At 49.2% G+C, this 110,969-nt stretch overlaps 34 protein-coding genes and 1 non-coding gene across 35 annotated transcripts; 21 read left to right on the forward strand and 14 right to left on the reverse strand.

Moving 5' to 3' along the window:
- Positions 1 to 771: 771 nt before the first annotated feature.
- Positions 772 to 2,645, forward strand: BKA67DRAFT_512810 (inosine-5'-monophosphate dehydrogenase IMD2; the record flags this gene model as incomplete). Its single annotated transcript, XM_046097505.1, has 2 exons — positions 772 to 1,255; positions 1,495 to 2,645. The coding sequence occupies 2 exons, from the start codon at positions 772 to 774 to the stop codon at positions 2,643 to 2,645; spliced, it is 1,635 nt and encodes a 544-aa protein (XP_045961340.1).
- A 524-nt stretch (positions 2,646 to 3,169) lies between these two features.
- On the reverse strand, positions 3,170 to 5,686 carry BKA67DRAFT_513421 (uncharacterized protein; the record flags this gene model as incomplete). The annotated part of the gene is made up of 3 exons (XM_046097565.1): positions 3,170 to 3,285; positions 3,364 to 5,281; positions 5,336 to 5,686. 3 exons carry the CDS (start codon positions 5,684 to 5,686, stop codon positions 3,170 to 3,172), a joined length of 2,385 nt encoding a protein of 794 aa, XP_045961341.1.
- A 4,192-nt stretch (positions 5,687 to 9,878) lies between these two features.
- Positions 9,879 to 12,572, forward strand: BKA67DRAFT_179826 (major facilitator superfamily domain-containing protein). The gene is made up of 4 exons (XM_046095272.1): positions 9,879 to 10,030; positions 10,475 to 10,783; positions 10,838 to 11,856; positions 11,976 to 12,572. The coding sequence occupies exons 1-4, from the start codon at positions 9,976 to 9,978 to the stop codon at positions 12,375 to 12,377; spliced, it is 1,785 nt and encodes a 594-aa protein (XP_045961342.1). The 5' UTR covers positions 9,879 to 9,975; the 3' UTR covers positions 12,378 to 12,572.
- Positions 12,573 to 13,149: 577 nt separating this feature from the next.
- On the forward strand, positions 13,150 to 14,479 carry BKA67DRAFT_554268 (alcohol dehydrogenase). Its single transcript, XM_046101977.1, has 2 exons — positions 13,150 to 13,435; positions 13,509 to 14,479. The coding sequence occupies exons 1-2, from the start codon at positions 13,236 to 13,238 to the stop codon at positions 14,419 to 14,421; spliced, it is 1,113 nt and encodes a 370-aa protein (XP_045961343.1). The 5' UTR covers positions 13,150 to 13,235; the 3' UTR covers positions 14,422 to 14,479.
- Positions 14,480 to 15,381: 902 nt separating this feature from the next.
- BKA67DRAFT_554269 (uncharacterized protein) lies at positions 15,382 to 17,306 on the reverse strand. Its single transcript, XM_046101978.1, has 2 exons — positions 16,273 to 17,306; positions 15,382 to 16,214 (listed from the first exon to the last, which is right to left on the reverse strand). Exons 1-2 carry the CDS (start codon positions 17,210 to 17,212, stop codon positions 15,391 to 15,393), a joined length of 1,764 nt encoding a protein of 587 aa, XP_045961344.1. The 5' UTR covers positions 17,213 to 17,306; the 3' UTR covers positions 15,382 to 15,390.
- Positions 17,307 to 29,717: 12,411 nt separating this feature from the next.
- BKA67DRAFT_532340 (uncharacterized protein) lies at positions 29,718 to 30,152 on the forward strand (the record flags this gene model as incomplete). The annotated part of the gene is made up of 1 exon (XM_046099515.1): positions 29,718 to 30,152. One exon carries the CDS (start codon positions 29,718 to 29,720, stop codon positions 30,150 to 30,152), a length of 435 nt encoding a protein of 144 aa, XP_045961345.1.
- Positions 30,153 to 31,717: 1,565 nt separating this feature from the next.
- On the forward strand, positions 31,718 to 32,990 carry BKA67DRAFT_655403 (cyclin-like protein; the record flags this gene model as incomplete). Its single annotated transcript, XM_046106745.1, has 2 exons — positions 31,718 to 31,900; positions 31,956 to 32,990. 2 exons carry the CDS (start codon positions 31,718 to 31,720, stop codon positions 32,988 to 32,990), a joined length of 1,218 nt encoding a protein of 405 aa, XP_045961346.1.
- Positions 32,991 to 35,996: 3,006 nt separating this feature from the next.
- Positions 35,997 to 36,067, reverse strand: BKA67DRAFT_t62. The gene has a single exon. It is a non-coding gene; the product is annotated as a tRNA-Gly (tRNA).
- Positions 36,068 to 36,756: 689 nt separating this feature from the next.
- BKA67DRAFT_655404 (uncharacterized protein) lies at positions 36,757 to 37,533 on the reverse strand (the record flags this gene model as incomplete). Its single annotated transcript, XM_046106746.1, has 1 exon — positions 36,757 to 37,533. The coding sequence occupies one exon, from the start codon at positions 37,531 to 37,533 to the stop codon at positions 36,757 to 36,759; it is 777 nt and encodes a 258-aa protein (XP_045961347.1).
- A 975-nt stretch (positions 37,534 to 38,508) lies between these two features.
- Positions 38,509 to 38,999, reverse strand: BKA67DRAFT_655405 (anaphase-promoting complex subunit 11; the record flags this gene model as incomplete). The annotated part of the gene is made up of 4 exons (XM_046106747.1): positions 38,509 to 38,585; positions 38,640 to 38,703; positions 38,763 to 38,794; positions 38,858 to 38,999. 4 exons carry the CDS (start codon positions 38,997 to 38,999, stop codon positions 38,509 to 38,511), a joined length of 315 nt encoding a protein of 104 aa, XP_045961348.1.
- An 834-nt stretch (positions 39,000 to 39,833) lies between these two features.
- BKA67DRAFT_643162 (Rhodanese-like domain-containing protein) lies at positions 39,834 to 41,264 on the forward strand (the record flags this gene model as incomplete). The annotated part of the gene is made up of 2 exons (XM_046105819.1): positions 39,834 to 40,717; positions 40,779 to 41,264. The coding sequence occupies 2 exons, from the start codon at positions 39,834 to 39,836 to the stop codon at positions 40,834 to 40,836; spliced, it is 942 nt and encodes a 313-aa protein (XP_045961349.1). The 3' UTR covers positions 40,837 to 41,264.
- Positions 41,265 to 41,608: 344 nt separating this feature from the next.
- Positions 41,609 to 43,098, forward strand: BKA67DRAFT_554288 (ribosomal protein S5). Its single transcript, XM_046101979.1, has 3 exons — positions 41,609 to 42,108; positions 42,304 to 42,561; positions 42,667 to 43,098. Exons 1-3 carry the CDS (start codon positions 41,803 to 41,805, stop codon positions 42,922 to 42,924), a joined length of 822 nt encoding a protein of 273 aa, XP_045961350.1. The 5' UTR covers positions 41,609 to 41,802; the 3' UTR covers positions 42,925 to 43,098.
- Positions 43,099 to 43,272: 174 nt separating this feature from the next.
- Positions 43,273 to 48,849, forward strand: BKA67DRAFT_554293 (uncharacterized protein). Its single transcript, XM_046101980.1, has 3 exons — positions 43,273 to 45,577; positions 45,638 to 45,728; positions 45,779 to 48,849. Exons 1-3 carry the CDS (start codon positions 43,738 to 43,740, stop codon positions 48,594 to 48,596), a joined length of 4,749 nt encoding a protein of 1,582 aa, XP_045961351.1. The 5' UTR covers positions 43,273 to 43,737; the 3' UTR covers positions 48,597 to 48,849.
- Positions 48,850 to 50,346: 1,497 nt separating this feature from the next.
- BKA67DRAFT_532346 (pectin lyase) lies at positions 50,347 to 51,538 on the forward strand (the record flags this gene model as incomplete). The annotated part of the gene is made up of 2 exons (XM_046099516.1): positions 50,347 to 50,910; positions 50,969 to 51,538. 2 exons carry the CDS (start codon positions 50,347 to 50,349, stop codon positions 51,536 to 51,538), a joined length of 1,134 nt encoding a protein of 377 aa, XP_045961352.1.
- Positions 51,539 to 53,169: 1,631 nt separating this feature from the next.
- Positions 53,170 to 54,201, forward strand: BKA67DRAFT_688475 (uncharacterized protein; the record flags this gene model as incomplete). Its single annotated transcript, XM_046109075.1, has 1 exon — positions 53,170 to 54,201. The coding sequence occupies one exon, from the start codon at positions 53,170 to 53,172 to the stop codon at positions 54,199 to 54,201; it is 1,032 nt and encodes a 343-aa protein (XP_045961353.1).
- Positions 54,202 to 56,465: 2,264 nt separating this feature from the next.
- On the reverse strand, positions 56,466 to 56,966 carry BKA67DRAFT_554298 (uncharacterized protein). The gene has a single exon (XM_046101981.1). It carries the CDS (start codon positions 56,939 to 56,941, stop codon positions 56,654 to 56,656), a length of 288 nt encoding a protein of 95 aa, XP_045961354.1. The 5' UTR covers positions 56,942 to 56,966; the 3' UTR covers positions 56,466 to 56,653.
- Positions 56,967 to 58,464: 1,498 nt separating this feature from the next.
- On the forward strand, positions 58,465 to 59,524 carry BKA67DRAFT_180078 (uncharacterized protein). The gene is made up of 4 exons (XM_046095273.1): positions 58,465 to 58,817; positions 58,873 to 58,930; positions 58,986 to 59,027; positions 59,087 to 59,524. Exons 1-4 carry the CDS (start codon positions 58,637 to 58,639, stop codon positions 59,436 to 59,438), a joined length of 633 nt encoding a protein of 210 aa, XP_045961355.1. The 5' UTR covers positions 58,465 to 58,636; the 3' UTR covers positions 59,439 to 59,524.
- A 725-nt stretch (positions 59,525 to 60,249) lies between these two features.
- On the forward strand, positions 60,250 to 62,515 carry BKA67DRAFT_655412 (cation transport protein-domain-containing protein; the record flags this gene model as incomplete). Its single annotated transcript, XM_046106748.1, has 2 exons — positions 60,250 to 61,735; positions 61,785 to 62,515. The coding sequence occupies 2 exons, from the start codon at positions 60,250 to 60,252 to the stop codon at positions 62,513 to 62,515; spliced, it is 2,217 nt and encodes a 738-aa protein (XP_045961356.1).
- A 496-nt stretch (positions 62,516 to 63,011) lies between these two features.
- BKA67DRAFT_554303 (DNA polymerase kappa) lies at positions 63,012 to 65,195 on the forward strand. The gene has a single exon (XM_046101982.1). The coding sequence runs from the start codon at positions 63,135 to 63,137 to the stop codon at positions 65,076 to 65,078; it is 1,944 nt and encodes a 647-aa protein (XP_045961357.1). The 5' UTR covers positions 63,012 to 63,134; the 3' UTR covers positions 65,079 to 65,195.
- A 1,186-nt stretch (positions 65,196 to 66,381) lies between these two features.
- On the forward strand, positions 66,382 to 67,271 carry BKA67DRAFT_554305 (Sialidase). The gene has a single exon (XM_046101983.1). It carries the CDS (start codon positions 66,516 to 66,518, stop codon positions 67,143 to 67,145), a length of 630 nt encoding a protein of 209 aa, XP_045961358.1. The 5' UTR covers positions 66,382 to 66,515; the 3' UTR covers positions 67,146 to 67,271.
- Positions 67,272 to 69,545: 2,274 nt separating this feature from the next.
- Positions 69,546 to 70,828, reverse strand: BKA67DRAFT_655415 (uncharacterized protein; the record flags this gene model as incomplete). The annotated part of the gene is made up of 3 exons (XM_046106749.1): positions 69,546 to 70,367; positions 70,451 to 70,604; positions 70,662 to 70,828. The coding sequence occupies 3 exons, from the start codon at positions 70,826 to 70,828 to the stop codon at positions 69,546 to 69,548; spliced, it is 1,143 nt and encodes a 380-aa protein (XP_045961359.1).
- Positions 70,829 to 73,710: 2,882 nt separating this feature from the next.
- BKA67DRAFT_643172 (cytochrome P450) lies at positions 73,711 to 75,971 on the forward strand. The gene is made up of 4 exons (XM_046105820.1): positions 73,711 to 73,964; positions 74,018 to 75,165; positions 75,216 to 75,711; positions 75,786 to 75,971. Exons 1-3 carry the CDS (start codon positions 73,884 to 73,886, stop codon positions 75,475 to 75,477), a joined length of 1,491 nt encoding a protein of 496 aa, XP_045961360.1. The 5' UTR covers positions 73,711 to 73,883; the 3' UTR covers positions 75,478 to 75,711; positions 75,786 to 75,971.
- Positions 75,816 to 76,316, forward strand: BKA67DRAFT_655417 (uncharacterized protein; the record flags this gene model as incomplete). The annotated part of the gene is made up of 1 exon (XM_046106750.1): positions 75,816 to 76,316. One exon carries the CDS (start codon positions 75,816 to 75,818, stop codon positions 76,314 to 76,316), a length of 501 nt encoding a protein of 166 aa, XP_045961361.1.
- Positions 76,317 to 76,729: 413 nt separating this feature from the next.
- On the forward strand, positions 76,730 to 79,004 carry BKA67DRAFT_554316 (MFS transporter). Its single transcript, XM_046101984.1, has 7 exons — positions 76,730 to 77,121; positions 77,178 to 77,241; positions 77,378 to 77,475; positions 77,527 to 77,648; positions 77,711 to 77,798; positions 77,855 to 78,516; positions 78,575 to 79,004. The coding sequence occupies exons 1-7, from the start codon at positions 76,824 to 76,826 to the stop codon at positions 78,824 to 78,826; spliced, it is 1,584 nt and encodes a 527-aa protein (XP_045961362.1). The 5' UTR covers positions 76,730 to 76,823; the 3' UTR covers positions 78,827 to 79,004.
- Positions 79,005 to 79,018: 14 nt separating this feature from the next.
- Positions 79,019 to 79,843, reverse strand: BKA67DRAFT_643174 (uncharacterized protein; the record flags this gene model as incomplete). Its single annotated transcript, XM_046105821.1, has 1 exon — positions 79,019 to 79,843. One exon carries the CDS (start codon positions 79,841 to 79,843, stop codon positions 79,019 to 79,021), a length of 825 nt encoding a protein of 274 aa, XP_045961363.1.
- An 843-nt stretch (positions 79,844 to 80,686) lies between these two features.
- BKA67DRAFT_655420 (uncharacterized protein) lies at positions 80,687 to 86,920 on the forward strand (the record flags this gene model as incomplete). The annotated part of the gene is made up of 1 exon (XM_046106751.1): positions 80,687 to 86,920. The coding sequence occupies one exon, from the start codon at positions 80,687 to 80,689 to the stop codon at positions 86,918 to 86,920; it is 6,234 nt and encodes a 2,077-aa protein (XP_045961364.1).
- A 552-nt stretch (positions 86,921 to 87,472) lies between these two features.
- BKA67DRAFT_514355 (WD40-repeat-containing domain protein) lies at positions 87,473 to 89,117 on the reverse strand (the record flags this gene model as incomplete). The annotated part of the gene is made up of 2 exons (XM_046097643.1): positions 87,473 to 87,731; positions 87,787 to 89,117. 2 exons carry the CDS (start codon positions 89,115 to 89,117, stop codon positions 87,473 to 87,475), a joined length of 1,590 nt encoding a protein of 529 aa, XP_045961365.1.
- Positions 89,118 to 90,331: 1,214 nt separating this feature from the next.
- Positions 90,332 to 90,804, reverse strand: BKA67DRAFT_655422 (endosomal cargo receptor; the record flags this gene model as incomplete). Its single annotated transcript, XM_046106752.1, has 2 exons — positions 90,332 to 90,647; positions 90,704 to 90,804. 2 exons carry the CDS (start codon positions 90,802 to 90,804, stop codon positions 90,332 to 90,334), a joined length of 417 nt encoding a protein of 138 aa, XP_045961366.1.
- Positions 90,805 to 91,944: 1,140 nt separating this feature from the next.
- Positions 91,945 to 93,387, reverse strand: BKA67DRAFT_655423 (methionine aminopeptidase; the record flags this gene model as incomplete). Its single annotated transcript, XM_046106753.1, has 4 exons — positions 91,945 to 92,057; positions 92,121 to 92,667; positions 92,724 to 93,137; positions 93,238 to 93,387. 4 exons carry the CDS (start codon positions 93,385 to 93,387, stop codon positions 91,945 to 91,947), a joined length of 1,224 nt encoding a protein of 407 aa, XP_045961367.1.
- An 833-nt stretch (positions 93,388 to 94,220) lies between these two features.
- Positions 94,221 to 96,112, forward strand: BKA67DRAFT_532361 (uncharacterized protein; the record flags this gene model as incomplete). The annotated part of the gene is made up of 4 exons (XM_046099517.1): positions 94,221 to 94,332; positions 94,455 to 94,672; positions 94,727 to 95,143; positions 95,342 to 96,112. 4 exons carry the CDS (start codon positions 94,221 to 94,223, stop codon positions 96,110 to 96,112), a joined length of 1,518 nt encoding a protein of 505 aa, XP_045961368.1.
- Positions 96,113 to 96,298: 186 nt separating this feature from the next.
- BKA67DRAFT_180499 (Alpha/Beta hydrolase protein) lies at positions 96,299 to 98,180 on the reverse strand. Its single transcript, XM_046095275.1, has 4 exons — positions 97,650 to 98,180; positions 97,384 to 97,549; positions 96,910 to 97,314; positions 96,299 to 96,839 (listed from the first exon to the last, which is right to left on the reverse strand). Exons 1-4 carry the CDS (start codon positions 98,005 to 98,007, stop codon positions 96,731 to 96,733), a joined length of 1,038 nt encoding a protein of 345 aa, XP_045961369.1. The 5' UTR covers positions 98,008 to 98,180; the 3' UTR covers positions 96,299 to 96,730.
- BKA67DRAFT_180498 (PQ loop repeat-domain-containing protein) lies at positions 98,181 to 99,961 on the reverse strand. Its single transcript, XM_046095274.1, has 7 exons — positions 99,556 to 99,961; positions 99,389 to 99,500; positions 99,202 to 99,322; positions 99,022 to 99,112; positions 98,828 to 98,962; positions 98,672 to 98,772; positions 98,181 to 98,601 (listed from the first exon to the last, which is right to left on the reverse strand). The coding sequence occupies exons 1-7, from the start codon at positions 99,598 to 99,600 to the stop codon at positions 98,355 to 98,357; spliced, it is 852 nt and encodes a 283-aa protein (XP_045961370.1). The 5' UTR covers positions 99,601 to 99,961; the 3' UTR covers positions 98,181 to 98,354.
- A 1,530-nt stretch (positions 99,962 to 101,491) lies between these two features.
- On the forward strand, positions 101,492 to 102,520 carry BKA67DRAFT_554341 (uncharacterized protein). Its single transcript, XM_046101985.1, has one exon. It carries the CDS (start codon positions 101,624 to 101,626, stop codon positions 102,437 to 102,439), a length of 816 nt encoding a protein of 271 aa, XP_045961371.1. The 5' UTR covers positions 101,492 to 101,623; the 3' UTR covers positions 102,440 to 102,520.
- A 472-nt stretch (positions 102,521 to 102,992) lies between these two features.
- Positions 102,993 to 104,261, forward strand: BKA67DRAFT_655428 (uncharacterized protein; the record flags this gene model as incomplete). The annotated part of the gene is made up of 3 exons (XM_046106754.1): positions 102,993 to 103,049; positions 104,017 to 104,087; positions 104,141 to 104,261. The coding sequence occupies 3 exons, from the start codon at positions 102,993 to 102,995 to the stop codon at positions 104,259 to 104,261; spliced, it is 249 nt and encodes an 82-aa protein (XP_045961372.1).
- Positions 104,262 to 107,712: 3,451 nt separating this feature from the next.
- Positions 107,713 to 109,657, reverse strand: BKA67DRAFT_180520 (uncharacterized protein). The gene is made up of 2 exons (XM_046095276.1): positions 109,287 to 109,657; positions 107,713 to 109,230 (listed from the first exon to the last, which is right to left on the reverse strand). Exons 1-2 carry the CDS (start codon positions 109,337 to 109,339, stop codon positions 107,964 to 107,966), a joined length of 1,320 nt encoding a protein of 439 aa, XP_045961373.1. The 5' UTR covers positions 109,340 to 109,657; the 3' UTR covers positions 107,713 to 107,963.
- Positions 109,658 to 110,969: the final 1,312 nt, after the last annotated feature.

Raw genomic sequence — 110,969 nt, forward strand, 5'->3', positions numbered from 1 at the left:
GGGAGTTGAGATTCCAACCATGTATCAGCCACGACCATTAACAGAAACCCATTATGGACTACATGGACTCAAGTTGGGACAAAGGCCATGTCGCATTGGAGGGGTTGGGGGGGGTTCCTTCAGGGAAAGTATCAATCAGCCCGGGCCAGGATGTTTTGTTTACTTTGGGCTGAGGCCATAGCAACGGACCGCATCAATAACCAAGCTCCCGGAGGAAAAAGGTGGGAAGATTGACCAGGGCCTAGACTGGTTAGTGCTGTGGCTGGGGTGGGAAGGAACACTGGAAGCCAAGTCTGTGTCCAGCCACTTGTTCGGGCATACACGGCACAGGCACAGGTCCGTGTGTACAGCCCAAGCATTGCTCCCTTATCGCTCACAGGCTCACAATCTGTGTTATCGATAAGTCAGCATATAAGGATGAAAACTTCACCGCCCTCGCTATGGGGCCTGGCCGGACCTCAGGCTTATTTTTGAAAGAGAAATAAGAAAGTACTTGGGCCCTGGCGGGTGATCACCACTGACTGGATGTCTACTACTAACAGACTGCCCCTCATCCACTAATCTAGAGGGTCCTGCTAGACGCCTCTTGGAGAACAAAAAAAACTTCGGCGAGCTCGCTGCAGTGAAAGTCTTTTCCTCTCTTCTACTTGGGAAGAGGATCACCGTACAAGCTGCCGTCGACTTGGAATTATTTCATTTGACGTCAATCTTCGACCTCACAGATCGCAAAGTCTGTCTATCTGTCTTCTGATCAATCCAATCCAAGACACGATGCCCTCCACCACCGGTGTCAATGGCTCTGCCAAGGTCCTCGACCACACCACGGCGCTCGAAGCCCTCAAGGAGTATGAGACCCGCGACGGCCTCAGCATCCATGATTTGATGGACACCAAGCAGCGTGGAGGTCTGACTTACAACGACTTCCTGCTCTTGCCCGGCTACATTGGCTTCCCCGCCTCCGAGGTTGCTCTTGATTCTCCCGTAACAAAGAGAATCACCCTCAAGACCCCCTTCCTCTCCTCGCCCATGGACACTGTCACCGAGCACGAGATGGCCATCCACATGGCTCTGCAGGGTGGTCTTGGTGTTATCCACCACAACTGCTCTCCCGACGAGCAGGCTGAGATGGTCGCAAAGGTCAAGCGATTCGAGAACGGCTTCATTGCCGATCCCGTCGTCATCTCCCGCCAGACCACCGTTGGCGAGGCCCGCGCTCTGAAGGAGCAGTGGGGTTTTGGTGGTTTCCCCGTCACAGGTAAGCCAAGGCTGCTTTTCTTCAATCTCACTTCATGAAGGAATCCACGGATTCCTCCAATCCTTACCAAGCCGGCCCACTACCTGATTACAAACAATAAATTATAACTTTCGTTCCACCGTATAGACAGCAATGTCATGGGGAGAGACTTATGCTCTTTATGATACAAGCCATCATTATTATTCCTTTCATCATGCAGTTCATGCTCTGAACGAGAGGCTAATCAATGCTACAAACAGAAACCGGCAAGAGCGGCTCCAAGCTTCTGGGTATTGTCACTAACCGTGACATCCAATTCGAGGAGGACGACAGCAAGTCCGTAGAGAGTGTCATGGTCACAGACCTTGTCACTGCTCCCCACGGCGTCAACTTGCTCGAGGCCAACAGCGTCTTGGCCAAGTCCAAGAAGGGCAAGCTCCCCATTGTCGACAAGGACTTCAACTTTGTGTCCATGATCTCGCGCTCTGATCTGAGAAAGAACCACAACTACCCTCTGGCTTCCAAGCTGCCCGACTCCAAGCAGTTGATCGTCGCCGCTGCTATTGGTACGCGTCCCGAGGACAAGGATCGTCTGAAGAAGCTCGTCGACGCTGGTCTCGATATCGTCATCCTCGACAGCAGTCAGGGTAACAGTATGTACCAGATTGAGATGATCAAGTGGTGTAAACAGACATTCCCTGACCTCGATGTCATTGGCGGAAACGTCGTGACTCGTGAGCAAGCTGCTGGCCTGATCGCCGCTGGTGTCGACGGTCTTCGTATTGGTATGGGTAGTGGAAGCGCCTGTATTACTCAGGAGGTCATGGCCGTTGGCCGTCCCCAGGCCGCCGCTGTCTGGTCCGTGTCGTCATTTGCTGCAAGGTTCGGCGTCCCTTGTATTGCCGATGGCGGTATTCAGAATGTTGGCCACATTGTCAAGGGTCTCTCCCTTGGCGCCACTACCATCATGATGGGAGGTCTTTTAGCTGGTACCACCGAGTCTCCTGGTACCTTGACATCCTTCGTCACTCGCGAGGGCAAGCTTGTCCAGACCAAGGCTTACCGTGGTATGGGTAGTATTGACGCCATGCAAGACAAGAAGGCTGGTGCCGGTTCAAAGAACGCCCAAGCCAGCAACGCTGGTACCGCTCGCTACTTCTCTGAGGGAGATAGCGTTCTCGTCGCTCAAGGTGTCTCCGGTACTGTCGCTCACCGTGGCTCCGTAGGCAAGTTCGTTCCCTACCTCGCTGCTGGTGTGAAGCACTCTATGCAAGACGCTGGCATTACTAGCTTGAGCGCGCTTCACGAGAAGGTCGCTTCTGGTGAGATGCGCTTCGAGATCCGTACTGCTAGTGCTCAGCTCGAGGGTAACGTAAACATGGAGAGCTACGATAAAAAGCTCTACGCTTAAATAAATAAATAAGATATAGACATGCATATGGGGGATGATCATGATTAGCGGGTGGATCATCCAAATGATACCAAAAGGGGCCTTTGCGTTTGCCTCATGACTTGGACATGAGTACCTCAAAAAAAAAGGCGTTTGGGGCTGGTTTCGGTATTGGTCGGTAGCGGATTGGATTACGCAGCATTGCCGTTCATGCGATATAGGCATCCTCGACTAAGGACAATTATTTTTACTCAGCCATGAAATGTACTTCTTGCTCATCTGTGATGCTACTTTCACTTGACAATGCCTTTCGCAAGACGACCTGTATGGATTACATACTTGCTGGGTATTCAAATACCCCCTATGGGATACGACATGCAGTAAGATGATGTGTCCAATGGTGCTTGTGTTCTTTTGCGCTGCCTGTTCATTTACAGATGTACCTTAAATTGTTGTCGTGTTTACGCGTGCTGCTGGTGGAGGGCCACATAGCACACATGGCACCAAGCAATCGCCATCATATCTGCTCCGTCAACCGAACAAATTTATCGATCGATTGTCGTCGTGGCCTTCTTAATGCAGCCATCGATGATGTCAACCCACTTGATTGCGTTGACAAAGTCGCGGTTATCAATACTCTCCACCAAGCCGGGGAAGACGGCTAGAAGACAGTCAGTAAACAGGACAGACGATGATTTCCCTCCGAGTTTGAGACGCGCTCCGAGAATAGAGAACTTACCACCAGCGTACCCGGTCCAGATGCCTGGCGCAAATACCACATGTTTAAACCACGGACGTCCGTCAAGGCCACCCTCGTATAGGAACGCGCGCTCGATCTTCTTGTACGCCGTGTTTGCGAACCGGATCTCATGCAGCAGCTTGAGCTTTGTGATCCACTTCCACCAGGGGATGTCCTCGTTGGCCTGCTCAGAGAGCTTGGCAGCCTTGGCGTCGAGTTTGATGGCCGCATCCTTGAGCTTGGAGATCGAGTACTGCAATTTCTCGAGCGAGAACTTGAAGGCCGCGACGTCGCCCTTGGTGGCGCTGTCGATGTCGGTAGAGCGTGCGCGGAAGGCGGAGATCTCGGCCTCGGTGCTGGGTTCGTAGGTGTCAAGGGAGTTGAGCTTTTCCTCAACTTGGCCAACGTAGCCCTTGAGGGCAACAGCGTAGTCTGTTGCATTGAGCGGCACGAGAGGTGTGTCAGAGACCTTTGCCACGGTCAGAGCGAGGAGCTGTGCCATGGTCTTGTGGTAGATGAAGCCTGGGTCGCCGAACTCGCTCATCCAGTGGTAGCTGTCATAGTTGCTGTGGTACTGGTAGATCGGGGAGTCTTCTGATTGGCCGCCGAACCCCATATCCAGGGACGGAACACCAGCGTAGTCTTGGAAGGCGGTGAAGTCGCTTCCCGATCCCATGGTTGATATATGGCCGTTCCAGGTATCGCGGACGGTTTGACCAGGGACAGTCTGGTTCGGCGATGGTACGAGATTGGTCACTTCGTAGATCAGGTTGTTGAGCATTGGTGCGGCAGAAGCTGAAAATACGGGCGAACGCACGCCAACATCAACGTTGATGTAAGCAACGTTGGTGATCGACAGCCAGGGAAGGTATTCCTCAACCCACTCTGTACTGCCAACGAGACCATACTCTTCACCATCCCAACTGGCGAATACAATGGTGCGAAGTGGCTTCCAGCCAGCCTCAATGGCCTTTCCGAAACTGCGAATGGCTTCGTTTATAACGGCAGACCCGCTGTTTGGGTCACCAGCACCTCCGGCGATCCAAGCATCACGATGGTTGCCAACGACAACGACCTCGTCCGCGATTGTTCCGTTGATGATTCCAATGACGTCCCACAAGGGCGTGATGGTGTAATCCTGCTCATTGTACAGATTAAGCACAACATCTTCTGGCGATGGGCCAATGTTGTAGTCGACACCCTTGTACTCAAGTCCCTGGTTCCGGGTCCAATACTTATTGAAGTCGGAAGATTTGGGGCCGTGACCATTCAGCGCCTTCAGAATTGGAATAGCTTCGGCGAATGAAATCGGTAGGGAAGGAATGCTTGGGATCTTCCCTTCAACAGGCTCTCTTGGGACACCGGGCTTTGAGGGATAGCCAGGTGTTGTCGGGTCACCGGGAGCAACACTCAAAAACTGAACGCTACCGCGCTGCACACTGCTGGGGTGGCGAGCTGGACCGTCGGGATAGGCCTTATATCCATTCTCCTCTGTAATCTTGCCATCATCACCAGGGTCGGTGAAAATAACAGTACCGACCATGCCTAGTTCCTGGGCTCTCTTGACTTTCAGGCCACGGAAAATTCCTCCATACCTCGCAAGTGCTATTTTGCCCTTAAGCGTGATGTTTGCTTTGACAAGGTCGTCAAAGTCTTGGTAGGTACCATAGTTGACATAAACGAATTGGCCCGTGACGTTACCGCTGGCCGAGTACCCATGGAAAACTGGAATCCGATCGTCCAAACCACTTGTGGGGTCCTCCTCGAGAACAGCTTCCTCTAGTGTTGCTTCAAATTCTACCTTGTCTTTCTTCAATAGTGCCAGGCGGTGGTCTACCGGGTAGTTGATGTATGTTTCATAGGCTACAACGTCTGACTTGATACCCCATTCATTCCAGCGGTCTCGTGTCCATTCCGCCTGCAGATGCATCAGCGCAACTAATCCGACGTGAATGCTAGCGATTCAACTTACTTGTGACAGGTTCTTGCCAGCCAGATGAGGACCAGATGTGTAGTACTTGCTCCACTCGCTAGCCTTCTCTCCGCTGGGTGTCTCGAGCAAGATGGCTTTCAGTTCCTCGAAATTGACATGACCTTTGTGTCGTCCCAGCCATTCGGGTTGGTGATCATGATCATGATGGTGGTGGTGATGATGGCGTCTTGGTGGCCCATCAGCGAAAGTCCATAGAAATGTAACTAGAAGAGCCACGAGGGATGAACCCAGCGCGATACTGCAAAAACGCCTCAAGGTTTGGTGCGGGTAGCGCCGCGGTACTTCGCCGACTCTGACCGTGGCGATGAGAGGCGTCCTCTCACTCGACATCTTTTCCACCATTTCCAATACTCGCAAGGCGTGTTTATACCTGTGCGACTATCCTTGACGATATATATTGTGTGACTAGGAAGAAACAACAATAGAAACCAGGCCCTGCAAGGTGTTGATGCTCTTGCGGCAGGATTGTCTATCTTATCGTTGGCGACCTCCGACGTAATCCTTACCGGGGTAGGTATCGGGATGGTGGTTCCGTACTACGTAGCCGTCACGGCTCCGGGCCGGGTGTCACGAATGTCTAGGACCCTTCGACAACGCCGTCGAAGTCAGCGACACTACTTCAGGAAATCTTTATCTTATATCAGCTTTGTTAACACTTGTTGCAATATCACAAAGTCGAAATTGTTCGGTTCTGCTTGGGCTCGTTGCCTAGGGACAGCTCTCAGAAATGACGATTGAGACGGCAATGCACGGGCCACCATTGCATCCACCTGCCCAATCTGATATCGCGTCATTCTGGCGGCTCCAACAGGCGCTTTGTGGATTCTTTAAAGTCGCCATTTGTACCGCTGAAAACGCAATTGATATTATTCACATCTCCTCCGACTACGCTGCGCAGAGTGCACCATTATTCAACGTATTATATCACGCTTCATTCATTACAGTATGCATTCTCTACGCCGCAACCCGATCCTAGGAAGCAAATAGTAAACTAGAAATGCAACTAACACACAGATGCAGTCTGGCTCCACTCGTCCATCTACAATTCGACAGCAGCGTCTAGACATATGTAGTCCGTGTACATAGGAACAAGCATTGAAATTGCCGGTTCCAGCAAGCGCACTCAGTCACATTTCGCACGCATTGTTATCCGGTACAGTCAGTAACGAAATACGCTTCTGCTCTACTCAACGAGAATTTCTTCTACCAGGAGCCAATTCTGAATTCTTCCTGGGGATATGATGTTAATACTAGCGTTTGCCCAAATAGGCAAATTCTCACCTACACATAGATGCTACATTTTGTGGCGCTAGAAATACTTCACAGCGATATATTCATGCTCCCGCTACATGAAACACTCTTTCAGACCGTCTAGTCCACGTCTTTTCACGATCTTGAGGCCAAAGTTGTCGGCAATAATCTGTATCCAGATCTAATTGCTTGATTAGCTTAGTCGCGATATTCGTATACTGACAGCCCTACGCTCAGTCATCTTCTCCCCCGGAAGCAGAAGCCTTTCTGGCATTTGATTCCGAGCACCAAACCGCGACGAATTCGAAGAATTACAGACCACACGATGTGTTTGGCATACCCCGAATATGGAGACATAAAATCAAGTGCTATTTGACAAGCTTCTTCCTTAATATATGCAATAGCTCGGGTCTTTCACACCCGGCTTATCGGGAGATGAGAGTCACATTCCATGGCATGTCAACAGACAAGTATTTTGCCATGATATACTCTACTTAACACCGACTCCGTCTGTTCACCTTTTTGATGAACGTGCCTGCTTCCCATCAAAAACGACGTGGTGCTGATGCCTAAGAGTGAACTTTGACCAGGTTGGTACGCTTTGTACTCATCACAAGCGTTTGTATACGCGATGGGTGGATAAAACTCACGTCCAGCATATTTCGGGTCGCCACTGTTGGTGAAGGAATTGCACATGAAATTTACCGTGTTTCTGAGTTCATAAAAGCCAGGAAGCTTTCCTTTGAAGGGATTCGGCCTTACGAACGGAGGATAGAGGTCTGGAACCGCAGTCCCTTCGAAATCACGAAAGGCAAATGGGCAGCGCCAATGTAAGGCCAAATTCCGTTGGGGACAGTATTGAGCCGATATTGATAAATGCCTACAAGACTTCTCTATGCCTACACACAGAGCGCCAACCTTGTTGGCCAGATTATCATAAGATCTCTCACGATGGTCGATGCTATTTTCTATTGCAAGCCGAGCGATGTATTTAATGAACCGTTGTAGGCCGCAGGTATGAGGTAAGAGATCGTATCTCATATAAAGGATAAGACGCTAGTTTAGCAGCGAGGTCATCGTCGATGTTGATACCTAGAAAGGCAAAAGTGTTGCCCTCGTCCAAATTTTGCCCACTACAGCCTCTCAGCCAGCTGAGGCAGTCACTTCATCGTACACCATCTCCACGAAAGCTACGACTAGCTGGCTAGCACTAAGGCGATGTTTCACGATAGAAGGCTATGCACATACCATCATCGGGGTTTGCCACGCCAAAACCTCAGGTCGAACCAGACTAAGCAATGGTACTTCTGAAGTGCTTGTCGTTACGGCCCTTGAACGGCAAAACTATTTATGAACGGAAGCTGCCCCGCTACCAAGCAACCTATTTACCAGCAACACATCACAAGAGAGCGACGGACTCACGCGCTGTCACCTGCAATTACAATTTGAGCCGGATCGCCTCCAAAGCCCTCGATATTCTCTTGAATCCGCTGCTATGCTACTATGTGTGGTATCAGATAATATCCCCAACCTAAGAAGACATAAAGGTTGGATATAATGTCACTGGTAATCTCCCAGAACTGTGTCGTCTCCGAATCCAATACAGAGCGTGACCGTATTCGGCCGCATTACGTTGGTCGATCCAAGTCTCATTCAAGCTCTGAGGACCTTGAAGCCGCAGATTACCTGCAGGATGTTATGCAAATGGTACGTCAAAAAAGTACTCTATGCCATAGTTCTCTGGGCGCAAGCCATAATCAGAGCCGTTTCGAGCAGTAACAATTGGTGTCTCACGTGAGCTATAGTCGCTCGAGGAAGTTGTGTTGAATATCGCTAAAAAGGGTCGAGAGCGTTGAGAAAAATCGAGTCCTCTCCATAGTCATAAGCCAGTTTGAGTTAACCTACAGAGTCAACAAGAAGGAAGTTTATTTATTTGTAGCATGCCCCCCCCCCCAAAAAAAACCCTTGAATTATGAGGAGTATTAGTGGCTTGCCGATACCTGATACGCCTTTACTTTAATTAATATCCATCCGCAAGTATATCACGGTCCAACAGGCACACGAAAGGCTGAGCTTGCTACCGTATATATTGAGAACGAAATGCTGAAGAGTTAAGGTTCTCCGACGCGAAACGCAACTAATAACAGTGGGAGTGTGATAACGGCGCCCTCAGGCGCTCATGATTAAAAGTAGTCGATATCCTGCTCGTGCGAAACGTGCTTATACTGTTCGGTTTAGACTTCTATCTGTGCCATGGACTATGACAATCGTCACACGCGCCCATCATCAATAAAAATTCTCACTCGTACAAGGTTGTTGCGCTTCGTCGCCTGGAAACCTTCTAAGACAAAGATGTTCGTGTTATCGCAGCACGAAACAGAGCTTTAGACCCACAGTACTAATTCCAGGTCTCTTCTCACGCAATCTCTAGTCCCGACGTGAGTTGTCAGCTACAATGGACACCTACGCTTTTTAGTGCATACTGTAATTACTGTATGTATGTACTCCGTAATGCTTCAAATGCAGTGCTCCGCTGGATTTATCCAATGATGCGGGGACGTTAATCCCGACCAATAGCCCCTTACTCAAAATAAAAAAGTGGAGATGCTGAGACCACAAGATCCTCCACTTCGAGAAATTTTGGCCTCGTGACTGGCTGCGTCATGGGCGCCGACACGCTCAGCCGCCCGGCTTGCAGATGATAGAACTCACAAGGTTGTGGCGGCTGGCCGAAACTCTCGTTGTCAATATCCGATAACGGACCCTCACTGCCACCCAGCATTGAGGCACGATTGAAACCTCATGGCCAGTTCTGCAGCACCTAGATGTCGAGGCCATTCCAATCGTGGTCCTATTCAAATATGAGCGGGCCGGTGTCACTCGGTTATTAACATGTCCATGGTGACAGGCCGAATCTCGCGTGGAGCTGGAAAGAAATCTCTGCTGTTAACCCGATAATACACCCCACTCGCCGGACGGATCCGTACTTAGACAAGCATCCATGGACGCAGACTAGCGGCACCAACCCTTTGAGCTTGCAGCACCCTGCCTCCTTCTAGCCCAAAAGCTGCATATGATGAGCCGGGTTACCATTTCAGGGTCTGTTGGTGTCGGTAAGCGGTCTCCTTCTCTTTTGTTTATGAAAGGTTTTGCTCTTTGATCACTATACAGCATTTCAGTTTTCGATTTATTCCTAACTTTCGACTACTCTTTTGTTGGATTACGCTGCCATTCAGTACTGCTAAAGATCGATGACCACTGCTCTCGTTACGTTTCCCTACTTGTAATCGATCTTATTTGCATTTTGCACCTGTCGAGATTGACGCCGCGTTTTCGTTCGCGGGTTATAAGATCCACCCGCTGCTGGCATGATGGCCGATGATCATGGACCGAAACTTCCAGCCAAGCAGCTCGCCATTTTGGGTAAGCAATACATTATCTTTTCGTTTCAAGTCTTCAAGCCTCGCATTACTTCCTGTGGTGCATCTCAACCTCGTGGGGTCAGATGGTCCCTCTGAAATAGCGAGGGGGCAGGATAGGGTCAAACCAAACTGCTGCACCCCACGGATAGTCGTGATATGGGCACTGTTCTCGCAATACAAATGTTGGCCTTGAAGCCTGCCGATCGCCACAAAGTGTACAAATCTATATCTATGGTAATACTATGTATTGTTGTGATTCTGAACGCCCTCATATCAAATATGGCATAAGAACCAAACCAGACTACTAGACGATGCTGTGAATGGCCCCCACAATAAGAAGAGTCACATCTAAGGCAGGAATAGACATACTCCCTTTTTATTATTATTTATTAAATTTTCTTTTTAATTAATTGTTTTTGGAAATTATACTGACATGGAACTGCAGCTGTGGCACGTTTTGCCGAGCCTCTGGCGATGACCTCTGTCTATCCGTATTTGCCAGAAATGATTGCCAGCTTCGGCGTCGAACGAAAGGACGTTGCCAAGTGGGCTGGTGCCACGAGCGCAGTTTTCTCACTGGCTCAAAGTTTGACAGCTGTGCCTTGGGGAAGAGCTTCCGACAAGTTTGGAAGAAAACCAGTGATTATAACGGGGCTGGTTTGTACTATGACCTGTTTCTTGATATGGGGTGTCTCTACGAGTCTTGCGATGGCGATCACTGTGCGAGCTATTCAAGGAGCAAGTAATGGAAACGGTAAGAAAAAGTCATGCTCTCTACTCGCAGATATGTCTGACTCATGCTATACAGTCGGTATCATCAGAACAATGGTTGCAGAAATGGTGCCAGAAAGAGAGTTGCAACCAAGAGCGTTCTCGATTATGCCGCTTGTCTGGAGTATCGGCTCGATCTTTGGGCCTGCCTTCGGCGGGTTCTTCGCAAATCCAGCTAAGCAGTTTCCGTCGCTATTCGGTGGGAGTGAATTTCTCAAGGCCTACCCCTTTGCGCTGCCCAATATCCTTGGCTCGGTTATATTTCTTATTTCCGTGACCACCGGAACACTCTTCTTGCAAGAAACATTGGCCAGCAAGCGAGGCGCACGCGATTGGGGCTTGGTCCTTGGAGACCGTATCACCGAATCATTGACCAGACAAAAACATCATCGGGTGAGACGATACTCTTTCCAAGATGACGAGGCCTCCGCACCTCTCCTTCCTGCAGATGTATCACACAGAGCAAATAAGATTGGTCAGCACAGCAGTCCACCGCGCCCAACTTACAAGGCTGTCTTTTCGCGCCAATCAGTCATCAACCTGGTCTGCTATACCTTCTTAGCCCTCCATTCAGTTGCCTACGATCAGATTCTCCCCGTCTTCCTCAATTATCCTCGTGATGAACACGATCCTGCAAAATTCCGCCTTCCGTTTGTCTTCACCGGCGGCTTCGGTCTTACATCGGGGAGTATTGGCACAATCTTCACTATCTATGGTATTGTGTGCGGTGTGGTCCAGTTCTTGTTCTTCCCTCCGCTTTGCAAGCGTTTTGGTGTCCTTAACTGCTATAAAGCTTGCGCAATTACTTTTCCAGTCGTATATGTTCTCACGCCATTCACAACACTTATCGAGGACGAGCGCGCACGTCTTGCAACACTGCTAATCGTCATGTGCCTGAAGGCATTCTGCGTCATCATCGGCTTCCCTTGCACGACTATTCTGCTTACGAATAGTGCAACGAGCTTGAACATCTTGGGTACTTTGAATGGATTTGCGACGACATTCAGCGCACTTGGCCGTGCTTCCGGTCCGGCGATGACGGGTGCCGCGTTTACTGTAAGACAATTCGTGATTATTATCTGCCAATTTCAACATGTCCGCAAGGCTATACTATAACACTACCGAGAAGTACCTGACCATTATGAAGAAGTAATTACTGACTCTCTATGTTGTAGTGGGGCGTCAGACGCGGCATCATCGCCATTCCATGGTGGCTGCTCGCTGTCATTGCGTGCATTGGAGCCATCCCCGCCTGGTGGATTGAAGAGGGGCAAGGCCCTTCGGTGTCAAGTTCAGCTTCGGACTCAGACACAGATAGTGATGAGACTGTCATCGAGGATGATGGGAACAAAAACGAGCCGCCATCTTCAAGATCTCAGGCGATTTTTTTTGGTGACGGAACAGATGAGCTGGATGCCACCGAGCACGATTCCGTGATTCACGATCCTACAGCCCATGATGACTTGCCTCTTGTTGGCAGTATGAAGAGTGACAGTGGCGTAGGTTATTCGAGTATGACGCGGCAGAACAGCATACCCAAGACTACCGGGCCGAGTTACGGAAGTATCAAAATTTGACTTTTTGTCTCTTGAATTTTCAATCAGCACAATACAGCTGCCTATAAACGAACTTACGGGTGTATATCAAGCATTAACGGATGAATAATGGATACATGATGTGACGTGGCATTTTTTAGGCGTTGGCCTTGGAATAGGCTGGGTTCTTCATTTTCAGGCTTGGTTCTGCAGCATCAATAGCGCACAAAGATTGGATGTCTTGAATTTCTGGTTCCTTTCTCTTTTTGCAGTACTATTTTGTTTACACCAAACGGAAACACCGGTCCTCGTGCTCCCAAACCTTGCTGCCAAAACATTCCAGATCATCTATTGCCAAGCGGAAAGTCTTCAAACTGTCGTTGGGAAATGTCTCCTGGTTCATAGTGAACTGTTAAGATACAATGGTGTGGAATGTTCACTCATTTATTATGGTATATTATGATATGTATGTCTGTGCGGATTTCTGATCATTATGTGCCCATAGATCGATCGTCACCTCAAGTGTTGTCGCAACCAAGCGATCGTAACGCTGAGAATGTATCTAACCTTCTTGTTATCAATTTCTTAAGTTGCACAGGCTGAAATATGAGCTCTAAATTGACCCTGTTGTGCTTTTTTCCGTTGACTACTGTAGGCGCCGGTCCATTTTTCAATACAACCTACTTCTCGGTGGCAAACCGCCGACTCGACCACCGAATGTTACGGCGTTCGGTGGATCCACCGCCGGATTCCTTGCAGCATTTACTTTCCGGCTTGAATATATTTAGATTGCTATTGTAGACATTTGAAATGAATGAGATCTCCTATTATCTTCTAGTACACGTTCATCTTACAGCTTCATCGACGCTTTTCTTTTCATAACTTTTTATTCTCATTTTTATGATGGCTGAACTACCGATCACAATGCGCTCTCTCGTCGCACCCAAGCCATGCAAGCCTTCAGGTTACGAAATTGTCGACCTGCCTTTGCCCCCAATCAGCAATGCTGACGAGATGCTCGTTAAAGTCCACGCATGCGGTCTGATGACTGGCGATACTCAAGTGGCTTCGGGCTCCATGAGTTTTCTAGTCAGCATGCGGTAATGCAACCTACCCCTTCGACACCCCAATTTTCGGCGGAGGCCGTCGGACTAACTCATTCAACTCATTTAGTTTCCCGGCAGGCTTAGGTATCGAGTGCTCCGGTACAGTAGTCTCCGTTGGCTCCAACGTCACGAACTTCAAGCCCGGCGACGCCGTTTATGGTATGGCTTTCGGGCGACCCATGGAATTCGACCGCCTATCAGGATTCTGTTCACAATACTGCATTGGAAGAGAGAAGCTCTTTCTGCACAAGCCTCCTCATATCTCGTTTGAGGAGGCGGGTGGCTTACTCAGCTTCACACTGACGGCGTACGAGTCTCTCCAGCTGGGCGCTAAGCACATGGCCTCACACGGAAAGAAGCTTGAGGGTAGCACAGTCTTCGTTCCTGGCGCACTGAGCGCTACTGGATCAATATGCATACAGCTACTCAAGAACGTGTTTGGCGTCAGCAAGGTCATAGCGACAGTGTCTACGTCTAAGATCCCATTAGTTGAGAAGTATCTGCCTGGTTTGGTAGACCAGGTTGTGGACTACAAACTGACGCGAAAGCTGACAGATGTGATACCGGCGGGAGGTGTGGACTTTGCGTATAACACGCAATGGAATACCCTTGAAAGTGTAGTGCCTTTGATGAATAAGGACACTGGAGTTATCGTATCAATCGCCAGTATCTTCCCTTCGCGACTGCTCAAGTTGGCTTTAGGGCCCGCCTTGCCTTTCTGGGTTGGTTGGATAGCAGATTTGGCGCAGTTATATTATCGCTGGCTGGTCTGGGGCACAAACATCAAGCTTGACTTTGTCTCGGGTAATGGTGAAAATAGGGAATTGGTTGAGAAGACAGCAGAGGTCATTGCACTACAGAAAGTAAAGTGTGTAATGCGAATTGTGAATTTGGAGAATATCGAGGCCGTGAGAGTTGCATGTGATGAGGTCTATACGGGAAAAGGCGGGATTGGCAAATTGGTTGTCAAGATAGTGTGAGTAACTCAGATAATTAGACGCAAACTCAGATAGATGGTACGTAATAATTTGCCAGCGGTATAAAATGTGCTGTATTTATGCAACAAACAATCAGTCATTTCGTGCAACTACATAACTCGGAGATGGCCAAATCCTCGAAAATTCTTTATGAATGGAAATAAAATCCCTGTAAATTCAATAAGTAGCATAACATCGAGATTGAAACAAATGCATTATAGGTTTATTTCGCTGAATTCTGATTAACATTTCTTATCCTTGAGATATATATTATTGACAACGCTCAGCGCAGCCAAAGCTCGAGCTTCTTGGGTAGTATATTCTGCAACGCCTTAAATATCGGACGAATAAAAAGATTGCTATCAACGACAGTATGAATTAGTCAAAATTAGCTTGCACTGCGGTAACCATGTGAAATATAAACTCCGATAATTACAAAGCTCAACGACTGCTAACCATTGCAGTTTACCCAACCATCCACATGTGATACTGGTTACATGAGACGTGATCACCTGCTCCCCATATGTCGTCGGCCTCTGCCATGGTCATCTTACATCCCAGACTCCGCTTAGCCTTCTCGTCCCAGATCCGTGCTTCTTCAACATTCATATGATCGATCTATGCTTGTGCAATGTTGTTTTGTATCCACAGATTCCGACGTGGCATTGTAAATACCTGTGATCAGGCATAATCCTGTTGTTGGGAATTTTCACTCGCCCCTTTACCCCCAATTTCCAAACTTAACGTTATGACAAACCCCATTCACAGAAGGCCCATGATGCAAGTCTTGTGGCCCTGTCATCGTCCTATCCCTTTAGTGCCTCCAATTATCCATGAATTTCTGATCTATAGGATTTCTTAATATTTATTGAAGATCATTCATTCAGAAGTGGTTCATCAAGATATTTGAGCATTCATGCATCCGAGGGTTTCGTGTAATGCACTATTCAGGCGAGAGTTAGATGTAAGTATCTAGAAAAGTTCATTAGGAAACCCCTCGTCATATTCACTGTCGGTGCGCTCCTGCATTATTCGTGCTGATTTCGAAGTACTAGAGGTATCCAGTGGTCCACGTCTCGACGTCATCGCAAGTCGCGGCAACGGTGCAACACTCGGCCCCGCCTTGATCGGGTTCACAGGGGCAGGAGTTGCTGATGGGTAATGAATGATTGGTTGCTGAATATGTGCCCTTCTTACTCTTGCATTGGGTCTTGAGGTAAATGAGGTAGTTTCGCCATGGTGGTCATCGTCATGGTCGTGGTCGTAGTGGTCGCCGCGGTGGTAATGGCCGCTAAAATTGATGACAGGTTTACCACCACTGTTTATTTTCCTGCCGTTTGTCTTCCTCCTGGAGATGTTCATTTTCATTACGTCCTCCAAGTCAGTCTCGATATTGACCTGAAAGGTATCATCCTTCCGTTTCTTGGACTGACTTGTGTTGCCACGAGCTGGAATTACATGATCATAGCCCAATATGTCGCTCATGTGCGTATCAGTGTCTGATTCTGGACCAGTTCCCGAGTCTGACGGGTGTCCTCTTCCACCTCCTGAATCTACATTGTTTGACCTTCGAGATCCTTGGCTACAGAGGGTGCTGGTTTTCTGTTTTTTAGGTGCCCGTCCGTCAGCGGTAACAAAAGCAGTGTTTACCTTGCGCTTCAAATTCAAGCGACTAGTGGACGGTGTCTTGGAAAGATCTATCTCAGGCAACAGCGGAACCCGCTCGGCTGGCGCTAGCCAATCTCTGAAAAATTCCGTAAAGGATGAAGTTACGCCCGTGGGCTTGGGATCAAGGACTAGATCGGTTGTTAGCATATATGCAGCGTCAAGTGGACCTAACAGTTGATGCCCTACTTCTCTCAAGATCTTGACTCAATTTCACCTGTTGGAGCAGCGTGTCGCCCATAGGGAACACAGCTGGACCTGGTATGAAGATCTGTTTGGGCCGCACGATCGGCCTGAGCCTTGTGATAGCACTGGTGATATTGGCAGTCTTGTTGACTGTGCCGGCAATCCTTGCGCCTGGTGGTGCCACTCTGAACTCCCATCCGGTCCCAGAGGCCTCGTTTACCTGTTTGACAATCTTGACGACCTCCTTTGATAAGCTATGTATTAGTTGCTCGGCAACAATCTCTTTGTCGGGATCTCCGAGCAAGTGAATGAGCTTGGAAACCACATCGCTTTGAGCGGGAATCATGGGGACGGGTCCAACCTTGATGTTATATTTGTAAAATCCAGACACAGCCTGCATGTCAGGGTCTTCGTCCGCACGAGTTGTGATTTTTGTTCTCATTTCCTCGTTCGGCTGTCTGTTCAATGGCCACCTCCTCATGTCGAAGTAGCGTTCGCGCCTATAAGGGGAGTGACGCTGTCTAATCGGCTCACTTCCCCAGCTCCAAATATTGGCCCGCTCATAGAACTCGCCCATAAATCTGTGTCTGTCGGTGTAGAGAGCTCGTCGGCTAGGGTAAAGCATAACGCGATTTTTGACCATGTCGTCAATAATACCGTCCCGAATTTCTTTGAATACGGTTGTTGTGCATTCGCTGTCCTTGTTCTTGTTTTTGACATCTACTCGCTCAATTACGCCATTTGGTTTTCCCAATTTGACTGGAATGACAGTAACATCATTCCTTGCTTCTTCGTCATCCCATACATTCTTAACATGCACCTTCCATTCATCAAGGGCAGCGTTGAGATGATTACGGGTCAAGGCTGAAGGCTTCGACGTCCTCTTCTGCAAGGCTCGGTACTGTCGGATGGTGCGTCCCATACGGTAAGCCAAATTTCGCATAAAGTTGATTGTCTTGAAAGAGTACCCGACGTCCTTTGCCACGACTGTTCGGTAGTCGAGTATATCCTCCCACGCTGGAGCCTCGCGCAGAGACTCAATGCTCCTATCTTCGAAGTTGCTACCTTGCTTCCATATGATCTCTGGAAGGAATTCTTCCTCATATGCTTCCTCATTATACTGCCAGGTATCCCGCGCCATTCGATTTCCTGCGAGCATTGCTTTCACGTACTTGTCTTTCTGTCTGGCGTTCTCATGATTGAACGTGGCTTCATCCTGGTATCGCCAGCGAATTCGTTCTTCAGGATACCTAACGGGGTTCTCATCAGAATTGGCATCCACTCCCAAAGTAGTGTTGGTGCTTGGGTCAATACCGGGCGGCACAGGTGCGACACTACCACCGATATGTTGAAAGTTGTTGTCAGGGTAGTAGTACAACATGCCTTTACCTGACCACCATGATTTATTAAGCTTTTGGGGGTCCTGTGGGCATTTGTATCTGAACGTGTTAGAAGATAGGTTCAAAAGAAAGAGGAGCGGGGGTCCTCACGCGACACGGCCTATCTCCGCCAGCTTAGTACAATGGAACTTTGCCTCCTTTAAGCTAAACTGATACAGCGAATTTGAAATTAGCGCTCCAGTAGGTTCAATCTGCGTGGCAATCTGATATTCCGTGATAGCGGTGGTGGTATTGCCATGTTCGAATTTCTTGTGCTTGATGATGCGACCGCCACTATTGATCATGCCGAGAAGGTGTTCAAGAGAGATCTCTCTAGGTCTATAGCTCGGCTTAGCTACTCCCGGCATGGTGTCTATCAACCAGAAGGGGTTAAACATCGGATCATTGAACAAGTTCTGCAAGCGGTGATCCAATAATATGGTGAGTGTGTCCTCCGGTTTCGACAAGGATAGGCCAGCAATTGCCTTGGTGGTAGGAGGTTGGCATAAGAGTTGGATCCAGGCCATATCTAAGTCATCGGTCAGCTGATACTTGCCAGCCTCCTTATCTACAAGGTCGTAGTTTTCCCTGGCAATGACCTCAACATCTGGAGTTTCGCCCTCTTCGCCACGCTTGATATCTTCAACGACTTTCTCAAGGAGCCAGCGGGGGCGCTGCACCACCATTCTTTCCAAGTTTGCCTGAAGCGTCACTAGTTTTGATCCCATGTTCATCCAATAATCATAGTAGATGCATTTGTCATTGAGCGAATAGGGGCCTTGGAAGTTCACTGGCAGGGTGATCTTTTGGAAATCAGTCCAGTAGCGTTTGCTATAAGACTGACGAGCCCATGCGGATATGTATTTGGCCTGTTGAAGCCATTCGTTGTACCAAAAAATCCATTTTGAAGGCTCGAACTGTATGTGCAGATCTAGTCCACCGTCACCCACTGTCTTCGGTGCTGTCCTACGTTGCAAGACCCAAGGGTGGTAATGAATGTGCTGGAACTTTTTGACAGGTTGTGGGAAGGCGACTCGCCTCCACGGGGTATTCGTATTTCTGTTTTCACTATTTGTGATCAGGTTCAAGACTTTCTGGATGATGGCACGTCTTACGCCACGGAACACTGCAAAGCCACAATGACCTGTAGTGTCAGACTTAACCTTCTCGATAAGTGCTTGTTGTGTCTGAGCAATTGTCACCCAGTCCATATGCAGAAGACTTTCGTAGGCATCATTCTCTTCACGCGCATAGTTGACTCCTGCCGGGTTGTCCGGGTCTTTTGATACTTGAAACTGCTTGTCACTTTTTGAGCTAACCCTCTCGCTGCGCCCATGAAGTTGCGCATAGTATTGGAATGTCCCCCAGCGGGCCAAGACCTGCTGAGCAGCAGGAAGGGAAAATAAGTTGTCCCAGTGTGGTTCATGTTTGAAAGCCGCGAACGCGATAAACGGAGGAAAAGTTACCTCCTTCGGGCGCGGGACCAAGGACGTGTATGTCGAGGGTGATTTTCCATATTCGTCGCACAGTTCTGGGAGTTGTCGACGATATGGCGCAAGTCGTTGTGGGTATGTGATGGTCAGCTGTGGTGCGGTCGAAAAACGGGTGGGCCCTTTGGTCCATTCATTGTAACCCACGTGCAGTCTTTGAAGATCCAGACACTCTTTCAACTTGACTGTTAGATCCGCATTGAGGACGATTTCACGTGCTAGGCGAAACTCCTCTACCTGTTTCAAAAAGACTCCCATGCGACCAAATTGCGGAATCCAAGGTCCATATCGATATGGATCTTCCTTTCGCAGGAAATTCCAGGCTTGCTCAATCTGATCAGGAATCTTATTTATGTCCGGTGGACCGATCTTCTGAATAGTCTTTTCTTTAGACCGACTCTTCGAGTTTTGTCCACGAGATCTAAAAGACCCCTTGCGCTTTGGCGCCATGGCGCGTCAGTATCTCCAGGGACAAAATTGTTGGTTTTATGCGTCGCTTCAACCCTAAGTTGTCATGCAACGTACTTGAAGTCACCCAAACGTGTATTGATGCTTGGCGGACAAGTGTGATAGGTGGAGAGTACCAGGGTTGGGAGGTCGGCATAGCCTGTGCAAATTGAACTAGAAATTGGGATATTCAAGAAGGAGAAGAAAATGTGTAGAGCCTCAGCTAGCATTATGTTTTGGGAAAGTTACGTTTTCACAATCTTGCAAAGAATTTCCCAGGTCACCAGGGATGGAAGCGAGAGCATTCCAGAACTCCCTTGGAGACCAGCGCGTTCGGTAGACAATAATGCTGAACAAAGAATGTTATTCATATATGGCCCAAAGCTTCTACGATAAGGATTGAGACAAAATGCGAAACAAGGCAATGTAAAATCGCGGTTCTGTTTGCGGTCCCTGTCTTTGTGTCATATACTGAATGTACGAACCACTTTGCAATGACCATCATATTGAGATGCTTTGGTAATTGAAGTATGCCACAGCTTGCGTCACCCGATGTACAAGCCAACCTGTCGCCATATACATGGACATATCGTTTAGTACTAGTGCTAGCTATAGGTCGCTAAGTCAATAGAAGAACACCAAAAAGAACCCCCCAACTTATCTTTTTGATGCGAACGTCACGGCCACTAATCTTCTCAGTCACTAATCTTTTCAGTCATATCACAATGATGCTTTGGAGAGAAAAATTAACCAATTGCTGGACCACTAGTTCAAGATTCTGTTATATCCATTTTTGAGAGCATCGTGAGTGATAAGAGCCATGACTAGACTAAGATTTAATCAACGGAGCCCCAAGCTGACAGGGAGTTGTGTCCAGTCACAAGTCAATCTTCGAAAACTATCCCAAATCAATGATTGTGCATATAATCAAATTGTAAAGGGTATTATTCCTATAGATTCAAAGGTCGCCTTTGCTCCTAAGTAAGACTGAGTATCAATGGATTTAAACTCACAAATGACTCTACCGTAAAGCAGTATGCAGAATGAGATATAGACCACAAAGCCCACTATGTTAAAATAGAGATAAACGACAACGATAACGACAGCAATATCTGTTGTTAGCTTCTTTTCCTCTCCTAATACAATTTTTTAATACAGGACTGATAGAACAGGATTTGATTGAGTTTCACGTCTTGTTGGCATGGGAGCCGGCCTTGCTCAAAGCGTGCGCACAATACACTGCCGTCCATACTCTGTTGAATTTGCTGTCCAGCGTTAACAGTATCACAATTGCAATATAGGGCGTTTTAACACCAAAATGTTGCCACATAAGCTGGTGGCACCTACAAGACAAAGTTATACCTCAATCATTTCTGACGTGCCTTGGGCGTGTCAGTAAGGAAAGACTTGGCCTAGTAACGAGCATGTCTTAGAGGTCTTGTCGTTTTAGGCACAGTTGAGTCGGTCTGATCAAGCCCCAACTGGAAGGTTTGTTATCAATCAAAACGTCCGATTCATTCCCTCAAGAAAAAGGAAAAAGAAAGAAGAAGATTCCAATACCCCTCCCCCCAAACAAAAATTGTAGACGCACGCCACACGCAGGATGTCCTACGTATGGTGCATCCGCAAGGACTAGGCGTGCAGAAACACTTACAGAGCAAGATAACTATTGGATATGGTAAGAGCGTTGAATGAAGATCGCCTTCAAAGTATGTAAGATGGTTGTTTTTCGGTCTTGGAATGAAATCGGCGGCAATGGCGTCAGTATTGCTCTTCCCGGCTTTACTATGTCAACTTGGACCATTGGAGCACGTCGTCGCCCCCCGTCTCTGGTGGCTGACCATCGACGCTGGAAACAGCCGGCGCAGGTACGGCAAATGATTGCAATTTACAGTCGTGCATCCGGCTTTGCCATATTTGAGCTGCACGCCGTAACTTGAGACCTATCGGAGAAATTTTTGGGGGATGAGCTCAAGCCATTGCAGTTCGGAAATGAGCCGTGTCGAGCAAAATGGTTGGGAAAGCAAATAAGTTTCCTCAGCAAGTGGCGCATGCAAGAGTTCACAGAGGGTACAGTTGATTCTTAGTGGTCTTCCAATGAAATAGTGTAGAATGATCTCATAATGGTTGAATTTGGTGTATGATTAGACAAGCCAGTGGTATAGTATAGAACAAGATGATTTATCACAGTTCGGCCAATAAATGTTCAGATTCGCAGGGCTTTCTGGTACTTGTATCGACAGTTTGCTTAGCGTGCTGGTGATTTGCAGGTCGCCTCATCGCCTTAACTGTTTATGGAGAAGTGGGAACAGCTTTGAGTTCGGCACCGCAGACGTCAGCTTCGTGGTGGCACGCCCGCAAAAGCAGTACCGGGTGGTATGAAGTGTAGTGTTGCGAGGCTTACCATAATTAATTGAGTATCAAAGCTGATTGATCAGCTAAATTGAAGATTCGATCAATTCCCGGCCGGGAAAGAATTTTCTTAGCAGCAACAGGTTGTATTATGTATTGTTTGTAAAACCATGGAGCTTATCCCTTGTCTAGCTGTAGTTTACATGGTGTCGACGTGAGTTTCGAAGCGCATGACGTGGGTTTCAGCCCACCGGAAAATGATATACCACCCTTGCTAGGCACTGCGCGGTACGGTGCCAGGTACTCAACATTCCGGTCTATAGAGAAATGTCCGGATTAAACCCTCTTGGCGGTGCTGCAGCAGCTCAATGTTGTGCGCACCTCGCATTATCTGCTAGTAACGAATGGTAGCCAGACGTGGAGATACTCAACACTACGGACTGTGCATAGTCCACGTGGTGAGTCCGTAATATGCAATTTGCCGCACGGAAACGGAAACTGCACAGCTCAGTCTTTACCATGCTCCAGGCGCTCTCCTGCCAGAGGCGTGAAGCAAGTAGTACTATTGATGCTATCAACCTCCCGCTTCGAACATGGGTCGCTTCGTGTGACACAGTAATTTCTTGTGACTCTACATCGTGGCCAATGACGTAGGCCACTCAGTCTGGAATTAATGCTAGTATTCAAACTAGCATCATGCAAACGGATTGATGATCTGTTCTCTCAATACATTCCACCTTAGCTGATGTCAAGAGAGTGGCGATGGTGCTGAGTTTCGCTAGGCACTTGCAATAACAAGTGGGAAATTTACATAGTAGCCGTGGTTACGTTCGCCCGCTTGAGTAACCAATGAAGCTATAGTAATGTATACATGCATATTCGTTGCGGCGAGTGAATAGAAGGACGAACAAATATTGGAACATGAAGGCTCGATGTCATTGTGTGCTGCACTCCAGGCGGAACCAAAATGACATTTTCTGATTGTGCGGCGTAATGGGCGACATAGAGATCGAATTGATATATTCTTCCCCGAAGCTGGTCGGATATATCGTGGTCTTGTTTTGACAAGAGACCAACGACCACCGAGGCAATTCATGCCATGCGATCTGTTATCTTAGAAGTCGAGATGACCGTCCTGACAATTGACATGCATCATGTGAGCTCTGGGTTTACAGGTATTTTTTAATTTTTTTAATTTTTTAACAAAGTAGATACATATCGATGGTATTGGATATCAGAATCTGATAAGGCTGTGTAAACCCCCGCACAGAACAGCTTTCGCGGATTTATCATGAGGATTGGATATATCTACAATCGCAGAATCTTGAATCTTACCCCTAAGCCAAGCCTGATGGATAATAGTCTCAGGATTGTCGGAACGACTCACCTTGCTTTAATCTTTTCAATCGGATCAGATCATGAGGATTGACCCATTGTTCTCTATTGTTCTCCATTGGAACAACATTATTGGCACAGCTAGTGCTCATGCGAGAAAACAGTACAGCCTTATACGGTGTTTGACGAATGATATGTTCTGGACGCATATCGTCGCGTCACAAACTCAGTTGTTTTGCAGGATAAGCGTGCTTCTTTTCTGTATTTGTAGAAGTTTCCCGCCGGCACATTCGATCGTGCATAACCCGGCTTAATCCTTGCAGAAACGCATCGCGTTGTTCAATCAATAAGAAGTCTTCCTGCCATGATGCATCGGGAAAATGTGGACAAACAAGGGGTAGCTCATCGGCTGGCGAACAAGCGCATCGTACATAGTAGCCTGCTCATACTGCAGTCTGCGGATAAACATGTAACGAGATGCAGCGATGCAGGTCAATTGAAAGTAAGCAAAGACAGTTGGACAGCATCAACGAGTCATGTCATGTTTTATGGCAACATGATGGAATGTCTTCTACGCCAAGTGTCAGAAGTGGTACGTCTGGTCGTCCATCGCAGTCCTCTGTGGTTCGCGGTAAGCAAGGTGGATCATAGGTTACAGTTGACGGAAGGCGGCTTCGTTAGAAGTGGAGGAAGTCCTTTTGCATGTAATTATATATTGTTCTAAAACGTTTCGGACCGTTACGCCAGCATTGTTAGAAGGAGAGGTCCCTAACCTGGCTGCACTTGCAAATGAGACAACTAAAAATTAGATAAATAAAAAATGCACTGACGACTCCGCCTTTTACTTCATCCGCAACACGCGATATTTGCAGGCATCTTTGGTATAAGCAAGAAACTGAGACCCTTGAAATAAGTACTATGTAGCTTAAGGATCGACGTAGACAGGATCAGGATCTGGTCTCTGCCTTCTCTCCGCCCCCTTTTCGGAGTCACGGAAAATGCTAGAAATTCAGGGACCGATGAGGTAGTATCAAATTGTCGAAGTTTGCGCGCAAGGGGTTCTAAATTAGAAGATGCTGAATTTCGTCTAGAGCTGGGCCATAAAGGATTTAGAAAGATGATCATTGAATGGCAGGGAGCATTTCGCTATCTCGCTTGCTGCATTCGACGTCCAAGGTTAATGAGACCCGAGTGTTCGGCAACTATTCACCAACGGTGCCGGAACGGGAGACAGCGGCCTTGAAAAATTGAATCTTATGAAACCCCTTAGTGAATGAAAAATGGCATCTCAGGAGAACAGTGACCATGTAGTTTCTACTACTAGGTGTATGAACGGGTAAGTTGTTCTATCAGCAATATTCAAGTTTGAGATAAAACTGGTTCATGTTGTACCAGTAAGTGATGCGATGGCAGCATTAACGTCAAAGATTGTGCCACAGTTTAGGTGGGAAGTGGTGACACTTCATTAGCCTCATTGTGGCTATCAACTCAAGAATGACCCTGGAGTTTTTGACTAGACTAGTGCTCGAAGGATCGTCAATCAAAGCTGACGATGTTCGTGACAGTCCGGAAATGAGAATCAAGCCTTATCTCCAATTTTACGAGGCTGACTATGCTATGTTCAGTTGCGGCCCCATCGCAAAGACTGACCTCGTGCCATGTCGACCAGGAGACCGGATAAGATGTCTCATCTGATTTCCTGTATCGGTCGCAATTGTCGTTACCCGAAACTTCGAATGGCGCTTAACATAACTCCCACGAAGCTTTTATCTAGAATTTTTCATTCTTCAGGAAAGCCACTGAGTGCGGATCACCGGCTGAGCTAGCAAGCGTCAAAGAGGGACACTGGCGAACGTTTGGCCGTCTCAACTACTTAGCACAGTGTGCCTTTGATGATCCCCATATTCTGTTTGATGCCCGAAGAAAAGGAGAAGGCTATAACGCGGACACTTATCAACGCCATAAATGCCACCTCGAGCATTGTTTCCTCGTTTTGACCGAGCGACAAATGCTTGGAAATATATTTTGTATTAAGATGGCCATAAACGGGTCGTGATTCAAAATCTTTGTGAAGATGCAATATCGAAAAGGCTGGAAAAATGATGGTCTTATACAGTAAGTGAATCCTGTTCATTGACAGGGGCTCGAGCGGGGCGAAAAAGAGCTCCGAATAAAATAAATCAATCCCATGTGGAGAAAAAACCAGACTTGTTAGGAGTTGGGCAACGACGGATGCGGGACCTTAGTTGGTATGAACTATCTACTCATGACCTCGCTGTAGCCAACATTAGTATAGAGTACCGCAAACTTAGATCCAAAGGAATGATATTTTCTTGGGGAGCCGGGAAATCACTTCGTCTGCCCCGGGCACGTGCCAATGTCAAGAGAATTCGCACGAACCCGTCTGCTTAGACGACAACATGGAAAAGCCAACTAGAACAGTACAGATTGCCATTGGTTCTGATGTCCTTCTCGGGGAGCTACTAACCCAATTTAGTTTCGCTATATGTGTTTCTCGGAACTCGCGTATGACATCGGGGAGCACCAGTCAGAGGAGTAAAACGTCATGTTGGACAAATGCAACCACTAAATAAACTAAAGACTACTGCAGTAATAGTATAGCCTCGCACGAAGAGGAGATTTCAGGAAAGGCTGGGGTCCTTGGAGCGCGTTTTCAACTAAAGTGGTAGCTAGGAAAGATCAACGTTTTGGTAACGGCCGGGACACTGGGACGAACAGTGTGAATTCTACTCGAGGGGTTTAAGGTGGGGGCATGTGAAGATCCGGGGCTATCATGAAGTGCTGTGTCAATGAAGATTACAATCCCATAACAAATCTTACATAATTATTCTGATGTTCGACGTAAGCAATTTGAGTTGAAAACTTCTCCGATGTTTCAATGCCACGTTTTTATTGCTTGTCCCATGGCTCAGAAGAAAGAACTCAGTATTGGACTGCCCTAGAAGGCATGGTCTGAACCGTACTATCATAGTACATGCTCTGTCATACAACCCAGCCTTCCGGACTGGGGGCTTACGTGATCAATGATGAACCTGTTGCATTGATGACCGAATAAAGTTCTAGTAACACAAAACCTGAACGACTCCAAGGGTTTCCACAGCAGTGCGGCGTGGCGTGTACTGCAAATTCTTTCGTCGGACGGCAACCGTTTTCAGTGGTGGAGTGTACTATTTGACTTTTCCTTCCACGAGGGGCATCGCGAAGTGGATTTATGTGGGATTTGATCGAAGGTCGAGTTCCGCGGTGGATGGAGTGACACCTGAGATGGCTCGGCTACGACGACTGTGGTTGTCGTCGAGAACTAAAGGAGAAGACGTGCCGAACAGCTAAATAAGTTACGGCATAAAAGCTATGCAGACATGACCCGCTCTCAAATAAACTGGTATAGAATTCAGTCGACGCCGTTGTGGCTTGTCTAAGTTGTCAGGAGAGACATTGATGGCCATTGCAGTCTATTTGACTTCAACCCGGTTTCCATCCGTACATGCTGGCTTCTGGATCTTTGCTGAACTGAGGACAGTGACATCTCAAGGTTCGATGTCGAAAGGAACGGAGGAAGCATTAAGCCAAAGGGTGCAAGACAGTGCGATTAGTGCGTCGAAGTTGAGGACTCTTTTGAGGAAAAGGCTTCACAATTGTGAACTTTCCAATGCATCTAAAGAACCGCTAACGAATTGCTCAAAATTGATACTGTCTGTCGCATGCACCATGGCCTACATAAAATAAAATTGTTTGACGGCTTGAGAGCAACCTGAAATAGCCGTTACCTCATTCGGCAGGTACGCGTGTGGCTCCAAACCTGATGATCAGCAGTACCCTGTTTGCTTATTCCCAAGCATGCAGTAGGCGTCTAGACGTGACAATGATAGACGGCTTGCAGCATTTCAATTGAACGGGATTGCCATCGCGTGCTGATATGTGGGGGTAACAATAGGGAGCCGAAGCGGAAAACCAAAAACTGACTGCATGTCAATTATCAGTGCTCTGTAATAGAACTCTAGGAGTGCTGATGGCGTCGAGCAAGTGGGTGTAGGTGTGTTGTCTGACGGCAAGCGGATGCACAAGCGTCACTGAAGCAATCAATCTCAACCCAATCATTAAAGATGGCCAGGCTGCAAATCCACCAGTCTGGTAACACTACTTTTGCCCTGACTGCATTGGGTGCCCCTAGGTGGCTCAAAAAGCCGCCTCTTGTCGCATACAGTGCTTCGCCTGAAGCATGCATGGGAGTGATACTTGGCTCAGAGGTGACGAGCAGGCATAGCAGGCATGGCAACAAAGACCTTACACCAGGCCGCCAGAGAGGAGGTGAAGACAGACCACTTCGATTGGCGATAGTAGCGTGCGCAAGCAAGCGGTCATGCCTCGGGTTTGGTCATAGAATGCTGGCCTGAGGTAAGATGGATGAAAACTGTGCAGCCTTGTTGGATAATAGAAAGCTAATAGCGGCTTTCCGGCCTGCATTGGCGGCGTGTTCGACACGAGTCCAGTGGCTGGGTCGTCGAACAATTACATGCATGACAATAGATTGATTTTCCCATCATGTCGTGTTTTGACGCGTTTGGAGTGATTGATTGGCCGGAAGATGAGTTGCTGGCGCGAATTGACCATCCAGTTACCTTGACATTTGTGCAGGTTTTCATGGGCTGAAGCGACGCTAGAGTAGCCCCTGGCCCCATGCTCGCAGCACACTAGGTAGGACGATTGGGAGAACAACGTTCAGCCCAGCAAATGTATTTCAATCCAGCAAAGCCACGAAGATCGCCTGGGCCTCTGATGAACACGCGAATTTGTGTTTGATGATCGAGCGTGACTGGCGCGCATTAGTCGCGAATCTCACAGCGTATCAAGGATTTACTAGGTAAAATGTCGCAGACCGGGGACTGCGCGCTGTATATGAAAATGCAACTCAGCTCCCTTGACTCCTGTCTACCCATATGAAGGTATGCAGGTGCATGGACGTCGTGCTCTCGCGTCAAGTATCAATCGGCATTGAAGAGCTCTATCGACACTGGATCTAGAACACTGCAGGACATTGCATACTGAAGAACCGTAGGGCAGGGCAAGATCTGTGAGATCTGAGTATCCACGATAATGGCGCCATATACTTTATTCGGTATGCCAGATCTCAATTCGATGCATACCATGGGATAAATGAGAATCATGCTATTCTGGGGCCAATGGTCGTGTCAAATAGCTGGAACGCACAAGGACTAGTGTAAGTAAGTAATATTACAGTACTTGTGAAATGCATATGCCGTACTGTATATTTCCAAGCATTGTACGGAGCATCCGAAATATGGGTTTAGTGACTTAATAAAGCATAATTAGTGCTCAATGCTTAACATTGCAGACGACATCCCCATATCCCCACAAAGGACACGGCACTCTGCCATGGAATACTTGACAGAACAAAACGTCACTTCGACTCTTGCATGTATTGTTTGCGCTAGTGTTATGATCCAAAACCCGGATTCGCTGCCATACTGAATAAATTTACGCCAATACCGGAACTTGTAACAGAGCGCGTCGTGATGCCCATTTAATCGCTCGCTCAGACTGTGGTGCCATGTCACGTTCCGTAGACCGCTTGGCCCTTGTGAGAGTGGGGGGGGGGGGGGGACGCAAGTAGACCCAAGAGCTTGCATTGGTAGCAGGCCCGCGATTCGTTTTGATTTTTTTTTCTTCCCCCGTCGAAGCAAAAACGTCATGTACAGTATTCAACATCATGACAATAATTTGGTAATAGGGTCCATGATGAGGTCTGTTCCCCGCTTCAGATTTTGCGTTGATGAGGAGACAAAGGGTCTTGGTCTCGTCAACTACCAAGACGCCCGGCAAAAGGGCCGGCCGGGCCTGGCTTTGGTGACCGCCCACGACCTCCACTGCGCGAAGAGGGTCATGGCATTACGTGCATAGATACTGTAGACGGTGTTGACGATTTGTGAAGATTCATGGCACCTTACATACTTCAAGCCACTGATAGGCTAGGTAGACTACACAATGGGCCAAGGTGAGGGAGGCCTTGTTCATGCGTTCGTTCGTCAAACAAACAACCAGCAATGATTCAAGGTGTATAAGTGGTCGATGGTGAGGCTTGCAGACAGAAGCCGGCCGTGTCCGCCAACATCAACACGCGAAACCTACACAATAATCAAGTAGAAAGAAGGCCCCGTGGATTTCTACAAAGTACAAATTGCCGGCATGCCGCCGTTGGAAGAAGAGTACAATGCATAGAGCATAGCTATCACGACATGTCTACGGATTCGTAGAACACAGGCGGTCGTCCATAACTAATGCTTCATTACAGCCATACTTGAGCGCCTGTGCAGAGCTATCCTATTGTGGATTGCGCTACATCCATATCCATCATCCATACCTATTCTCAGATTGGAGGCACAATCCAAAACCCTCCCGTAAACCAATGTCGCACTGTGCATGTCTGCTGGGTCTCGGTATCGTCTCATCAATCCATGACTTGCTCGCGACGAACCCGCACGCTCGATTGCAAGCAAAAGCTCCGCTAGTAGCTTCTAGCGGACTAGCACCCGTCTGCCCCCTGCACCGCTCGTCACGAACTAGAAACCGGGCCTCAGATTTCCAATCCCCAGGGCGCGACAGTGCAGCTTTCACACAGTCAGAGCAGTGTCTAGGAAAGGTCTCCACCCAGCCTGCCATCTTCGTCCTTCGTGGAGCGGAGGTACCCCAAGCGCACCATCCCCTGGTAGCCGAGAACCTACCACACGCTCTCACTCTCGTCTGCCCGTACCTTGACCTTGCCGGGTCCATCCTAGGCCCTGGTCTGGCGTCTCCTTTGCTGCGTGGGCTTTCTTGGTCTGCACAGTCCGGTGTGTCTTAAAGTGCCAGTAACCAATCTCTTCCAATCCTTTTTACTCTCCTACATCCTCCTCCAACCTGAAGGCGTCTCTCCTCTCCTTCCCTCTCCTCATCCTCCTCATCCGATCCATTCATTCCCTACCTCCTCCGACGTCCCCCAACGAGTTCTCCTTGTTCAACAGCAGGAGGGAAGGATAGAGAGTGTATTCTGGGCAGCCCCGACAACCCCCTAAACCCAGGCACAGTACAAGGGCCGTGAGATAGATGAAGAGCTGAAGCAAGATAAAAGTAGTTGGATAATCCTTCACGGTAACCGACTACCTTTCTTCCAATTGCTTTCAGTCAATACAGCATCTTCGTTCGACCTCCTCTTTGGTGATTAGAGCTGGAATTCCCCGTCTTCAACTTTCAGGCGAGAGGAATCTTTCAATTACCACAATCCCACCCCCTTCGGATCCACCCGTCAGAGACCTCCCACCCCATTCCTCGGCAAGGCATCCACCTCCCTTGGCCGACAACACAATTGCATTGCGTCAATTCTGGACCAGGCAATTCGAATCAGTGTTCCTTCGTGCCAGCGGTACCAGGAATCTGACTTTGGCCCATTGTAATCAAGTGGAACTGTCCCAGGAAAATACCAGCTTTGGACCCGTCGCCACAGGTCCGAAACTGGTTCTGAGGATTAGATACATCCTACATGAACTGAGTCAAACTGTGAAGACTTGTCGCCCGCAAAAGCGTGCAAGTGTCGAGGTATGTTTGTTGTCGATACCTCGGGACGTATGCACAAGGTGTGAACACTCTGAAGGCTAATGCCAAACTTGCATGTACAGCTAGATATCGAGTAGCTTCAGTACATCTGTGCTTCCCGGTGTATACCTCTTCGCTCACGTTTCACGTCCAACGACCATCGCTTGCCCTGGGACTCGTTAACTCGTTGTTCCCATCAACAATCGCAGGAAGCACCTAATTCCCTGACGGTCAATCGTGGCGGTAAGGGATACTCTTTTTATTTTCCGATATTCGACGTGACCCGGTCTGGGAGACTCGTGTCTGAAACTTGATCTTCCCCCGCAAATGTGGTCTTGCTAGAGGAGACGCCCGTCGCTTGCCTGCCTGAGCCCTGTCAGTGCGGTCTTGATCTCGGTGGTGGATCTTATTGTCGGCCAACATTGAATTGTTCTTTTCCTAAAGTGGTTGTGTTACCGGGACTGACTTGAAACTTGTGCAGAGCATATCATCTAGTTGACGTCCCTTTGTCAAACAGCTCCTTCCTCGCCAGTATTCATCTTGATATCAGATATCTCACTTTTTGAGCTTCGGCCAACCGTCCTTCCTTTTTCGCGAACACATACAGTTCACCACACTCATTAATTCCTAATACAAGCGGGAAGTTTGCTGCCTCGGATTTCACTCTTTTGACCGACTGCAACTCACGTTATAATAATCACACACGTTCACACTCATTACAATCGAGAAGATTCCTGGAGAACCTGATCCATCATTCTTTCAGCACGACCATCGTGGCCCTCACCAAAATTCTTCATACGTCGATCTGGGAACGGAAAGAACATTTCGAACTTCAAAATGGCGTACAACAACCCCGACTTCTTCGTTGAGACTGACGAGCCCCAATTCCCCCGCCTTCACTCGAAAGAGCACATCAGGATGTTGGCACGTAATAGGCAAGCAATGATTGGCGAAGAGCTGTCGCGCCTCGCAAGCGAAGAGTATCTCGAGGATATTATGCAGCACCTGTGCTACATGGAGGTTGGTCTCAAGCCGTTCTGCCATGTCAATGACCTGAAGCTGACCTAATCTTTAGGATGAGACAATTCCCGATGTAAACTTGATTGACATGCAACGGGAAATCCAGTGGTTCATGAGACCCTTCCTAATTGACTTCCTCATTGAAGCTCATGCCGCCTTCCAATTACAGCCCGAGACTCTCTTTCTTACTGTTAACCTGTTAGACCGCTACTGCTCAAAGCGTGTTGTCTACAAGCAGCACTATCAACTTGTTGGATGCGCTGCCTTGTTGATCGCCGCCAAGTACGGTGACAAGAAGGACCGTGTTCCCCAAATCAATGAGCTCAATAACATGTGCTGCGGACTCTATGACTCAGGCATGTTCACTCAAATGGAAATGCACGTCCTCAACACACTGGAGTGGATTATCGGTCACCCCACTGTCGATTTCTTCAGCCAGTTGATTGTTGCTGAGGACGGTGATGATCGTGAGGTGGAGCATATGGCTGCCTACATCTGCGAGATTGCCCTGTACCACCGAGATTTCGTTTCGATCAAGCCTTCGATCATGGCTAGATCTTCATTGGCGCTTGCCCGCGCTATCTTGCAGCGACCCGAAGTCAACGATGGAGAATGGGATCAAACTTCGTCGGGGACCTTGCGAACACTGTTACAGCACTTGGGTCAGCCATCGGCAACATTGACGCGAAAATATTCCGCGCCTAACATGTCGAGAGCTGCCATCACCCTCGCCGAGTTCCTCGCACACCAGGCCGCTATTTCTCGCCGGGCAGAACCTCCAACACCCCCGGCCGAGCAAGCCCTGGTTTCCAAGTCGGGCAACATTTACAGCACACCTCAAAAAGGCCACGGAGCAGTCATGGGTGTTGCGGATGGCTACATGACGCCACCCATCACTCCTGATGGCATCCAGTTTGGCACTGTGGATCCCATGAACAAGTATGTCCCACCGAGGTGCCCAGTCACCCCAACCCCTCAGGTTACTCAAGCTGCTGCATATGCGCCTCAACAACAGCAACCGCAACACCTTTTGCATCCAGACACTGCCTACTCTCACTACGAGTTCAGCAGCCACATGATGGCTCATTAGAGCCATCAATTCTTCAACCACCCCTCTACGACTATTCAATCTCTGCTGGGTATTCTCCCCACTCACTAGAGTACAGGAAGGACATTACCTTCAAAGGCCATCGCATGGACACGTGTATCATTGGAAGACAAAAAGAAGATTGTTGCATATATTGACGGATTAGGAATCTCCATGGCATAGCGTTGTTTTTCTGATTTGATTTTCTTTCTTTTGTTCCGCAGTCATACCCATCAAGTGCCTCACAGGGCCTAAAAAACAAATCAACGATTGCGACACCCCACCCAAAAAAAAATTCGATTCCCATGTTTGGCGATTTTGTTTCCCCGATACCACATGTTGGCTCTTCTCTAAGAAAGAAGAGCCATCGCAGATTGCGCGACATAGACGATACCATCGCAAGGGAATACTTCAGAACGGGAAAAAACTGATGACGATTGGAGACAACGAGCACTCAAGTGTCAATTTCTTTGGCGAAGGGCCGAAGCGAGATGGAATTCTCGGGAAATAATATCATCACCAACAGACAGGCAACTCTTATCGCTTCTGGGAGGAAATTTTCTCACATAGTTTGAGAAAACCATCATCTGGCTCATCCTCCGAGAGGCGTATCGCCTTGCGTCGATAACTTTTGGTTATCGGCATAATCACACAAGCGTATAAAAAGACCTGCAACTCACACAAACTTCTCTTTGGAGGATATTGCTGCAGCATGTGAGTAATAAGAAGCATGCGAGCTTGGAGGGCGATGTCTTGACTGGCTAGTCGTCGTTAGTGGTGACATTGTCTGTACATTTATCAGGCCTGCTCTGCCGCACCCCGTAAATAGGAATGAAAAGAGTTAAAATTCTCTCGTACAATTTTGCACTGAAGTCTTTTGTTTTGTAGATGTTAAATCTGATGAAGTGTACTGGCTAAGTAATCCAACAACATGTGGTATCTCAGGCTGCCATGAGTGCGCCGCGTCATGTAACCCATGATGCGACCTCGACTTGCCTTGAATTTTGCTATGCTCCCGCATGTCATGGCATGTTCTCGAATTCATTCCATTTGTCTTTGGCTTACTTGGAGTCGAAATTCAGTTGCCCGGTGCCTCTGATGTCAGGTATTCATCACGGTGACACGCTCTAGCAAGAGTACGATTCGTGGGGAGGAGCAGCTGCAATGCCATGTGGTCCCAAATCTAGCGAACGGGCTAAACTAATGCCTTAATATTCGCTCTGCATCCTTCTAATGTGCGTTATAAAACCCCAACGCCTCTCACGCGACATCTCCACGTCCTAGTCGGAACTCAAACTCAGTGCGCGCCTCTGTGTATCAAGTTATGCTACGCGTCGCGAATTTTTTTCTTCTTCTTCATGGCACGGCGACCGAAGACTGGAACTTTGTTCCTGGAATGCACGTGGCGTTGCTCCCCTCCATCGTTCCTCCCTCGGCCGCTGCTACCTTATCGTTGTCACATAGCAGTTAATTAGCTCGTCTCTAAAGTAAGGTTTTAAGTCGAACACCGTATGCTTTGATAGTGATACTTTTTTCAATCGTGCCCTTTCGTCGTATGAAGCACAGTAAACTTTGCATTTCCCACATTGAAATTAACCAGTATCAATGCAATATTACATACGGCATGGGTGTGGTAATGCCGGAAATCAACCAAATCGAGTGTGTTTGACATGAAATCTCCACGGAGTATGGTTTTCCGTTCCAGTCCGTGGCATGCCTGGTGCGTGATGAAGACAAGACATTCCTTCGTCTGAAAACATCCAAGACCAAATCCGGCAACGGAAGATTTCCTGCTGATCCCGAGCCCTGCCGTAAGAACCTGCAGAAGTCGGAGTGATCGAAGAAAGGTATTGCCATCTTGCAACATTTAGCGATTACTTGCCTAGACACATATATATTTAAGGACACAAGTTGTCATTCGCGTGCTGACTTGTGATTTTTATGTATGTGTATAGATACATGCTGATCTTAACTATTTTCTTGAGAGATCTCGAGCATGAGCATGGTGCATGGCACGTCCTGGGAACCGTACCTAATCATATCGGCACTCGCAAAAAGTTTGTTAACGTTGACGCGTCGGAGGCATGAAACCGCAGTTTGAACTAACATAGACGTCGGCGTGCCTGCTGTTTACAGCGTTACTTGTGTTGGGAACAGCTCGTACGAAACATCATTGGGGAAGGTTTGACTTGTCCTTGATGTCACTGATATCTAAAGACAGACTCTATTTTATTATTATTTATATATATATATATTTTTTAAAAAAGAAAAATTAAAAGTTAAAAAAAAGAATAAAAAAGAGGTATTTGAAGCACGTAGCTATTGTCTCCGAGGACGTTGTCGGGCATAGAGAAACTGGACATTCAGCATCACACATTGATGAGCGCGGCTTTCGCGTGGCAGCTCACGCCGAAGTATATATCTTCCTGGAAAGGAGGGAAAAACAAACGTGGAGAGTGGCCTCATGAGTTGTTGGTGCGGTACTTATGCAAAACTTGATACTACGACATTACGCTACCCTTAAATTAGAGTGAGTATATGCTCCGCCTGTTCTGTAAGAATAATAATGGAATGTCGAGGGCATGTTTGTTCCTGAGGGGCCCCCGCCGAGACTGTATTTAAAGGATAAGTTTCAATGCACGAACACAAGGCTGGCAGTCCATGATGGCCAAGGAATTCATCCGTTATCAAAATGCTGTGTTTGCAAGGCGTAGCTGACTTTGAGGCCAAGAATCGGCTACAGGTGTTTGGTTTTGCTTAGGATAGAGTCTCGTTGTCAAAAACGTAGCCTGCTCTAACGCTGGTAGAGGCATCTGATAGAGGCTTGTCATGTCTTGTTCTTTGATGATGTTTAAAACGCAGTACAAGAAGAGTAAGTGAACATGGACGACTTGTACTTAAGAACGTCGTGCTGAACACATCTGCGGCATAATTCTTCTTACACAAAATTCCTCACTAACGTCCCGACTTAGCAACATACGAGGTTGACTAAAGGGGCAAAATATGTATTGCACTAGCCGCGAATCGAACGCGGGGCCCATCGATGGCAACGATGGATTTTACCACTAAACCACTAGTGCCGTTGTGTGTTGATACAGGTTGTAGTTGTAATGTACGTTCTATTGAAGAACTATGCTGTCTGTCTGTCACTACTCTACTGGCGAAGGCATCACGAGGCGGATACTTGGGTGGGCGACGTTGGAAACGGTGTGGGGGAACCCATGAGTCAGGATAGAGAGCTGGAACTGCTGGTTGCTTGACCTAACAACAGAAGGATCAATTTCTGTTCACGGCGAAATTCGGGAGGATGGTGAAAAGCGTAGATAAGCTACAGTCCAGGTCACGGCACGGAAAGTACCTGTAGGAAGCTTAGCCGGAGTAAGTGCCGAGTTCTTCGTATTATATCCATGTCTCTAGTCGTATCCTCATGCGATCTTTGATGTCCAGTCTTCGTTAAATCGTGATGTAAATCCCAAAAATTTCTGTAACCACGCCTCTTCCCCTTGGTATACTTGCCTGCCGATAGCTCTGATGTTCATGCTCAAAGTGACATGCAAGATAGGGGTGCTTAACTACTCAATCACTTTGATCAAGCTGGTTCGCTCTTCCTTCAAATCGCGCAATGGTAGCAGCATGGAGGCGCCGGTGCCCGAAGGTGTCTCGATACCTGTCCAAATGGGCGTAGAGATTCCGATGACAACTGGGTAGACGACAGCATCGCAAAACCCCGGCCGTGCTAACGTATAGAGAGCTCCAACATTTGGCGAATCTAACCAGAATCGACAGACCTCGACAAGGCTTCTGTTTTCGTGGGAGCAGCAGCGTTGTCGGCTTGGTCTGATTCCTCCGTGGCGGCCTCGACGGGCTCAGAGAGCTTATTCCTCCTCTCCTCACCCGTGTCGACGACCTTTTTCAGCATTGTCATCCTGTTTTCAAATTCCGCAACCAGTTTGTTGTAGTCTTCCACCTCAGTGGTTTTCTGTCCGCTGTGGCTCCCACTGCCGGATCCGGAGCCGTGACCGCTTCTCTCGCTGGGAAGTTTGAGTTCGCCCGACGATGCCAAGGAACCTCCATCAACTCCTTCTATGCGGAGCATCAAACGGTCCGGCCTTTTCTTGTTTGGACTGGGGATACCATCACCATTGCCTCCGTTATCGGACGACGGCGGTGATATTCGGGTGACCTGAGCGTCGAGGACAGCCCATGAAGGGGATAAGCTAGAAGCCCAGGACACATTGTAGGCGCCATCTTTGCCTTGGGACAAGTCTAGGAGTATGGCACGTTGATCAGGGGCAGGGCTCGAGGCTGATTCGTTTAGGTTTGCATGGTGCTGCTGGGATAGTGCTTGGGTGAGGACGTCTGGGTCGTCGTCGGAGAAAATGTAGTGTACCTGCGGATGATGCGTTGTCCGGGTTGACGTGTTGTTCACGAGTGTGTAGATGGGCTGGAATGGAGGCGTTTGCGGCTGTTGGGACTCAGACGCGGGCGCTTGAACGTCGGCGGAAGTCTGGAGATAATCGCTGGGGGGTTGTTGGGGATCCGTCATGATGAGGAACTGTCTGACTGGGAGAGTATTATTGATGAGGACCTACAGGCGGGCGGGGAGGAGGCTAAAAGACGTGAGGCTGTTGGAATGGGAAGGTGCATCGTGGTGGTCAATCTTGACGAAGAGGATGAATGACAACCATTAATACAGGGGAGTGGGTATTTGTTGAGAATAATTGAATGGGATGGATGGATGAAAGATCTGACGTGTAAGGCAATTCAATAGAGTAACGCATTCGTTGGTTGTAGGCACAGGCGCAAGCGCAGGCACTCAAATGCACGCATATGCAGGCTGCTGCAGGAGACAATGACTCTACATGAAGTAAAGTGACCTAACCTTAGAGCTTGGAGAACGAGCTTTTAGAAGAGCTCCGTGATCAGCTGCAACCTCCGCCGTGACCGTGACCGTGACACCTGAGCACCCGGAGCTTCTATCTAATCGGCGTTTGCCCCACGTGGAGTGTGGAGGGGGCATGCTACTTAGGGTGCCTTGGATGTGGGGTACTTGAGGCGTTATTGATCACTTCAAGGTGCCTTTTTTTTGAAAAAAAAAAAAAAAAAAGTCTTTCATAAATACATCCTGCCTGGTATTTTTCGGTGCCAATATTCCAGACTTTCGTGAGTTGTAGTCTGCGGAAGTAGTGCCACCGCTCAGGAAATTGTTATCGATCCGCCAATTCAATCTTCTTCACAACCAATATCGGTCTTCCTCCGCCGGGTTATGTATACCGAATGGGGCGTGCCAGCCCTCATACCGTCGCCTTACTTAGTCGTCCTCCTGAGACTGTATTTTCGCTGCTTATGGGCCGCAGGCATCGCATTCTGGCGGCAAAAGCAGGTAAACTTTCTTCTTTCCTGTTAAGGATGCTGTCGTTCGTAGACTCTCACCGGACTCGATCATCTCGTAGGCCCCAACTGGTTCTCGTTGTGTAAAGCATATTGATAGTGCTTCGAAGTCTCCGGTGGCCAATAGTGTTCAGTCTTCGGATCCGCGCTGCCGTTCCTCCTCCTCTTGTTGCTGATGCAGTCCAGCTTCTGGGCCCCATTCGAATTCTGCACGCTTAATCAGTACAGCTCAGATCGGAGTATGTGCAGCTCTGGGCTCACTCTGTCTACACATGGGACATTGGCCTTTGGAAGAGTCTTGCTTGATCCATTCCATGATACAATGCTTTGAAATGTCAGCGGGCCATGTCACCTACGGTGGTTATGCCTTGAGCCGGCACAGACCATATGAAAGTTGTGACCACATTTCCCCGATACTAGGATGGTTGTTAGCATGAGATACATCGGGCGTCAGACACAGGAAGGACCTTGTGACTCACAGAGACTGCAATCATCCCCAGGGTATTTGCAAGTCGGACATGTTCCGTCGAAGTGGACCTGGCAGATACCGCAGACATCATCTTCTGGTAGGTCCCATCGCCATGTCGCGACAGCGTTCCACTTCTTGATCTTGACTTTCATTGCCTCGGATTGCTGGTTCGAAGAAGACTCGCGTTGATAGGATGTGGCGCAGTGCTTGTCAGGTCGTCAATAAGCCCTTGAGTCAATGTCCGAATGCACCAAACAGCGTTGAGTGTTGCATAAAAGTCAATGAAACATGACGAAATAAAATAAAAGCACATAAATACATAGCGATCAATCAGCCAATGCGCTAACACTTGAATTCGCATTGGATCCATGCCAACCACCCGGGGACTCCACCCGCTATCAACATCAACGGCTGGAGGTGAACTGAAGGAATCCGCTTATCGGGCCACTGCTTTCGCATTTTCAAAGCTCAGTCACCACCAACCTCGCGGCACGATCGCAATTGACCTTGAAAACCAGCACACAAGATATTTGCTTCACAACCTGGACAGCCTTGCGACTGGCGATACTAATCATCGTTTCCCTACTTCGTACCCCGCAGCCTTTGTGCTCCTTATAAAAAAGCTCACGTTTTCCAGCTTGCCAGCTTCCGGCTTGATATCAGCTCCAGGTCCTGTGGCTCACAAGCTTCCAACCCTCGACTTCTTTTTCTTCTGGCCGTCAAAGAACAACACAACCGACCGAGCATTAGATCCCCTCCGAGCACGCCGAGCACGTCATCCGGCCGGAATTGTGGTTATCAGTAGCATCCGCCGAGCGCCGGAGCTCACTCCTCACAACGTACATTAGCTGGATCCACAAGCTGCTACCTCAGGAACATCCTGAGAGATATACAAAGCAATGGTGTCCGTCACATTCCTCCGTTCCTCAAGAGCGGTCCTGTCCAGACGCTCTAAGTTCATAACTTGTCAAACACAACTCGGCATCATGGAGTCGCGTCGCAATCTATCGTCCTACCTTGTTACGCCGAAGGAGCTTGCCGAAGCTCTCAAGAAAAGCCCCCCTTCTCCTATCAACTCAGAACCTCGAGTCGTTCCGGTGTGTGCATCTTGGTTTCTCCCCAACGATGAGCGCAAGGGTATCGATACGTTTATCAAGCAGCGAATTCCCAAGGCAAAGTTCTTCGACGTCGACAAGGTCAAGGATAAGCACAGCGAGTACCCGCACATGCTCCCCAGTGCCAAGGAGTTTGCTGCCGCCATGAGCGAGCTCGGAATCAGGAAAGAGGATACTGTTGTGGTGTACGACTCGAAGGAGCAAGGCATTTTTAGTGCGCCGAGGGTAGGCTGGACACTCAGGGTTTTCGGACACGCCAATGTTCACATTCTGAACAACTTCAAGCTCTGGGTTGAGGAGGGTTTCCCGACAGAATCCGGTGAGCTGTACAGTGTCGAGTGCAGCGCGTATCCGATTCCCAAGCTGAGCCCGGATGATAAAGTTGCTAGCTTCGAGGAGGTGGTGGAGATAGCAAAGGACTCCAACAAGGAGGGCTCTGAGGGTGTGCAAATATTGGATGCCAGAGGAGCAGGCAGGTTTACGGGTGCCGCACCTGAGCCGAGGGCAGGACTGTCTTCCGGCCACATGCCCGGTGCTATTAACATTCCTTTCGACGCCGTACTTGACCCCAAGACTAAGGCTTTCCTGCCCAAGGAACAGTTGAGGAAGTTGTTTGAAGAGAAGGGCGTAGACCCTGAGAAGCCTATCATCACAAGCTGCGGCACAGGTGTTACCGCTGTGGTGATTGAGACTGCCCTGGAGGAGGCTGGCTACGGTTCTTCCGACAAGAGAAGGGTGTATGATGGTAGTTGGACGTAAGTGGTCACAGATTACATTCTTGACTTTACAGCACAAATAACTAACCATTTCCTATAGCGAGTGGGCCCAGAGAGTCAGGCCCTCGGACAACTTGATTATCAAGGACGTCGAGTAATGGGGGAAAAAAAAAAAAGGAATTTCATGGAGACGGAGGTAGTTGACAGTGAGCAGAAGCAAGGACAGAAGCGGAAGCTGGTTGATGCAATGATGTGATACCCTCCTTTCTTGAGTTTTCTGGGGAGTTATTATGATTAAGCAGCATCTTTTATTGCGCGCGTTTTTGCATGATGGGATTTGGACGTTTTCTTCGCAACTCTCCATGGAGGCGTACAGGGTTCAGATTGTCGAGACCGGGTGGTGATGTCCCGGCTAGGGCTGTTTATAAAAGTCGTACCATAATGATAGAAACCGGAGCGAGTCGAGTCTCTGATACAAATGCGTGAATGGAACTGAGCCGAAATAAAACTCTCCTGGGACCTTGGCGCGTGCGCAGTTGTCGAGTTAAGAATGCCTGTGTATGAGATATGCCTTCACAAACATTTCAGAAATGCATTGTAGTATAGCAACTGCAACTACTTTTGGGACACTCGCCAGTGAATAGGTGCTTTCTGGTTCTAATAAGCCCAGTGACTTGTATTTGAATACCGCCATACATGACCTGCAGGTCCAATGAAGTGTAATCGGCAAGTGGATATGTATATCCTCAACGATTAGATTATAATAATGTGTACCATGTACCATACAAACATCCAGATAGTGCACGTACTACGCACGGGCCTTTCAAGTCACAGATTTAGCCCCACTACATAGGAAGCTGGCAACCCACCCAGACTAACTTGTTCGGGCCTCTTCCCCAAACGTTAGGGCTTCAGAGTCGACAGTCTGCACACACCGATCTGCCGGCTGTCAATTTTTTTGAATTTGCCCGAAAAGTTCCTTGGAGGCTCCATCCCACCAAAAAGCATCACGACCTGTTGCGTTACTAACCCCCCCCGACTCGACACGACAGCCAATTCTCTTACGACAGGGTCGACCCGATTTCGATTGCCTTTCACGAAACCGGAAATTCATTTCAGACAACATGGCTGACGCTGCTCCCCGTGGTGGTGCCGGTGGTGCCGCCGGTGGTGCTGGTGGTGCACGAGGCGGTGGCTTCGGCTCTCGAGGCGACCGTGGTGGTGACCGACGAGGACGTGGCCGTGGCCGTGGCCGTCGCGGTGGAAAGGACAGCGGCGAGAAGGAGTGGCAACCCGTCACCAAGCTCGGCCGTCTCGTCAAGGCTGGCAAGATCAAGTCCATGGAGGAGATCTACCTGCACTCCCTCCCCATCAAGGAGTACCAGATCGTCGACTTCTTCCTGCCCAAGCTCAAGGATGAGGTCATGAAGGTACGTTATACAGAATAAGAAAAAGGAAAGGCGCATCACATGGATCGCAAAGCGCAAAGCGCAGGCTTCATACATGATCGCTTGAATCTTTTTGTCATTTCGTTTTGGCCTGCGGTTGATGACCCTGTTACGACACGCAATCACAGCAACCCCGAAATGAAATTTAAGGCGCTAACACCTTCGCTCTCACTACAGATCAAGCCTGTCCAGAAGCAGACCCGTGCCGGTCAGCGTACCAGATTCAAGGCCATTGTCATCATTGGTGACTCCGACGGCCACGTCGGTCTCGGTATTAAGACCTCCAAGGAAGTTGCTACCGCTATCCGTGCCGCCATCATCATTGCCAAGCTCAGCGTCATCCCCGTCCGTCGTGGTTACTGGGGTACCAACCTTGGTCTTCCCCACTCCCTGCCCGTCAAGGAGAGCGGCAAGTGCGGTTCCGTCACCGTCAGAGTATGTACAATCACAACCCCTAAGGCTGAGGCTGCGGCTGCGGCTGCGGCTGCCGCTACATCCTTTAGTAGACCAGATCAATAATACTAACATGCGCTTCTCCAGCTCATCCCTGCCCCCCGTGGTACCCAGATCGTCGCCTCGCCCTGTGTCAAGCGTCTCCTCCAGCTTGCCGGTATCGAGGATGCCTACACCTCCTCCTCCGGATCCACCAAGACCCTCGAGAACACCCTCAAGGCTACCTTCGTTGCCATCTCCAACACTTACGGTTTCCTGACCCCCGAACTGTGGAAGGAGACTAAGCTGATCCGATCCCCGCTCGAGGAGTTCGCCGACACTCTCCGCGAGGGCAAGAGATACTAAGAGACATTTGGAATGGTTTTCGGGCTTTTTCGGGCGTCTTTTGTCTTTTGATCATATAATGCATGCATGATAAGATGACTGCTAGGGTGAGCCAAGGTCGTCAAAGGGATTTTCGGGCATGAGGCTAGCAAAAAATCAAGAAGCTATTGAGACATTTGGTCTCGAGTTGACTAATCTCCCTCTTACGTGTTTCTTCTTGTAGACTGTGCTGTGCTTTCAACTTTCGGAGATTGGGGGGTTCCATCCCGGACTTTGAAATGGACAGATTGAATGTGCAGTGTGTGCATCCGCATTTGCGAATTATATGGCAGCGGATATTCGAGACCACCAAACCTGCAGGCCAACAAAGGTCGGAATCGGGCATTCTTTCGGAAAGTAGAATACAAGTCGAGCTCTTCGGTAAGTCTGCCTTGAGCTTGCCAGATGTGCACTTCCCACATGGATAGGACTTTCCTGCTGCCACCTACATAGACATTCAAAACAATGAAAGGGCAAGAACAACCTCACTTAGGTGAGCGTCACTTTGCCGTGTTCGACATGATCTCTTACCTCCAGTCTCCAATCTCTTCACAGACCTTCATTTCACTCTTTTGTCTGCTGTCATCTGCCATCGCACTACAACTTTTGGTGTTTTGGACTTGACTTTTGGCCTAATGTTGAACGTCTTGGGAGTTCTTTGGTTTCTTCATTTGAAGATAAATTCCGCCTTACTTGTTGGGATTATCGTTCTCGTCGCTTGCTAGATCATTTGGCCTCAATCCTCGCCCAACAACACCACACACCGGCACGATGCCAAACTCGGCAGCCCCTTAGATGGGGGTAAGGAGGTTACTTGTCGTTGCAGGACTCTGTGCATTCTATGTCATGCTCCACTTGTGCTTCGCCAAACGGCCTTTTGCCAACGACTCTACCATTCCCGAACTGCAGTTACGCAGTAACATCACACGGCCATCTCTCGAACTCCGACCACGCAGTGACACAACTGAACCCACACCAACATTGAAGCATAGAGATCTACTCAACGCATACCTCCCAGCTGAATTGGAAAGGCGTGGCCTTCTTGGACCCGGCGGCATCCTGCCAGGCAAGGTCCTACCAAGTGTATTGTCCAAGCTGAACCCTAACGTTGTTGGTGTTATCACTTCACTGGCTGCTGCCCCGCTCGCAACCCTGGTTCCAGCTATTCCAAACATACCTTCTCTTCTCCCGACCGTTGCAGCAGACGGCGGAGCTGGTATACCCCTTCTTCCTGACCTTGGAGGGGTAGCTTTGAATCCCGCAGGTATTTCTACCGTTGCAGAAGATGCAAGCGACTGGATAGCAGCTGGCGTTTCGGGCTTGCTCCGTGGAGCCACCAAACTCCTCCCAGCCAACCTCCCGCTGGCCACGGTTATCAATGATGTCGTTTCTCAAGCGACCAAAGCCGCCGACCAAGTGTTGAGTCAGGTCCAGAGTGTTGCCGCTGAGGTTGCAACTCTTGCCGCTCAAGTTGAATCTGATGTCCTCAGCCCTGATGGAGCTCTCGCCAACGCGGGATCACTGCTGGATAACCTTGAGGGGACAATTGACAACATCATCAATGATGTCGTCGGAGAGGTCGCAGATGTCGTCCCAGCTGATTTACTAGACAATGTCAAATCATTGGTTACTGTAGGTCTCAATTCAATTCTAGCTGCCAGTGGCGGCCCTGTGGCCATGGTGGCATCCATCATTGACCAAAACCTTTGCGAAGCTGTCAAGCTGGTCAATGGTCTTCTCACTACCGTCACTGGAGTTTGTGGTGATATGGCTTCAATCACATCATTCAGCCCTACATATATAGATTCAGCAACATCCGCGGACACTGGACTGCCGCCACCCAGCCCGATAGTCACAGGCAACAAACCTACCACTGCATCTGCTGCTCAGCCCATTAGCATTCCAATACTAACAAGCTCGGGCGCTAGTCAAACAGGTCAGTTCCCCAGTACTGGTGCTCAAGGCAGTGCTTCTGGAGGCACCAGCCCAACTAGGCCAGAGAATGGCGCTTCGCAAACAAATGCAGGAGCAAGCACTGGTGGCTCTAGTCCTGCAAATGGCAACGGAAACCCACAAACCTCACCAGCGAGTGGAAGTGGTCCCTTCCAGACGGCACCCGGCTCAGGCTCAATCCCTAATGGAAGCGGACAATCAGGAACTGATGGAGGTGACGGCGCTTCACAAACAGCGTCTGGAGCTGGTTCAAACCCTATTGGGAATGGGCAGTCAACTACTCTTGCCAGTAGTGGTGATTCTCAAACAGCACCAGGGCCAGGAGCTCCTTCAGGGAGCGGGCAATCTGTGCCGAACGGTGGTAGTGGTGCTTCGCAGACTGCCCCGGCTGGTGGAACCAGCGCCGCAACAACTGAACTTGGCTCGGGTGCCAATCCTTCTGGAAATAGTCGGTCGGTGCCAAATGGTGGCAATGGCGCCTCTCAGACAGCACCAGCAGGAGGCAACGGTGGTATCCCGGGTGCAACCGAAATCACTTCTGGTGAGCCAGCTCCTCTCCCTCCTGAAGGCACCGGTCCAAATGGATCATGGACAGGTGGTGGTAACATGCCGACTCCAACAGGTCAGTCAAATGGTGGTTCGAATACCGGTTCTGGGCAAATTTCAACGGGTGCTCCTGGCAGTAAGTGATCAATTTGCGTCAGCGTCTAATAGTTCCAGTCAGTTAACTAATCAACAATAGATGGTGGTGTTTCAGCTGTCACTGTATCTGTCACGCTTACATCAACTCTGACTATTGGCAATGGGGTGGCATCGCCGCAAACAGTCTACTTGTAAGCCTCTTTAAAGGGTTGCTGCTTGTTGTAACTAACATCGTATCAAGGCCTGGCTCTACGACGACTGTAATTACTACTGCTTCCGTTTATATACCATGCCCGGCACAACCGCCTTGCCCTACCTGGCCTCCTTCCTCGGGCTCGTGGCCCGGGGCGCAATCTGGCACAGGCCCCTGTCCTGGTTCAGGCTATACTTGTGATGATTGTGTTGACGGTTGGTTCTGCCCGCCCCCCCAGACCCCTGCGCAATCTGGTCCAAATGGGTGCTTTGGCTGGCCTTGTGCTCATTGCAGCGGTGGCTGGTTCTGTGTCCCTAGACAGAGTGCAGGCACCTGTACAAGCTCAGGAGGTAGTGGACAGGCTCCGAACCCAGGTGGCCTCATGTCGCCTGTGTCTCCTGTCCAAACTACGGTTACTATCGTTCCTCTTTTCTCAACTGGACAACTACCAAGCAATACAATTGCTCCTCAACCTGCAAATGCACTACCCACCATCATGAATCCTGCCAATGGATGGACGTACTCTGGCTGTTGGGGCGATCAGCCTCGATTTCCTGTTCTCGACTTCACACCCGAGACAAGTTTTGGACCGGTCGAGAATGGGAAATGTGTACGGCACTGTATCGTCAATGGCTACACGATCGCAGCAACCTCATTCGGCAAAAAATGTTTCTGCGGCATGTTTCTAAACGGAACCCAGAAACTTGGAGATGCTGCCTGTATGTCTCCTTGCACAGGTGATACCTCACAAGCATGTGGTAGTGACTGGTCTCTTCTAACTTACACCCCTGACGGGGTAGCACGTGGCTGGGCACCCATCGGCGAGCAACCAAACCCAAACCCACGCCCAGCACCTACCATCGTTGAACTTGTCTTTGGCGGCGTTGAGCAGAGCGTTGTCACACAGGATGTCGTTGTGGGTCCCACTTCGGGGGCCAACATAGCATCATTGATCAGTCAATTCGGTGAGCGGAGTGTTCAACCACAAGCAAGCCTTCCCAGCGGAGTTGGCCCCCAGATTCAATGTACAACATCCCCTAGTGGACCCTACGGCGCAAGCATGACGGCTCCTGGCAAGGGTTCAACATCGCCAACCGACGCCATTTCTAGTCCAACTTTGCCCAATGGTAGCAACTCGAACACGTCACCATCATCTCCAAACGGCGTAGGTGGTGTCGGGCCAGGCCAACAGACTCCCACGATGCCGGTTGGAGGAACTGTTTTCCCTAGCTTTCCCAGCGGCCAAGATCCTGGGACGCCTGATGGACAATCCCCGACCGGACCAGGCATTGGCCCCTCTCCGGCTGGTCCAAGCATTGGAAATCCAGGTACCACGCCTGGCGGCGTTGGTCCTCCAAATCCTGGGACCAACGGAGGCAATCCAAGCATCACAGGCCCGAATGTTGGGTCCACTACAGACATACCGGGTGGTGGAAGCCCTGGCACTTTCCCATCCTTTCCAAATGGAGCAGGTGGCGTTGCTCCTGGTCAACAAGGCCCTACATCACCAGAAAGCGTTGCTCCTCGCCCAAGTCTTCCTGGGGGCAACAACCCTAATATAACTCCTCCAGGCAGAAATCCCAGCACCACTCCCGGAGGTGTAGGTCCCTTAAACCCGGGAATCCCGGGCAATCCGAGCAATACAATCCCTAATGGAGGAACGAGTCCGAATCTACCTGGAGGTAGCATCCCAAATATCCAACCGACGTTTTCGAACGGAGGGAATGGGATCACTCCTGGTCAGCAGACTCAAACGTCGCCAGGAGGTATTGGTCCCAGCCCAACTTTTCCTGGGGGCGGAAATCCAAATAATCCTTTGTCGCCCAACAGTCCCGGTGGGCAAGGCGGAAGCACACCTCTAGGTGGAAACGGAGGCGGCGTAAATCCCACTGGGGGACAGCTTCCAACCTGCATACCTGGCTCACCGGGGATCAACTGTATCTCCGCGCCTCCAGGTGGGAATGGAGGTAATCCGACAAGTCCTGTCCCCAACGGAAGCGGTCCTGTCCCCAACGGAGGACAAATACCCACATGTACACCTGGTTCATCAGGCCCTAACTGCATCCAAGCACCGCCTCCTGGGGCCGGAATCTCACCCACGCCGCCTGGCGTGCCACCTTTCCCATCATCAGGGGTTCCGGTAGGACCTGCTCCCTCACAGCCATTCACTCAAGGGACAATTTCACTTCCTGGTGTTGCAACACCCACGAGCCCTGGTATTTCGGCTACTCTGTCAAGCTCCAGACAGGCTAGTTTAACAGCTCCTGGAAGACAGTCTTCTTCCAGTTCAATTAGTGGCACTTCAACCGGCTCAGGTGGAGGCAACGGAAGCCAGACTTCGCCCAATCCTGGAACGTTACCAACTGGTCCGGGTGGAAACAACCCGAATGTGCCCGGCTCTCTTGTCCCAGGCGTATCACCGACACCCACCAGTCCAGGAGGAACAAATCCTCCAGGACCAAGCGAGGGGACAACTCCGGGCGCCTCAGTCCCAACACCTACGACTAGTCCGACTCTTTCTGGTGGTACGGGCCCAGGCACAACACCGTTACCTATGACCGGCCCGAACGGTGGAGGGGACACTACATCAGGCCCCATTCAACCGGCCAACCCAGGTCCCAGCAGCTACGACTGGCCGCCTGGCATTGTGCCGTACGGTGATCATCCACCTTTCACGACACTTGCCCAGATGTTCAACTGGAATGTCCCGGATGGGTCAACAGGAACAACTACAGCACGGAAGAGGGTCATTTCCGAAATGGCTAACAGCACAGGATGGAACTCTGCATCCGAGCCATCAACGACTACGGCAAAGAATTCTTATGGGAAGTGGAGAAGATCGAGAAGATGGCATGATATTTTGTAAAAATGAGGGCGTTTTCGGAGGTGGGCCGTGACTGACGCATGGACATTTTTACATTGGTAACTTATGGATTGGGCGATTTACAACACTGAGCCAGGACTCTATCCCTAGTGCTTTTAGATGTGAAGTTATGGTTGACTTATGGGATACTTACACATATCAGGTTCTTGCTAGGGGATTTTAATTGGTGATATACTTACATCGTGTTTGCAGGAACTTAAAACATTTAGATCAGGAGCAATGAAAAGTATGTGCGCTCTTACAGAGCTCTTCTGCCTCTACGATTTTCAGCTCAATGCTGAGCAATCTGCCTGACTCGCGTTGACAGCATTGCCAGCGAACAATCCGCACGACAATGATAACCGGCGTAGCTTGTCTCCTATTCACGAAGCCCACTCAGTTGATTATACACTATAGAGAGGATGATTGAATCCACACATTTGATCATGCGAATTGGAGGCCGTTGAAAGCCTCACCGTTACACAGCGGATTTGGACTATAGAGGTGGATCGGCGTGATTGAGACTCTTTTGGATTTACATAACCCGTGATAGTATAACCGGGTCGCAGAGTGGCAAGACGGGAGCTTAATCTCGCAATCTAGCGAGAACCATAACAGAAAAAAGGGACTGACGCTACCAAAAGCCTGGATCGCTTTAATGATACCTCAAATCGAAACAGCCGTCGCTGATGGAAAAACTCGATGAAAATGCTGACATTTGGGAACCCGTGCCGTCCAGACTTGGCAAGGGCCAGCTGATGGTTGGTGCCAGTTTGACGTTTCGAGCCCCTCTAATTTGCCGGAAGATCCACCTATCGATATGGCTAACGGGAACCCGTTAGCAAAATCATGTCATGCTGGCAATGTTTGCATTGAGGAAAGCAATGGAGGAAACTCTTTTGTTTGGTTTTTCTTATTGCTCTTCAATGCACAGAACATACTCTGCATGTATCGAGTCGTAGACAGACGGAAATTATAATTAGTTTTCAATGCACGTCGAAGAGCTGTATGTCAGGAATACCGATTACCAGAACAGGAACATAGAGCTTGCATTGTACGCTTCTCATTGGAGCAAAATCTCCAAGCGTGCCTCGGCATGGGACTTGGGCGTTCGTCACCTCGAGCCAGGGACACCCTAGACTGTAGGGATGTCGCCTTTGTGGCTCATCGGACATGAGCACCGGTACGTATTGCATGCAGGCTCTCGATAGCGACAGCACAGCAAGCAGCGGAGCCTCATGAGTCTCGGATATATATGTCGCTTAACTAAATATGGGACGAACAACCGCCGCCAGGGTTTCTAGCGCTCTTCTAGGGACCGGTAGTTCGGTAAGAAGCGAACGACTGACGGCTCGTCTGCCCGTGATGTGACTGCTTATTCTCCATTGGGTTTAAGTTAAGCTTGATGGAGTTGATCTTATTGATGGACTCCATCTGTGGACAGCTTATCCTGAGATCCTTGTACCCTGAACGGCGAAGTCCTGGGAGAGAAATGAGAGTCTTGGTATCTTGGCAAAGCAGCACTACGCGTCAATGGATCGTGAGGACTATGATTGTTGAAGGGCAAAGAGGGCCGTGGGATACAAAACGCCGTACAGCCCCCGTTCCCAAGAAGAGAAGAAGAGTTCTGCATCCCACAACCCACGCCTGTAACGGCTTGTCTCTCTTTTCTTGAACAGATCTTTACATTCATTAACACATTCGTTTCGTCTCTTCCCTCTTTTGCACGACTCTCAGTCATCCAAACGTCAATATGAAGTTCACTATTGCCACTGCTGCGGCATTCTTGTCCAGCGCCGTTTCGGCCGTCTCAGTCTCCGGTGCTGCTGAGGGTTTCGCCAAGGGCGTTACCGGAGGTGGTTCCGCCGCTGCTGTTTACCCATCCACCACCGCCGAGCTGGTCTCGTACCTGGGTGACAGCTCCGCGCGTACCATCGTCCTTACCAAGACCTTCGACTTCACCAGCAGCGAGGGCACCACCACCAGCACTGGTTGCGCCCCCTGGGGCACTGGCTCCCTGTGCCAGCTCGCTATCAACAAGGACAGCTGGTGCGACAACTATCAGGCCAGCTCCCCCAAGGCCAGTGTCAGCTACAACAACGCTGGTATCGCAGGTATCACCGTCGGCTCCAACAAGTCCATCCTTGGTAGCGGCAGCGCCGGTGTCATCAAGGGCAAGGGTCTCCGTATTGCCAACGGTGCCAAGAACGTCATCATCCAGAACATCCACATTACCAACTTGAACCCACACTACGTCTGGGGTGGTGATGCTATCACTCTGGATGGCACTGACTTGGTCTGGATTGACCACGTCAAGGTAAGATAACTCTACTCTGGAATATACTGGCAATATACTCACGTAGCCTCCACATTAGACTTCCCTCATCGGCCGCCAGCACATCGTTCTCGGTAACTCTGCCTCCAACCGTGTGACCATCTCCAACTGCGAGATTGACGGTTCCTCTACCTGGTCCGCCACCTGCGATAACAACCACTACTGGGCCCTGTACTTCACTGGTTCCGCTGATCTTGTCACCTTCAAAAACAACTACATCCACCACACCTCCGGCCGTGGCCCCAAGGTCGCCGGCAACACCCTCCTCCACGCCGTCAACAACTACTGGTACTCGTCCTCCAGCCACGCCTTCGAGGTTGACTCCGGCGCCATGATCCTGGCCGAGGGCAACGTCTTCCAGAACGTCCCCGCCCCCGTCCTGAGCCCCATCTCCGGCTCGCTGTTCACCGCTCCCGACACCACCACTAACGCCATCTGCTCCACCTACCTTGGCCGTGTCTGCCAGGCCAACGCCTTCGGCTCCTCCGGCAGCTTCAGCTCCGCCACCACCAGCTTCCTGTCCAACTTCAAGGGCAAGAACATCGCCAGCGCAAGCTCCGCCTCTGCCGCCAAGAGCGTTGCTACCACGGCTGGCTTCGGCAAGATCTAGGTTTGGCCAGAATCAGCCGCCGTGGCAGCAGTGCTGTCAGAGCCAGCGTAGCAGAAGCTATCACTTACGGAGACGTTACTGTTGCTGGAAAAGTCAGTGCTGGTGCAAGCGGCAGTCACGTAGAACTTCCTTTTGAGAGAGAGGGACTTTTCAAAGACGAAACTCTTCCTTCTAATGTACATATTAATTTTATATTTCTTCGGTATATACCCTCAAGTTACCAATTGAATTTCGGAGCCCCGTGTTTGCGGGCAGACAAATATTTGCAGTCTTCTATTGCTGGTGATTCATCAGGTGCCATTAAGGTCCGTTCTATTCGTGATATATCATCCAAACTAAGATGTTTCGCATGACAGGTATTTTTTTGCGAAAACTTCCGTCAGGCTGCGAGTAACTCTTGTACCATCCCGGCTGGTCGTGAGAGTGTCAACCGATATCATTCACATGGCCTTTTTGAGCCCAAATCACCGTGGTGTGCCATGGCCAAGATATCACAGCGAGCCATGGTGGGTACCAGATGCAAACATGTTCTAAGTGCTCCAACGGGTTATGTAAACTTGCTTGTTAAATTACTTTTCTTGAAATGAACTTTCGTGCCCAAGTCATGCCGGGCAACCAAATGCGCAGTTTTGCACAATTACTGTTGAAGCAAAATCCAGATGAAACTATGACGCAGCATATTCGTCTTGATAAGCTATCAAGCCAACCGCTTTAGCTACATAAGCATAAGCATACGGGAGTGAGAAGTCGATTTGGGATTCATCCTTCAGCTACTGCTAAGTCTGGGATAACATCTCTCCTGGCCCCCCTTTTTTATATCCCCCCCCCCCCCCCCCCCGTTTTATTTTATTTTCCCCCGTGGGGCTGTTTCTTGGAACGAAACAATGAAAATGCTTTCTAGACGTAGACATCATTGGACACAGCACGAGTAAAATGTCATATATGTGGAAATGGAAATCGTTTGTTCAAAGTTCGCATTAGATTCTGGGATCTTCGAATCTGTCCCCGTCGAGGGAGGAAGGCGGCCATTTTTTAGAACGATTTACCTGTATTGAGAAACAAGTTCTTTGGAAATACCATCGGCGGATGTTTATTGGATTGTAGGAATGTGGTTAGGACAATGGTATAGAGGTGCGTTTTCATGTCAAGAAAAAGCTAGAATTTGGAATATTTGGTAGCTTCCATGGTCCTATTCTTGCATCTATAAACTGTGTAGCAGACCATCCCCCATGAAGGCCATAGCTTCACATCCTCTCCAACGCCATAGCTTTATGAAATCAACAATCACATAGGTTTGTATCATATCGATGATACTGTAGGTCATACAATGGCTCCACATTCAAGCTCTTAATCACTCCTTCAAAAATCAGATGAAGCAGTTGCTCATTGCCACAGAACTCTCTTTCGTGATTCACTTTTACTGACTCCCACCCATTGATCACAATACTACATAAATCACAAACACGTCTGTCGTTCCAATTATTTTCATAAACTCTTCACAACACTACCTAAACAACAGCTCCTACACAACGTTGCATATACAACGACCTCACACCTTCACAACTCCCTACTCCGCCAGCCCAGCTCACTTCACATCTACTAATCACGACGTTGTGGTACCGGCTGTCAACATGGTCAATCACTATTCCTATCACGAAGATCCAACTGTGACTGAAGCAAGCGCGGCTGTCCTGCGAGTTTTATCGCCGCTGCGGCACCGTGCAAACGAATTAGCCTTTTCTCCATCCACCTTGCACAACAATCGGAACATTTTCGAGCATCTTCCGAATGAAGAAAACTTGGATAACCCAGATTTCAGTCTTCAAATCTTGGCGCAAGCGCTCCTGAACAATATACCGCCCCAGCTACCAGCACGCTCACCATCTTCTGGCCTCCTACCCGACATCACCGGCGTCGAGCCTTCGACAATGGCCCAACGTGAGTTTAGCCAGCTCATGACCAGAAATCGATCCTCAACACCTACAGAAGGCATGATTGATACCATTTATCGACAAGCTTTCGGTTTCCGTCCTTCGTATAACGGTGATGTTCGGAATCCGGCGAACCGTCCCAACCAAGTCCCCTCGCACCGCAACTGCAATTTTTGGATCACAAACCTCCCCAGAGATTGCACCGAACACGATCTAGAGAACGCCATCACCAACGTTGGGTCCATTTGGGCCATGTACCTCAACCCACCCGAGCCCTCGAGCGGCCTGTTCAGCACGGCGGCCTCACTCTCCTTCACACGTCTATCCTCCGCACGTGATTTTATGAACCGCTCGCGATGGGGGGGCTTCATCGTCAACGGCCGGCGGGCATGTGTTGGCTGGAACCGCAACCATATTGGTCCCCAGACCCCCGACGGCCATGATGCTCCCGACCGCTCGCGAGTTCTCATCATTGTGGGACCTGTCAACATCGTGAACCCAGCCATGCTTACGGAATTCTTCCGACGCTACTTCTCTTACCGCACGACGGGCATCGAGACTATAGGCCAAGACACGGTTGGCTACTCCACGATGGAGTGGCGGTTCGCCAGGGTTTCGGGACAGGCCAACATTGCCGCCTCTTGCCTGAGAGGTCTACGCGACCAGCACGGGATAGACGTCGACTATTTCTGGGGAACAGATCCCTGCGAGGCAAACGAGCGACTTAACTGAAGAGGGAGGCCATGGGGAAATCAGGAAGTGCTTCCGCCGACTCCCCATTTCCCCCCTTTCTTTTTTGGGAGTAGTATAGAATCGGCGACATATGGGCCGTCATCGATGGGATATTGATGAGACCAGAACCGCCATCTAGGGGTGCTATATACTCAGTCTAGCAGCAGCGGTTATAGACATAGACCAACAACACTAATTAGAAACCCTCACAGATACTGAATTCTTGCGTTTCAATGGTGACGTGATGCAGCCTCGATGATGTAGTCTCGATGATGTGTTCGTGTGTGTGATGTAAGCATCGGATCTGTGCAAAGTTACCTCACAGCAGGTTTGTTTCCTATATTAGGAAAACTAAATCTGCATGCAGAAATACTATCTCGTCGTCTTTGATGTGACATTCTAGGGGTTAAATCTAGACCAAAGGCGTTACATGTCATGAATTCTGATGCGTCGAGGGCCCGTTACCCTATCGCTTGGCGATTCCATTAATTCATTAGCAGGCAACAGAATGAACTGATCTCCCTGGAGGAAATCCACTTCAGCTTCTTCAGGGACATGCTGATTCCCGCAGAGCTGTTGTCTTATGTGATCTGATTATTTTGATGATTTGAGTTTTAGTTTTCTTTTTTTCCGAACAACAAAATAATAAAGGAGTAAAACAGGAGGTTGCCTAATATTTCGTAAAACAGGCAGTCGCCGCTATGTTTTAAGCACCGTCTTGGAATTCTTTTCAACAGGCAATCGCCAAATACTTGCCGAAAATAGTTTGGGTGAAACAACGATTTATGCTCATGAGGCGAGAACCAAACAACCCATAGTTGGCCCACTAAGTGTTGGTATCTGTTGTCGTCAAGTACTTACCAAGCATGGAAGCACATAGATGAGTAAATATTAACGGTCCACATAATTGTACGAGGCACTCTCTGAGTGCTTTGCCCAGCTCGATTAGTCGACCCAAGCACTAGCCATCCTATACAATGATACAGTCTGTGGCTTGATTCCCGGAATGTAGCGATAGTAAGGTTGCCTGTCAGAATGTCATGCATTCACTCTTGAGGCTAGATCATTCGGACCGATCGAAGGAGAGCTTGGTGCGGTTGCCTCGTGCGAAGATGGCGGGATGCGGATCATCCGGCTGTGGGTGTGGGGGAGGACGCAAGACATTTGGCTTATGGCAGGGGAGGGGATTTCAAGCAGCCAATACGATAATGCGTCAGCGCTGAAAAAGGCAAGTAGAGATGTTGCCAGAGGAGAAATGTGGTGGGCTGCCAGCGGCTCTTGCGGCTTGTCGGCATGCACAAAACCGCACCTCCCACGTGGCAATGTAGAGGGTTTGTCCAATAAGATTGATTTGAAATTTATTCAAGGATTGAATATGGAAGACAGTTATTGGATGAAATTGCTGATCTTTGAATCCGTAACTCAGAGATGCTATGCTAGTACAATACACTAATAATAAGCTTGCGAAAGATGATCCGCCTTTAAAGATAACGTCTAACGCAAGTAACGCCCCATGATACATCTAATAAGAAATCTATGCTGCCCACGTCGTCGGAAATCCTCGTGGTTCCAATCTTGTCCTCAATTCCAAAAGATATTGCAGAATATATCTGAACACGACGTGTTCAGCGATAACCCCTGCTGCTGGAGCCAGAATCGCGGGTAGAGTATGATGGGCTTGGCTCTTGGCTATCGTAACCACGAGCTCCTGTGTTGTGAACTGCGACGCCACCGCGATATGTTGAGCTGGCCGTGTAGTCTTTCGATTGGAGAGATCGATACTCTTTGGTCTGAGCCTGTCCATATGAAGTAGAGCTGTGATAGGTCGGGTCGCGAGAAGACGCTGAAGAATTACGAGAAGTAACAGAAGGATAGCTGGAAGCCATTGTAGATGTGTTGTGTCCTGACGAAGAAGTTGGCGGTGATGAATAGGTTTGTTTGCTAGACGTTGACGACTGAGAGTAGTAAGAGTGGTGTGATGGGTAGTATTTTCTATCGTCAACAATGACGACGCTGGACTTAGATGATTTGTAGCTTGATGATGGCATGGATATTTTTCAGTGATTTATCCGGTATTTTGTGAATGTTAAGAAACTCAGAGGGCTTGTGAGTGTATAGTGTTGGTTGAGGTTGCTTGGTATGAAGGATGGCAGACGAGATAAAGGAAGACTGGAGGGTAGGAAATATTTATACTACAAGTGAGGCCATAATGATACGCCTCAGCAGCTACAGTACTGCTTTTCGGTAAACAAACATTTTCAGAAGTATGTGTGACATGGAACATATTGGCAGTACGTTCAAATGGCAGTGCTCCAGGCAGACCCTGGGCGTCTACCACCATTGACCAACAATGAGCGACAGAGGCCATGCCAATCCAAAGTATACTTACATACCAACGAGTGACTCATGCCTGGGGTTTGGTACGAAGATTAGAGCATAGTTTGAATGATGATCAAAGGTAGAATGGTTTTGGCAGATGACTGATACCACAAGTGGGGTGCTGGTATTGGGGGCTGGGCTTAGAATCAGGCAGTAAAGCTGTGCTTTCTAAGGTCGAAACATATGAAACAGACATATGAGTGTATGAGAATGGTAGAATGTGTTTGGAAAATAAAGCCCCCGTGGTGTGGCAGTGTCTTTTTCGGCTTTCTAGTGGCGAAAAACGGGCTGAGCGAAGCAATGGAAATCGAGTTTGGATAAGGCTGACGAGCAGCCCATACAGGGACAACAAGGGGTTCATGTTGCGCCTCTAAAACCCATCAGTGCGAAACCTCATGGTCAATTCACTCCATGCTCGGTATGTAGGCTACAAAATCAAAAACTTGGTAGCCACATGGTTTTTTCCCCCGGGGTGCACACGGGGGTCATGGGCGTTGTTGGTACCATTGTCATATTGGTAGTCCTAGACTTTTGTGAGTAGAGCCTCCTACGTAGGACACTGCCGGGATACAACGCTACGCAGGGAGCTGGTGTACGGTGGGGTGATGAGCATCATTAGGTCGAGGTGGAAACGAGCATTGGAGAATCGTTCCTGAGAATCGAAGGTAACAACTCGGTTGCACAGTAGCAAGGAATTGATCAAACAGAGGTCCGGTTCACGACGTTGATTACGACCTGCTATGCTTAGTTGCACAGTGCTGCCTGACAAAGTGGGGCTGGCAGCCTAGGACTCGGCACTAACTAATCCGTCTAGTGGCCCAGGAGAATCAAACTCCAAGCTGTTTTCGGTGGAAGTCAAGGAGACGAAATGCTAGCTTACATACAGCAGGTTGTTCGTGAGGCATAACTCGGGTATTTTGTGGACAAACACAGCCGCCATCACATGTGCTTCGCTGTTGACTCATGAGGCCAAGTGTTTGCGGTTTCTATTGCGCTTATCAATTCTCGGTTGGCGGTGCCTCAATTTCTCTGTTTGTGCCCCAGCTATGATCATGGCAGAGGTAGGTGTACGCCGCACCCGATTCCCCAATTGCCGGATCCAGGGGAGTCTGTGTTTGGCCATCGGAGCTGGTTGGTGGTGTGAACCCTTCATGAAGCACGTACAGTAGTGAGGCTTCCTTTTCACATGAGAGCAACCACCTGCAGCTTGAGTGGTTGCACCTGCATAAAAGCCCCTCGCCGTTCCTGTTGTCCCCCACCAAAACCCAGCTATGGGGATCATTCACAACGTCATTCGCTACCTAGTCATTCGCTACCTAGTCGGCTTCAGCACTTCTAATTACAGATTTAGCGATGCACAAAATACACCAAGGTTCACTGTTGCGAGGGGCTACGTGATGGATACACGTCGCTTCTGAGGGCAACACCGACCCAAGTGCTGCTGAGAACTTTTGTTTCTGGTGCGTGACAAACATTACATCCAATGCACAGCCCCTGACATAGTTTTCTAATGCAAGAAGCTCTTTGCACCAACATAAGAAGGCTCCAGGCAGAAAGCGCAACAAGCCCTTGTGGTCAGCCCATCGGTGCTCAGAACCACTGCTTAAGCTTTTTCTGGACGAGCCCAGTGGTTGATTGGGCTCCAATGACCGTGTGATTACACCCTCATTGACTGAGGCCATATGACAAGAGGCGAAGCAGTTCCCGGACATTAGGATGGTGATGGTTCAAGGTGCTGATTTACTTGTTCTCATCATGGGTGTGATTATTGGATTGGAGCAGTCTAAGGTCACCTCGAGAGACAACCAGCGCCAAGCAGGCCAGCTGCCAACTGCCAACTTCCACTTGCGGTCCGATGTTCTGGACTCCAACTCTCCTCCAACGTGCCGCGGGGCCCCCAACTCAATTGAATTCAGTGCTAGACTAGACTAACCAGCAATCGGAAGCCACATGCAGCATATCTGTCCGCTAATTCTCAACACTGCTTCGCCCATACCATACAACTTTCTTTCTACTCTCTCTAAGTTCACGCATACATACCGGTCGACCCGCCAAGATGCAGCGCCTCTTTTTCGCCTTGTCCCTTGTTGCTTCGGCAGCTGTTGGTGCCCTCGCCGCAGAGGACCTCAAGATTGACGTCACAACAGCGGTGGAGTGTGACCGCAAGACCCAGAAGGGCGATACCATCGAGGTTCACTACAGAGGAACACTGACCGACGGCAAGAAGTTCGATGCCAGTATGTTGCAATCAGAAGGCTCTGGACTGCAAGCAATGAGACTGACCATGCTTAGGCTACGATAGAAACACTCCCTTCTCATTCAAGCTGGGTGTTGGCCAGGTTATCAAGGGGTCAGTAAAGCACCTGCCTTGAAAGGTATTTGACGCTGACTGACGTGCAACACAGATGGGACATTGGCATGGAGGGAGCTTGCATTGGTGAGAAGAGGTAAGACGGCATCAAAAGTTGATTGGGGCAAAGCACACGAGCTGACAAGCATATCGCAGAACCCTGACTGTTCCTCCTGAGCTCGGCTACGGTAACAGAGGAATGGGCCCTATCCCCGCCGGTTCGACCTTGATCTTCGAGACCGAAATTATTGGCATCAAGGGTGTCCCCAAGCCCGAGACAATTGTCACCAAATCGGCAAGCAGCACCGCAAGCTCTGCGGCCAGCGCAGCCAGTGAGGTGGCCGAGGAGGCAACAGAAAAGGCTTCAGAGAAGGTCTCCGAGAAGGCTTCAAGTGCCTCTGCAGGAATCGCCGAGAAGGTTGCTAGTGCCGCCAGCGTCGCTGCCGATGTTGCCGCAACCGTTATTGTTGACAGCGATGACAGCGAGGACCACCACGAGGAGCTTTAGATTAGCAGATGCTGGTAATACGCTGCCGCATGTAGCGGATGCTAAATAAGGCCTCCGCCGAGTTGCAATTGCTTCCGCTGCGGGTATCAATGACCTTGTCTATAGATATAACATCACAATCAGACAAGTCCTGCTAGTTTGCAACTGTTATAATCCATCGATCGCTTGAAACTAATACAGAGTTGTGATAGGTTTGTTTGTTGGATTAAACACGCTCAATCTGACTTCTGTCTGGGCCATTGTCATGTCGGGCATGCAGCCCCGTCTCCCCCGACTTATGCCAAGTACCGGCATGTTCTGGGCTAAATAAACTCTGTTTAGTCCCTGCAGATTTAGGTCTCGGTTTGCGGCAGTCCCATAGATAGATCATCGTGCATACCTCATATGCTCCTTTGAACTCAAACTATCACCTCCCGTCTATAGAATCCAAATAGGTATGATAGTGACTTCTTTCCTTGGCGCAAGCTTTCGCGACCACGCAGGGGTCTGGCTTTGACAGGAACGAAGCATGCGGCAATGGACTGGAATCAGGGAGGGGGGGACCCTTGCAACGACTAAAAAGTTTTGATTCTGGGGCCCGTTCGACAAGGAAAGTGCCGTTAACCATCTAGCAGACCGCCACTGAATACTTTCGGGACCCTGTTTTTCTTCACTTTTGTGACCTGCAGTTCTTTTGGTACTTGCTAAAATCGACACTGTTTTTGAAGGCCGTATTGCTTGGGCTCATTTTGAATACCAGCATTACTTCGGTCTCTGAGCATGACGTAGATATCTGCTTACGGTGCTTCGGGCTTGAGCGGCTTGATCAAATATGAGCGTTCGTACTGAGTTCGCACAGCGGTATCCGCGCTTGGCAACAATTCGGTCATTCCTCCCACCTCAAAACTTCATCACCTTGCACTACTTGTACTTTGTGACAGTATGCTTGATCTCATCAGTCATATTCTATGGCTCTTCGCGGCCGAGCCAGAGCATTTCCTATGCAGACAGCCTGTTCTTGGTCGTTTCAGCCATGACTGAGACCGGGCTCAATACCGTCAATCTCAGTCAGATGAGCACCTGGCAGCAGGTCATTCTCTGGCTTCTGATATGTATGGGCGGGCAGATATGGGTATCTATATGGACCGTCTTGGCACGCAAGCGTCATTTTGAGAAGCAGTTCAAAGATATTGCACGAAGATCTACACTGAGATCGCCAAGATCGTTGGATAGACGTCGGTCAATGACCGACATCCCACTTGCGAGGCAAGTCATGAGCTTCAGCAGGAGCAGGACACTTCTGGCCTCGAACGAGGGTACCAATGAGGTTGAGGACCACCACAGTGCCGGCCAGAATGTCGCGGCTGGATCAGGTGGAGGGCCATCTATCTCTGCACCGATTGCAGTCCACAAGCTTCGAGAACCGGTTCCAAAGCCAAACGAACTGACCATAGACACGCATTCCAAGTCGCCTTTTGGAGTGTCGCAGTCATGTGAGACGCCTGGACGTGAGCATATTTCGTTCGCAGATGAGGAAGAACAACCAGCTCGAGCAACCACTTCGGGCATTGACATGGGCACCGGGCTGTCACGTCGAAACGTTGCAACTGCAGACAACACTGATCTGGAAGGAGGGCCGCTTCAGCGCCAGATCAGCCACCATCAATTTCTGACCTCGAAGAAAGTCGGGCGAAATGCACAGTTTCATGGTCTCACAGCTGAGCAGCGTGAGCTTTTGGGGGGCACTGAGTATCGTGCTCTCAAAGTCCTCTCCATTGCTGTTCCAGTTTACTTCTTTTCATGGCAGGTTCTGGGAAATATCGCCCTTGGCGCCTGGATAGCCAACAATCAACCTCAACCTGCGCGGGACAACGGTATTAATCCTTGGTGGAACGGTGTTTTCAATGGTGCATCTGCGTTCAACAACTCGGGCATGAGCGTCTTGGACGCCAATATGATCCCGTATGGCAGTTCCTACTTCGTGCTTATTGTCATGGGTGCCATGATATTAGCAGGCAATACTGCATACCCAGTGTTTCTGCGATTCTGGCTCTGGAGCATCTTGAAGTTGTTGAACTTGTTAACCTATGAGAGTTCCTTCCGAGATCTCAAAGAGACACTCGAGTACATCCTCAAGTACCCACGGCGGGTCTACACTAACTTGTTCCCTTCGAGGGCAACATGGTGGCTATTGTTCATGTTGTTTGTCCTCAACGGGACGGATTGGGTAGCATTCGAAGTCCTCAATCTGGGAAATCCCAATCTAGGGCATATTTCAGTTGGTTCAAAAATCATTGACGGACTTTTCCAAGCCATTGGTACGTATCATGTTACTGTGACCATGCCGTATAGACTGACATTGATCAGCTGTCCGCTCTGGTGGATTCTATGTGGTTTCGATCCCGACTCTTTACATCGGTCTTCAAGTTCTTTACGTAATTATGATGTACATCAGCGTCTATCCTGTTGTCATCACGATGCGGCACTCCAATGTCTACGAAGAACGCTCGCTTGGTATCTACGATGAGCAGCACGACACAGCATCACTTGCTTCAACAGGATCCGACACAACCTCTCGAGATGCGAATACGAACCGGCCGTCTCTCATGAGGCGCGCCCTTCGCAATGCCGTAGGCCGATTCGATGGTGTTGGCGCCGCACCGCGACACGCAAGCGATTCTGCCCCAGAAAGTCGCTCTAGTTTCATAGGCCATCAGGTCCGCGGCCAACTCTCGCACGATATGTGGCTGCTTGTTCTTGCCGTGTTGATCATATCGACAATTGAGACGCGCCACTTCCTCGAGGATCCTGAAACGTTCTCCGTTTTTAACATTATTTTCGAAGTTGTGTCAGCTTATGGCTGCGTGGGCATTTCGGTTGGCGTGCCGTACGACGCATTTAGTCTTAGTGGCGGATTGTACACGGGAAGCAAGTTGGTACTATGCTTTGTAATGCTCAGAGGTCGACACCGCGGATTGCCAGTCGCATTGGACCGCGCCGTGAGACTACCTGGGGAGGAACTTGGACTCACAGAGGAGGAAGACTATCGCATCAGAAGGAGCCTATCCATGAGACGGCAGAGTATCGGTGAAGCTTAAAGGGCGTAGAACCCAGATGACGTTGGTGAAGCCGAGTCAGCCGGTCCCGAATAATTGTATGACATTCTACGAGCACATGATGATGCATGATAGAGGGACGATGTTTGGATGAAAAATCTGTCAATGAAACTCTCTCACGATTTCCCCGTTTATTTCGGTGTCGAGCCAGCGTTGAATACTCTGCTCACAGTCGAGTCCCATGGCGCCTTGGTTAGTGCATTGTGTACCATGATACGACACAATAAGATCCCCTCAGAATCACCGGCCGAGGATGAGCTTTTTGTCATTTTCAGCAAGACCGATGAGTTCGGCTTGCATCCTCGGTCATTTGAGACTTCTGCTCTGTTGAGTCCCAAAAATAATAATGAGACACGTTGAATGTCATGGCGAACCAAATTGGGATCAGTGGCCGAAAGTGGCGGCGGCGACTGATTAAAGCCGAAAGCGGGCCACGTGACCTCGTGTTTGCGTCGCGTTTTTACCCGGCGTAATCGTTCAAGACAACGCATCTGGCTCTGACTCTCAAGGCAAGGAGGAGAAAGACCTCGATGACCATGTGCCATGAATCCAGCTGCCCAGAACGCATGATGTCTATGGGTCCAATTTCAACCACCTCAGAATGGCCCACGGCGACAAACCTGCACAAATGCCTTCATCTGCTGCTGCTACCAACCCCGACCACGACACGCTGAAATACTCCCTGTTAGGCCCTTCCCTCACCAAAGCCGGCCAAGGCTCGGTCGACCAGTCCAAGGTCTCTGAGGTCATCTACAATGCATCCAAGGGATCCAAGTTCTTCAATCGCGAAGAGGCCAAAGATGTGATTCTCACCAAGAAAATCACCGCAATCCTTGCCAAGAAGAGCCGCCTCGAGAAGCTCGACCTTTCGCGAGAACTTCGACAAGCTGATCAGCTCATCACGCAACTCGAGGCCACCCGCGACCTCACACAATGGGTTGTACACGTGGACTGCGACGCCTTCTACGCCGCGGTGGAACAGCTGGACCGCCCCGAACTGAAGGAGGTCCCATTCGCCGTCGGCGGCGGCGTGCTGACGACATGCAACTATATCGCGCGGAAATACGGATGCCGCAGCGGCATGGCCGGCTTCGTGGCCAAAAAGCTGTGCCCAGATCTGCTGCTCATCCCCCTCAACTTCGACAAATACACAGCCAAGGCACACGAGGTGCGCGAGGTCCTCGCCGAATACGATCCCAGGTTCGAGAGCGCTAGTATCGACGAGGCCTACCTGAATATCACCGAGTACTGCAACGAACACGGTTTGAACCCCGAAGAGGTAGTGCAGCGTATGCGCGAGGAAGTACACGAAAGAACCAAGATCACGGTATCTGCTGGCATTGCTGCAAATGCCAAGCTGGCCAAGATATGTAGCAATATGAACAAGCCGAACGGGCAGTATATCCTGCCCAACCGACGGAGCGCTATCGTGAGTTTCATGCGTGACCTGCCTTGTCGGATGGTCAACGGAATCGGCAGGGTTCTCGAGAGAGAGCTGGCGGAAGTAGGAGTGAAGACATGTGGAGACATATACCCAGAGCGGAAATATCTACGGCAGCTGTTTGGAGAGAAAACCTACGAGTTCCTGATCATGGTTCATCTGGGTCTTGGCCGTACCAACGTTCAGCCGGCGGAGGAGCATGAACGTAAAAGCGTGGGTACCGAGAGCACTTTCCGTGACATGTCAGATCCGGCCCAGTTGAGGGACAAGATGAAATGGCTGGCGGAAGAACTGGAGAAGGATATGCGCCGTGCCGAATGCAAGGGTCGGACATTATGTCTCAAGGTCAAATTGCACACGTACGAGGTCTTCACAAGGCAAGTGGTCACGCCAAAAGCAATTTATCTGGCAGATGATCTATACAACCATGCGCTCCCCATGTTAGCCAAGGTAGAGCAGGAGATGCCCAGCCTGAAACTCAGGCTCATGGGTTTGCGGTGTACCCATCTCGTCAGTACGAAGAAGCCGGACACACGTGCGTTCTTCGGTTTCAAACCCAGACGTATAGAATCTAGTGATTTGACTCCTGATTCTTCTACCATGAAGCGGAAAGTGGATGACAGCGCAGAAGGGGAATGGGAGACTTGGCCAGAAGAAGAGCTAGTTGACATAACCGATGCTGAGCTCGAGGCCTCCGCGTCTGCACTGCTGGGAAATGAGCGGGATGACGGTCCAGGCGACAACTACCGCCATCACGGAAAAGAAGTTGTGCCAAATCCCAAGCCCAAAAAGAAACCCGTATCCGCGAAACTGGAGGAGAAGGCGGAGGAGGAGGAGGAAGAATGGTGGGATTGTCCGATATGCAGTCGGCCGCAAACTGCGGACGAAAGGCAATTCAACGAGCATATCGACCTGTGTCTTTCGCGGCAGACGATCCGGGATGCTGTGCAACGAGAGACGGAGAGCATTAGCCCGGTGCCACGGAATAACGAGCCTCCAGATGCAAATAAACGGCTGAAGACAAACAGTGGTGAGAAGAAAAGAGGTCATAATTCGAATGCCGCCACCGTGGACCCGAAACAGCGGAAGCTCTTCTTCGGTTGAAGTACATGCTCTAGCTTAGTCGGTTATGAGATTATGATAATGAAGATAGGACCTTTCGTAGACCGACGAGTTTCAAAGAAGTTCCAGAAATGATGTAACCCAACCATGAAATTGCTGGTCATTTGATACTTGTTGGAGGCCTCCATGGCTTCGCATGCAGATATGCACTGCACGCATGTTGATTACCGTTTCGCAATAAACATGATAAGCGACAAATCATGTCGGTGTAGGCCAACCTTAAAGGCGGTCTGTGGTATTCCCGAACAAATGAAAACAATCACTGAGGAAACGCAACACGCGTTGCTTTCCTATGGATTTAAGCTAGACTAGTGAAGATTGCCAGAGTCTAACTACTGTGTATGATGACAACTTTCGACCGATTCGCTCATGACGACCACAATTCAAAATTAGCCTGGAACTCTAGAGATCTAGGAGGAGATTCATGTATGCAGGGGTTATATGTTCATATTGGACCTTGAGGGAAAGCCATGGAAAGAGCCCATTTAGCGCAGACTGTGTATGATTATATAGCGGAAAGGACAAGGTTATGCCCAGCCAATTGCAACGCTGGAGAAAAATCCCGATTTTCCTGTTTCGGCCCTGGAACCTGGCCCATCATCAAAGCTTCAGCAAATGCTGTGTAGCATGACGGAGTACCCCTCACGGGTCTGCGTCAGGCACTGGCATTAATTGCGATGTGCAATACGCGTGTGAATAATAGTCAGATTAGTTGTTTACTTCTACTCAAGGTTGGATGGATTTGTGGAGATTGTCGTCATAGTTGAAACATCTCCAGAATCATGCACTGCCACCAAGCAACCACCAACCTTCAGCTTCCAACCCCCAACTCTGATGAACAGCAATCTGAATCTCAAAAGTGTCATACTCATCATCCTCATACTGCATCTATCCATATCGAAAATGCCAGGCCAATTCACGCAAAAGATTCTCAACAAGTTCGGCGTGGGTGAGCACCAATCACCAGCCGAGGGCGGCCACGGTCACGGGTATCCGGCCGGCGGTCCCGCCGCAGCATGCCACATCGCCGAGGACACCCGGAACCTCAACCCCGCGGGAGGCACGTATCCCCGGCTGTGCCGCCTGTCAGACGGCAGCGTTCTCTGCGCTTCGACGCGGTTTGATGGGCCGGCTCGTGTCCTGCACGTCTCGCGCAGCACGGACAATGCCCGGAACTTCGAGCCCCTGGGCGAAGTCGCGCGCTCGGAGGGCGACTGCGACAACCTGTTCTTGTGCGAGGTGCCCGGCGGACCCCACCATGGCGGCCCGGTGGTGCTCGGCGCCTTCCGGAACCACGACCTGGGGCCCGACGGCAAGCCGGCGCACTTCCGCATCACGGTCTGCAGGTCCGGCGACGGGGGGCGGACGTGGCAGTTCGCGAGCCAGGCTGCCGAGCAGTCTGCTGGCCAGAGTGGCGGCATGGGGCTGTGGGAGCCGTTCATCCGTGTGGGCAAACATGGCGATATTCAGCTGACGTACTCGGCGGAGCTGGCAGGCGACAATCAAGAGACCTTCCGAGTCGTGAGCAGGGACGGCGGGCAGAGCTGGTCTCCGCCGCAGTGCCTGAGATGCCACGGCCCGGAGGAGAGGTTAAGAGACGGCATGCAGGGCATCGTTGAGGTGCGGGATGCCTCATCTGGCCAGGAGGCCCTGGTCATTGTGTTTGAGACGACGCGGCACGGTACATTCAGTGTCGAGTACGCCATCAGTTTCGACGACGGCCATTCTTGGGGCGCGAGAGGCGTGGTCTATTGTCCACCATGGGGACGTAATGCCGGCGCGCCGCAAATCGCAAGATTTGGCAACGGAGCGCTGGCAGTTATCTTCATGACTGACGAAGACTCGTCTGCTGTTGACTGGCCGAAGAATGCGGCAGTGAAGAGCGTGGTGTCAGACGGCCTGAATCATGGCAGAATCAACTGGAGCAAGCCGATGGTGATCAGCCAATCAAGCAACTGGCCCGGTCTGTTGGAGGTGGGACATGGAGAAGTCATGGCTGTGTACGAGCATGGTGGACAACCTTTAGGAAAGGTGTTGCGATGGAGATAAGATGATTGGAGCCAAGAGGCTCATTTTTATATCCATAGCTGGTTTGTGAGAATTGCATGACCAATACTACAAACCCTTCCTAAGATATGCAGTAAGTGAAAAAGCCAAGGCGCTTGTTTGTAGTCATGACACTGCTTGGATGTGCTTCGCTATGCAAGATTATGGCTTGAAAGAGTACGCTTGCAAGCTCTATCGTGTTCTAGCCTGCCCAAGGGTTCTTAAGAAGACTGCTATCAGTAAGGGGAGTTTTGAACGCTTTTGTTTATAACTCAAAGGCAGTTCCAAGAGACTGGATATTCTTTTAAGCATTGTTAAAGAGATATAAAATTTGCTTCGAGCTGAGAATAGTCACCAAGTCTTCGGCCTAACGGTGCAGCCGATGAGTCCAGACCGGGAGGAGAGATTTCTCAGAGCAGACAGCTGAAGGAAGCACAGCCAACCATCAACAGGAATTGGCGAGGTAGTAAGTGAATCATTAGGGACGCATTTCCTGTCAGTAGAGTTACCCATGACCCTGTCAGAACCGCAGAGGGTATACTACCGACCCTGCTCCCCGTACCTGCGGTGTTACGATGCTGGCTAGGCGTATATTGGCACCAATCAGCGCGGTTGAGTCTTGGTTGTCTTAGGAGGTCCCTCTCAGGTGCTATCCACATTTGAGTCAAATTTTCACAATTTTCGTTTCATCTCACCGTCAAGCAAGCAGCAACTTAGAAAAGAAAGGAGTACATACAACACCGCGATATCCCCTGTGGTCGCCTACCTGAGTACTAATCCAGCGCTTCAAGGACATACTATGCATGGTAGCAGGCCGAAATCACCACAGTGGGGCAGGTTGTTTTCAAGAAGAGGTACAAACATTTGGGAGTAACAACGCTTCATGAAAAATACCTGCTTTCAACCCGGTACCTGCCCCGTAGTGGTTCTTAACCCTCCATACCATAGTACCAACCTGGCGAAAGTAATGAGTTGCCCCACAGCTTGTGACGCGGAAACGTGTAACCCACGAACACCGTCCCAAGTAGGCTGATGAGCGTGTTTGAACGGTGCAATGCATTATCAGCTACGGCATCCCCACCGTCTCATTGCCGTCCCCATTCGAAAAGTCTCTACTCTCACCGGAAGACTCAATGTCTTAGTGGGACGACATGCTTACTAACAATAGCCGAAAATGCTACTATGTTTGAAATACATGAACAAACAGCAGTCTCAACTCTTCTTACACATGGTGCAAGCGAAGTCAAAGACGCTTTCTTCCCATGTCTAAACTAGTTAAATACCATAATACTCGATGCCCCAAAGATCGAATGCTCCTTAAGCATTGCTTACAACCGTATATGGTTAAACTTTGTGCTGGGGCGTCTCTCGTGAGCAGAATCATACTATATTCGAAGCTGGCATGTAATGACAAGAACCCCGTGATCATTTCAGTACCATCCTACCTGCTCTCGTTTATTAGGACCGGCAGCGCGAACACGTAGTGGGCCGACGACAGTAAGGTAAACTCTTGCCGCGCCATATACAAATTCCAGGATTACCCCATAATTCATTGGCCTGCCTCCCCTACGAGCACAAAACGGTGCGCCGGGGTATGTTTCCGAGTAGCAAATCTTCTTTGCGGTTTGGTATCCAATATTTTAGCACACGGCTGATCGACTGAGCACAGCTTGTGGGGATGCTCATTAGAGATAATATGCGCCGGGAGCGCTTCGGGCATATGCATCTAGAAGTCAAGAAGGCTACATCGAGGGTTGTTCACTCAGCGAAACGAGGCGATGGCAAGAACAATCACCACCACGAAATTGTTGTGAACAAGACCCAGCATTCTGCATCTCACGAAGAAGCCTCCCCAAAAATAAAGACGGGATATCTCATCACTTAGAAAACTATGCGTTCTCATCCTCCTAGGATGAGTAGGTTCTTTGACCCAGATACTCAAAAATGGGCAATCCAACAACTTCTGCGCCTATGTCAAAGCTAGTTAGAAAACAGAAACCAAGTTTTAACACGCTCTTTGTTGTTCACTAAGTTGCATGTGTTCCCGGTACCCACTGCTGAGAGACTCCTCAGCCGCGGCTCATCCGATGTAAATCATCGCTCAAAGTCTGGACGGGGAAAGAAGGCGATAAAGGAATATCTGACCAAGGTGGGACTCGTCCAAAAGTCGAATTCACGGATTTGGAAGGAATATTGAGAGACGTGACAGGACATATATTTATAGCGCGTTCACGGTCGCAGAATTCAGGATGTATTTTGAAGAAATCGTATTGTTTGAATTAGAATATTATTGTAGTGGTAATAATTGTTGTCTCGAGCTCTCAGCTCTCAGCTCTCAGCTCTCAGCTAGCCTTCTCTTTTTCGCCGCATTGCTCTATTTGATCTGCCGTCTGTCGCCAGGCGCTATGACAGCACAGTATATTCCAATGTGATGACTTCATTGGTCCCCTGCGAGTTTTGCACATTCAACCTGCCCTGAACGATCGAGAAAGTGGCAAGAGCGCTACCGCCATTCGGGCATGTGAGCGACCCTGTGCTTCCAGCGGTGGCCGAACCGTTTAGCTGACATGATAAGGCTACACCACCTTGAGACGTCGCGTAGGATGCAGTAGTGACAAGGACATAGCTAGCGGATCCGACGCCGTTGGAATAATATCCTAGCCTGTCTGTGTATGAAGTTGGGGCTAAAGCACCGTTGTCGGCAATATAGAAAGACTTTGCAGACGTCACGTCGGAAGTAAAAGCGATGAATTCGAAAGCAGAACTTGCAGTTAATAGGGTCAAGTACTTTCCGTCAACGCTACCGCCAACCGCCTTTAAGATGACCGTGGGGGTAGCAGGGGCTACGGTACTAGTCACGACAGTCGTGGCAGTGACCGGCACGGTAGTAGGGACGATAGTGGTGATTACATCAGTCGTGCTGACGGTTGTGGTGGTAGTTTCAATGATCAAGGACGTAACTATCTCAGTAGCGGTGGCAGTAGCGCTTCCAGTGATAGTCTCGGTGGTGGTTGTGAACAAGGCGTCTGCTGTAACGGTTATTGTGCAGACGACTGCTGATGACGTAGAGGATGACGAAGTGACTGAAGCGGAGGACAAGGAAGCCAATCCAGAGGATGAGGAAATCGATGCAGAAGATGATGTAGCCGATGCAGACGACGAGATTACTGAAACCGGATGGGCAGATGAAGAGTAGTTGTGCGAGGTCGGAACAGAATAAGTGGTCTGCGAAGCCGGATAGCTCGAGATTGTTTGTAGCCGCAGCCTCTCTTCTTCTTGCGTTGGTTAACGACTTCGGTTTCAGTCACCGTCGCAGCCGTGGTCGTCTCTGTGGTGAAGGATGTTTCGAACTCAGTCACCGTTACCACCTCGGTTGTCTCCTGTGCTGATTCAGTGATGGAAACTTCTGTAGTCGTGATGGTCTCCGCTGTTGTAGTGACAAGTTCCGAACTTGTCACGCTTCTATAACATTTGATTAGAGCATTGGGTGGCCCTGATGTCGCGTGAGTGACCACTCACACTACCGCCGGGGTTACGGTGACCGTGGTATAGCTCCCGCAAGTCTCAGTCGGGGCCACGACTTGACGTCGCTCCAGAGGAACAACGATCGAGAACGGATTGGCTGCTGTAGGAATGACAGAGGCAGCGACCCCGGATAGGAGAGCGGCGAGAGTAATCAAATGCATGATGAATGAGATTTATGGTGGTTAACCGGGTAAGACTTCCAAATGAGTGCGTCGAAAGAGTGAAGGGGTTACCAAAATGAATGAGCAATCTCACGAAAACAAACAGACCAGGACTCCATCAAAACTTGGGCATGGAATATCAAACTTTAATACCTCTCAGAACTCAAGCCAGCTGCTGCAAGGTTGCAGGGCAGGAGTACAATACTATGGTATAGACTAACCTAGTATGTATTACATAGGCCAACTCCTGGTAGCTAGCTGAAAGTTGACGCTAGAGTTCAGGGGGCAGACGCTAAAAAGCCAACTAAATCCAAATAAGAACTAATTGTGCACCGATCATTTAATAGTGCCTGAACACCAACCCCAAATGGGGCGATCCGTGAAATAGCTGAGCACAGCCACTTAATTCACAGTAATTCTACGATAATATCAAATTGATCAGGACATTATCTACGTAATGGTGCTGCCTACATGGTAATAGAGATTAATCTCGGAACTTCATTTGTTCATGTGCCGAGAATGAATAGACACCCTTGCTGTTGCGGCTAAGAGTTACCCTTGCACCGCTTGGTCAATCTATAGTGGTCGGCCGTATTGAGTAATCCTCCGAAACGGAGGATGTTCAATAATTCTTATTGTGATGGCTTTTGCACCAAAAAAAAAAAAAAAAAAAGGGGTCGTTAAATATTATAGTTGTTAGTAGATGTACACGAAATGGTATGGGTAGAATGGATACTTATGACATGTGATTCGATAGCAAGCAATAGGGATGGTCCAATCATTGTGAAAGTTTCACCTAAACACGTTAAAGAGTACGAGCACGGTATACTCTGTTAGTTTGTATGCTCTCATTATTTGAACATCTGAGCAAGAAGATACGCATTTATCTGTGCCTTACAGTGCCTTGTTGTTGCTCTGTACATTAACCTTATATTCCTTCAAGATCTAGTCTCATAATCCGACGTCCTAAACACTTTATACACCCAGGTATTCGCTAGAACCCAACCCCAAAATCGAACCGTTAGATCTGCTGAAAACATATAACACTGGGGATTCCCTAAGGCTAGTTGTTACCATCCAAAGTACTAATCTGGCGCTTTAAAGACATGCCTATTTAACGAGAAGGATAACTTGCCTTAAAGTTTATAATATAAAAACGTATAACTTGTAGACTGCTGAGCTAAGTAGGCTAAATAAGCATTTTTAAATAGTATAATGTCTAAATAATTAATTATGGTGTACTTATTATTTAATTACTGTTTCAATTTAAAAAGCCCTAAAAAAGGGTTTTTTTTTCCTTAATAAAAGTAAAAACGTTAAAAAAAAAGTGTAATGACTGCGGAACGGTAACGATAAGTAGACGGCGTAGGTGAGGTGCGAAGACGAAAATCAAAGACTTGGATTGGAACAAGACTACAAACTGACGGACTAGCTAACGGCGGGACGAACAGGACTGATATATAGTGGCTGGCAGCACTAACGACTGGGCGATCGTTACACTATACGCTTAATAAGAAGAGTTCGCTAGTTTTAACACTTCTCTATCTTCTTAATTAATCTGGTTTGATAACAATTAACAATTTTAGCACCTCGGAAGTTACCCGTTAACACCTTCGCTCCCGAATAACGGTAATACGCTAAGATCCTATTAAGCTTCAAGGCATAGTCAAATCTAATCTTGTTCTGTTCGATCTAGCGAGTACGCCGTCCCAAGCCGTTGTACTCGAAGATGCCGTAATACAAGAGACGTTGTCGCAAGTCGGTTTATAAGAGCACTAGGTCGCAGAACTACTATCAAATGTTTAGTCCACACTCAAAGCTCTCCTTTTCCGATAGACGCTCCGTGAGAGGCTTGACCGTAGGCTTATATAACCATGAATTCTATATTAACCACCTTCGAAAGACGAACGGCATTCTATTAGCTGCTTTTCTCAGGAGGATCGCGCAGAGACATCGACTACGGATTGTCTTAGTCGTTGGGTTAATATCAACGCTTCTTATGCCAACATGCACGCCCAAGGGTGACGTCTCTCTCAATACTGTACGTGGACCAAGGAGGGCGCTTTTTTATCCACCCCCTCCACAGACTATCCTGCCCTGGATTGCCACACATCAGCTGCGGCCCAATGGATAATCGTCAGTGGCCAGACCATCTTCCAGCAGATCCTTTTTCCGCCAGAGGAGACGACGGTCCAGGAGGAGGTTCAACTGTGGACAGTTGAAACCTAGAGCCATTGGAGAGCTGGGTTTGCAGACGCGTCTGGCGAATTTAACCTCCGAGACGATACACGCCAGTTGGCAAGCAGGGCCGTAGCTTTGATGAAGGCGTTCGAAGTTGCCATGAAAACGGGCTTAACATGAAGTGGACATCTATGGCTTTAGCTCATGTTGTGGAACGAGACACCTATGATTCTACAATCTTTCACAAGTGCTGGGCCAAGGTAAGTGGATTATTCAGTTATGACTGGGGCAGCGCTTTTCAGTTCATCTAGGGCAGAGCGGGACGGGATGCTGAGTTTTCTAAGAGCTATGGTCGTATGTGTTCGTGATTGAACAAAATGCTACATATATCATTCATATATTGTAGTAGGCCATAACGGTATTTCCATGATTTTCCACCCCTATGTACAACATGAGACGCTTATTAAGGGTGGGGAGAAAGAGATTATTTAAGAAAGCTAACCGATCGTTTCCGAACGGGACCGACACCAAAGCCTGCACGACTCTCAAGAGTTGAGCGACGAAAATTTCTTCTTATTATAAACAGACGACTCAACACGGAATCGAGACGTTTTGAATTGCCTTGGGAACAGGGCCTACTTCGTGGGCGGCGAGCAAGCCCCCACTTACCGTAGCCTCCGGGTTGGTGGGTGAGTGGGGTTGTGATTATGCGTTAGACTCTCGAGCCTATAGCACGTTTATTTAATACGAGTTTTCGACAGCTTGAGGTTCGGCACTTGCGATCTTGAAATATTTTGGAATTTCATCAACAGCAGCTGTTCTCTCAACCATTCCAGCTAAATATAACTCGATCGCGCGAAGCAATATATTAGAAATGCCCAGCACGATGATTTCAGCTGAAACCCCAATAGGCTTATTGGTGGGGCTAGGTGCTATAGCATTTGTTATTATTCGGGTCAGTGGTGGACATCTTTGACTCCTGGCCTAAATGATACTGACAACCGTCAGTTCTTGATCAAAAGTACCCGGTCACCTCTCTCATCTTTACCAGGTCCATGGTATTCACGGTTCACGCGTTTATCTCTAAAACTTCATATTCTTACCGGGCGGAGAATGCACTATATTCACGGACTTCACCAAAAATACGGCTCAATCGTGCGGATCGCACCAAATGAGGTAGCCGTGGCAGACCTGGAGGCATTTTCGCAGATCCATCGGATCGGAAGTGGCTTCAACAAATCGATTTGGTATGATTCGAGTAGAATCGGGTCCGAGAATGGCGGAGAACCTGGAGTGTTCAGTATGCGCAATGCGAAGGACCACGCCAAAAGACGCCGGCTCTTCGCACGCCCTTTCAGCAACTCAGCTTTACGCAGAAACTGGGAAGATACTGTACGCGCTACAGCCGAGCGTGCCATTGCCAAGGTCAAGAGTGAGGCACTGCAAGGAGAAGCAGACGTTCTAAAGTGGTGGACTCTGATGGCTACCGATGTAATTGCTCAACTATCATTTGGTGACTCGTTCGACATGGTCGGCCTCGGTCAGAAGAACCACTATATCAAGGCATTGACAAGCGCACTTATGGGATCAGGAATAAGTTGGGAGCTGCCTTGGCTGGCCACTGTTTTGCGTTTGATCCCGCATCCGTCCATTCAACAAGTCTTTAACTCGAACCAAATCATTTTTGAATATGGCGCGCGGGCCGTATCAAACTTGCGACAGGCAGGCGGTAGTCAGAATCTCTTCAGCCAAATGCTTGCCGAATCAGAAGCGACCGAGAAGCAACAACTAACGGACCGAAGCGTGAGATTTGAGGCTTCAAACTTAATCGTCGCTGGATCCGACACTACCGCGGTAACGTTAACGTATCTGCTATGGGTAGTGCTCAAGCGACCTGATCTTCAACGCCGACTCGAGGAGGAACTGGATGCACTTCAGCCTTCGTTCCAGGACGAGGAGCTCGAGCAATTGCCGTTGCTGAACGCTGTTATTGAAGAAACGTTACGTCTTTATGGTGCGGCTCCAGGTACTTTGCCCCGAGTTGTACCAGAAGGCGGGGCGACCCTCGGTGGCTTTTTCATCCCTGCACAAACTGAAGTATGCACTCAAGCATTTACATTGCACCGAGACGAGAACATATTCCCAGATCCTCTCAAGTAAGGTCCGTACCATATTCTCTGGAACTTGGTTATTGACGCATAATTAGATTTGACGAGACAAGATTCATGCACAGCCAGACGGCACCGCAGAAGTTGGCTTTCCACCCATTTGGCGCAGGTTCTAGGGTCTGCTTAGGCATTCACTTGGCACGAATGGAACTCAGATTAGCTACCGCACTTTTCTTCAGAGAATGTCGCGGAGCTCGACTGGCGGCGTCGATGACCGACGATGTCATGGACATGGAAAACCATTTCTTGATTGCGCCACGAGGACACCGCTGCAGTGTCACACTTCTTACACGAAGTTGAGCGATTGCATGGTAAGGAATCTGTTTCAAGAATCTCTAACACCTCACAATGAATAGTCATATTACCTAACCTAGTGGCATCGTTTATAACATTTAGCACAATAAAGCAAATATGCAAGCAGGACAATCTTCTTGTCGATGCCATTGTCCTTCTCCTAAAGAGAGCATTGTCATGACCGATAATGGAGAATGCGTGTGAAAATCTGAATCTCACATTGTTCGCGACCCCCTTTTTGTAAGATACTTGGTCCTATAAGACCTTTGCAAGAATGCCGCAGCCTTGATACGAACTCATGAATATATCTCCAGTAATGCTTGCCCAAGTCTTCAACCGTCACAATGCCCAACGCTATTTTCGACAACATCACAGCTGATTACGAAGAGGGAAGCCACTGCGACAAGGGGAGGCTGCAGGCCATTATCGTACGCCACCCAGTGTCTGGTTGTTCTGGTAAGATTGAGATTTTCGCTAAGAACGAAATTTCTGAGATCAAGGTAAACCACACAAAGACTTGTGAGTGTTCGTTCAAGACAAATGGCAGGGCCCATAAAACACGTTCGCGGCTACTTGAGCAGGCTCAGGGCGCTACGCGTATACGAGTTTATAAGGGATGGTTGGAAGACGAAAATCCTGCGAATCAAGAAGCAGAGCATATATATGTGAATGCCGCAGTAAACTTAGCCGCGATCTTGATCGGCATGAACGTGTCAACCAAAGGCACGATACCGGAGATCATGGTGCGCGCTGATGTGTTTATGATGCGAGTCAAAGGCAAAGAAACTTGGAGCTGTGTGTGGACTATAGATGGTGTCACGACTGAATTACACCGCCTGGGATAATAAAAGGAAACTGTTCTTATGTTTGTGCCTTATTAGTGGTGCTTACGTGCATTACGGATATACTTGACCCGCCTTACCGTCGAGAATCTGCTGGATTTCAGATCCAGAATGTCCCTTCTCGACGACGAACAGAGCATAATTTTTATGGTCACACATCCCCACTCATTTGATAATCGGGTTGCCATCAAATCGTCAAGTGTTACTATGCACCTCCGCCGTACCCGCGCTTGCATAGTATCATCCCACAATTTGTAGTGATGTCGATTATTGTCTTCCCCGCATTTAGTTGACCATAGAGACGGATTGGGGGGTGGTTTCAACTGAGGTGGATAAGAGTCGAGCAGCCGATGAGACGTCATATTTGGAGGCCATTCGAGGGGTACGGACTGTATAATGTATTCACTGCTCCCATAGGAGGATCATGCAACTTCGATTTCTGTTTGCATCAAATGTGCCTATAACTGTTCGAAAACTTCTAATAAACAATTGACCGATGATATTGGCACAATGACTAATATCATTGTTCGTCATGCGAGTTCACATCATGCAAACCACTCGGTGGAGAAGGACAATGAAATGGATACCAGTGAGACTAGCCATTTGGAAGATGTACGTACAGCACTTGGTCATTCCCGCGAGGCCGACGTGGCTATGGCACTTTTCGACCATCCAGATCAAATTCATGAGCCGTGCGATCCCGAAGAGGAACGAAAGCTTGTTAGGAAGATTGATCTCATGATTCTGCCGTATCTCGCCGTTTGCTATGCTTTCTTCTACATCGACAAGACAACCTTATCCTATGCGGGTATGTTGCAAGGACAAACTTGCCAATTGGCTCAATCTGACTGGCAAACTTTGAAGTTATATTCGGCATTCGCCAGGACCTGAACCTACAAGGAGCTGAATACAACTGGCTCAGTTCGGTGTAAGTGGATTGAAAGTCTTATACTCCTCCATTCTTTTAGTTCCGTGAAGTTGCAGAAGTATTGGGTCTCCAGTACAACCGAGGGCTTCTGCTCAAAGACCAATATACAAAGGCCTGACTTGCTTTTGACAATCAGTTTCTACTTTGGTTTTCTGTTCTGGGCCTTCCCAACCAACTTCATGATGCAAAGGTTCCCGATCGGAAAATATCTAGGAATCAACATATTTGTGTGGGGTAAGTTGAATTAGGAAGCGATTCTGCCAAGACAAACCTGATGAATTAAAGGGTTCTTCCTTATGCTGCAGGCTTCTGTGCATAACTTTGTTGGGTTGATGGTGCTTCGATTTCTCGCTGGCGCTGCCGAGGCATGCTCTGATCCGTCGTTCATGCTTATTACAAGCATGTGGGTGAGTTTTTACTTCGTTTGGTACAAAGCAGATTAGGCATAAGCTAACGTAAATGTCTACAGTATACACGGCGCCAGCAACCTGTGCGTATCGGTCTATGGTATACCGCCAATGGTCTGGGCATAGCTCTTGGCGGTCTCCTTGGCCATGGTAATTTCAACTTCCCGCCATGCTTCTTCTAGACCAGCACTCATTTAGCATCATAGGTATCGGAAACATCAAAGGCGTCCTTCCCTCGTGGAAGTACGAGTTTCTCATCATTGGTGCGCTCTGTTGCATTTGGGGCGTAGTAATGATAATCTTTCTCCCAGACTCCCCCGTCACTGCCAAGGGTCTCTCGCGTGCCGAGAAGCGCATGGCTGTTCAGCGGCCGCGTAAGAATCAGACCGGAGTCGAGAACAAGCACCTCAAGTGGCACCAAGTCCGCGAAGCATTCATTGACGTCAAGTTGTACCTGCTCTTTGTACTGGGTATGGTCTGCAATGTTCCGAACGGTGGCATCTCTAATTTCGGAACCTTAATCATCCAGGGTTTTGGCTTCAGCACACTTGGGACAACGTTGATGCAGATTCCGTACGGTTTCATCATTGCCGCCAGCATCTTGACATGCGTGTATCTGAATGATCGATTCGTTCACAAGCGGTGTCTGTTCATCCTCTTGTTTCTTTGTCCGAACATTGCAGGTGCTTTTGGCCTGCGCTTTGTCCCGGTCGACCAGAAGGTGGCTAGACTCATTTGCTACTACCTGACGGGCCTGTACAATGCCGCATTTGTGCTAGTATTATCATTACAGACAGCCAATACAGCTGGGCATACCAAGAAAGTGGTGACGAATGCCGTTCTCTTTCTCGGATATTGTACCGGTAACGTAAGTGATATTGTGCCACGACGCTTGCACGCACCCATCGATTAACCGTTCGACGCAGATTGTTGGTCCTTTCTTCTATCTGTCGAGCCAGGCACCATATTACGAGCTGGGAATTTGGTCCATGATCGTATCCCACTTATTGGAAGTCTGCGTGGTCATCGCGTTTTGGATACTCATGAGCCGCGAAAACCTTCGCCGTGATAAAGTTCAGTCAGAGATGATGGGTGGCTTGCAAGGTCGCGACCTAGACTCGACGGCATTTGCAGATCTCACAGACCGTGAAAATTTGAATTTTAGGTATATCTATTAAACCACAAACACCTATGGGATGGGATTACTATCGACGTGGGTGGATGTGTGATTATTCCAACTTCCGTCGGAGGAGAAATACCAATACATGCCCTGTTAACCTTAAACGAGAGAATACACGGAAAGAGGCAAAAATCACTTCCGTTTTTGTACTCCATCAACTCCTTCTGAACTATGACGTTGTTTCTAGTGTTTATGATGCGGTATTTGGCTTAACACCTTCAAGCAGCTGATGCAATATTATTTCCGCAACAGTGTAGTCAGTTTCAACCTCCACACGCATACTGTTAGAGATACTACAGTAAGTGCTGAATAAGCCGAATAGTGACAAGACCTCAACGACGTCCCCGGAGCCGAGGATTACTCCCTCTCCCCCATCTCCGAGCACTGCGAGCGCTTCGTGCATTGTTTCCAAGGCAGATTTATGATTCAGATCGACCTGCTCGTCCACAATTCTGAGCAGCATTCTCTGTCTCGCCGTCCAGGGCCCTCCGCCGCTGACTATATCCTGAGCGGGCATTCGGACAGCCAATGAAATTTGTTCTCTTGTCCACTGATCCTTGCGGAAGCCACTATCGGGATCGAGGTAGTTTCGTGGGAAGATGAGGAGCTGGTGTATCGCGTTGGAGAACACGTACTCGCACTGGAGACGTGTTGCAGTCCGGGCCGTAACAGATACCAGTTCCTCCGGGGAGAGGAAGGGTATCTGCCCGTCCTCGTTACCGTTAAAATATGTGGAAAACCTCCCGGCCAATGGTACCAAGATGTCCGGGGCGTATGCTATGGTGCCCATGAGTCTATTGGGGTGGCCAGTGAGTGTTTTATTGGCTCCCGGGTGCCAACTGACATCAGAGGCGTTCAAGAATGGCAGAAGGGGTGGTGAGTCCGGGGGTGGGAAGCCATCGGCGACGCTAAAGAAGGCCGGATTTGACGGCGTCAATGTGGCACTGTGGACCGGTGTTGCTAAAGAGGGTACTATTAACAGCGCGAGGTTGTTGAGGAATTGGAAAAGCCTCATATCTGGGAGTTGGCGATGTTGAATTGAGTGATGACGGATTGCTTGTATGGAAATTGAAGATTATTTTGATCAAGTTGGACGAAGATTGCTGAGTTTTCGATGTGAGCCTTGCTCGGTTGTTAAACTTATATGCACATGATCGAGACAGTTAGAACTCGTATGTTTACCATAATTCGCAAATTACATAACAGGACGTAGAGCCAAGAAATTATGGCTGTACCGGGATACTCATGAGAGCTTTTAGCTGTACAAGACCACAATTTTGAGAACTTTTGGCTACATTGGACTATAATCATGAAAGCTTTCAGTAGTACCAAATTACAATCAAACCTTATCCCAAGTTCGCCGAGTGGAAAATAACCTTGCGAATATGCTCGCCGCTGCTGCATCAGCGCAAATTCCCTACCAACCATCCTAACTCGGGGAATGGATCGCTAGACTCGGCACATGATAGCCCACATGTCCTAGATGTAACGCGCAAACCAGCAAAAGTGTTGAGCTTATACCTCCAGGCCGGACCCGGACCGCGGACTTTGCGGTTTTAGTAGAGTATATTCTCTAATCCCTCTCTTGACTAATGCTTCTCTTATGCAGCCGTGTTGCATGCACCTAATCATCTTAGATATCTGAACAAATTCTTCAGAAGCTCTCCTGAAATTCTTCAAGGTGCCTATGGATAAATTCTCCTGACGCTCGTCTTCTAAAGTTCTTTCTGGCCAGAATCTTTTTCGTGAGAGACAGTAAGCACCATGAGTGAAACTTGACAGACTTGGTAGCTCGTCTAAGCAGTACATAGTATCCATAACAGCATTCTAAGCCACTCGGTGGTCAAATCCTGCGACAATGGGGGAACCTCAGAGAACCATCATCGATATTTTCTTCGACCAGATCAATAAAAATCCCGACAAGATAGCTATCGATGAGGATGGGGCGAGCTTCATCACGTATGCCGACCTTTGGCGCTGCTCCACGAAGATCGCAGGCGCCATCATACCCACGGAGAAGGACGACGGACAATTGACACGGCGGGTAGCCATCTGCCTCGACCGCTCTGCGAACCTCATCTACGCGGCCTGGGGTGTGTTGATGTCCGCGCAGGCATACCTCTTTCTCGACCCAGACGATGCCACTAACAGAAATGTCAAGATGCTCGAGGCATTCGGTGTCGACATGGTAGTAACTTCCCGAAATCACGCTGGCATGTTTCAACGCAGCGAGCTGAAGAAGCTAGAGGTTCACGTTGTGGAAGAGTTGCTCGCTGGTCCCGACAACAACGAGCTCAAGCTGCCGTACATCGGCCCGGCCTCTACAGCATACGTATTACAAACCTCCGGCAGTTCGGGCATGCCTAAAGGCGTCGTCATCTCACACCAAGCTGCCCTTCCTGGCGTGGTAGACTTCACCTTAGACGGGAGCATGCGCTGGCTCTTTTTGTTCAACCCCATCCACTCGGCATCGCAGCGTCTGATAATCGGTATCTTCTGCAAAGGAGGTACGCTGTGTATAGTTCCCAAGGAGAGACTGACACAACTACCAGATGTAATCGAAATGAACAGAATCGAGGCTCTTGGAATTACCCCGTCGCTACTGAAGGTATTAAACCCTACGCAATTACCCAAGTGTCTCACCCAGGTTGTTTCTATCAGCGAACCGCTACCGCAAGATCTCGCCAACAAGTTCGCTGAACGCGTTGAGCTCTATGTTGCTTATGGGCTCAGTGAGGTTGCTCAGCTCAACATCAAGCGGAGGTTCAAGCCGGGCGACAAGTCCAACCTTCTGGCGTGGCCGTCTGACAGCACCCGAGTTAAGATTCTTGTTCCGGGCACGGAACAAGAAGTGTCGCCGGGAGAATCAGGAGAGCTGTGCTTTATTGGCCCTCAGTTGGCAAACGGTTATCTTGACAACCCAGTAGCGACGGAGAAGGCTTTCCACGAGAACCCGTTTGGAAATGGGATGATGCTCCGAACAGGGGATGAAGCATGCGCGACAGAAGGCGGCTTCAACATAACGGGTCGTTTGGATGACATGATCAAGATCAACGGCCAGAAGTTGGAGCCAGCGGAAATTCAGGCTGTCCTTGATAAGCATCCGCATGTCATACAATCCCGTATCGTTGGGGTGGAATACGAAGGCGTCAAACATCCGGTGGCGGCAATTCAGTTGCACCCAGATGTGGATTGGGCAGAGACGAAGCTCGATCTCTTAAGTCTCGCTCGCCAAAACCTCCCTGCGTATATGATTCCAGATTACTGGATGAGACTGGAGATGATGCCGCAGACAGCGGCCGGCAAGTTTGATAAACAGCGCCTGATTCGAGAGATCAAGTCGACGCCTACCAAGGACTTACGCCTTCGCCCGCCGTCCTGTGATGAAACGCCATTGGACGACAATGAGCAGGTGATCAGGAAAGTGTTCGCAGATGTGCTTCAAATGCCAGAGAATGACATTGGGCGCGATGCAAGCTTTCCAGATCTTGGCGGCGACTCGATGCAGGCCTTCGAAGTGATCAACAGATTACGCGAGAAGGGTGTCCACGTAACCATTGAGGCCATCGTTACTAAGCGTGAGAGCATCTACTCATTGCGCAAGGACGTGATCACGGCGCGGCAGCAGCGTCAACTAACGGCCAATCTGATGTCCTCGGCAGACGAGAATGACCCGTTTCCACTTTCTGAAATCCAAACGAGCTTGATCATGATGACCATGCATTTGGGCAGCCTGAATTATACCTATCAGCGGTTGTGGGATATGCGATCTATTGATGTAGAGCGGTTGAAACACTGTTTGCAACAACTCCCATCCTTGAAAACCACCGTGATTGAGATCAACGATCAGCTCTTCCAGACCAGGGCAGGAGAAGTCTTTTTCAGGCATGTCAAAGGCTCCTTGTGTGAGTTCCTTGGCGAAGATCGCGCCGCGGGGTTCAAGTATGGAGAACCATTTGCACGATTTGCCTTGGTTGAGGATGGCGATGATTATGTTCTTGTAGAAACACGTCATCATGCCTTATTCGATTTTATTTCGTCTAGGTTCATGTGCGAAGATGCCGCCAGGCTCTATCAGAGAGAACAGCCTATTGCACGCCCGCCGTATCGGCGGTTCGTTGAGGCTATGGCCCAGAAAGATTGGACTGCTACCGGAGATTTCTGGAAAAGCCATTTGACCGGAACTGAGCCATGCCAGCTGAACTCTATACTAGTACCTGGCGCCAGAAATGCTAAGAGAACTCTGGGCAGTAGCATATACGAACTCTCGAAGCGTCTAAGTGTCACCGAAGCTAGTGTCGTAGCCACGGCTTGGGCAATCGTACTCAGCAAACAGACAGGCTCCAACTCGGTCCTCTTCGGCACCACGTTTTCTGGTCGGGATGAGAATGTCCCCTACATAGAGGATATTGATGGGCCAACCTTGGCAGTCGCTTTGGTGAAGTACGAGTTAGGGGGCAAGCTTCGAGATATTCTGCGATATGGCCAAGCAGTATTGAGCGAGACCCAAAAGCACTCTCAATATGGACTTATCAGAATCCTCAAAGCTGCAAATTCCAACCCTGATATTTTTGATACGATGGTCAACTTCGTTCACCATCGAGAGACCGGCAATGCCGTTTTTGAAAGGTTTGGCGAGGAGCCACAATGGAGGACCGAGCAGACCACCCTCATGATTGAGAGAATAAGAGTCGATGCTCTGCGACCTGTCTCCTACAAGGTCCGTCTGACCGGCGAGATGGAGCAAAGGCGGTTGGAATTTGTGGTGGACCAGTTCATCAAAGTAATTGAGCTGATGATGAACGAGCCCAACAGAGATCTGCGCTACGTCAATGTTCTCGGAAAAGAGGAACTCGAGTTGCTTTCAGAACATAAGCAGCTGACAGGCCAACCTCGGGCGACTTTGCTCTCTGATTTTGATGCAATGGTGGCCAGATATCCAACGAAGATCGCGTTGCAGTTTGAAACAGCGCAGTACATGTCTTACCAATCACTTGACAAGAAAGCAAATCAGTTTGCGCATTTCTTGACTGACGAATACGATGTAAGACAGGGCGATTTCATCTGCCTAACCTTTGATCATTCCATAGAAGCAATTGTGACAATGCTGGCAGTCCTCAAGGCGGGTGCCGCTTTCGTCCCTCTAAGCCCCAAGAGTCCGACCGAGCGCAAAAGGGGCGTTATTGCTGATACGGGTGCCCAACTCTTACTCACGACAAAGCACCTACTTCATGTGTGTCGCCAAGAGGATTTAGGGATCAACGTGGTTGCTGTAGACAGCATCGACTACGATGCATGTCCTGCTGTTACACCAGATCGTGTTTGGCTCGGTGCAGACGACACCGCATATGTCCTTTGCACGTCGGGATCCACTGGCAGACCCAAGGCGGTTCCAACTTCTCACGGCTCAATCGCGGCGTTCCTGACCACGATGCGCGAGTTCGAGCGATTGACCCCGAAAGACAAGTATCTGCATTTCAGTGACTATGTGTTCGACGGGGTCATCCACGAAATCTTCACGACTCTCAGTACAGGTGCGACTCTCTGCATTCCGTCGGAAGAGAACCGGCTCACGAACCTGGCTCGTGTCATGAATGACATGGATGTGACTCACGCATTTCTGGTGCCGATCGTCGCTCATGATATTGCAAAACAGGAGCCTGAGCCTAGAAGTCTGAGACAAATGGTCATAGGTGGCGACGCCCTAGATCAGAAATTACTGCGGACGTGGACCATCGAGAAGAAGCGCAAGATCATCCAATGCTACGGGCCGACGGAGACTACCGTCATGACTAACCTCCGCTACATGCAGGGTGGTGACCTGCCAAATAACCTCGGTTGTCCCGTGCCCACGGTCCAACAGTTCATACTACAGCCAGACGGTGGCACCGAGCTCGTGCCGTATGGAGCGGTAGGCGAGCTATGCACAGCTGGGCTTCAACTCAGCAAGGGATACCTGGCTAGGGAACGAGAAACACGAGATGCTTTCAAGCGGGTCAATATTGGCGGCATAGAGACCCAAATCTACCGTACGGGAGATCTGGCCCGCTTCCTTCCCGGGTCCGAGATTCTGTATCTTGGACGCAAGGACTGTCAAATCAAGATCAACGGCAAACGTGTCGAGTTAGGCGAGGCCGAAGAAGTTTTCCGATCTTCTAAGCTTGTCGAGGATTGTGCAGCCGTGGCCGCCAGGATACAAGATCGGTACCAAATCGTTATGTATGTTGTGTTCGACAAGACAAACGCCCTTGATGACCATCGGCTCAAACAGGAGTTGTGGAGCGAGGTAGAAGCAGGTCCTCTGATGGAATACATGAGGCCAAAAATTCTGAAGCCTGTAAACAGCATTCCAAAACTCCTCTCGGATAAAGTTGACCGAAAACGCATTACCCAAGAAGTACAGTCCATGAGTGCCTGCGAGTTGTCTGGGCTCTTGTTCCCTCCAACCGACACTAATGGACTTCAGGAAGCTGCTTTGACCACAGACAATGAGAAGCTCCTTGCCACATTGTGGGCTGAAATCTTACGGATACAAGGAGATTATGCATTCCATAAAGCAAGTCATTTCCTAAGACTTGGTGGAGACTCCATGGCCGCTGTTGCTCTGTCACGTCGCGCTTTGATGGGGTATGACTTTGATCTGCCAACTCGAGCCATTCTGAAGCATCCAGTGTTGTCGGAAATGGTACTGGAAATGAGACAGCGCACTCGAAAGACACAATCTGTGTCAAGCTTCATGAAAACACCCAGAGCCATACAGGAAGAAATGTCCAAGGTTGGGCTCGAAAAGAGCGCCTGGGAGTGCCTGTACCCATGCTTGCCGGGACAATCCGAGTTCCTCTCCCAATGCTCAAAATCAGACAGGACATGGGTGTTGCAAACGACTCGAAATATTGCCAACAACGTTTCCATGCTTGAGCTCCAGCGTGAAATTGAAACATTAACTGAGATGAACGATATCCTGCGGACCACATTCATCAAGAATAACGGAAGGTGGTATGGTGTTGTACTTCGTGAGTACGAAGTCAAGTTTGAGTATCGGCAGGTCTTGAGTCAGGCGCACAGAGATGAGGAAATTGCCACGATCTACCGGCGCCCTTTTGAATTTGGACATCCTTTCATTCGTTACGTTGTTGTCGAACAGCCAAATGATTGTCGAGAACTTGTCATTACGATGAACCACGGGCTGTACGATGGCACAATGCTTAAAATCTTTTCTTCGCATCTGAAAGCTGTTCGCAGCAAAGGGCCGATGCCATCTTTATCTCTTTTCAAGCATCTTGTGTTTCATCATTACGCAGGATTGAAAAATGAGCGTCAGTCTGCCTTGGATTATTTTGCTGAACGAAAACCTTTCAAGACTCGTATCTTTGATATCGAAGATCCAGATGCATCGGAGACGATTTTCGTAGACAAAGCTGTCGATGGACTCGAAGAATTTGCCAGACGAGCAGAGGTCACGATACCGGTTGTTATCCAAGCAGCATTTTCGATCGTTTTGTCGGGGCTTACTGGAACTTCTGAAACAAGTCTTGACTCGTTGGTTGATGGGCGTCATATCAATGTACCGTGCCAGCCAGGTCACGACCCAGCTGCTGTTAATGGTCCCTGCGTGAACTTTGCTCCGATGACGTTTAAGGTGTCGGGTAGCATCAGAGACTTCCTGAAACACGTCAATTCGGTTTTCCGGGAGGTTGCCGAGAATGCTATCGTAAGTCTCGATGATATTTATGCCGTTTGGGGCCTCGATCGTGGCACGCATCAAAACCAGGTCATGTGTTTGTATCAACCATACCATTTAGCAGAACTGTGGATGTTCCAATCTCTGGACAAGAATAGCATACATGTTGAGGTGGCAGAACAAGAGTATGGACGATGGGGCACTACAGCGGGTCTAGAAACAAAGATGAGAAAGCCATATGCTATGGTAGTCGAGGGTTGTGAATTGCCTCGGAAAGAGGAGAAGAGGATCAAGATCTCCTTCGATCCGCGGGTGATGGAGCAAGCTAAATGCGTCCCAGACGAAATGTGGGATGCCATCGAGAAGATGGTGCATGTTGATATGGACGAAAACGTGATTAATGTATTATGAGGGAAAGCATGGCGGCAATATACTTTACTGTAGATCTGCTCTGTTGTTGTGATTCAAGAAACACGAACTTTAACTAGATAAGATAGTTAGCAATTGCCACTCTTTACGTCCCAAATCTGATTCGAAGTGCACGGTTGAAGAAGTGAGTCCAGCAAACCACTCAGGCTCTCACACCAAGTGGGCTTTTGGTGTGCAGAACGCAGTACCAGGGCCTGGTGACACCTAACAACAGGCTCTGGCATTGTTTAACGGTATACAACAGTGTCTGCGACACTTCCGTCAGTTTGCCAATTCGGAGTGTGTACATATTTTTGGAATAATCTTCGGGATAATCGAATCGCGCGTGGATAAAAGTCTAGACTTCTTTCAAGGCGATGCAAGAAAGACGACAAAGGTGACCTGGCCTGCGGTTTAGTTGACTGCCGTAGACGGGTGGCCGCCTGAGATGAGTAGTTTCCGAGCACTTCTAGAATAGAAATACGCAAGTTGAATACATTGTGGTATCTATCCGTGTCCGAAACCCTAACGCCGTGCGATGCATAACATGGGAATCTAGTCCAAGTATTTGATGTTGCCGTCCATGCCGGCGACCGCCACCTTGCTCGTCTCCTGAGGGTGCCACTGCACGCAGGTGATTGCCTGGTCACTGATCTGCATCTTGTGGCGCATTTTACAGCTCTTCCAGTCCCAGAAACATACAAAGCCGGCAGAATCACCGCTTGCAAGAAACTGGCCATCGTAACTAATGTCGATATCAATTCCGGTGCCGGCATTGTTATGGCCGCGATAGCTCTTCTTGCGGTTCTGTCTACTCACATGTTAGCATTTGGTCTGAATTGTGTGAAACACTTGATCTGAATAAATACCGGAACTTGTCTACCGCTCCAAATACGACGATCTGGTTATCGCTGGACTGGTACGCGACATATTTGCCAGAAGGATGTTTGGCAGCACGCGTCATCGGGTACATGTAGGGCTCGGCAATGTACTTGATGGGAACTGGAATGTTGTAGTCCCAGGCACGCAGAGACTTGTCGTCTGAAGTGGTCATGAATCGACGGTTGTCGTCCACGAAGACGATTGTGTTGATAGCATTGAGATGATGGTCGTATTCTTGAACAACCTCCTTGGTACGAGTGTCAAACTGCACGATTTTCTTGTCAGACATGCCGGCCAAAAACTCATGTGAATGCTCTGGCGATGGGTTAAATCGGACAACATGTGGTGTCTTTCCAGTCGTGAACTTGTTGATACACTGGCCGGTTTCTGTGTCCCAAAGTTTCATCATGCGATCGAAACTTGCACTGAGGAACTGTGTGCCCGACTCGTTGAAGCAGATATCCGACACGGCCTTCGTGTGACCGGAATAGGTACGCAATAGCTCCCTCTTGTGGTAAACGTCGAAAATCTTGACTGTTGTGTCTGCGCCTCCAGAGAGCAGAAGATGGCCGGAGTTGGGGAAGAAGCGGAGTCCGGTGACGGCCTTGTCGCCATGTTCCTTCCACGTATGTATGACCTTCTTGGCGTAGTAGTTCGTGATGCTGCCAAGTTCCTTGCGCAAGTTGATGTTCAGGTCCTGGGGGACATGCATGTATGTCCGGCCCTGGTAATCGTGTAATGATTCGCCGTGATAAGTCGTCGTCTCCTCGCCAAGCTCTTCGACCTCCCTTCTCCTCGCCACGGCTTGGGCCGGCGCCGACAAGACTGTGCCACTCTCGATGACTTCGTCTTCGGAGACTTCTGTGTATTCCTCGTCGCTGCGAAGCTCCTCGTCCTCTCCGACCTCTTCGTATTCCTCCCTCTTGTACTTTGCCCAGGGACCAACATACTCCCCCGGTCCGTCCACAATGGTGGCATCTCCCTTCTCCTCGCGAGCGGCGCGTATCCTCTTGGCCTCGTCTTTGATCTGGGCGCCCGTTTGGAACTCCCTCTCGGGACCGCCTCTGCCCTCGACGGCACGATGTTTGCTCCGGAAGGTATGCTCACTGACGTAAGTCTCCTCGGCCGTTCCCGTCAGAACGTTCTTGCGCTTGAGGGCGTTCTGTTCGTCCTTGAATGGATTCTGGGGGCCCAGCTTGGGGCGCGTGAGCTCCTGGCCGGAGTACTTGACCACCTCGTGCGCCGGACCGTCCTCTTCGCGTAATATGAGGGCGTCCTGAGACGGCATATTCGGCGGGTACTCCCCAAAGTTGGACATGTTGTCGGATTCTTGAGGAGCGTCCCCAGAATTGAATGGATATCTTGTCAGGTTGTTTTGGGGTGTGTCGTCCTTACCTTCAGGTTATGAAAGTTCGTGTTGCAGCCTTTCAGCAGTAAATTTGGTTCCGCCTGCGGCCGGCAGCTGCGCTAATGACGTAGGCGTGTTTTGACAGCTGGGCGCCAGAGGTTTCATACGGACTGGTCTCTACTAAGTTGGTCTCCAGGATAATACAAAGAGGAAGGGAAAGAGCACGAAGGCTGCTGAACTTGAGAACACTGAAGTTTTCATATCTCAAAAAATGTAATTGCGAAACTATGCGTCAAGTAGAGCCCACAGCATCGCGGTGTTACCACTCTTGTTCCTGGCGACCAAGATCCTTGAGTAGACTAAGGTCAGACTAAATTAACCTGGGGGTCCTCTTGGGGGTCCTCCTGCGAGGTCAAATCCTGACGAGTAACAGTTTTATACATTGCTTGATCCTCTTATGTGTAACTGTCTGGCTGCGCGGATTCGGTGCGTTACTCTTGTTAGCAGCTGCTATCCAGCCAAACCTTCAGCTAACTGCGGTTCTAAACAAACTGTAAATTGGCAATCGGCGATTGCATGGTGGTGTGAAGCGCTGGGGGAAGATTCAACGCATCGTAACTGTGGAGGAACTACAAGACTTCATCTCTGATCAACGGCATAACAAATTCTCGCTCAAAGCGTTAGTTTCCAAATTGGGATAGCTATTAAAACTCAACAGCTCTCGTTCAGGGTATTCATCATGATACTCAAAATCAGACAGCCGTATAACGCCGAGGTACACAAGTCTTGCCACTAGGATGCCTATAATCCGTCATGTCACAACCTTGATTTCCCATTCGTCTAAGTCGTCCATATCGTTCCATCACTCCTCCTCCGGCGGACCATCAATACAGTCCATTACTAAACCATCATGCCACACATCATCCACCTCCTCAGGTATGCGCCATATTATCCTGAGCTATGTGTTCACCGACATTCAAGCGTCCCGCCTGAGATCCGCCCACGACGCACATCCCCTCGCACGCAATCCTTAGGCCCTTGTGCACCGTCAAGTTTCCCAGCCTTGCAGCGTCCGACTCTCTGGTGGTTTTCAGAATCTCATCTTAGTAACTGAGCGAGCGCAATGAGAGTGAGTTTTGGTCGTCTTAGAGCATAAGAAAAAGCGGTCGAGTCGTTTGTCCGCCTTAGTGGGTATCGTCCCGGATGAGAGCAACGATCATGCTGTAGAGGTAGAAGAAGAACATGATCAAGTGGAAACCCAGCTTGACGAATGATTCCTTCTTGTGGACGTTCAGCTTGCGGAAGATCTCGGTAGCGTCGAGGAGGTGGGTGTTCTCGACGATCTTCTTGACGTTCCAGGCGAGCAGAGGCAGGTTCAAGATTAGAGCCACCCAGTATCCGTTGATCAAGAACAGGAATGTCAGGAATCCGTGCACGGCAGCCTCGGGGATGATGTAGGTGTTCAGGCGGTTGCAGAGGTCGATAGGGTTGATGTAGTCGCTGCAGATGCACGCATTAGCTAGGTACCGAGGCGGCGGCGTAGAGGGACTGCTTACCATTCGAGGTCACTGTACATAATGGTGAAGAAGACCTGGAGGAACAGGTTGACGGCATTTATCAACACCGCGAAAAGGTACAACCACGCCTCGCCCGACATCTTGCAGACTGTTTTGGTTTGGTTTGATTTGGTGTGCGGTGTTTGCTTTGAAGGTGACGCGTGCGCAATTGACAGGACGCTTGGTTGTATTTGGGGAGAGGATGAGAGTGGCTGGAACTGTATGTATGCGTGTGTATGTATGTATGTATGTATGTGTGTATGATCCGAGTAGAGACCTTGACTCGGGGAGGGAAGGTTGGTGTGTGTTGCGTGTGGGCAAAATGGATTGCTGCGTGGACTCCCGATGATGAAAGCGGCTCGGTCGCACGCGAAAAAAAACTCCGCTGTTGCTCTCCCACTTCGCTTTCCTTGACCTTCGAGGTTGGTCCAAATCCAAGTAGTCCACCTCCAGGTCCTGGTCCAGGTCGAGCTATCCCTAGAGCTTGGGGCTTGGGTGGCAGGCCTAAGCTCCATTGCATTTTGGGCTGCCCTGGGAACCCCCTGGGAACCCCCTGCGAAACCCCTGCGAATGGGGGGTTGGCAGGCTGGAGGCGCCATAGCTGCGGGACAGGCGATGGACTTACAGGCCCGCTAGGTTAGGCGTCTATGGCGTCTATACACACAGCACTGCAAGCAGATAGTCTTGCATGGTTCTTGATTGTGCATATCTCTGATCGGATTGCTGCTCAATTCGCTTCATTGATGATACACATGAGCTGCTTCATGGGCCTGCGGCTCATTCCATTCATTCTCAACATTGTTCGGCTCTGGGTTCCGGACATGCCGATTTTATGTGTCGTGGGGTGTGTGATTCTGCTATGAACGCCTCATACCCAACAATCGCCGGTCGGTATGGACTATGGACGACCCCGCTAACACTGTAGTACTTTTTATGTGTAAGCTGCTACGTAGATAAGCACACATGTTCAAGGCCTACAGTACAGAATACCTGCACATGTGCATGTCCTTCTTAGACTACGTACTAGACTAAGTAGGTCACTGATGACTTTCTCTTCATGACTACATAACCCAAATTGAACTGGGCCTTCTATTCATTTGGGCCCGGTTTTAGTCGTAGAACTGGTCAGCTCGAATCCTGATGCGCCGCGATCATACAGTGTAACCATGAGTGGAACTCGTCCAGTGATGCAGCATATCTATGCCGCGAGTAATCTGCTTCCAGCGCCCAATGTGTTGTTCCTAATTGGTTCCATTTGCTACCGGTGTTGGCCTCGCAATGGCGCCACCTGGAGAGTCTGCTTTCCTGGCAGTCAAAATCTCAACGCCAGTCTCTGTGACCAGCAGAGTATGCTCTGTCCCGTTTGTTAGCAAGGTACTGGAGGGGAGGAGCAATCTGCGGAAAATGCGAAGCTTACCAAACTGCGCCGTCTTCTTTCCATCAATGGTACAGCTGGTCCAATTGTCGGGCCACGTCACGTCGCGGTACTTGCCCAGCGCGATCATGGGTTCGATGGTGAAAGTCATGCCTGGCTTGCACTCTCCAACAGCCTTGTTTTTGGCGTAATGGGGCACGTTGGGCGGGCAGTGGAAGGTGCTGTTGATGCCATGTCCACAGTATGTCCGGATAACGCTGCAGTTCTGCTCCTTGGCGTGCTTCTCGATCACATTGCCGAAGTCTCGAATCAAGCAGCCCGGCTTGACCATCTCGATGGCCTTGTTCAGACACTCACGCGCAGTCTCTACTACCCGGACCGTGTCAGGGTCCGCCTTTGCGCGATCACCGACATAGTACGTCTCGTTAAGGTCGCCGTGGAAGCCTTCGTGGTACAAGGTAACATCCAGATTCAGTATGTCACCGTCCATGAGTATGCGCTGATCCGGAATACCGTGACAGATGACTTCGTTGACCGAGGTACATATCGATTTAGGGAAGAAGTTGTAGTTCAACGGTGATGGGTAAGACTGCACGCACAAGGATCAGCATCGCTATGCCGTATGGAAGCCTGTCCATGACTTACGTTGCGCTCGATGCAGGCCTTATGGCAGACCTCGTCAAGATAGTCGGTGGTGACACCCGGCTTCATCTCACCGGCGACGATGTCCAGCACTTCTCTAGCCAGTCTACAGACCTTGCGCATGCCTTCCTGCGCCTTGGCGTCGAGAAGCTCAATCTTGTTTCTGTTCACCAACCGCGAGCCTTTCGGTATGCCAGACTCGGCATAGTCGGGGTGTGGTATCGACTTTGGAACGGTGCGCTTCTCGGATAACGGGTAAACGGGGCGGAGAGGTCCGGTGTAGTTGTAGGAGGGGAAGGGGTTGAAGAAGCCTGTCGTCGGATCAGGTTTAGAGACGACCTTTGGGGGGATAATGTTGTGAATAATACCGTTCTGTGTCTTGCCCGAGGCGCTCTTGTGCATAGACTTGTGATCACCCTAGTGGTCTCTGTTAGTGACTGCGTTGCAGCACATCACAGCATGCACTTGTGTAGCGGAGGGGTCTGGGAGGGACATGGGACATGAGAAGAAGGCATACCCAGTTCTTCTTGAAGCAGTCTTGCGAACAGAAGAAGCTGCCCTTGATGCCGAGTTTCAGACATGTCGGACACTGCAGTGAGCCAGCATCGTTGGGGCAGTCTACGCCGAGGCACTTCTTCTTCGCCGGAGGTTGTTCTGTGTCGGCCATGGTTACTTGGAATAGCCAGTCGGGCTGTTTTAGATGATGGGTGCTGTTAAAACTCGCCAACAGGGTCCTCAAGCCGTGAGAAACCTCTCCAGTTTCCAGAACGGTCAGTGATATACTTTGAGGATTTTCGTGCCTATCACAGCGAAGGCGCAAACGGAAACAAATGTTTGCCCCACCATGAAAATCATGCCACCAAAGGCACCCGCAGGTGAGTTCATTTACGGAATTACGGAGTGCTGTGGCGCTTGTAAGCACTGTAACCTACCGGGACAGGAACAGCAGCATAGCGCATCACCTGCAGCCTATCTTGGCCACCAGCTGTTGCCAAATGGGTTGTTCCACTACCAGACTAGTCTCGCTTAGTACTAGCTTGAGTTGGTAGGCTGGTTTCGGGCTTCGGCTTGAGGCGGTCTAGGTCCAGAGTCCCTGACAGCCTGCAACACTCCAGTCTGCAATGCTGGTTGGCAAATCAAGTCATCACCACATGTTGCCGCCAAATGCCCAAGCCAGAAAACATTCATGCATAATATTAAATACTGGTAAACAATCACACGGCTGCATGAACTATTGCGCATAGGACTCTGCTTAGGTTTCCCCCAGTCACTAATGCTGTTATTACCAAGAGGGTTATCCATTTCTGTTCACCTCTATTCTCTAATATCTCCAAGCAGCTCTGCGGCAATCTAGCCTGGCGTGTGACTAACACACCTTGATTTGTAATTCTTTTTGAAGCTGCACAGACTATCAAGCGAGTTGTCCTTCTTCACTGTACCAAACGAAGTTATTGCGGTTCATCGCATCGTTGGTCATCAACGCAATTACATCACTCAAAAATGGCAAATCAACAAAAATTCGTGGTTGTCGGGGCTGGACCAGTCGGCTCGCTTGCTGCCTTGTATGCGGCAAAGCGAGGCCATGATGTAGAATTATACGAGCTAAGAAATGGTAAGTAAAACGATGGCGGCGCCGTTGCTTACAGTTTATGCCTTGCACTCCAGCCAAGATTGGCCATTGCAAAACAATGGTAACGAAAATGGTAATCTTCATGTTGCGCTGACACCATGCAGATCTTCGCGATCCTGCTACTACTCCCCTGGCCTTTTCCAAGTCCATCAATCTGGCGCTATCAGAGCGCGGAATCAATGCCATGAGCCATGCTGGCTCTGAAAAGCTGCTTCAGCATGTCAAGTCAGCCACAATTCCTATGGAAGGACGTATGATTCATGGCAGGCGCCCTTCCGGTGAGCTCTACGAGGAACCTCAGGCCTACGACATTCATGGCAGAGTAAGGAATATTTCGAGATACCCTGTCAACCCTTAATATGCTGATAAATGGCAGACCATCTTCGCTGTTGACCGGGCAGATCTCAACATGCGCTTATTAGATATCTTAGAAGGGATGCCCAATGTCAAGTTCTTCTGGAATCACAAGCTCACTGGTGCCGATTTCAGACAAAGAAAAGCCTGGTTCGAAAATCTCAACACGACAGGCAACACTCGCCGCGCAGAGGAGGTTGAAGTTCAATTCGACTTCATGCTAGGTGCAGATGGCGCACACTCGGCCGTACGATACCATTTGATGAAGTTTGTGCAGATGGATTTTGAGCAAAAGTATATTGATAGCACATGGTGCGAGTTCACTATCCAGCCAACGCCAGCCGCCTCCAGCAATACCAGGTCGAGGTTCAAGATTTCACCAAATCATTTACATATTTGGCCAGGAAAGGAATTCATGTTCATTGCTATACCAAGTGAGGTACGTAAGCTCTTGCAACTTTCTTCCCCGATGCTGTCAACTGCATTCATCCCCGGTACAGATCATAGCGAAGACTTCCCTCTCAAATCTTGATCTGGAATTCTAATACCATTATGATCTTTCTCGTGTAGATCTGGTCACTAAGTCGAAGGCTGCAGGCTCTAATGCGGGACAAAGTGCTAATATGATGATTTGTAGGACGGGTCTTTCACATGCACATTATTTATGCCGAAGAGTAAATTCGCTACACTCGAGGCAGACCCTGGCAAATTGCCCGAATTTTTTGACCATCACTTTCCAGGCGTGACATCACTTATTCCAAAGGATGAACTTATCGCTTGTTTTAACAGGAATCCGCATCAACCACTAATCAGCATCAAGTGCACTCCTTACCATTTTTCAAGCTCTGTAGCGATACTGGGCGATGCTGCTCATGCCATGGTTCCCTTCTATGGACAAGGAATGAACGCAGGCCTAGAAGACGTTTACACACTCTTCTCAATCCTCGACAAGCACAGCTCTGAGGAGACGAACGACCCGCAAGGCCAAGCTATGACGGATCCGGCAGTCCAGCGCGCGTCAGCCCTGACAGAATACACCGAGGTTCGAACACCAGACGCGCATGCCATCAATGATTTAGCACTGCAGAACTACATCGAGATGCGCGCGTCTGTGCTGTCGCCAGCGTACCGGCTACGCAAGTCTCTCGAAGAGTGGTTATCTGTGTATGTTCCCGGTTTGGGATGGCAAACCAAATATTCTCGTGTCAGCTTCTCGAATGAGAGATATTCACAGGTTATCGCAAAGAGTGATCACCAAGGCAAGGTGCTTGAAACAGTTTTGAAAGTGCTCTTGGTTGGCACAATTGCCGGCAGTATCGTGGGCATTCGCTATCTGAGGTCTCCTAGGCTTAGCTCGTTTAGTTTAGGACGAATACTCGAAGCACTAAAAGGCTTTGTAAGACGTTGAGTACTGAATTTAATCAAGCCAAGCCACTGCTTGGCGGAAGAGCAACTTCTTACAGTATAATTCAGGATAGGAAATAGAAGCTTGTGTTAGCTAAGCGTTCAAGTCCCATGATCTTTTATTGGCCCCCATAAAACGTAGAGCTATGCAGAACTGGGCCTGAACTTGTTACTGCTGTGGACTGTCAGATGGTGGGTGTGAACTATCCACTTGTCTCTCTTCTACTTTATTATATTCCTAATTCATGGACCTTGAACTAAGCCCTGGTATCGCCATTACATTACTCGAGTTCCAATTCTTGGCCCGAAATAATCTCCTCCACCTGGCTTCAATCTGGTACATGCAGTAGTAGCCTCACAACCAGTCTCTGGATCATGACACCGCTAGTTGATATCAAACTCGTTATGTTAGACTATGAAGCAGATGAATATTCCAGCGGTGGCAATGGCGAAGATGATGGGCAATGTGAGTCCTAAAGAGAAACACTACTTCGACAATTGGGTAGGTTGCATGATCTGCAACAATGCGCACCCGAGTGCGGCAGCAAGGATAATAAAAATCTGCACACAAACACTTGGGGACTCAATTTCAGGTTATGTGAGGCCATCAAGCCGAAACCTGCTATCCCAACGGAAGTATTGGTGCTGCCGAGGCAGCATACGAGGTTCCGAGCGCTATTGCCAGAGCCTCACAAGCATCGTGAACCAGTCTCCGTCCCGCCTGATGTATCCTAAAGGCATCGGGATCAGCAAAGAGCCAAATCATCCCGCAGTCTTACGCTTCTGGACGATGAAACTTACCCCGCAAGCACAAGAATACTATGCGTACCGCCTTCGTATACCTCGACGCTGGTTTCGACCCCAGCAGCCTCCAACATCTTGCCAAATGCGAGGGCTTCCGGCGCGAGCAGGTCGCACTCTGACACCCCCAGAAATGTTTTGGGGCTCTTTGATAGTAGCTCCAAAGGTGCGAAACACGGCGAGGCATCGTAATTAGCGCTATCTGATGGTGACGAAAAGTACTTCTCTCGATACCACGTCATGCGGGTAGGCGTGAGCCAGGGGGCATGTCGTGAGATTGACCATGTAGTGTCCGTGGTGGCCGTGTTGTCGATTACCGGGCACAGCAGCATTTGAAACAGAGGCGGAGGAGTCAGATCGAGGTGTGATATCTGCAGAGAGAGGATCGCGGCCAAACAGCCACCGCTGATATTCTGTCAACTTTCCTTATGATCTTGACCAAGACCGCGCTTTGCGGGCGGTGAGATAACATACGCTGATAATCCTCCTATCGCTATCTTAGATGTATCGATACCTATCGAGCTCGCGTTCCCGGGGTCTATCACCCACTGATATCCAGTGAGCGCGTCATTTGTCGCTGTTGGGTAGACATGTTCAGGAGCATGGCGGTAGTTAATGGAAAGCACGACACATCCAACGTCTAAGAACAGTGCACGTCAGCGTGCGAGGATTAATATGATATCTAAACCGCGGACACCCCAACCAGCTGTGGTGAACGTGTCTCTGCGGTTCTTACTCACGCTTGCATATATGCCTCAAGAAGCCGTTCTCGCTATCCAATCCACCCATCACCCAACCGCCGCCGTGAAACCAAACCAACGCCGGCCAGCCATTTTCGGGCAGGTCGCCCTCCGGCTTGAAAACTCGAATCTGGATGTCACCGAGGTCCTTATCGCACACTGAACCAACCTCAACGAGCTCCTGGCCTCCTAACGACAATGGTGATGGATGCGTCCTGCTTACAGGATCCCATGGCTCGGCTTCTGATGGCACTACGTATTGCAGATACTCATCATGAAATACTACATATTCGGGATCAAGCTGTGGCCGTAGACCTGGATGAATAGGTTGATGAATTGTTCGTGGTGTGGCAGCCATGGTGATGCATGACTATATTCTACTGCAACTGTTGGCTTTCACGAACAATGAAGCAACGTAAGAATTGTTGTCCCAACGAGGACAATCGCTACAGGCCACGATAAATACGTTTGCGTAATGATCATCGCAAGATACCAGATGCTTGGCCAACTCGGCCGGCACCGGTGTCTCAGAGGTGTTGCCTGCCGGAAGCACCGATGCATGTCTTGGGAGCTCCACTTTCGTGATGTCGGAACCGATAACGTGGCGAGTCAGGTAGAGTGGCAGGCAAGCCATTTTTGTAGTTCCGCTCTACACATTAAACGCTTGCATATCAAACTCCAATAACAGTGCCACCGCAATGGGGTCTATTGATTTCCGTCCACACTGTTCGACAACTCAACATCATTCTGGTTCTGGCTTGTTTCTGAATCCCCTGGCTTGTTCTTGCGCCTACTCCTCCTTTCAGCAAATCTGAACGGAGTCCCGGCCTCTTCGCACTCAACAAGGATGGCGTCGAAAGTCTTGCCTTCGGCAGCCGCCTCCTTGCGGACTTTGCGCGTGCGAAGGAGCCATATGATTTGCGACAGGAAGATTCCAAGTTCTAATACGAAGCTGAGAATGCCGCGCATATCAGCAATGATGGCCTTTCGGTTAGTGTTTTAGCAGGTTGGGCTTGGCTTACCAGACAATGTAAAGCACGCCTCCGAGGATATCAAATGTGTTCTGTGCCACGAGGGCCATAAGAGAGAAGAATGCTCCGCCGCTGTCCAACGACAAGAAGATCTGGAGTGCTTCGTCAGTGGTGGAAATGAACTCGTCTTGATATGGATTCACGTACCCAGTTGATGCCGATCACTCGTCCTCTTCTCTTCCAAATCTCGCCATACGGCGGTAAAAGACCCGCGGCGAGTAGGATGCTGGCTAAAATGCCTACGACAAGAACTCCCGTTTCGTTGCCAGCCTCATAGAGCGGCTACGTGGTAGATGATTAGCTGGCCATGCAGCGCGCGTGTCGGAGAGGAAAATGCTAACCCGTAGAGTCAAAATCAATGCAGCTTCCACGGCAGCAAACGTGGCGCCCATTGCGATAACCACAAGTGTAGCTGTCCATGTTCGCCAGCCCCTGGGTGTGTGTTAGAGCGGCCACCAGGTTATTCAAGGTCATGCATGCTCTTTGTGCCCCTGCGAAGGCTATCATGAGCGAAAACTAACCGGCTGTATATAAGAATCTGACACCAGCAGGCAAGACACAGCGCCATGAAACACTGCGGCTGTACTTGGATTGGTATATTGAAGTTTTGTATTATAGCATAAGCACCCATGGGCACGGCACCTAGTCACGCACACAAAAGACACCAGTCAGGCCGCTCGCCGTGGAAATGAGGAATAAAGAGCTTACATAGCGCCCACAGGTACATCATTGCTCCGGGCAGTCCTTCAGTCCTTTTGGTTCTCCAGTTCGTCCATATTTGAGGCACTAATTGTACGCACCAAAGAACTGTCCCTATCGTCTGAACACAAGTCAATGATGGTGTGTGCCAGGAGAGCGAGCACGACTATACTCACACCAAGCACATTGGCCGCGACGGGGATATCGGTCTGAGGGGCCATGGTCTCACTTGGTCGCTAAAGACCGAAATTTGTAGGCGAAATGAGATGCGCTGGTTTCGAAGACAGTCCCTTTTTGGGATTTATCACGACCACATCAGGTTTCTTAAAATCATGGACCGTGTGAGATACAAGCTTGTTGTCATCTGTATAGAGATGGTGTAACAAGCTTGATGGATCACTAATGTTGCGGCCAAGAAATCTTGATATTCCGAGGCCCGGTTCCGATGTTATGAACACACGCTAAAAGAAGAAGCGCCAACCAAAGACAAGCAAATATTGCAGGCGAGCGTCGATTAGTGTGACGATTCAGCGAGTCGAGATGGTGATGCTATGACGCATGCATCACTTTGTTTTGTACTTGTTCTGATCGCGTTTGAAACTATCCAGAAACGACCATTTGCACGAGTAGTCTAGGAACAAAAAGTAAAGACAAATGTAGACTCAATATTAATTGAGGTGTGTGCACTGTAGTAACTACAGTACTATGTAGGGAGAATACATCCGCTGAGGCTAGAATGCCTTGCTTGGGAGTAGATAGCCCCCCACCTCACGTCACTGGCAAATCTCTCTATGATGGGCAAGCTACCGATATAGATATCCACAACGCCCTATAATAGCATTCGCATTCACTGGTCCCCCAATGACAGCCCATCTTATCTTGCCTTGACCTACGAGTGGCTGTCGAGGTCATTATTTATGATACTGGTGGAAGCTTGCTGGGAATTAGCTGTGGCCTTCGTGAAGTTTGGTGCGGTATGCTCCACTTGGATGGGTTAACGCGAGCGGGTCATCAGAGCGCCCAGGAGCGCGCTGCAGACTGCCAGGTCCGAAAGTCGGGAGCCAGCCGGCTCGATAGCGCATGTGGCATGTCAGAAACGGGGGCGACGCATCTGGGATCACTCGGCACGATTCATGATTTACATGTTCACAAAGATCTATTTGACAGACAGCTTCTGGACCGGACCTTGGACTGCGGCACGGTGTGTGCGGGGTTTGAATGCAGACGGGCATGGCGCTGCGTCCTCCAGACCCCGTTGTGTGTGGGTGTGGAATCTTATTGTGGAATCCGGAGATGAAGGCTCTTTGAAGGGGTGATGGCATTATGGCACGACAATGTGGCAGGTGGAAGGAGAGGAGAGCAGGAGAGTTGGACTGGCGGTCGGCGCCAACTGGAGCCGCACTTGGCCGCCAGCCATGCGAGCCATGCGAGCCATGATATGATGAGGAATCTCCCGATCGCTTGGGCTGAATAATGCGGGGTCGTTTACAGCAAATGCCATGGCCAGTCTCCAATTCGGCCCGCAGCCGCCTCATTTCGATGCAAGATTTGGAATCTGCGGTATCTTGGTCTGCGTCTAGTGTTATCAGATTTCTCACATCGCCTCGCATAGTCCGTTACGCAGAGCCGCAGTGCCCCTGTCACATCACAATCGCCAATCTTTGTCATCTTTGGTCACCTCGAAGATTCCATTCCCGGTTTTGCTCGTGCTTGTACTTGTACTTCTGCATAGAATATAGATCGCGTCCTTCCCCGTGAAAAAGCTCCTCCGCCAACGAGACTCGAGAAAACCGCCAAACTGTTTTCCTCGACATTCAGACGATTTACACTTCGCGCAGGCGCATCAGGAGTTTCTCTTGCCGCTTTCACTACCGCAGGCTTTCAACTGAAACCACATCACTCGAATTCACTGCCCAAGATCACAGCAAAAGGGATGCATAGCCAGGTTGTCATCATCGGCTCTGGGCCCGCTGCCCACACGGCCGCCATTTATTTGTCCCGTGCCGAGGTCAAGCCCGTCCTCTACGAGGGGTTCATGGCCAACGGCATTGCTGCTGGCGGTCAGCTCACCACTACCACCGATGTCGAGAACTTCCCTGGTTTCCCCAAGGGAATAATGGGAGGAGAGTTGATGGTGAGCCACTTGTCCTGCTCCGGCACCCTCATGTCTTTTATTTTTATTTTCACGATTTTCCCTCTCTCTCTCCTGAATGCTTGCTAACTCAAATCTTGCACTAGGACCAAATGAAGGAGCAATCTACACGATTCGGCACCCAAGTTATCTCAGAGACCATTGCTAAGCTGGACCTCTCATCACGACCTTTCAAGTACGAGACCGAGTGGGCACCCGGTACCGTCCACACCGCCGACGCCGTCATCCTGGCTACTGGTGCCTCAGCGAAGAGACTGGGTCTTGAGGGCGAGGAGAAGTACTGGCAAAACGGTGTCAGCGCTTGCGCCGTGTGCGATGGTGCCGTGCCCATCTACAGAAACAAGCCTCTGGTTGTCATTGGTGGTGGTGACAGTGCCGCTGAGGAGGCCACTTTCCTGACAAAATACGGTAGCCACGTTACCGTATTAGTACGCAAAGAGCAGTTGAGAGCCAGCAGCATCATGTCAAAGCGCCTGCTGGAGCACCCCAAGGTTACAGTCTTGTTCAACCATGAAGGTGTCGAGATCAAGGGTGACGACAAGGGTCTCATGAGCCAAATGGTTATCAAGAACAACAAGACTGGCGAGCAAAAGACCATTGATGCAAACGGTCTGTTCTACGCTATTGGCCACGACCCGGCCACCAGCCTGGTCAAGGGCCAAATGGATACCGACGACCAAGGATACGTCAAGACGGTGCCCGGCACCTCGCTAACCAGCGTTGAGGGTGTATTCGCTGCTGGTGATGTGCAAGACAAGAGGTATAGACAGGCCATCACTAGTGCAGGGTCTGGATGCATGGCAGCTTTGGACGCTGAGAAGTTTTTGGCTGATAATGAGGTTGAGGATCGTGAGGGTACCAACCCCGAGGGTATCAAGCAGCCCAACCAGGCCACGGCTCAAATTTAGAGTTAAGACCCGCCGGAAGTGTGATTCTGAGCGAATGCGTTACCTGCAAGACCCTAGGTCTCGCGTATGACTAAGCCCCAATAGCGATAGATTTGCTTGGCATAGACAAAATACCAATACAGTGAAAGAGTACTCCTAAACATTGGATGCATTTCCTGCCGTGCTTGGTGCTGTGAATTACATCGTACATCAGCCCACTTGTGTGCTCCCATCAAGGAAGCATCCATGATCTCTGTACGCTCCTTTCACCCCTACTGGATCCAGCCTACCAATAATGCAGATACGGCAGGACAGTAATGCGGTGGTGGTTGATGTACTCCCGACGCTTGTCCCATCACGGGAACTTGCATACCTGGCTGCACCTTTCTTTCTTCCATTCAAAGTTTCTGAGAAAAGCAAAGTTAAAACCCCCACGAAATGGAGTCGCTGGGGCACCCATGCTTCCCTATCTTCTTCCGTTTGCCCTTCTTCCGAAATTCAGTGTTTTAGCAGACGCTTGAAAGTCCAAATGCCTGAGAAAGGGTTGAAAGAGCTCTTGTACTAGTTAATGGAGATGTCTAACAATCAGAATGAAGACTTCACCTACAAGAGTCACGAAGTCAACAACATTGTATGGTTGTATACTCTCTTCATAGCTTCAGGCCCACAATATTATCCTGCTTGGGGGCGTCAATTAGTTTGATCCCTAGACTACTAACCTATGTTAGGTTAGGGCAATCACTACTGTGAACGAGATTATGGTGCGGACACCTCTAATCCGTACTCGTATCATTTCTCAATCCAATGACTGCCCTTCACGTCTTGTTTCATAATCTCGTACGGATGCGTACTGTCCAGTGTCTCATCGACGTCCCCGATGCGGAGCTATCTGTGCGCTGATCCGGATCTCAGGGATGGCACCTACTATCCTTCCAACACTTACTACAACGATGGCCAGGATTGTTCAACTTATGTACACATCGACACACAGTATAAGCTGGACGCCGGATATCGCACCGCAAAGAAATGAGAGAGACTTTACTGAAACCAATACATTTGAAGTCTGAACAAGTGGATCGTGTGACCGGCGCTGTGACGCAAAACATGCAGCACACATGGCGATCATGACATCTGACTCTCTTCTGTATCGCTTACACAGTACAATGTAGTGGCTGTTGGCATACTTTGAGTGATGCGCATTCTTTATTGGCCATCAAGCCAGCCTCCAACTCAAGCATATGCAGTCGTCCATGAAGTAGATTTGCGGTTGATCTACTGGGAATTGCCAATCCCAAACTGATTGCATAGTACCTTCCCCCCATTCTTCACACCACAATGAGCTCCGCTGGCGGAAGCATATAAAGCCACTAGATTTCCCCGGTTTTCATTGAATGAAACCATTCTTTCTTATCTTCACTTCAAGAGTCACTATCCGCCAGCTCCACTATCAAACCAAAGTACCACCCTCTACTCATCAGCCAGAATGCCTAACAACCAAGACTACTCCTACAAGTCCTCTGGCACCAATAACCAGGCTAGTTGTTTCTTGCCACGTTCTACTACTCACATGCAATACTGATACTTGGACTGTCTTGCAGGGCAACCACTATTGCTCCCGTGATTATGGCAGCGGCGCCTCCAACTCCAACTCTTACCACTACTCCAACACGTAGGTCTTGGGCTGCGATTGATTAGTGGGTAACTGGCTAATGAATGGTAAAGGGACGGCTCATACTACTATTCCAACCCCAACGGTAGCAGCTACCACAACAATGGCCAGGGTGGGAGCACTTACACGTCGTCCAGCGGCCAGAGCTCGTCTTCTGGCTATGGTAAAAAGTGAAGCGGGTTTCTGTGCTGGGGTTATGCTCAAGATATGATGGACAGGGTGTATTGGGCGGCGTAACTCTGAAGGCTTTGTATTAGCGATGGTCGGATTGGCCTTGTTGGTTAGCCTGTGGTGTTGCAGATCGACTACAATAAAAATACCCAGGTAATCTCTCGTGTGACACTGACATGTTAACTTGAACACTAGACTATTGTTGTGCTTGTCCCGATCGTAAGATACACGCCATTTTGTGCCCTCGTTCAGAATAGAAATGTCACTTATCGCCTCTCTCTCTCTTTCCCCCACTCTCTCTCCGGGATCGTTTGCGAAGTGCCTCGATTAAAGCGTTATCGACAAGAGAGCCTGTCTTGCGTCCGGCTTGTTAAATGGCGTCATAGCACTTAATAATACTAGTGCCTGCAATATATTTCTTTTTAAAAACGGCCCAGCTCTCATCGTATTTTAGTTCGGCCGTGTAAGCGTAGTCCAAATATTTCATTGCACCCTCGGGTCGAGCGCGTTAACTTGTTGGAAGCACTTGAAAGTGTGCTCAAGACACATGTCCGTATCAGGCTGCAGTTGAACCGAGTTTGAGCTTCAGTGCTAGACGTGCTGATATGCATCGTTTCTCAATAATAAGGCGCTGGTTTCCCCTCTTTATGGCCATACGTAGGAGCTGGCGCCTGGTTGTATCTTATTTATAATTAGATGCCTAACAAGGATGCAGAAGGAAACATTGAAGCTTTTTGCAATGGGTCGCCGCCTGGCAGCTCCTGACAAGAGGTTCTTTGTCTAGAAAGCTGCTCACGCATGCGTTTATGTAGTAGTAGTTCCACCAACTAGCCAAAAAGAAAGAAAAGAAAAAATAGGGAAAACTCCTAGCACCTCATGTATACAGCTAGTTTTAACTGTCACATTCGTATGAAATAAGGCGACTTCACTGCTACCTGTAGTCAGACTGTAACATGCTTATAGACTGACACATTTTAGTTGCCAAAACAGATTCAAATAATAGTTTCCGCAGAAAAGGAAAACCTAACAGGGCTATAGACACAGAAACAAAACAATTTCTTGTTACCAAAGTTAAATACAGATGGCACAACGGGCAGTTCATGTTAAGAAGAAAATAAAAATAGAAACCCCCCGAAAACGTACAACACTGGCGGATCTCCATTCTTCACCGATCTTTTAGCTAGTTGACATGGCTATAGTGCGCGAGGGCAATGGAATCTAGGTTTGCCACAAATCAGAACCCTGGCTGTCATGCTGTGTTCGGGTCTGTAGGCCGAGAGGCGCAATATACATGGAGTTGCAGCTAGGCATACTCCGGTGCTGAGTTACAACATGCGTGCCCTTACGACGACAGCTTGTCTGCGAAGCACTGACTCCTATTTACTATGCCGCGCTTTTGGGGTTAACAATCATTGCAGTGAAATTTCTCAGTGATGTTAAAGTAGGTATGATCTCAGCCAAACCTACACCAGAATCACGGATGGACCACGGACGGAGCCGGCTGATGGATCACTCATCAGACCAGGGCAAGGTTCCCTTACGATCAGTCGCTGCATTGAATATATTCACAGAGATCCGCAGCTAATCGTACAACATCCGATTAACTAAAATCTGGCGGTCAGCCATACATCTTCCTAGGCACTTCACGCTCCCTCATTCGGCCAAATCCATCACTCCTTGATCAGTTTCACGCGTACCTTTTCACCAAAATGCCGCCGCCACACTCATTGGCACTGCCATTGCCCAATATTTATCTGAACTCCCTCATACCAGCCCTCAATCAAAACCAATGCAGTTTCCGTCACGATGCTTATATCTTGAGTTATAGAGGTTCAATCGCCAATTCAAGTAATGATAACTTCCAAGACGCTGTTACCTATAAAAATATGCTTTCTCCGGGTCTTTCGAGTCCGAGATTGACGGTCAGTTGTGTGGCATCCATGGACGCCAGTTGCCACTGCAGCACTGCAAGCCGCGTTAGAGCTCCAGCTCTTGACGCAAGGTCGGATCATAACCAAGAAGCCATAGCCAATATTGATGATTAAAAAGCCAATATACTGTGCAGGCAAAGCTATGATGTATCTCGAGTTTAGCCTTTTCATCGCCGAGATGCTGTGCCGAGACGCTGTGATACTTCGACCTTGAGACTCCACCGTGGATATTGGGACAAATTGGTGGAGATGAGCCAGTCGCAAAGGGTGGCGAGAATAAGATAGGTGAGTTCTAGCTGTTTGAAGTTCCTACCCCGAGTTATGATGATCGCCCTTGGCTTTTCGTCTATGAGATGACTTGTGTGAGACAGATTTTGAAACAGTACCGTGACTGAACAGGGAATAGCTTGATCGGATATTCGTCAGTTTCAATGGCGACTTTACGGTTTTTAATTGTCCTAGCAATATATATGCGATTTTCTCTGTATTTGAAATGTGGTAGAGATGAGTCTCGATCTATGGTAGGCATCTGAAACGCTCCTGGGCTATGACCTCGTGGCTATGGCTGCATTTAGAGGCACAGACGCACCTGCGGAGGGAGTTTTGCGGTATCGCCATTAATGTGCAGATTGGCCCAGGCTTTTAAGCCTTGCAAGTCCTGGCGCTTTGATTGATGGTCTACAACTTGTTAAGATATATCCTTCACTACTATCTAACCATAGGAAATGGAGGCATGCAATGACTTCTTCGGCGGCAACGTAGTTAGTTGAAAATGATCTTGTGTTCTCGTAATACTCTTGTTTTGTTTGCGTCCACTATATTTTCAAATGTTGCGTAAATGCTGCTTTGAATCATTCCGCCATACCGGTTGTAGTTTGGAGTTGGCCAATCAGGCTGTAGCTAGTACCGACTCAACGTGGCTCTGACCTAGTGTCCTTCTTTGGTTTCGATAGGGTCATGAGAACCATAACCAGAATCAGAATTCAACTTGCCCACATTATTGTCATCATACAATCCTTCAATCCATTCTTCGAGACTTGCATCAAAATTGCTATTCCCAAATGCGTCAAATGGTTCTTCAGAGAAGTCGAATCTAAATGTTCCATCAAAAGTTGGAATATTAGTCTGATTACAGTCATTAGCAGCTTCCCCTGGATCAGTGTCTGCTTGACTGAAGCTTTGAAGCGGAATGAGACCGGCGGCTGTCAAGTTGGCCGGTGACTCTGAGGACAACTCCAGGTTCTGTGCCAGATCGCGAAGAATTTTAATTGTACAACGTTGGGCCAGCTTCCTGTTTATCACATCGTTTGGAAGTGACAATTGTTTGAGCTCTGACTCTATGATCTCTATAATCCTTGAAGATTGTTCTGGCAGTAAATATGGTCGACATTGTCCGTGATTACTGATTTGTTGGATAGTATTTTGCGGTGGGTCGAGATCATAAACTGTGATCCATAGTTAAATCAGCTATCACAGCTAGCAGAATCCACACTTACAAGGGGATGGGATGTCTTTGTCCTCAGTACACGGGAATAGGATCTTATAAACGCGTCGCCACTTCTCAATTTCTTGCAGTTTCGTGAAATCTTGATTTCTTGAGCGAAGCAGTGTCTCTTGTGAAGTATCGAAACCATCCAATATCTTTGTTGATTGAATCGGGCATGGTATGACCTGTCGCTGATGATGTTCTAGGTCCTTTTCAGTCGTCAAAACCTGCCAACATCGCTTACACACATGCTTTGGTTGAGTGTGTTGTCGATATAGATGCTCTCTATCACATTGTCAGACACGTTTGATGTGAAGAGCGGATCTTTTGAACAAACTTTAGTCTGTGAATATCGGGCCAGCCTGGGCCACAGCAGTAACGGCGACCGCCATACTTTGCTGGGTTATGTTTGAAGTAAGGACAAGCGAACCTCCTCTTCATTGTTTCTTTACCTTTTCGAGAAGTTAATACAGGTTTCTCTTGTCCACAACTGTCGCTCGCGTCCTCATCCTCTGAGCTTATCTGCGTCTTTCTCTTCTTAGACGTTCCCCTATATCCTTTCGATCGCAAATCTTTTGTCACATCAGGCTGACCTCTTGAACTTGCTGGCTTTGATGGCGAGGAAGCCAGATTTGTGGTTGTTTTCTCTGCTTGAGTTACTGTGGGTACGTCCAAATCTGACGACTTTGATCGCAGCAATTCTGTTACATAGGCGATCAATGCCACAACAAGTTCCCTGTTTTTCTGCATCGTTGGACTGGCCTGGCGAATAGCATATTTACTCGTGGATTGCGCAGTCATGTCTGATGCTCTAGTCACTTGATTTGCATTTGGTCGTTTTGGTATTTGCGAATATGAGGTACGCTTGTTGTCTGAGGGGCGTGGCACCAAAGACTCGGTTGATATGGTTGGAAATTCTGCCTTATTAATAGAGCCATCTTCCTTGTCAGGGCTGCGAAGGATCGGATTAGGAGAAAGTCTACTTGAGTCAACGACCTCAAGGGCAGCTATAGTAGCTGGTACAGGAGACACAGTAGGGCCAAATTTCTCGGTTGCTTCAGTCTTGATCATGTGGGTCACATTTTGTGTCGATCCTGCAGTAATCCTTGGTCCACTTGCCGTATCGGCAGTCTCAACGTCAACCGTCGTGTGCTCTTTGGTTCTTGTCGTCAGCGGTTTGAAATGAGTTTCGCTTTCCTGGCCCAAAGGTTTGGTCGTTGATTGCGAGCCATATTGATCGTCGACATTGCCCAATAAGGCAACAGCAGGAGGGACTGATACAGTAACAACATTCAATTTGACTGTTTCTGGGCTGGGCGCCAGTGGACTACGTTGTAGTAGCGGCGTACTCGCCTGTAGTACTGTTCTCGTCTGACTTGATTGAACCTGATTGTTGGCAGGTTCTCCAAAGAAAGACGCGTCGAATTCTGCAAGTGACTTTTGAATATGGTTTCGCGGGGAGGATGAGCCTTCGGAGTTAGGCTCGGCCAAAAGACGCTCAAAAGTCTGGTTGGGATCAGGAGAGTTAATGAATTGGCGTAGCCAGTGTCGATCCCTACCCGTAGCTTTGGTTAGTTGGTCATAAACATCAAATAACAGCAAGTTTCGTACGGTTCGTAACGTTTGGAACTCTTTAGCCCGGGAGTTCTTCCTTCTTTGGCCATTGTCTCCTTCCCCACTGTCTTGGGGGGTTAGTTTGCGACAGACACGTAATTGTAACGACAGCTGAGTGCTTCTTGTATAGGACGAATATTTGCAACGAGTAGTGGGAGAGATAGGCGGAAATTAACAGATGAAGAATAATTCAGGAGGCTCAATATCTTTGTGGAAATTCTTTTTTCTGTTTCTGAGGCAAGCTTAGTTGAGGTGTGGTGACGTTCCTTGGACCGTTTTGCGCAGCTGCGCAAAACCTCTAACCGAGGCCAAATCTTTACACCCGTGCTACAAGATATTTTGAAAATTCAACCAACCGCATATCCTTCAGTAGACTCCAAACTTTGGCGCACTGAAGCAAGTTTCGACTGCGCGAAGTTTGACGCGCAATTTGCCTCCAACTATCAATGGCCAGGTGTATAGGGCCATATAGCCCTAAGCATATCAATTCTCACGTTGTGAACACCGAATATTATAGTGAATAGGATGGTAAAAGCTTGTTTCGACTACATCACAGCGCTCATCGCGCCGTAAATAAGCATCACCTGCTGAAATGCTGCTTAAACCACTGACCAACACAACACTGCCCTCCCAGACCTGACGATTTTGGCCAGCCACAGATATTATATGTACAGTTGTTTAGTTACACTGCTTGTATTTTGGTGAGATTTCTACATGTGATGTAATGGCCACCAATCTGGTGAAAGCACTCTGTTGGCGCCGGCCGCTTTCCAAGCCTCCAAACCCTGCTACCTTCGCGAGAAGAGTGTTAACAGATTCCAGGAAACCATAATTTTGACACGAGACTTATGGAGCTATCAAGACTTTAAAATTTTCTAATGATATTATCATCTACTTATTCCAAACATAACACAGAGTATGGCACTGTGAGCAGCCGTCTTACAAACCGTCCTTTTTATGTCGACTAATATTCACACGATCAACCGCTGAGTTAGGTCGTCATCACTTCCCTTTATCCATAAATACAAGCTTAAGACGGCATGATTAAAGTTTCGTGTTTTGCCTTGTCGGGCCCATCAAGAGTTTTTGTCGGACGATAGTGTTGCAAGGGAATGCAAGGGTGCTAGCATTGACGCGCTGAGCCCTACTTTCTATCACATATGGAGGATTACAGCCCTTAAATACCCAATGGCAGTCCGATACCGGATAAGTCTGACAGTCATCTTCAATACAAGACGGGGAAGCTTGGAGTCCTATTTGCTAAGTGCTACAGCCGTGTACAGCCCGCCAATGCCCTTATTATAGTGACCTCTGAGAGATTTGTTGTCAGGCCAGCAAGTGTAGTATTGCGTAGCGCCTTCGTTTTTTATGTTCTGTATACCATCAGCACGAGGGTTGCAGGTATTGTGAGACAAAAGTTCATCGCGATCTAAATCTGAAGCCTTCCTAGGCCAATATATGCGTAGAAAACAGGTTTTGAGGGCTTGAACGAAATCATCTCAGCCGCATTACCCAACATACTCACTAAACTAGTCCACTACATGCCGCATGATAACCTAGTATCCACATGCCAAATGTATAGCCGTCTAGATTATTAGTCAACCAGGGTTGACTGCAGTTTGGTAACACTACATGCTTAGGCACCTCTAACATGAAGTCAAGCGCCAGAGCCAGTGTTCT

This window comes from Truncatella angustata (genome assembly GCF_020726525.1).
Source record: "Truncatella angustata strain MPI-SDFR-AT-0073 chromosome Unknown BKA67scaffold_2, whole genome shotgun sequence".
NCBI lineage: Eukaryota > Fungi > Ascomycota > Sordariomycetes > Amphisphaeriales > Sporocadaceae > Truncatella > Truncatella angustata.

What these genes read in the sequence shown, in the direction of transcription:
- BKA67DRAFT_179826 (XM_046095272.1), top strand. Translation starts at nt 9,976, where the DNA reads ATGATGGCCGATGATCATGGACCGAAACTTCCAGCCAAGCAGCTCGCC. An exon ending in CAAGCAGCTCGCCATTTTGG is followed by an intron (nt 10,031 to 10,474) that starts GTAAGCAATACA and finishes ATGGAACTGCAG; the next exon opens with CTGTGGCACGTTTTGCCGAG. An exon ending in TGACGGGTGCCGCGTTTACT is followed by an intron (nt 11,857 to 11,975) that starts GTAAGACAATTC and finishes TCTATGTTGTAG; the next exon opens with TGGGGCGTCAGACGCGGCAT.
- BKA67DRAFT_554268 (XM_046101977.1), top strand. Translation starts at nt 13,236, where the DNA reads ATGATGGCTGAACTACCGATCACAATGCGCTCTCTCGTCGCACCCAAG. An exon ending in AGTTTTCTAGTCAGCATGCG is followed by an intron (nt 13,436 to 13,508) that starts GTAATGCAACCT and finishes CAACTCATTTAG; the next exon opens with TTTCCCGGCAGGCTTAGGTA.
- BKA67DRAFT_554269 (XM_046101978.1), bottom strand. Translation starts at nt 17,212, where the DNA reads ATGCGAAATTTGGCTTACCGTATGGGACGCACCATCCGACAGTACCGA. An exon ending in GAGTCAAGATCTTGAGAGAA is followed by an intron (nt 16,215 to 16,272) that starts GTAGGGCATCAA and finishes CAACCGATCTAG; the next exon opens with TCCTTGATCCCAAGCCCACG.
- BKA67DRAFT_554288 (XM_046101979.1), top strand. Translation starts at nt 41,803, where the DNA reads ATGGCTGACGCTGCTCCCCGTGGTGGTGCCGGTGGTGCCGCCGGTGGT. An exon ending in TCAAGGATGAGGTCATGAAG is followed by an intron (nt 42,109 to 42,303) that starts GTACGTTATACA and finishes CTCTCACTACAG; the next exon opens with ATCAAGCCTGTCCAGAAGCA. An exon ending in GCGGTTCCGTCACCGTCAGA is followed by an intron (nt 42,562 to 42,666) that starts GTATGTACAATC and finishes GCGCTTCTCCAG; the next exon opens with CTCATCCCTGCCCCCCGTGG.
- BKA67DRAFT_554293 (XM_046101980.1), top strand. Translation starts at nt 43,738, where the DNA reads ATGGGGGTAAGGAGGTTACTTGTCGTTGCAGGACTCTGTGCATTCTAT. An exon ending in TTCAACGGGTGCTCCTGGCA is followed by an intron (nt 45,578 to 45,637) that starts GTAAGTGATCAA and finishes AATCAACAATAG; the next exon opens with ATGGTGGTGTTTCAGCTGTC. An exon ending in TCGCCGCAAACAGTCTACTT is followed by an intron (nt 45,729 to 45,778) that starts GTAAGCCTCTTT and finishes CATCGTATCAAG; the next exon opens with GCCTGGCTCTACGACGACTG.
- BKA67DRAFT_554298 (XM_046101981.1), bottom strand. Translation starts at nt 56,941, where the DNA reads ATGAACCCCTTGTTGTCCCTGTATGGGCTGCTCGTCAGCCTTATCCAA.
- BKA67DRAFT_180078 (XM_046095273.1), top strand. Translation starts at nt 58,637, where the DNA reads ATGCAGCGCCTCTTTTTCGCCTTGTCCCTTGTTGCTTCGGCAGCTGTT. An exon ending in CGGCAAGAAGTTCGATGCCA is followed by an intron (nt 58,818 to 58,872) that starts GTATGTTGCAAT and finishes GACCATGCTTAG; the next exon opens with GCTACGATAGAAACACTCCC. An exon ending in GTTGGCCAGGTTATCAAGGG is followed by an intron (nt 58,931 to 58,985) that starts GTCAGTAAAGCA and finishes CGTGCAACACAG; the next exon opens with ATGGGACATTGGCATGGAGG.
- BKA67DRAFT_554303 (XM_046101982.1), top strand. Translation starts at nt 63,135, where the DNA reads ATGGCCCACGGCGACAAACCTGCACAAATGCCTTCATCTGCTGCTGCT.
- BKA67DRAFT_554305 (XM_046101983.1), top strand. Translation starts at nt 66,516, where the DNA reads ATGGGGCTGTGGGAGCCGTTCATCCGTGTGGGCAAACATGGCGATATT.
- BKA67DRAFT_643172 (XM_046105820.1), top strand. Translation starts at nt 73,884, where the DNA reads ATGCCCAGCACGATGATTTCAGCTGAAACCCCAATAGGCTTATTGGTG. An exon ending in TAGCATTTGTTATTATTCGG is followed by an intron (nt 73,965 to 74,017) that starts GTCAGTGGTGGA and finishes GACAACCGTCAG; the next exon opens with TTCTTGATCAAAAGTACCCG. An exon ending in ATATTCCCAGATCCTCTCAA is followed by an intron (nt 75,166 to 75,215) that starts GTAAGGTCCGTA and finishes ACGCATAATTAG; the next exon opens with ATTTGACGAGACAAGATTCA.
- BKA67DRAFT_554316 (XM_046101984.1), top strand. Translation starts at nt 76,824, where the DNA reads ATGACTAATATCATTGTTCGTCATGCGAGTTCACATCATGCAAACCAC. An exon ending in GACAACCTTATCCTATGCGG is followed by an intron (nt 77,122 to 77,177) that starts GTATGTTGCAAG and finishes CAAACTTTGAAG; the next exon opens with TTATATTCGGCATTCGCCAG. An exon ending in AATCAACATATTTGTGTGGG is followed by an intron (nt 77,476 to 77,526) that starts GTAAGTTGAATT and finishes GATGAATTAAAG; the next exon opens with GGTTCTTCCTTATGCTGCAG.
- BKA67DRAFT_180499 (XM_046095275.1), bottom strand. Translation starts at nt 98,007, where the DNA reads ATGGCTGCCACACCACGAACAATTCATCAACCTATTCATCCAGGTCTA. An exon ending in GCGATAGGAGGATTATCAGC is followed by an intron (nt 97,315 to 97,383) that starts GTATGTTATCTC and finishes ACAGAATATCAG; the next exon opens with CGGTGGCTGTTTGGCCGCGA. An exon ending in AGTATTCTTGTGCTTGCGGG is followed by an intron (nt 96,840 to 96,909) that starts GTAAGTTTCATC and finishes CGATGCCTTTAG; the next exon opens with GATACATCAGGCGGGACGGA.
- BKA67DRAFT_180498 (XM_046095274.1), bottom strand. Translation starts at nt 99,600, where the DNA reads ATGGCCCCTCAGACCGATATCCCCGTCGCGGCCAATGTGCTTGGT. An exon ending in GAGTGATCGGCATCAACTGG is followed by an intron (nt 98,773 to 98,827) that starts GTACGTGAATCC and finishes GAAGCACTCCAG; the next exon opens with ATCTTCTTGTCGTTGGACAG. An exon ending in GGCGTGCTTTACATTGTCTG is followed by an intron (nt 98,602 to 98,671) that starts GTAAGCCAAGCC and finishes CGGCATTCTCAG; the next exon opens with CTTCGTATTAGAACTTGGAA.
- BKA67DRAFT_554341 (XM_046101985.1), top strand. Translation starts at nt 101,624, where the DNA reads ATGAAGGAGCAATCTACACGATTCGGCACCCAAGTTATCTCAGAGACC.
- BKA67DRAFT_180520 (XM_046095276.1), bottom strand. Translation starts at nt 109,339, where the DNA reads ATGGCCAAAGAAGGAAGAACTCCCGGGCTAAAGAGTTCCAAACGTTAC. An exon ending in AGTTCCAAACGTTACGAACC is followed by an intron (nt 109,231 to 109,286) that starts GTACGAAACTTG and finishes AGCTACGGGTAG; the next exon opens with GGATCGACACTGGCTACGCC.